The sequence below is a fragment of the Anopheles coustani genome, chromosome 3, assembly GCF_943734705.1.
Source record: "Anopheles coustani chromosome 3, idAnoCousDA_361_x.2, whole genome shotgun sequence".
Taxonomy (NCBI): domain Eukaryota; kingdom Metazoa; phylum Arthropoda; class Insecta; order Diptera; family Culicidae; genus Anopheles; species Anopheles coustani.
The window spans coordinates 53,063,564-53,175,094 of NC_071288.1; the positions used below are offsets into that span (position 1 = coordinate 53,063,564).

A 111,531-nucleotide genomic window follows, 5' to 3' on the forward strand; every position below is an offset into this window, starting at 1 on the left:
TATTGATGAAAATAAGGAAATTTTCTTCTGATGTTTAATAGTTTTCCAGTAATCGATTAATTATGTATTTAGTTTTCTCTCTTTCTTTTCTTTTCATCTTTTTTTGAAAATGTTTTAATAATAATCGGGTAAAGGCAAAATGAAGCCTCGTGTGCCGTGTCTACTGGTTTTGCTGTATGCATACAGCCTGTGCCTCGGCACACGGGAAGATGTGCCTTGATGATGGCAACCTTCGCCGTTGAAGCCCTAACTGTGGCGGGTAATGTGGTAATAACAGCCTCTTTTCCGAAAACGTGGCTTTACAAATCCGATTCGATGCACTCTTTCTAACACTGCATATCTTCAAGCATTTGCAAGCATATTAGAATACTCTCAAAGATAATCAGTCTCTAAAATTAAAAAAACAAAAATTATTTTTTATAAAAAAAATTATTGATTAGTCCTTTGGGGATGTTCCGATCAAAATATTCCAAAAGAAGATCAGTCTCTAAAAAAACAAACAAAAAAAATTTTATAAAAAAATTATTGAGTGGTCCTTCGGGGATGTTCCAATCAGAGCATTCCCAAAGAAGATCAGTCTCTAAAATTAAAAAAAAAAATATATTTTTTATAAAAAAATTATTGAGTGGTCCTTCGGGAATGTTTCGATCAGAGTATTCCCAAAGAAGATCAGTCACTAAAATTAAAAAAAAAAATGTTCTGATATGCCTTCTAAATGTCTGAGAAGAAGAGTGTGTGCTAGAAAGAGTGCTCTGAATTGCATTTCTAAAGCTACGTTTGGTGAAAAGAGGCTGCTATTATCGAATTACCGGCGGCAGTTACGGCTTCAACAGCAAAGATTCCCATAATCAATGAACATCTTCCCGTTTGCCTAGGCAAAGGATGATCTTGCTACTAGCAAAACCAATAAACACGACGCCCGAGGCTTCATTAACCCTTTAACCGGTTACATTATAGTATTCCAAACTAAAAAAAAAGATAAAAAAAATTATTCATGTCCCAGGAGTTTTCTTAGTGGGTAGGAATCCCACACTACCCATTCTCTTAGGAGAATGGGTGTCTTGATCGGGGATAACACTTGCCCTCCCGAACCAGAAGATCTTTCTCCTGGTAAAATAACAAAAAAGAAAAAAAAGATTTCTCTCTTTTCAGAACATCCCTAGATGAATGTATGGAAGCTCCTTATGAAAACAAACAAACAACAAACAACACTAGTCAATTCGTGATACGAGCATTTGGTGGATTTCAGTGGATTAAATTGGTTCGAATGTTGCCATCCTCTCTTCTAGTGGTTGAATTTGATTAATTTAATTTCATATAAACTAAACGTTTTGAGCTACAAATCCGCACGCACTGAAACAAAACTGTATAAACGCACAGCCTACCGTGGTTGTTGAGAAATTAAAAAAATTGGAAATTAGTCAACCAAACTTCGCATCAAGTAGTCTGATTGTGGAAAATGTAACAAAAATGTTTATAAATCAAACGCAGCACTCATTTAGAATCAATTGTTTATGAGACGAGATTCGCTCCCGCTCAAAAAGGCGCTCAACCCAAACAACAACTATACTTAGCGCCTTTCTGAACTTTATATTTTGCAGAAAGAAAAGGTCTTCACCGACAATGGGAAATCTGGTGGGGAAATGTGTAGATTGCCAAAGAAAATCAACAAATAGACGCGAAGGGTTTAAACAATTGTTTACCATCCTAGACAATGACAAATATGGCTATACAGCGGAAGAAAAAGAACGCAGGAGGAACATGCAGGTTCCAATATTTTACAAATATAGGTATAGAGATAAAAATTATAGGCCTGTAAGTAGATATAAACAACTTTTTCCTACAATAAGGTGTTTTTAGGTTGAAGAATGGTATTTAATCAACTTTCGTTTTATTTATTTTCAGATCATAAAGAAACCGAGACTCTCGGATATTGATGAAATAAGGGAATTTTCTTCTGATGTTTAATAGTTTTCCAGTAATCGATTAATTATGTATTTAGTTTTCTCTCTTTCTTTTCTTTTCATCTTTTTTTGAAAATGTTTTAATAATAATCGGGTAAAGGCAAAATGAAGCCTCGTGTGCCGTGTCTACAGGTTTTGCTGTATGCATACAGCCTTTGCCTCGGTACACGGGAAGATATGCCTTGATTATGGCAACCTTCGCCGTTGAAGTCCTAACTGCGGCGGGTAATGCGGTAATAGCAGCCTCTTTTCCGAAAACGTGGCTTTACAAATCCGATTCGATGCACTCTTTCTAACACTGCATATCTTCAAGCATTTGCAGGCATATTAGAATACTCTCAAAGATAATCAGTCTCTAAAATTAAAAAAACCAAAATTATTTTTTATAAAAAACAAATTGATTGGTCCTTTGGGGATGTTCCGATCAAAATATTCCCAAAGAAGATCAGTCTCTAAAAAAACAAACAAAAAAAAAATTTATAAAAAAATTATTGAGTGGTCCTTCGGGGATGTTCCAATCAGATCATTCCCAAAGAAGATCAGTCTCTAAAATTAAAAAAAAAATATTTTTTATAAAAAAATTATTGAGTGGTCCTTCGGGAATGTTTCGATCAGAGTATTCCCAAAGCAGATCAGTCACTAAAATTTAAAAAAAATGTTCTGATATGCCTTCCAAATGTCTGAGAAAACGGTGTGCCAGAAAGAGTGCTCTGAATCGCATTTCTAAAGCTACGTTTGGTGAAAAGAGGCAGCTATTATCGAATTACCGGCGGTAGTTACGGCTTCAACGGCAAAGAGTCCGATAATCAATGAACATCTTCCCGTATGCCTAGCAAAGGATGATCTTGCTACTAGCAAAACCAATAAACACGACGCCCGAGGCTTCATTAACCCTTTAACCGGTTACATTATAGTATTCCAAACTAAAAAAAAGTTTAAAAAAAAATATTAATGTCCCAGGAGTTTTCTTAGTGGGTAGGAATCCCACACTACCCATTCTCTTAGGAGAATGGGTGTCTTGATCGGGGATAACACTTGCCCTCCCGAACCAGAAGATCTTTCTCCTGGTAAAATAACAAAAAAGAAAAAAAAACGATTTCTCTCTTTTCAGAAACGGAACCAGCGCGTTGTATCGAATGAATAAATGAAAACATTCCTAGATGAATGTATGGAAGCTCCTTATTGTTATACGCCAGTAAGATGCAGCGTGAACCCGGGCTCTCCGTAGATGAGTTCCATCTTCGGGTGATGCCACGATCGGGATCACAAAGGGATTGCCGTAGCTGACGGGGCCGAAGCGTTGGCCTCGCTCTCTGGCTACCTGACCTCCGGTGCGTTCTGACGTGTGTAGCGTAACGGGTTCCATAATTTTAATATGTTTTATTGTCTAAGAGTCTAAGTAGAAAATAAAGAGCTTTTAAACCCAAAAACATAAAAGTGGCGACGAGGATAGTAGTGGATTGAACCCCGGTTAAGCGTGTTTAGTGTTCGTGAACGGTTGATTATTTATTGAACTATTTATTTTTTAACGTGTGTCGTGAAAGTGTTAAAAAAAAAGACGATCGTCGCTGAACATGAACAACGCAGCAGAACAACACACGGACGAACAGCGCAGATCCTCCGGAATGTTCGCATCCGCATCGTCCGTGCTTCAGCCATCACCAAACGGCACGATGCCGCATACGCTCCCGGAGGCAACGCCCGAGCAGCATCATCACCCGGCGCCATCGCAAAATCCATCAGCGCCGCCATCGCTCCCACAGCTCGCGTCGGCGTCCCCAAGCAGCGATAACGGAGTAATATTGCAAATAATGCAATTGTTGCAGCAACAAATATCTCAGCAGCAACAATGGATGGCCAATATGCTACAACAAGAGCCAATGGCAAAGCAAGCGGATAGCCAGCGTGAGCCGAATGATCCGGAGATAATTTTGAACGCACTCGCGGAGAGCATCACCGAATTCCATCACGACGCGGAGGCGGGTATCACTTTCGGAGCGTGGTACGACCGCTACGAAGACCTTTTCGATCGCGACGCTTGCCGTTTAAGCGATTCAGCAAAAGTGCGTCTTTTGGGGAGGAAGCTGGGCACCGCCGAACATAATCGCTTCACGAGTTTCATACTCCCTCGCGCTTTCCGCGACCTCACCTTCGCCGAGACTGTAACCACACTTAAGGGACTATTCGGCAGTAAGGAATCCCTTTTGAGCAAGCGTCATAGATGTTTCAATACATCAAAAGCTCGAGGGGAGGACTTACTCGGTTTCGCCTGTCGGGTCAACAAGGCATGTGTGGATGCTGAGCTATCGGCCATGACAGAGGAACAATTTAAGTGCCTTATGCTGGTGAGCGGCCTGAAGGATGAAGACGACCGGGACATCCGTGTAAAGCTTCTGGCACGGATCGAGCAGCACCCGGAAATCACTCTGCAACAACTATCGGAAGAGTGCAACCGCATTGTAACGCTGAAGGAAGACAGCGCCAGGATCGAAGCGCCCGCACACGATCGCGTTCTTGCCATGCAAAGTGGAAAACCAGCTAACCAACGTTTTCGGCGGCCTACAACGGAATCGGGACCCAAAACGGCGTGTTGGCTCTGCGGAGAGCTTCATTGGGTCCGCGACTGTCCTTTCCGTTCCAATAAGTGTGGCGCCTGCCACAAGGTCGGCCATAAAACCGGATTCTGCAAGCCGAAACGTTTCCGACGCCATTCCGGAAAGCACCATGGGAAGCGGCGTACAGCAATCCGGGTGGTCACAGTCAATGTCCGTAGTGTCCAAAAACGGCGTCGCTTCGCAGCAGTCATCATCAATGGTGTCGGTTTCGAGATGCAGCTCGACACAGCGTCAGATATCACCGTCATCGACCGGACGGCCTGGACGCAGCTTGGTAGCCCTCATCTGGCTCCACCATCTGTCATCGCCCGATCTGCGTCCGGGGGCAACGTGCATCTCGACGGCGAGTTCTCATGCACAGTCAGCATGGGACACCGATCTACAGAGGCTACAATACGAGTAGCAAACGCCGGACTTCTTCTCCTGGGAACCGATCTCGTGGATGCCTTGGACTTATGGTCTTCAACGGCACAGGATTGTGCACTCGGGCAAATATACCGATAGTTCCAAATACTAATTGTGCTCCTGTTTTTAGGCCCAAACGACCGGTGGCGTACGCTCTTCAGGACACGGTCAATCGCGAGCTCGACCGACTAGAGCAGCTAAAAGTCATCACCCCGGTAACATCATCCGATTGGGCAGCCCCGGTAGTCGTGGTTCGAAAGGCGAACGGCCAAGTTCGCATTTGCGGGGATTACAGTACAGGGCTAAACTCAGCACTTCAGCCCTACGAGTATCCTCTACCCCTGCCGGAGGACATTTTCGCACGGTTGGCAAACTGCACCATTTTCGGTAAGATCGACTTGTCAGATGCCTTCCTACATGTGGAGATTGCACCCCAATATCGCTCGATGCTGACCATCAACACGCATCGCGGCTTATATACTTATAATCGGTTGCCGCCAGGAATCAAAATCGCGCCAGCCACTTTCCAGCAGCTAATGGACACCATGCTGGCTGGCTTAACAGGCGTTTCCGGTTATTTGGACGATATAGTAATCGGCGCAGCAACTGTGCAGGAACATGATGCCGCCGTAACCAAGGTCCTGGAACGCATGCAGGAATATGGATTAACCGTACGTCAGGAAGTTATGGAAAGAGAGATAAAAGAAACAGCAGTCAAAGCATTAGAAACTATTCCACTAACATTTCACGACGTCGCAAAGGAAACAACAACAGATCGTATTCTCAAAAACACATACCAATACGTACAGACTGGATGGCCGAGTGGTTCGTATGAAGGTGAGATGTCACGACTTCATGTTAGGAAAGAGGCATTAACAACCGTAGACGGGTGCCTCTTGTTTGGAGAAAGAGTGGTGATTCCGCGGAAGCTGCAGCAAAAATGCCTTCGTCAAATACATCGCGGACACCCTGGCATAGTGAGAATGAAAGCGTTAGCACGAAGCTACTTTTATTGGCCCTCCATGGACCGCGACATTGAGGAGTGGGTCAATAAATGCCAGCCATGTCAACAGGAAGCCAAATCAGCTCCACGTTCCAATCCATCTCCCTGGCCAGAGTCTACTGCTCCGTGACAACGTGTCCACGTTGATTACACAGGGCCAGTGAACGGTGAGTACTTCCTGGTGGTGGTGGACTCGTACACAAAATGGCCAGAAATCATTCGGACGACAACCACAACGTCAACAGTTACAATTGATTTATTACGAAGCCTTTTTGCTCGGTTTGGAGCCCCGACAACATTGGTTTCCGATAATGGAACGCAATTCAGCAGTATTGAGTTCCAAAACTTCTGCATGCAACAAGGAATAGAACACGTCAGAACGCCTCCTTTTCACCCACAGTCCAACGGACAGGCCGAGAGGTTCGTGGACACTTTTAAGCGAGCGGTGAGGAAAATTTCAAGGGAAGGATGTCCTATGAAGGAAGCACTGGACACTTTCTTAGTAACGTATCGTTCCACACCCAATTCGTGTCTACATTCAAAGACTCCGGGCGAAGTTATGTTTGGAAGGAAGCTGCGAACATCCTTGGAGTTACTGAAGCCTCCGCCCTCTCCGGTAAAAGCGGACCCATCTTCTGAAATTGCCAGACAATTCCGTCCCGCAGATCCAGTATATGTCAAAATGTATTCTGGTAACAACTGGAACTGGATCGCTGGAACAGTAGTGAATCGGCATGGTAGAGTGATGTATGAAGTGATCACGGAAGACAACAGAAGCATTCGGCGGCATATCAATTAGATGCGGAAGAGCGCCCACAGCACTAGAGACGCGCCTATTGCAACTAAGCCGGAACAGTTGCCTTTAGATATTTTACTAGATGAATGGCACATACCACCATTACACGCTAAAGGTCCTACACCAACGGCTAATTCATCGTCATCGTCCGCATCATCGTCTTCGCAGCAATGTACGCTATCGCCACCTTCTGTCCAAGTTACTGCACCATGTGTGTCATCGTTAGTTCCAGCGTCTGTGTCATCGTCAGCGTCACCGACTGCATCTTCGTCAGTTCCCGTTCTTGCAACAGAACCTGCATCTTCTTCATCGCATCCCCACGTCAGCAGGATTCCAGGTAGACCCAGATTTGCCGGTCCAAAGCCGTTACCGGTACAGCAGCCACGACGCTCTTCTCGTAGGAGAAAAGTTCCTAGTAGGTTTGACTTGTACCGGACAAATTTAAAGGGGGGAGATGTTATACGCCAGTAAGATGCAGCGTGAACCCGGGCTCTCCGTAGATGAGTTCCATCTTCGGGTGATGCCACGATCGGGATCACAAAGGGATCGCCGTAGCTGACGGGGCCGAAGCGTTGGCCTCGCTCTCTGGCTACCTGACCTCCGGTGCGTTCGGACGTGTGTAGCGTAACGGGTTCCATAATTTTAATATGTTTTATTGTCTAAGAGTCTAAGTAGAAAATAAAGAGCTTTTAAACCCAAAAACATAAAACTTATGAAAACAAACTTTTCCTAGACATGTTTAGTTCGATTCACTTTCTATATGTGTATAAGATGCAACACTAGTTAATTCGTAATACGAGCATTTGGTGGATTTCAGTGGATTAAATTGGTTCGAATGTTGCCATCCTCTCTTCCAGTGGTTGAAATTGATTCATTTATTTTCATACATACTAAACAAAACTGTATAAACGCACAGCCTACCGTGGTTGTTGAGAAATTGAAAAATTTGGAAATTAGTCTACCAAACTTAGCATCAAGTAGTCTTATTGTGGAAAATGTATCAAAAATGTTTATAAATCAAACGCAGCACCCATTTAGAATCAATTGTTTATGAGACGAGATGGCTTGCAGATGTGATATTATTCGCTCCCGCTCAAAAAGGCGCTCAACCCAAACAACTATACTTAGCGCCTTTCTGGACTTTATATTTTGCAGAAAGAAAAGGTCTTCACCGAAAATGGGAAATGTGGTGGGGAAATGTGTAGAATGCCAAAGAAAATCAACAAATAGACGCGAAGGGTTTAAACAATTGTTCACCATCCTAGACAATGACAAATATGGCTATACAGCGGAAGAAAAAGAACGCAGGAAGAACATGCAGGTTCCAATATTTTACAAATATAGGTATAGAGATAAAAATTATAGGCCTGTAAGTAGATATAAACAACTTTTTCCTACAATAAGGTGTTTTTAGGTTGAAGAATGGTATTTAATCGACTTTCGTTTTATTTATTTTCAGATCATGAAGAAACCGAGACTCTCGGATATTGATGAAATAAGGGAATTTTCTTCTGATGGTTTCAGTAATCGATTAATTATGTATTTAGTTTTCTCTCTTTCTTTTCTTTTCATCTTTTTTTAAACATGTTTTAATAATAATCGGGTAAAGGCAAAATGAAGCCTCGTGTGCCGTGTCTACTGGTTTTGCTGTATGCATACAGCCTGTGCCTCGGCACACGGGAAGATGTGCCTTGATTATGGCAACCTTCGCCGTTGAAGCCCTAACTGTGGCGGGTAATGCGGTAATAGCAGCCTCTTTTCCGAAAACGTGGCTTTACAAATCCGATTCGATGCACTCTTTCTAACACTGCATATCTTCAAGCATTTGCAAGCATATTAGAATACTCTCAAAGATAATCAGTCTCTAAAATTAAAAAAACAAAAATTATTTTTTATAAAAAAAATTATTGATTGGTCCTTTGGGGATGTTCCGATCAAAATATTCCAAAAGAAGATCAGTCTCTAAAAAAACATAAAAAAAAATTTTATAAAAAAATTATTGAGTGGTCCTTCGGGGATGTTCCAATCAGATCATTCCCAAAGAAGATCAGTCTCTAAAATTAAAAAAAAATATATTTTTTATAAAAAAAATATTGAGTGGTCCTTCGGGAATGTTTCGATCAGAGTATTCCCAAAGAAGATCAGTCACTAAAATTAAAAAAAAAATGTTCTGATATGCCTTCCAAATGTCTGAGAAAACGGTGTACCAGAAAGAGTGCTCTGAATCGCATTTCTAAAGCTACGTTTGGTGAAAAGAGGCTGCTGTTATCGAATTACCGACGGCAGTTACGGCTTCAACGGCAAAGATTCCCATAATCAACGAACATCTTCCCGTTTGCCTAGGCAAAGGGTGATCTTGCTACTAGCAAAACCAATAAACACGACGCCCGAGGCTTCATTAACCCTTTAACCGGTTACATTATAGTATTCCAAACTAAAAAAAAAGATAAAAAAAATTATTCATGTCCCAGGAGTTTTCTTAGTGGGTAGGAATCCCACACTACCCATTCTCTTAGGAGAATGGGTGTCTTGATCGGGGATAACACTTGCCCTCCCGAACCAGAAGATCTTTCTCCTGATAAAATAACAAAAAAGAAAAAAAACGGGTAAAAGAGTAAATGAGGCCCCGGCCGCCATGTTTTCGATCGTGGCTACACCTCTTGTTGACGTTTAAACTGAATGTATGCAATTGGTGATACATTAATTCGTTAAATTCAACCTACGAGTATTTGAAACGTAGTTTGTACCGTTAATTTCGGCTACGCAATCAACCTAGGGGGTGCGGTATGAGGGGGGCCCACGGGCCCCCCTTATTTCTCAAAACTATAACAAACTCTCTTTTTCGGTAGACCTAGCGCAGTCCGCTCGCTGCGCTCGCTGCGGGCGCGCCGCCGTTTCCAAATCATTTCTGCGGCTAAACTCATTGTTTCATGCTGTCCATCATGAGTGGTATAGTTTACTTACTAGTAACTTAACATGAAAAAGTATATTAACCCGCATTCAACCACCACTACGTGATTAGTTTAAACCGTTATGTTCTTTTAACCGAACCGTTAGCGATCAAATATTCGAAAAGAATGCATGTGTCGCGCTTTGCATAGCTTCAGGCGCTTAATGTGAACAAGTAGGAAGAGGAGAATCTAGCCCGGGGCCTCATTTACTCTTTTACCAAAAAACGATTTCTCTCTTTTCAGAACCGGAACCAGCGCAATGTTTCGAATATGGGGAATAATGTTTCAATTCACAATTTAGAAAAAGAAGGAGGAAGAATAAATGAAAACATCCCCAGATGAATGCATGGAAATCCCATTTGAAATTAAAATTCGGTTTGATGAATTGGAGTAGATTAAATGTTACTCGAGATCTACATTCTTTATTGGTTCTGGAAAAACTTGCGTACGTTTCAAACACTTGGAAAAAATATCCTGGTTTGAAAGAAAATCTGGGCATCAAATGGTTAAATTAAACGCAAACTTTTATTACATTTGTCTCATGTTGCAGATTTGCTGTCTGGTAACGTAGTACAATCTTCCTTTGGATAAACAATAGAAACCCCTAGGTTTTTACAATACAACACGTTTACAATAGAGATGCGCAAAACGATTCATTTCCACGAACTGAGTGATCCTAGGTCGATCTCCATGAGGATCCGCAATCTGTTGGCGATTCGCGGATCGTGAGAAAAAGAAAAAAAATACATTCTCAACACGCTAAAATACCGCCAAGTGAGATAGATTTCTCTCACCTCACAAACTCTTTCTTCGTGGTATCAGTGTCCCATGGCAGTTCAAAGAGCCACGGTAGTTTTACTCACCAAGCAACTAACTCACCAAACTCCGATGGGACACAAGTCGACGATTTTATTCTCATAATCACGATCCGTACGATCGCCCATTCAAAAGTCTGGGGGAATAATGCCAGGCGAACATTTTGTCTCTTTGCTCACCATTGTAGAACACTTGGGGAACAGTTATTTCAGAACATCGTACTTTATAATCACCCTGTGCTATTGTTACGTAAACTAAGCATCCAAGTTTACACCATCCACTTGAGGGGTTGCGACGAGATTTTCACTTCAACAGTTCCAGAATAAAAGAATTCTCCTCATAAAACCCCTGCATAGGGACAGTGGTTCGATAAATAAATTGTGTTTTAATGGTCACTGTTACTATCCTTCATCAATAAAGTATGTAATAACAGAAACCCTGGCCAGTGCACTACGTTCAATTACAGTTGAAATTGACTTTGTTTGCTTTTTCTCTAAAAACACAAACATTACCATTTTTTCTTATACCTTGTGTCGTGTGACATCAAATGTTGTACAGATCATCGTGGAAGAATTATTTGTTTTGGTTTTAGCTAGATTTAATCGTCAGTTAAATCCGTTTTATCTAGCCTAAATCTTCGACTATGTGAGGAAGTAAGCGCCACGACAGTTTTCCCCCACCGTGCCATCCTCACACATTGTGGAACGTTGTGGAATAAGCAATTGACCAGTGGCCTGAGGCAAATAAAAAAAAAAGAAAGAACGAAGGACACTACTTGTGCAGTGGTGCACAGAATTTGAGGCGTAAAAAGAGCGCACACCCCATCGAAGTGTCACCATGGGGGACAAGGGTCCGCAATCGGGAACGACGGCTCAGCCGCTGGTGAAAATCGGTCACTACATTCTCGGTAACACCCTCGGTACCGGGTCGTTCGGGAAGGTAAAAATTGGCGAACATCAGGTGACAAAGCACAAGGTAGCGGTGAAGATATTGAACCGGCAGAAAATTAAAAGCCTCGATGTGGTGGGCAAGATTCGGCGTGAGATACAGAACCTGAAGCTGTTCCGTCACCCGCACATCATCAAGCTGTACCAGGTTATCTCGACGCCAACCGATATTTTCATGATCATGGAGTACGTCAGCGGGGGCGAGCTGTTCGATTACATCGTAACCAACGGGAAGCTGCAGGAATCGGAGGCTCGTCGCTTTTTCCAGCAGATTATCTCCGGCGTCGACTATTGCCACCGTCACATGATTGTGCATCGCGATTTGAAGCCGGAGAACTTGCTACTAGACCACAATCGTCACGTAAAGGTAAGGTGATTAAGGTTCGTCTTGAGTGGCGCAATTTAATAATGATTTTGTGTCAAATTTTGCTTTTAGATTGCTGACTTTGGACTGTCCAACATGATGTTGGATGGAGAATTCTTACGAACATCGTGCGGTTCACCCAACTATGCCGCACCGGAGGTAATCTCCGGTAAGCTGTACGCCGGTCCGGAAGTTGACATATGGTCGTGTGGCGTAATTCTGTACGCACTGCTGTGCGGTACACTTCCATTCGACGACGAGCACGTACCGACATTGTTCCGCAAGATCAAGTCGGGCGTTTTCCCCATTCCCGAGTACCTAAACAAGCAGGTGGTTAGCTTGCTGTGCCAGATGCTCCAGGTCGACCCACTCAAACGAGCGACGGTAGAGGAGATCAAGAAGCACGAATGGTTTCAGAAGGACCTACCGGCGTACCTTTTCCCTTCGCCAGTAGAGCAGGATAGCAGCGTGATCGACACGAACGCCGTCACGGAGGTGTGCGATAAGTTTGGCGTCAAGGCTCACGAGGTACACAACGCCCTGCTCAGTGGCGACCCGCACGATCAGCTAGCGATCGCGTATCATTTGATCATCGACAACAAGCGCATCGCAGACGAGGCGGCCAAGGCGGAGCTGAAGGAGTTCTACGTTGCCGGCAGTCCGCCGCCGCTAGGGGCAGATGGAAAGTTTGGCCAACCGCAGACTGCCGCACCGGCAACAGCAACGCACGCCAACCAGAACGAACCCTTCAAATCGCCTCCTATTCACCCGGAACGTATCGCACCCTTGCGCGATCGTCCCGTGACGACGGCGGGGGCACAAAACGTACCGCAGCCACCCCTCAACAGCATGATCAACCAATCGTCGACGGTAATGCCGGCCGATAAGCATCGCGGCACGCCGGTCAAGCGTGCCAAATGGCATCTAGGTATTCGATCGCAGTCGAAACCGAACGACATCATGCTGGAGGTGTACCGGGCCATGAAGGCGCTCGACTTCGAGTGGAAGATCATCAATCCGTACCATGTGCGCGTACGCAAGTACAACGCGCGCAACGACAAGCAGGTCAAGATGTCGCTGCAGCTGTACCAGGTGGACCCGAAGAACTATCTGCTGGACTTCAAGTCGCTGACGAACGAAGAGGTCGAACAGGGCGATGATGTGATCATGGAGAGTCTCACGCCACCGCCACCGGTTGGCTTTGGGGGTATGGGCATACCGAACCACCAGCCGAGCGGCCACCACACGATGGAGTTCTTTGAGATGTGCGGTGCCTTAATAGCGCAGCTGGCACGTTAGTGTCGGGTAGCGCTTGTAAAGCGCTGTGCGGGAGGGGAAGGGACTGGTGGGCACAGTGGGAGCACTAAATATCTATTTTATTAAAAAGATTCTTTGAACCTGTTATCAAAACCAAAAACACGAAACTGTGTAACCTGTTTTCATTGTAGGTGTAAAATATAACGTACATAATAATAATCGTTTGTTGAATTTTCCTTATCGCACTTAAAAAGAAACTTCATACATACATGCGGAAATGTTAAAACCGATGGCAAAAAGAGACCAAATACTTGGGGTGGACAGATTGAAGCATAATGTTCTACGGCCTACAGATTGAGTCATGATGAACCTAAAAAAACTTGCATATTACGTACAAGGTGCGCCCTACGAAGGGATGTGAGGAACAATTCGTGAAAAAATCGAAGAATAAGAACGAAATAACTATGTCCGCCATAAAAATTATAATAAAGAATAGGAATATAAATCATAAAAATAACAACTTATATTGTACAGGTTGGTTCTAACCCATTGGCGGGATAATCGGGAGTCTAATGTATTCCAACAATCGGCATTAAAAAAGTAGACAGTCGTTTAATATATTTATTTTTGTTTTTTAATTATTGATTGATTGATTTATCATACTGTGATACCACAACTCAACTTGAAGGCGGCCACAGCTTTGCAACATCATCTTGACACGAAATGGGTAGAAATCCGTTGTACTCGTTGAGGAAAACTAATCGAAAAGGCAAAGAAATAAGGTTAATTCGCTGTGGCCTATGCGGTATAAAAGATCTTGTTTCCGATCCTTACACTTGGAATCCACACGCCAAAGATCCCGCAACCGGCTGGCGTTAAAAACTTCGTTAGCAAAGAGCACCTTCAACGCTGCATCGATCCGTGGCACGGCCGAAGCATATTGCTTTAGCACCGAGTCTGGCGAAGACAGAAGTGATTTACGAAACGTTTTAAGTTGTTTAAAAATATCTCCCATCAGGATGAACTTCAGAAGGTATCTGTAATGAGTAAAATCAGCATGTGATGAGGCTATCGATAAAATCGATCTTCGTGTCTCACTCACTTGCACCGTAACATATTCCTCGGCATCTCCACCAACGAGCTCGGCAATTCCCAGCTCGTTTTGCCGATCGTTGCCTTCACGTGACATTCGATCGAGTCATTTTCCGCATTGTAGACGGGTGGGATCGGTTCCTCCAGCACGTCCATAATGTTGCACACATTCGGTACAAACTTCGGCAACCATTCTGGCTCGATGGCGGTAATACCGCGGATAAACATCTTCGTTTTGCTGCCACCTTCATCGCCTCCTACCGGTACGATCGTTTCGTACGCCTCCTGATAGCACACCCACTGTGGAAGCTCCCGGCGCAGGACAGAGCTGGCGTGCAGGAAGACCGGCTCGTCGATCGTCGGTAGGTTGTAGGCATGTTTCAATCGACGGGCATCCGCCTTCAGTTTGATCTCAGCATCCGGCAGTTTGCGGGCGATCTGATCGGCCATACCGATCAGCAGCAGCTGGCGCAGAAGGCGAATCTGCAGCGTCGTCGGTGGTGGCATGTTCGGATCGACCGACAGGTCCATTTCGCGCAGATTCGCGTTCACTTCGTTCGTGAGCTGGACGCGCAGTTTGCGTATCTCCCGGATCGCTTTCACGCGTATTCCGTTCTCCACGCAGAACGCCTCCAACAGCCCCTTGCTGTTAGCGTGCTCGGCTGCCCCGACCGTTTTCAGCAGTATCATCGGATCACCGAGCAGTAACGATTCGCCCTGGCCAGCCCAACCCTTTCGCTTCTGACGCCACCGCTTGCTATTCTCATTCTGTGGGCCGTCCTCCGTGAGGGCGATTTCTTCCAGCACCTCCTGCACTGACAGTGCCGCCACGAGACATATCGCGTACGGCAGTAGCGCATGCTGATGGCTGAGGGCCAAAACTTTGGCAAAGCGAGGCGCAACGGGAAACGCAGCCATCGTGCGGCCCAAGTCGGTCACGCGGGTAAGCGTCTGTGATTTCTTGCCCGGTGCATCACCCTGCAGAATGATTTCTTCCAGCGCTCCGAGCTTCAACAGCCGCTGCTCGGCGACCTGCAGCTGCACCGGATCCGGTGGCGACGGGAAGGGAAAGTTGATCACCTTGTCGATCCCCATGCACTTCATCTGCAGCACCAGTCCATCGACCGGTTTCTGCTGCACCTCCGGTGGAGCGTACTCGACAAACTCGTCGTTGAAGACGGCGCTTGAGTACAGCCGATAGCAGTGGCCCGGTGCGACACGACCCGCACGTCCCGCACGCTGATTGGCGGACGCTTTGCTGGTGTACGTCACCACGAACGCCGTCACGCCGGTCGTTTTGTCGTACAGCTTCGTCTTCTGTCGGCCACAATCGACCACGTACTTTATGTCCGGGATGGTAAGGGACGTTTCGGCCACGTTCGTTGCCACCACGCACAATCGGGCACCCGGTGGGGGAGGTTGGAAAATGCGCTGCTGCTTGTCCGGCGGAAGCATCGCGTACAGCGGCAACACCCATAGGGGTTGGTTTTTCTTCAGTTCCGATACACCGTCCAGGTCGTCCTCGTCGCGTAGATCCATGCCATCCTCATCGTCAAGCTCGCTACCAGAGTCGTTAACGTCCCGCAGATCACCCTCCGTATCGTCCGCATGGGGCAGATCGTACGCATCTAAATCGATCTGAGGAAGCCGCGGAACCATTAAGGACGGCCTGCGGTTTTTCTTGCCCTGCGTTTGAGACTTCTTGCGAGCTTTCTTACCCCGCAGAATGTTATCAAAATTATCTTCATCCTCTACACCGGCTTCCTCCCGACGTTCACCCGCCGTAGCGTCAGTGCTCCGCTCACCAGCGTCTAGCGCCGGAAACATCTTCCGCAGCTTCCGTACCATGGTGTTCACCTCCTTCTGGCCGGTAAGAAAAACCAATATTCCTCCATCGGGTAGCGTAGTGTGAATTTTCACCGTCTTCAGAAATGCGTCGCGTAAATAATCGGCCGGTGTCGTCCGGTTGAAGTGTACGGTCACGGGGTACTGTCGCGAGTCAATGCTTATGACGGGTGGTACATCAAGAAAGAGTTTCTTATTTTCCGTAAAGTCACGCACGCGTAACGTCGCCGACATAATTATCAACCGAAGCGGATTGGTACCACGTTTCTCGCGCAGTCGGACAATCCTCGACAGTAGCCCCATCAGGATGTCCGTGTACACACTCCGTTCGTGAGCCTCGTCCAGTATAATGCAGGAGTACTTGTTGAGCAAAAAGTCCACCTCTATCTCCTTCAGCAGCACACCGTCCGTCATGAACTTTATCTTCGTCCGATCGGTCACGTTGCCCTCGTACCGGATGAGGTAGGAGACGACATCGGTCGAGAGGTTCATTTCCAGCGCCACGCGTTTCGACATCGAAATGGCCGCCACACGCCGTGGTTCGGTTATACCGATCAGGCCTCGTTCGGCGTAGCCAGCCTCGTAGAGGAATTGAGGGATCTGGGTCGTTTTGCCGCTTCCCGTTTCACCAGCAAGAATTGTAATTTTATTCTCACTTATCGTTTCCATAATCACCTGCTCTTCGGCCAGTATGGGGAGCTTTAACCGTGCTGCTTGAATGCTCGAATCGCGCTCAACATGGATGTAGGTGGCCGGTTTTCGGTCCACAATTGCTGGAGTTGCAGTTTTCGGTTTATCTTCAGGTTCGCTAACTGTGTCGACTAGATTTCCAGGTTTATCGCCATCCTCTGGTTGGGTTTCATTGTCAATCTGTTCTTCCACAGTCCAACCAACAGAGTCTTCCGCTTTTACTACTTCCTCCGACGAAGACTCCCCTTCGTCCATTTCTTCTTCCTCACTTTCATCCTCGCTGGACGATGTCTCGTCTAAGCCAACCACATTCGGATCTCGTTCCGTCTCCCCTTCCTCAGCCTCGTCATCTCCCAGCAAGCGTCCACTTTGGCGCAACAGTGCCAACCTTTTCCGCCGGCTACCGACCAAACTTCGGAGCTTCGCCACCGACTGATCTCTGGCGTTGGACACACTTTTCTCCACCATCGTTACGCCAAACTTTTGTTCCTTGAAGCGCTGCTTGAGACCTTTCGTTTGCACGTCGCTCAATTTACGGTAGCCACTTAGTTCTTCTTTTGTGGCCTGCACCTGGATGAGGGAAGCGATCAGATTGGATCGATTTTCTTTCTTCTTTTTCTGATCGACAATCTTCTCCAATCGTTTGCGCTGCTTTTTCGATAGTATTTTCGTAACTACTGCCTTGTCGGATTTTATTTTTGTAGCGCGCTTCTTCGACGGTAGCACTAAAACGTTCGCATTATCCTCTACGCCGTATTCTTGGTCTGCGGCGAACTCTAATTTAATCTGAAAAAGATAGTACAACAGCGAAACGGTCGATGGTAAAAAATGCTACACAACACACGAGAGTATTTTCATAACAAACCTTTTTCGTTTCTGAATCATCGACAATTGTTTCCACCTGCCGACGGCCTTTCTCATTAAATCTTCTTTTACCCATTGCTTATACAATGAATTTACTAAACTGCAAACGCACAGCGACAAAATCCCGGCTTTCTAGCTTCCGATTTGTTTACATTCTCAATCAGCACGTGTAGTTGACATTTAACAAATGCTTAAACTTGCGCCGATGCAGCAAAAATAGGGTTGCCTCAATGACAGCTTAGATTGAATTAAATTGACAGTTGGCAACAAAACGGTTATTGCTATCGGTTCATAGTTATCGGATATTCTCGCAATTTTCCCACTTTTTTTACGATATTTCTTTGAGAAGTTTAAGAACTGTTCAATTATAACTATATGTTCAGTAAGACCCGTGCTCTTAAAGTGCCATACGTGTAGGAAAATGAAAGAAAACATAACTCGCAAATTTGTTATATGTATATATGTATTTCAACAACATCGATATTTTTTCCAGTTCATATAGCGCAGTAATTCGAGAGGATAATCTAATAAAAATAAATAACAAATAAAAATAGAGCCTTGAGGAATACGATGCTCGTTAGCTGCAGCAGCGTGAAATGGCGCAGCGCTTATGTAGCCAAAATTGAAGGCCTTTACGGTAAAAATGGTAAAATATGCAATGGAATGCACGTTAGCGTTGTTGTCTTAAGTTTCGAAATGTTTATATATGGCCGTTACGTAGCCCATAACCTGCTGCCAGTCTGGTCGTTCCTGAAGGCACATCTCATCAATGTTCTAGGAAAAAAAAAACCATATTTAATCCCACAACAACGTACACCCGCTACCGCGCCATTACTTACCAACGAAGTCTGAATGCCGACACTCTCCGCAGCAGCAAAGGCCAAACTAAAATTACGCCGTTTATCGTTCTGGTTAAGCTTATCGTAGGGCACACGGTCGGGCAAGTAGGTATGCATGATGGCGCACAGGGCCAGTCCATCGTTCCATGAAGAGCTAAAGTTTGTGATGTCGATATTTCGATATCCTACGGTTTTATTCTGGCACCACTTCAGTAGTGCATTGCGCTTCGAGCCTCCATTTTTTACCAGCGCGTTCAGGGGGTCTTTTCTTTCACCTATTCAAGTACAAATTAAGAAATATTTAGTGATGAATCCAATCGCGTATAGCAAGATAATATGGATTAAATCGTTACATTTTCAATCAAATTTTGGAGTAATTTTGCAACTACATATCCAAACGTTACCGCACAGTTTAAAATCACACGAAAAACATGTTTTTAAACATAAAAATGGTAAGGTTGCTAGCAATCATACAGCGTTTTACAGTTCACCTAGCAACCGGTGCAGTGTATGTAGAACATCAAGAATGATAGCCTACTGCAGAGTATTTGATGTAGAATAGCAAAACCCACAAGTGGCAACACAAACCGGTAAGTAGAATATCCATCACTTTCTAGGATCTACCAGAATGAAAGTTGTCTCATGGATGCTCGAAGTAGAGACGATCAGTTGAAAGGTACAGGATAAGGTAGGCTATGATCGCTTTTTCGCATCAGAAAACGAGCGCGAATCACAACAATCCTCGCAAAAGTATGTTTTCGACCGGAAAGCGATTTTCCCCTACTTTTACCTGCACCCCTCAACTGGTCGTGCCTACTACAAACATTCACGCGACAACTTTCATTCTGGTAGATCCTAGAAAGTGATGGATATTCTACTTACCGGTTTGTGTTGCCACTTGTGGGTTTTGCTATTCTACATCAAATACTCTGCAGTAGGCTATCATTCTTGATGTTCTACATACACTGCCCCGGTTGCTAGGTGAGCTGTAAAACGCTGTAAAGGCATAAAACTTAAATTTAATTTCACATACTTATGTCGTTGTAGCTATTTCGTCTCACAAAATCCATTGTTTTATGGGATATAATTGCAGGGTTTAGTGCCGCATTGCAACCATTATTGCTGGTGATAAGGTTGGACTTTTTCATCAGCAACACTGAGTCTACAAACGAAGTTGAAAATAAAAAGAAATAATGGAGAGACATTTGTAGGGGAAGAAGACAAGATTCACGAAATAAACAGCAGATGTCCAAGCTGAATATGGAAGATGGACCTAAGCTTACTGCCAACATGTTTAATGTGAACCCTTAGAAAGAAATTATACAAACACTGAACCGACCGTTAGTAAATAATAATACGTCGACTAACTAAAACAACAAAATACTTGAATACCAAATAGATACGAGAGAAGATTACGTATGATAATCACGTGAAATATTTTAATATTAAATACCAAGAAAAAAGAAATAATTAAAATACTTACTTAACTAGTAGAGTTAGTACTATTTAGTAATGGCCTTTCCGGGGTCATTGTTAGTAGTCTTCAACAATTTTGAAGATAATATGTAAAGCAACTAAACATAATGCTTGTATGCAAACAAGACAAATATGATTGCTCAGCAACGCTGTCATGCATTAGTTTTAGTAATTAAGAATAGACAAACAAAATAGAGTCTGAGTTTAGAGACATGGATTGGCGAACTGCAATTGAGATTTTTTACATACTATAAACGTTATCTATTTCATTAAGCCGTAATTAATCTCCTAATATTAATTTTCTCAAGTGACTTTCTTGAATTGCAATTTAAATGTTTTAAACGGAAATTTCATCTAAAGCCGATCGAAAACAGTCAACCCACGATAACATGTTTGTAAAATACTACGTAAAACAATCTGTTGTGCAGTCTCTGGCTGTGATGGGTATGGGTTTGCCACGATGCGTTTAGGTGAAACCATTTGGATTGTTCCGAGGTACATATAGACATAGTAAGTGTAAAATAAGGTGGAAGGATAGTGCTGGAGAAGCCCTCAACAAGCAGGAAAGCAGAAGTCATCAGTAAAACGGATTTGAAGCTCATTGAAACAGGGACAACTCACTATTCGACCGTACTACCAATTAAGTAAAAAACTAATGCTTAAATTTTATTTATCAGATTAATATGTGACGATTTCGTATCTACGTTATCTCGGTTTGACTGTAAAGAGGGGCAGGGAAGTGCGATTATGAAAATATTTCGGATTTTTTGATAAATATATGTGACTTCAAGCAAAATAAAAACATGAAGACAAAATCAATAAAATCAAAATATTAAAATAAACCTTTTACAAAAAATAAGTAGGCATTCAATTTCTTCCTAGTCTTGTTGTTAAGGTTCCTAGAATTAATTAAACCATATTCGGTCTTGTTCGATTTGTGCCTCACGTCGAGGTAAAATGAAAAGTACAGAATTTTGTTATTTTGTTTTTTACTTTTCCGAGAGCATACTTATAAATTGATACAGTCCCTTTATTAAGCTTTAATGGTTAGAGACACGTGCAGAGTGTTTGTGTTACGTTTTTCACCATATATTCCACTCCAACAAACTGATAAAATGCTCACGCATGCTCCATTACTTTTTGATGCAGTGTTATAAATATATATATAATGATTTTAAAAGGGTTTATTTGGATAGGAAAGATATAAAACAAAAAACAAAAGCTACTAGACTAGTGCAACTTACAACTCGGTGCAGCATGCTACTACTACTTGGGGTACCACTTGGGTGGACGGTGCTGTAGTTTATTACCTGCCGAAGCGATGGGTTTGGAATTGCTGTTCACATTGCTTCCGACGGTCGGTTGCTGCTGCTCCCGCAGCGGGCTTTTGGTGGGCAACGATGACTGAACGATAGCCGGCGACTGCATGGATATTTGCTGAAAACAAATTCAATCAAGCGGTTGGTCAAAAATTTGCCAATGCGTATAAAAACCAGAACTTACAAGGACGTTGTTCTCGTCATTATTATTGCCATTCACGTGACTTTTGACAACGTTGTTACTCATACTGTTGGTTTCATTGTTGTTGATAGTGTTATTGTTGGTAGTGCTAATCGAGGAATGTTTCGTTGGAACGGCTGGGTTGGCATCCGCTGGAATGCTGTTGATGCTGGAACTCGAACTGCATCGCGATTCGGAGTTTAGTTTGGTCTGCGGGCAAATGGTAAATAACACAAGACATCATGAAGCAATTTTGAGTTGCAAAGCCATATGCAAAATAAAATATCGTGTGCTTGAATCTAGCGATTACGTTACCTGTTTGGCTGAATTCTCAATACTCTCGATAAGACTCTTAACCGATAGCCTCGAATCTTGCCGCTGGATGGCGGACTTCTGTTGCCGACGTACGGCCATTTCCTGCTGCACGGTGGTGATGAGAGAATTTTGTGATTCTTTCGAAGTCAGCACTGTAATAGTGATCGGAACAACCATCAAATGAAAACATTAACAAACATAACGCATCGATAAGGTTAAGGGGGCTAGTACTATTTAAATGCAAAGAACAAGCTTCAGAAATTCTCAAGGCAGAAAACAAGATACAAACGATCAAACAGCACAAACAACACAAACTAGTAGCAAATGAAAGCACATTTATAAACATGCAAAACCGAACGAAAAACAAACTTACTAGACTTATCATGCACAAATGAACTACCCTTCTCTTGAATACTTTTACGATGTGGGATATTTTCGTACAACGACTCGGAAGTTTGCGGAGCAGCTGCAACCTTAGTACGGTTCAGCATAAACTTTGTGTTCGTTTTCAACGGCAGTTGCGGTGCAATGGTAGCTGCAGGTTTTAAATCTCTGGCCATTTGTCCATGCTTGCGCCTTCGCAGCTCTTCCTCCAGCACAAACTGATTCGTTTCTTCATCGATGACGTAAACGATCGTTGTCTTTTGCCCCATGGCAAGGCTTTGCTCACTGTCCGTTCGGGGTAACGGCTGAGGTTTACGTATCTCTGCTTTCGGTTCGTTCTGAGCGTTAAGAAAATTCGTAGTCAATTGCAGCTGATTGCTACCTTTTCGGACGCTCTCTGTTGCTTTCTTACGCGACTCGAAGCCCTCCGTTCGATACGCGCGCAATGCGTTCGTGTCAAGCTGCCTCTGCATATTGGCCGTGGTTTCCTCACCGTGTCTCGGAGCCAACTCGAGACGTTCCATTTTGGCTAGATTATTAAGACTCGAGCCACTGATCGATCGATCGTAGCGAAATTTACGAAATTTACTCAAATTCGAGCAAGGCTTCTGCGACATTCGATCAATGTCCGGAAGAATAAGATCGTCGGTGCTTTTCGAGTAAAACAATCCGGATCCGAAGTTTGCTGATGCGAGTCCACGCTGTCCGTGATAGCGCTGTGAACTCGCTTCGAAATCTTCGCCACGAGCCGTGGAACGTAAATCTTGTGTGCTCTTTGAAGCAAACCGTGGAATCGGTTTAAACAGCGCAAAGGAGCTGTTTGTTGTTAAGCTTTCCGTGCTTAATGATGCCGCGATTGGCCGGAATGCGGGTGGATTGACACGATATTCACCAGCTTCGTCGGACAAATCGTCATCATTCGCACTGCCACTTCCGGTCTCGGACGTCGGCGTGTAACCTTGCTGTTCATCGCCGAACGGAGTTGCTTTTCGTGGCGTGGGCATCAGTTCCGATTCATCCAGGTCGGATTCGCTGAAGTCGTGGCTCTCGGAGGACTCAACACTCGATGCAGCATCGGCAAAGCGTACAACCATTTTGGGTGGTTTCGATTTTGGTAGTGGCGGTGGTACATCCGAATCAGAATCTTGTAGTGCCGGAGGAGGAACGGTAGACTTTACTTTAAGCTGCCAGTTGTCTGCGGCAGGTGCGACAGTAGCATCGCTCGTTTGTGTTAGTTTACGATCGAATGAAAAACTGGACATTTGCTTACGAAGCAATTGAACACGTTGTGAAAATTCATCCACATTCCGGTCGAACATGTTAAGGTTTTCGGTCGAAGCATAAAGATCCTGTTTGAGTACGTTCAAACGTTCGTAGCTCAACTGTACATCATCTGCGTTTCCCATACCTTTAAGGGACTCTGTGAAATATTAAACTTTTGTTACAACGTGAACTAAAGTGCCAATAACAAGCACTTTGTTTCGATAAGCTTTGCTTTGGAACATGCTGTGCTTTTTATGGCTTTTGCTTTGTTATAACTCTGTGGAGAAGCCTATTTTTGTCTCAAACATCCTATAAAATTACTATCTACTGTTACTAATAATTTTAAAATAGCATTATTAACAATGATTTAATGGATTATTATTATTTAAAAAAAAAATGAATAAAAGTGTATCGATGCGTTTTTCATAAATCTACAAAACAACATATCCACCAAAATATGTTTGAAAAGACATGCAAATTTATCTCATATGTTTGGAAGTCTAGTACTACCAAAGGAAACATGATTCAACTCTAAAACTCACAAACTAACCCACGGTAACGATGTACTTACGTTTGTTGAGTTGTTCGATCTGCTGCTCGAGCACGCGCACCTTCTCCCGCAGTGCCTTGTTGTCTAAGGCTAGCTTTTCGCGTGCGTTTTGTGCTTCAGTCTTAAAGTCGTTCGCCACTCGTACCGTCATCAGGAGATCGGACTGGAAGTGCTCCCACTCGTCCGCTTCCTGCTTCCTAAGCCTAGATTCTTGGTTTAGTTCCTCAGTCTTTTCCATCAGTTTACGCTCGGTTTCACCGAGATGCTTCTGCGTTTCGGAAAACAGCGTTTCAAGTTGGCATTTATCCTCCAGGAGGCATTTGTTTTGAATCTGTGGAAGCGTGAAGAGAAGAAGAAACGCACGTAATAAAACGGTAGTATTTCTTAGTGGACACAGGGTAAAATTACAGGGTAGGTTAGACTAGTTACCTGCAACTCGTTAACCGATTCCTGCAGCTGCTGAAAATCGGTTGCTATCTTTTGCTTCTCCTGGATCACGGTTTCATTCTTGTACTCCAAGTCCGAGATAAGACATTTGGCGTTATTTCGCACGACCTTGCACTCCTCGTTGAGGCGCGCCAGCTGATCCTTCAGCTTCTGCACTTCGCACTGACTGATCGAAACCTGCTCCTGCAGCGACGCAACCTGTGTCTCGAGCTGATCTTTTTCTTTCCTCGCGGCATCGAGCAGCTCCTCAAGATCCGTTTTATCGCCCATGGCACGGTCCTGCTCGAGCTCATCAATCTTTGCCCGTGCATTCTCCAGCAGCGTCGTCAATCGACTTATCTCAATCAACTTCACCGAAGCATCCTCCTTCGACTCCATGAGCTGGCCGTTCACGTCCTTCTTCTCTGCGTTGGCGGCATCCAGCGACGACTCGAGCAGACTAACGCGCGCCCGGGCACGCGAAACTTCGGCCGTGCGTTCGTCAAGAATTCCCTTCAGCTCGTGCAGCTCACCGTTGAGCTCCTCCTGTTTCAACATCAGCCCTTCCCGCTCGTCTTGGGCACTCTTTAGCAGATCGACCAGCTTCTGCTCCCGGTCCGTGGGTGTAGCGTCCTGGGGGCTCGGCTCACGGAGCAGCAGTTTCTGCAATGTACCGATCTGCGTGCGGGAGTCTTCCAGTTTTTCCGTCTGGCGACACAGCGATTGGAAAATGACATCCTTTTCTTCCACCAGCCGCTCGTTATCGGTTTGCAGTTCCATTATCTGCGATTGGAGGTCGGCCAACTCCTGAAGCGTGGCTTGCAATTCCTCATTCGTAGAGTAATGGGTTTCTTCCATCTGGGAATGATAACAAATGTATGGTAAAATGTTTGCTTTGTTTATTAAATGGTGCGCAACTTAGTAGTGGTAGAAAAATGATTGAATGCACGGTTCTTGATTTCTTTTAAATTTCAATTGGAAATTGAAAATGGGAAAATAAATGCGTTTCGTCACGTTATTCCAGCAACCTTACAAAACCTACCTTTGCTTCAATGTACTGATAATTTTGACATCCCTGTGCACCAACAATTTAATTAATAAACATATTGCAATAATAAATATAATAAACCAATAAACGCAACCAATGAATCTGAACCTTCTTGTTCATGAAAAGCTTTATAATTCTCAAATATTTATGAAACCCAGAAAAGTTACTAACTTTGCGAACTTTCTGGTTGCTCGATGAATCAGGATCAGCAAAGAATCAAGAGGTTGGTACGTCATGAATCTTTGAGATTCATCAATGTCTGAAGAATCATGAGTCTCATGAACTGCATTCAAAACTCATCGAAAGATTCATGAAGCAAATTCAAAACGCAAAACCTTTACCGAACCCTTGTCTAATGTTTAACCCTTTGGCGTATCATACGTGACGCGTAGGCAAAAGAAACAAAAGGAGTACAATTCGTCCAGAAAAATACCAATGACATTGCGTTAATGCCTTTTTCTAAAGGAAGGAAATACACGATTCGGAATGCGGAAGGTAACGAAAATTAATTCAAGCATTTCACGCAGCCGTCCTGCGAATGAGATAAAAGAACATCCATTTACACCAGCGAAAATGAAAGAAAGCATTTGAGAAATGCCCAGATCCGGCCCATTAGCAGCAATTATGAATCGCCATTATATACCCGGGAGCTGGCCATAGGGGAGCGCAAACTAATGCAACGAACGAGCCCCGCTACTTGTGGAAACTTCTTCGGCTTGTTTTATTCTGCAACGCGAAGCGTGCGCGTTGTAAGTACCGGGCAGGTGTGGTTGTTTAAAAAATAAATGCCATAACCGTACAAGACTTACACCGGTTCCCGGCACACTGAGGAATATTGAAAAGAGCCACAAATAAAGGCGATAGTTCCATTTCATTTTTTATTTCGACTTGTTGTAAGTATCTAGGGAACTGAACATTGATTATAGCCAAAGCTTAACAAACAATAAATACATACATTTTTGCTTAACCTAACATACACTAGAGATACGCAACACACGCGCTGAAGTACTTCATTTTCAATACCTAGGATTTCTGCTTGATGTTTCTTACAAAGATCGTGTATTTTACGTCCCGTTAGGGTCCCGTGGTGCATACATCCACGCGGTTATCCGGTGGAGGTGCCCGGCACCAGCGAGACGTGATCGCACCAAGGCTGATCAGCAGAATGATCAACGAAGAAAGCCCCAAAATGATGCCCGTAGTCACGTCATTCAGCGGTGTTCCCGGGTACGGATGCATCGTCATCAGGATCACTTCGGCGCAGCAGTTTAGCAGCGAGAAAATGGTAACCAACACGTAACCTTTTGTGGGTGGAAAATTAGTTAGTTCGCCAGGTGGTTCACATCAATCACACACGGGTTCTTTGACTTACCTGACATATAGTTACGGTTCGGTAGCCAATCACACTGACGGGACTTGAAGCCCAGTATACCGAGTGCGATCGCCGAAAAGCCTGCCAGTATGCCCATATCCAGGTAAAACTCGCGTCCCAACTTTGCCGTCATGTACAGGCTAAGGCCCGAGTTCATGAACCCGCATAGGATCAGCATCAGCGAGACGGCCCCGATCGTGGCCGACGCGTTCGCCATCTTTTGCCAGGATTTGTGCCCGATCGGGGCACCCTGACCCCAGACGGACTTGTCCGGATCCAGCGGCAGCGGTTTTTCGCTGTAGATGTCCGAGTTTAACCGCGGACTAATGATGGCGGTCGTTGGGGGTGATTGTACCGATTGTTGTATCGGTTGAAGCTGTTGGAGCTGGTGTTGCGGTTGCTTCGGAGTGCTGGAAACCATCATCGGTGGCGCGGGTGCCCGACGCTGTGGAGTTGTGCTGGGAGTCAATGTGAAGGGGGATGGTGGTGGCGGTGGCTGGCTACGCCATTGAGGTGTATTCTTCTTCTGCGGCGTGGTTAGCAGCTCGTGGAGTTTCAACGTGGCGGGATTTTTCTTTGGAGTCGTCTCGCCCTGTCCCGGGTGGGTTGCTTTCGAGGGTGTCAAGGCAAGCGATTGCTGCTGCTGCGACGGTGTTGGTGGAAGCTGTGGCTTGGGAGTCTCTCGTCGGGATCCACCGCGTTGCTGCTGGTGGTTCAACCTAGCCGACGGTGTCCTTGCGGGCGAACGATGTATCGCCGTTGGGTCTTCGGCTCCGGTCGCACTGTATCCGCTGTTTCCATTGCTGAGGCACGTTTCATCCTCGTCGTCGGCCACACTCGGTATGATCGCGTATCGGTGCGCTCGCCCATTGTGCATCTGGATGATCTCCTGGTTTTCGTCGACCAGCTCCTCGTCCTCCTCGGTCGGCACCATCTCGAAGCGCTGGTTGTTGCGCTGGTCGTACAAGATGAAAGATTTCGAGCCAAAGTCGGACGAGAACGCATTCTTCAAGCGCGACCCCGAGTGCTGATCGAGCGCCGTCGAGTGGGACGACATCATCGGTGGCAGACTGCGAAACTGATCGGACAGATTGTGCATCTCCTCTTCCTCTGCCTCCTCTCCATCGTCTTCTTGCTGGTCCTGTTCCAGCGTGCGGTCATGCTGGAAGCGCTGCCGTCCGTTCCCGCCCAGGTTCGGCACGCTACCGACACGGTCCAGAAACTCGTCACTGCGTGACGCACCAACACAACCACCGCCACCGAGAGACAGCTGCCTTTCGTCCACAACACTGTACTTGCGTACCACATTGAAGGGAATCTCTTCCACCGGAACCAACGCATAGCGGCTCCCGCTAGCACTGCCAGCGTTGTCCAACGATGCGATCGGCTGCGGTTGTGCCGATCCAGTGGAACCACCAACGGGACCATACCGATCGAGCAGACGCGCATTGACCAACGGTTTTCCCGGTATCGGTGGCGCCACCTGCGGGCCACCGGCCGTGCGTCGATCGAACGAGGCCAGCGAGTGCTGCCGGTTGACGACTTTCGACGAAATGCGATGGTACGATCGGGTAAGCTGTTCGTTGCGTCGCGTACAGCTCGCGGCCGTCATCGTTGCGGCGGCAGAAATCGACACAAGCGAACCACCGCCGGCCATTCCGGCAGTCTTCGCTGCAGCTGGCGTCGTCGGCGCAGAAGAGTAGTACTCGCTCTGCTGGCAAAATGCCGGATTTGTGTAGTTATGCTGGGTCGACATGTTGGTGAGGGCGTTTATTTTCTTCTTTCAAATTAGCTTTATTCTCACGTTGAAACGAACTGACTATTACACTACACGACACAGGGACACTTTTATGATTTTAAGTATTTTTCCACGCGTTTTTTTTTTTGGGTAACGAAACTCTATATACTAGCACTATTAAATCTGTAACATCCCTCCTGAGGCAGAGCGTTTCTGATTGAGCACAGAAAGAGTGCATCCAAAAATCCGTTGGTCCCTAAAACCAACATCGACAACACGTTCCGAGGACGCACATCCTTTCTGCGCAACGGTCGAAAGTGTTCTGCGCAACCCCTGGAACCCAGGGTGTAAAAGGTTCGGGAAACGGGCTTAGAATAGGGCTTTCTTTTTCCTTCCGTCGTTGCCTTTGTGTCCAACCACCAGCAGAGACCTACAACAACCCCCCGTGTGTGCGTTCGACTCAGCGGAGGGGAACGGACGGGCAAAAGTTCGTTAAAAATGTACACACATGAGCTATGTACAAGGGAAGAAAGTCATCGTCAGCATCATTACCATCATCAGAACACGACGGAGCGGTGGTGGTGCACCGTCGTTCCCCCTGGTAGTTTTTAAAATGTGTAACCGTATAATATGCCACCTCTCTTCCCTATGCTGCGACGACAGGGTAGCACGCGCCATCACCGCTTGGGAAGCGGTGCGCAAGGCACGCAGCAGAGCAGGATCAACCGGGGACCAACGTGGCGACACATAGGATACAGAGGGAACCGCTCGATCACATAAGGGACCAAGTGTCCGTACGGTTGGCGGCGCTTTACCTTCATATAACGAGGAGAACAAGTGGGAGAGAGAGGAAGGTACAAAAGAAGAGCATCCATAACCGTAAGGCATTTCCCATCTGCCCGCACATTTCCCGCATCTCTCTCTTTCCCTCCCTCATTAGCCCGTTGACTTAAATCGGAAGTGATCGAAAAAGGCAGCAGACATTCCGTGCCCGTGAAGATTAAAGGCCCGCTGCAGACAGAAAACGAAAAACAGCAGCGCAAAGGACACACCCGGTCCCTAATAAACTTACACACACGTGCGTCACGCGCATGTGTGCGTTTGTGTGGATTACGACCGTTGGCAGCAGGACGAAAACAGCTGTTCCTAGAATTGCTCAAGTTTTCTTAGGGGAAAATCGAGATTCCAAGGATCGGAAGTTGCTTACGATCGAAATATGCATCGATGCTTACGGATAAATATAGTCCAATGATACTTGAATTGTGCACCCCCTACGGATGCAGTCCAAATGACAACGGGAACATGCATGTATCAAGCTGAAATGGACAATTTTCTTCTGCGGTTGAAGGAAAGAAAAAGAACGAACATCTACGAGTTACTCTGCTTCTTGCCAGCTCTCGAGTCTCAAAGCATAAATTTGAAGGCCAGCTGCACCGAAATCGTACATAACACTGGCACGCGCGCCTTTCCGATCGTGTTCTCTGATATGGGTGACCGACGGTATTGATAACAGTGGCCTTATATACCCGACCCCTGCTCAAGGGAGTTATCTACCCTTTGGCCAGCAAGGGTCGGAAGTGATAGAAACACAAATGGCACACCAGTCGGACGACACACCGGTAAACATTGCGCAATGGCAAGAACGTGTAACGTACGGAGAATACTGGCTTGTTGGATTCCATCAAACGTTTCCATTCATTGCAAGAATGTTTCGCTCGAGACAAGCGCATGTTTGTTCTCTTTTTACCGTTGGAAATATGAAACCGGTAGTGAAGGTCGTCTTTCGAAATGCAAAATCTCCACAGGAAGTAGACATAGTTTGTGGCGTGTCACAAACTCGATACGAACTATGTACTGCAAATAATTTACATTATAATTAACATTCAAATGGAACAGTGTGCTTTTAAGAATGAGAAAGTTGATACCTATGGTAACACTGTATGACTAAAGGATTCATCTGCATTTGTCTAAACATGGGGAATCAAAATCCCGATAGAATTGGACTAGATTTTGTCAATTTGACATGAACCGGAGACGACTATGGTAAAAGTGGAGGCATTGAGGAGTGTTCTTCTCATTGTGAAAAAATTAAGCAAACAATGGTTCAATATTAGATGCAATACGTATGCTGTATACATGCACATTAGAGAAAATAACCCTAAAGATTTATTGTTCTTTTGAGAATAAAAAAAACAATTGTTGTTGTTTGTTGATGTTATAGAGGTTTTGAGCTTCTCGGCTACATTCGCCTCTAATAAAACAATTAATTTTATCAATTGCGCATTGTTTAGTAAGGCTTCAAGCTGATCCCTATCCTTTTTAGCTACACCCTGGGAAGCATGAATAGCATCACCATTTCTTTGCCAATAGTTTTTTTTTAAATTTCCATAACATTAGTTTTTTCCAGTTTGGTATGTAATTACATTTATCAGGTTCACAACTTTCAGGTAGGTTACGAGTAAATTAATTTAGTAAGTACTTAAATATATGAGTATTCATAAATTTAAGTAAAATAATTTATGTAAATGGCGGTAAAATAAAAATAGCAGTGCTTTATCAGCAATCGAAGGTATTTCAACAAAAACTCAATCAAAACACCCTCAATTTTTTTTTTTGACAATATAATCAGCATAAACATAAAAAACTCCGATTTATCCTACTGAAAAACGAAATCTAAACTCAACAAAAACTTTGTTCAAGTCAGTTTGTTTCTAGTATTGTTGACTTCATTCTTCTAAGGAGATCCACGCTAAGGTAAGCAATATTGGCAAACATTGGAATTGTCTTCCAATAAATCTGAAGATATGAATATGAAGTGTAACAGCAATAAAAAACTAATGTGGGGTTCGCTATCACTGATAATCAATCATTTGACAAAGTCTGTCTATGTTTGCTTACTTCCTTGCAGTTAACGGTTCATGTGAAATAGGAATTCGTGTGCCTTTAAGGGTTAAATATGGAGCAGTCGAAGAACCCCGACCCAAAAAATCCCTATCTCGGATAGTAAACGTTGTACACATAAAAAAGAACAGGAAAAGCTGTAGCAACAGTTTGGGTCACAAGATCACACAATCTTTTGCGATCCGTCTAATTTCTTATACGGCTTCATTTCGTGCAAAATTGTGTGCCAACAGCAATTACTTCTGCTCGCCATTGGTGTGTTAGATTATGCTTTTCCCCGCCAACCAGGGGATTACACATAAGCGTTATCATTCTAAATTGGAAGTCAAATAAACGATGAACAATTGGAGGTAAATAAGACGGGATGACTTCATTGAATGGCATTTCAATTCGGAACACCGTCGTTGCCGAGATAAGCGCGGACCCAGTGCAAACTATTTCCCCGGTAGCCGTTAGAAGCAAAGGCTACAGACGGTGCATAAGATAAACAAATCGTAAACTGGGTTGGTTGGTTGCGGAACAATTATTGTTTTTTGGATTCTTATCTTTATCACTACGGAACCCTTTAATTCTTATCACTATGGCACAGTTATATGGTAAGAAGCGCTAGATGATGTGAAAGATATACATAGATAACATTAGGTGGAGGAGGAATCAGTCCCACGAAACAAGAGTGTAGTATGTTTTGGAATGTTGTCTAAATTCCATTCCAACTTCAATTCCACAGGTACTATTTTGAAACAAATATTTAAATAACTTCAATGAGGGATTGTCTTGTATAAGGTTGCTTCAAGCACTGTTCAGAACGTAGCATCAATCATATTTTCCACAAAACGTTTGAAAATAGTAACAGAAAACATAGTTGCACAACTCACCTGAATGATTTTATCCTGCAAACAAGCCACGGCAATTTCGCTGCTCGACGATTGCTTGTCCCAATCGGGCGTAACGCACGGTGTTCCATCCGCGTCCATATTCTGGAAGGATCAAGATAAGGAGAGATTAATATAAGGATCAAAGGATGACTTGGGTTCGAGTGTGCGACTCATTGCAAGCAACTTACATTGGGCAGGGCGATTGAGGCCGGTGCCGAGCTGTGCAACCGCTGCGTGTTGCGTATGAGCTGCTGCTTTTCCGAGTCGGACAGCGGCGACTGGACGACGGTTTTCAACCGATCCCGGAGCGATTCGTTCTCGTTTAGCAAACGGTGCAGCTCGCTGTTACTTTGCTCGTGCGATGCCTACAAGCGAAATGACAAAACAAAAAAAAAAACGATCCAGTAAGTGAATATTCCGCGCCGGACAGTCCGATCTCTGTTTTTCCCCCTTCCTCACATCCCACCGCGCTTACCTTTAGTTTAACAATTTCGTCACGCAACAGCAACAACTCCTCCTGGCAGTTGGTCATCTCGTGTACCTTCTCCTCCAGGTGACGGTTTTCTGTTTGAAGCTTCTCCAGATGCGACTGCAGTTCGGCTACGCGTCTACTACTTTTGCCGGGTGATACTGCTACCGCCGCCGCCAGTTGCTCTGGCCCCGCGAAACTGATCGCGGTTAACTGCTCCATGCTCGCACTCATTCCTCCGCTTCCGGCATCGACGGCACGCTCCTGTACCACCAATCCTCCGTCGCCTCCGGAAGGGAATTTGTTCAGATGGTTCGTCGAGGCGGTGCCGCTCGGGTGATGATGCTGTGCCATTTGTGCCATCTGCGACGCCGAGGCCGTCCGGGTGTGTTGCGGATGGTGCGGGTACTGCTGCTGCTGCTGGTGATGATGATGGTGATGGTGATGATGGTGCGAGTGGTCCAGCTTCTCCCGGGATCCGTTGAAACGTTGCTGCGGTCCCAGCAGGCCACCGCCACCACGGGTTGATTGCGCGGGCTTCGCACCGATCGAATACTCTAAGCTTGAGACGGATGCGGCACTCTTCAGCAGGGCACCGCCACCGTTGGCCGACAAACCACCACCAGCCGCGGCACCACCGATGCTAGTGATGCCACCTGTCCCAGCATCCCTAGCGAGGGCACCGGATCCGGGGGATGCCGCCGTCGACGATGACGAAGACGATGACTGATGTTTCGTCCCCGACGGACCTTGGCCTCTGCGGAACAGTGATTTTAATTTGATCATCTTCTTCGTTTGTTCTGCTATCACTGCTTTCCTTCCAGTGCGTTCCGTTTGCAGAAGTGGGATATCGGGAGGAACCCCTGTCGCTTGGCAACAGGTTGTGTAAAGTTTTGCAAATTTTTCTATCGAGGATACTGCTTCAGCACTTGTTACATGGTGACGGCGATGGTTATGCACTTTTATAGAAACATTACACCGTTACTATTCTTCTTCATAGTAACCTTACTAAAAGTAAGCACTTGCTGTTATGCTCAGCGAACGATGGTCAATGGAATGTAAAAGTTCTCCATAAAATCTGTTCACTCGTGATAGAATTGAAAACCCGAAATCAGGTTAACGAATCCGGCGAAAATTGACGCTGCCCCGTAAAACTCTTTTTGCGGACCGCGGCTGGCATTAATTGACCCCTATTAAACGGTTGACCATTCCACCCGGTCACATATTAGATAACTCATTGTTCAGCTGCTTTCTCTCGCTAGTGTTGCTTGTTTTCTTTGTAAAAGACAATGCTTGTACTAATTGTGTTTATTAGGGATGTAGAGTAGTAAAGTAAAGCGGAATTGGAAGTAAAGCGGTCCAAGTATTATAGCTCAAATACTGGACACTAAAATGAAGCAAAATGTGAGTAAACTTTTACTGGCAATTATTATTATTCACTGCTCTCTGCATCTTTATTTAAATGCTTGATTATTGATTGCTTGATAATGTGAGAAATAAATGTCACACAACATATAATAAATGCAAAGCAGAGTATAAGAAAACTTCAATAAAAATATAAAAAACGAGGTTGGGTGCCAAATGAACGAGCAAAAGATGCACAATACCACCAAAAACAGATCCTGGTCGTGTTGCTACTTGAAAATTGATTTTCTCACGTATTAATGTTACGAAATATAGCAACAGTCTTGCCAGATTTGATTATTCAGCATTTGATATAACTGCTTCATAAAACTATGGTCACTCTCACACACCAGTATGACGTATAAGACAATAGTTAGAAAATGGAAGACGATTTGTCCTATTCATGTCATTCTCACAGAGTTAGAGCAATAAAAGTTGTTACTTTAAATCATTTTTGATATAAAACAATACACGATGATACTGACAATAAAACAAAAACGATACATTCAACTACACGTGTTTAACAACGAAACTCAATAAGACATCTCTTATGAACACCTCTCTTATTCAATGTTATACACAGTGCCGAGGTACGATCATGTATATTCCAAGAACATCCACCTCTCAGTGGTATTTGCGAATTTCACAACCAAACTTTTGATATCATTCCAACAATTCCAGTTTAAATTTTCCCACCAACCTTTGCAACATTGACTTCGTCTGCAAGGATTCAAAACCAACCGCGCACCGCCGTTGGTGATGGTCAAAACCAAAACAACAAAAAATAAGTCAGAACCAGAAACAGGTTTCCTTTTGTTTTAAACTGGATTGAACGCTCGGCACGAAAACCCATCCGCATGGGAGCCAACCGTTGCGGATACCGGAACAACTAGAACGTAAGTGGAGCTGATTGAAACGGAGGCAAGGGGCAATTTTAAACTTAAAGGAGAATGGTTTCGCTGTCCCACCAATGCGAGTGTCTTTGTGGCCATCATCTTATGGCGGCGATGGAGCTGTATGTGCGTGTGAATGGTGTACCCCTTCCTCCGTGCGTCAATTGCAATCAGATTGACCTGCGTTGGAAAAATCCGAGAAACGCAGCCGGTGATGCTGGAGGTAAACGAGAGCAATTTGATATGATGTCGACCCAAGCAAGGCACCTTTAGGACACGGGAACGGATGGAGGGCCCAACAGAGCGGTGAGTGGGTGACTACTGGGACCAGACGTAACGAAAACCGGTGCAACCAAAGGTTCGTTAACGGAACGCATTGGCGCGCTGCAGGTTGTGTGTTTGGAACTGCATCACCATCACATAAACAGCTTTCGAATGATCAACGCGATGCATCGGCGAGACACGCGTAAGGTGGACACGGGTTTATTTGCGCTACCCACCCTTCTGCAACTGCCACCGTTTCTCCGGAAAAGGCTAGTTGCATTTGGCCACAGCCGGGTGCATCGATTCACGGATCGCGATGGTGGTGCATGCGACAGTCGTAGACAGACTAATTAATCTTATCGTACCAAGGTCAGGTTTAGTTTCCTTAAATAATCAGCGACCGTGCGCAAAACGGCCGCAGCAGCCATTTCACGGGTCGTTTTGCGGCCCACCAGCTATAAACGAACGCCACCATCGTACGAATCACCCATGCGTTTTACAGGTGTTTTTCTTGCAGCCACACGCTTTGGTAAAATAAAAAAAAAACTAACCACCCAAGCAAGACTGTAAGAAGCTCCAATTAATGCGCCAACGGGCTAATAATGGTATAGCGTAAAGAGAGGCCAGCAAAGGACGGGTGTTGGCGTGGTTTCGGTCTTTAGGTGTTGCAGTTTCATGGGGTGCAACGGTGGTGCAAATCTGTCGCAGATCGAGCTGGGCCACGGGGTGGAAAGTTATTGCTTTTGTTTTGGCTCGGTGCAAGCCGAGCGTGTTAAACCGTTCCTCGAGCCGGCCATTTAATAGCAGTAGGCGATCGCCTGCCATTTAATCCCCCAGTAGGCGATGTTATGAATGGGACGAAAACGGACAGCAAATAATAAATTGCACAAACGGAGTAGGTGATCTTCGTGCACAGTAATCGAATGCAATTATACGAATGCAGTTTAAGTGAAAAATAAGACACCCAAATCTGGTGGTTTTGTACCATTCTAATTGATTGTTACAAATAACTAACACCTTCGAACGGCGGACAGCCATGTTTGGCACGTTACGCAGTCACATGGTGCTCCTCCATATCCGGCTGTATTTATCTATTTCAAGACAAGTTTTAACAGAACGTTTGCTCGCGTCACGGTTTCGCCTCCAGCGACGTGATTTTTCTGGCCGTCTAACAGTGGTTTGCTATAATAAACAGTAATTTCCCTTCTGGTGCAGGCGACTGAGCACGATTTGCAATTCAATTCATAGTGTGTCCGAACACACATTCTTTGGCATGTCATTTCCAGACTACTTCAGACGATCTTGCACCAAGGCTGTTAACAACGCGCAAGCAGCATACTTGATCGCTCGCTAGTGCGTGTAAATTGTTGTAACGCTTCAACGACAGTAGGGTTGCACACGTTCCCTTGCCTCCCGGCGGAGCCTATGCCACCGGGGATTATATTCTATTTCTTGTTTACAAACAACTCATCCAATATGTGGTGTAAAGGTTCGAAGGGAATGTCTTTAAAATCCCCTTGCAACGGCGAAGATAGGCTTGTGCAACTCTCTGTGAGTAGAAAGAATGTTTGTTTGGCACATTGTACCTTCACGTCAGCAGCATACGGACTACACTCTCACAGAGAAAGTTACGGAAAACGCAACGGCTAGACCACCGCATAAAAGGGATCAAACGCGCCAGTTCTCAAAGAGAAAGCAGCCCAGAAACACACATACGGTAAATAATAATGAGCCTTTTCCTCGCGAAGACACACCACCGTCAATTAAAGTGCACAAGGGGTGTGTGGAGTTAGGCTTAGGAGTACCGAAAAATGGTGCGCCAAGTCGGGACTGTCAGACGCAAGGAAGAATTATGAGTTGCGCTCTGGAAGAAAGTGGGCTGGCTGGGAAAAAAACTGGGCAGTTCATCACTACCTCGGCGGCATTGCTGTCCGGAGAGGATTGTTTGTTCACATTCTTATTCAATCACGATCGTTTGACTGGCATTTCTTAGCAATAATCGTATCAGCACCGCTGGAGAAACCTTGTACAGTCTCGACTAATGAATGCACCGATTTTCTTTAGCACACATGAAAACAAGTAGTAGGTGAACTAAACTCCACGAGTTGTGTAAAGTAATTACACGCAATCACTTGGTATTTTCGCACTTAAACACCATGAAACTTTTTGTACAGCACACTTTCCTCCTGTTTAAGCACATACGATTAGGTTTTCGTTTTTGCACACTCGCATTCACCACGGGTACCGTTGTGTACAGCTTCGTGGCGTCCCAAGGCGTTCAGTTGGTGGTTGTCGCTAGCAGCGAAAAAAAAAACAAAACCATCCAAAGGGACAGTTTCATTGCAGGGAAAGAAAACACAACACATACACATTACAGCCAATCTCGAGCTGGTAGGCCGGGAAACTAGTGTAAAAGCCTACATAGAGCACCTCAAACTCAACTCTTCTTAACGCGAGTTAAATGCGAACACAACTACGACGAGGAAAACAACCACCGCGGCTTATAGCGAAGATGAGAACGATCCACTTTGGAAGACGGAACGATCCGACCGGACGAATCAAACTGTGTAGACTGCACTGCTTGTCGGTACGTCTCCGCGGTTCAATCGCGGCACACAAGCCAACTGTCAAACAGGCGAACCGGTTCTGCGGTACTGGACCGAACCGTTCGACGATCGCTGTCAAACTGATCGCCGTTGTTCCGAGTTTCGTTTTGAGTTGAATTTAACGAACAAATTGCAGTGCGGATTTTTCGTCCGTAAGATATCCGTAACGATGCACCGGCTCGACTCATCCAACTACTTTAGCTCTAGTTGGTCGGGGTTTCGGCCATCGAAAGCATTACTATGGTTTTTCTTACCGACATGCCCACACCTCACCAGTGGATAAAGGATTTCACGAAGGAACCTCGTAAAATGGAATTATCGCCTAGTCATGGCAAACTTTAAACTAATTAAGACTTCATTGCCATCCAACGCGTTACATCATAAGGCACTGTCGATAATCCAACGCGCTGCTCTTTAATCCTTTCGCAAAATCGAAAGTACATTGGATTGTGCCAGTTGATTACTGTTGTTGCACACATAACAACTAGCATGTTAGCATATACCTAATTGTATTTAGGTTACATAGATCATCGATCGATATCCCGCTTTGCAAATGGAAACAGTCTCAATTCTGATGAAATATACCTACCTCTGCCTTCCGAATCCACTCAGAAGTGGTTTTCTCTTGATAAATGCACGATCCGGAACGGCGGAGGAGCGATTTGGTTGGCTCCTTGTCGGTCGCGTTAGTATTTTAGCGTTTTCGCCACTGTTGGCTCCGGGAGCTGGTGGTGCCCTACGTACCACAACTAAACCTGGCTCGGAAGGACTCGTAATCGTTGAAGGAGCCGACGTGCTGCCACGGCTGGATACTTTCGAAACCTCGGAGCGCCCTGAAATGGAGGACGTACCTGGAACAGCAACCGTTATCGGCCGGTTAACCGGTCTTTGGCTCGATGCCGACACTATCTGCCTATCGAATTCCGATAGCACCGATCTATCGGACGGGGCTCGCCTTATGTTCACCAGAGGGACAGCAGCATTCAACTGTGCTGAGGTTATCGAAGAATTTCTGGCAATATTTACGTGGTTCAATCGCTTCTTATTGATTTTTGCCGTTCGATTTCCAACACCCTTCAACGGGACAGCCTGGAAGAGAGAAGAACAAGGGGACAAAATATAATTAAAACTATTTCGCCAAGGTCATTGCGTTTAGGTTTTATGTACAGTTCCGTTACACAGCCCTTGCGTAGGTTGACTGTTATCTTATTGTCACATCGACAGAATCGAGCGATAAAGAAAAGGTTACACATCACAGTCTACTGTACAGAATTTTCCTATGACGATGTACTTATCGCAGAAACCACCTACCGCCATCTTCGAAGAGGATCCTTTAAGAAACTTGCCACTTTTGTTTTCGTTCGCTACATCTGAAGGGTTTTGTGGCGGATTTGCTGCCTGCACGACCTCGTCAATAGATTCGAACGTATAATCGTCGTGCTGCCAGGAAAATACATTTCGCAGCTTTTGTCGTAAACTGCCCATTCTATCGTAATTTGTCCACACGTTGTATACTCTTGACGGTCAACTGTACTACTAACATTACGTCGGCTAATGAAGCATACAAGCAGGTACATCCATTCATTCGAATTGCTGGAAACTGATAAGATACCGCTGATACGGTTTGGTCGAGTGGTCGTGTAAAAATAAAACTTCTTCCATTCGGACTGTGACGCTATCAATTGATTCCAAGGGAGTGAATTGATACGTACCTTATGTTCCAATCATACGAATTAATTTGAAACAATTGCATTTGAAAATATTATGTACAAACACTTCATCTCACAATTGCATCTATAATTTTGCTTGTACGGCGACCAACTAATACGGAATTTTGAGTAGCACATGAAGCTAACTCGTATTGCATTTATTTTATCTGAATGATTAATCTGCACTATTGGGTTTATATATTTTCGCAACAGAATATCACGAGTTAGCATTAAAGTTTACACAAAAAAACCGCTTAAAAATGTCAGGAGAATGTGTCGCATTGTTTGTAAACAACATTTACCGGCTACTTACCAAACGGACTGCCTACAGAACGAGCGTATTTTGCATGGACAGGAAAAAATCGATGCATCGGCGCTTATGTTTATTTTTGATAGAGCACGCATTTCATCGATTCAATTTCCTTTAGCCAATTCACATTGTAGCAATAGCATAGCCAGCTGCAGTCGCAAACTTCATTTGCATACAGCGTATAACATTTCGTCCGCAGTATTTGCCGCAATGCAGTTTTGAAAGTACCATACAAATTAACACAAACCACTTTCACAAAACGTAAATGAAAACATTAAAAGGATTTCTGTTGTGTCTGTACTTAGAGAAGCTTTTTTATCTCGCAAGGACACGCATTTCGACAATACAAATTACAAGCAATCCTAGACGACCATCCTAGACGGTTTTTATTTTCACTAAAAAAAATGGAGAAAATAATACACAAAAGACGCAAAGAGCAGGTGACAGTTTAAAGGCCGTTTATAGTATCGCGTTATTACAGCGTTTTTCAAATCAGATTCAAATTAAATAACAAAGCGTTGTCAGTCTATCTCCTTCTGCGTACTCGTTCCTGGCTGTTCACTCTCGCTGGTTACCATTGGCCATTTGAAATCAAAACAACTGCGTCTCCATTCTTTTCATGTAGTGTCTGGTGTATGGTTTTATGTTTGCTATTGTTTCAGTTATAATTAGTGTGCACTTTACATCAGGTATTAAAAGTAACGTAGTTTAAGATCGTAGCAACTGTTGGTCATCCAAAGGATGCCAACAAACGCCACGATGAAAAAGTAAACAAATGAAACACCAGTCGAGATAAGATGTTTTCAGGAATATTCAAGTGAGCAAACTGTAGGCAGTTTGCAATAGAACCAACCCGAAGTCGAACGTTCAACAGGAGGCTCACGTAGGTTGAGGTTGAGTATCTTTAAGCGTGAAATCGGAAAATTGTGAACTAGAGCAAAATGAGTGAATATACAGACTGGCGTGCAAACAATTCCGGCGACGAAGATGAAGATCAACCAGATGATGCACCTTTTTCGGGTCGTTCGGCACTGTTGTTACTGCTTGATTGTGCCTCGTATATGTTCGAAAACGATGCCGCATCTGAGTCAAAATTTGTTGAATTTCTGGATATAGCAGAAGCTATAATGCGGAACAAAGTAATAGCAAGTGAAAACGATCTGGTAAGCTGTTAAAAAGGCACGTTTATAAACATTACATTTTTTGTGACACTGTACCATTGTTTCAGATTGGGGTGGTATTCTACAATACCAAAAACAGTCCCGCACCGGAAGCTGAAGAAGACTTGCACTCGTCGCTGGTGGCACCGAGACAGTGTGCTATTTTTCTTCCTCTCACCACCATTACGGTCGAAATGATACGCATGATTCGAGATATGCGTGCGTCGGAGGATCACTTTCAGTTTGAGACTAAGTACGGTCACTCCGAGGGCACCAGTTTAGCGAACGTTTTATGGCTTTGCTCGCGCATTTTCTCGCATTGTGGGTATAAGCTGGAACATTCAACGATCGTATTGTTCACGGGCAACGATCAACCACACAGAAGCAACAGCAACGAATACCAACAAGCTTTAGTGAAGGCAAGAGACCTAATGCAAAAGGACATTGCGGTAGCTCTCGTTCCGATGGTCGACGATTTCGACTGCAACAAATTTTATAAAGAATTTTTGTGTACTGTCCTGGAGGAGGATATGGAGGAATTTGTTGCACCAGTGTACCAACAGTCGAAGGAACAATTACTACGTAGAATTTTTTCTAGAGATTTTAAAAAGCGAGCGTTAGCTCATTTGAAGTGGCATATTTCAGAGGATCTTGCACTTGGCGTTAATCTGTACTCACTGTCGAGGTTGGTACGATTGATTACTCGTTTTGCAATGCACATATTAACCATGTTATGCGTTTTGTTCCATATATTTTAGGAAACCTCGATTCCCAAAAAAAGTTAAATTGTTAAAGTCAACCAATGAAATTGTTGTATCGAAGCGAGTATACGTTTCTACTACTTTTCAAGAAGAGAACGAAGGGGAAGAATCAAAGCCGCTCCTTCCCGGAGAACAGAGGTATTTTTTGGAGATTGTGCTATCCTATTGATTATTTCTCACTAATTTCTTCTGTCTATTTTGATGCCATACTATTTTAAGGAGGTCCATTACTATAGGTGGTGAAACAGTATACTTCAAGCCCGAAGAAATAAATGCTATGAAACAGATGTTGCCTCCTGGCATACGTCTGCTCGGATTCAAACCGGCAGCAAAGATATTGATAACAAATCATCTGCGAAGTAGTTTGTTTCTCTACCCGAACGAAAGTCGCATCAATGGATCGACTACGCTGTTTCGTGCACTGTATGAGAAATGTCTTGAGAGAGGCCAGGTGGCATACTGCATTCTGACAATGCGACGGAAATGTCCTCCTAGGTAAAATAATTCGGGTTTATTCAAAATGTGGAAACATTTAATTTTAAAATATGCTCTCCAGATTGGTGGCTCTTGTCCCGCAAGAATTGGTACGTGATGCTGATGGTGAAATTTTTCGCCCAAGTGGATTCAGAGTCGAGTTTATTCCTTATGCAGGTAAGCGTCCCTCTTGTTAAACATTTAAATTCTAATTAAAATACTCACCGGCTTCAACCCATTCTAGCTGACATAAGGAATTTACCCATGCTCGAGGAAACAACTCCTCCGGAGGTGACCAAGGATCAGACCAATCTTTTCAAATCGGTTATCAAAAAGATCAAGTTTAAATTCAGCCCGGCACATTTTGAAAATCCTGCTTCGATGAATCTGTTCCTAAATGTTGAATCCCTGTTGTTTGAGAAAGAAGAGGTAGATTTAACGGATTCGACGCGGCCCGATTGTGATAGAATTGATTCAAAAATGGAAGCCCTTTTAAATGATATGCAACATTTGTTCGGCGAAGTAAGTACGCTGTTGTGTGGAACGTGCCATCGATGCAGTAACATTACATTAAACCTTTTTTATAGGACCCGACAGAGGCACCGAAACGTACGCGAAAAGATCCGAACGAAAATGAGCCAAGAGCTAAGACCGCTCGATCTGGACCGGAAAATGATGATGAACTAGTAGAAATGGTTAAAAGTGGCCAGGTAAAACACCCTCTATGAAACCAAGGATTTAGATCTGATTCTGATCTGATTTGAACAAATTGGGTTTTCTCTTCTCTCGGTAGGTTGCGAGCTTGACCGTGGCTTTGTTAAAAGAATATCTTCAAAGGCAAGGAGTAAGCGGCTTGTCTAAAAAAACGAAAGCAGATTTAATCGACCAGGTCCTTCGAATCAACCAAAACTCGTGAAAGTTACTTAACTAATAATAAAGAATATGTTTTAAAAATTTATTTTTGTAGAATGTTTATCATATAATATTATTCTATACAATTACGAGTTGTCGCATTTTTCATTCCTTTTTCCGTGGGAAAGTGAATGAAAGACGGACTTGTTCATGCATGTTACTCCGCTCCACTAAATTTGCTAAAAATTCAAATTATGGCACCATCGTTCGGCCATTTCTCTCTCTTCGTCTGTCTAGTGATGCAATCTGCTCGCCCTTTGAGGTAGAGCGGATCATTTTTGATCATTTTTTTCGTGCAGCCAAGGTCGAAAGATGGGTAGCGTGGATGGATAGTGGGTTTCCGGTTTGTAGATGGTTTCGGCCCATTCGTTCGTGTCGTCCCCATCGGCCGTCTTGAACGGGTACGTGCCCAATGTGATCGGGAGCTGGAGCTTGATTTGCTTTTCCAACGATTTCGGTTCGATTAGGAACTGCACAGGGTAGAAAAAAAAAAAGATAATTTCGGTTTTTGGTCCCTTCGGTAAACTATATAATTGTTACTTACACAAACGTCGTACTGAATCCGTATCAAGTGGCACCCACGCAAATTCGTTGGTGGAAGCGGTGGCACGTACAAGGACTCGTTTTGCCATTCATCCCTATGGCCCGCTCGTATTTTGCCGCGAGCGATCACCGCAAGCTCTCGCTTTTCCGTTTGAACGATTTTGTCACGAGCGAAGTACTGTATCGTCTACGGGAAATAAATTGACATAAAAAGAATTATTGTCAGCTGCGGTATCTTCGATCGGCTAATTCCGTGGTACGAACTTCCGTCAGGGCGGCTTTTGTAGATTTTATCGTAACGCTGCTCGCATTCGTCACTGTCGCTGTTATCATGATCGACTCGCCCGGCACGTATCCGCCTCGATCGAGAATGATTTTACATTTCACAATGCCTCCACCAACGCATGCCATGCCAAGATTATGCTCTATATTGCATTTAAATGGATCCTGAAACGATATTTGATTGTAGCTCCCGATTAAACAACATTTTCTTCAATTTAACTCACCGCTAGGTACTGTTGCTCGAGGTTCAGATCGATCGGATTCATTACGATGAACACCTGGTGGTTTTTGTGTATCAGCCCAGAAGGTTCGCGCAGCCCGGCCTTGCAGAAGTACTGCACCCAACCGTACCGACCCAGGAAGGTGGACGGAAGGTCAACCGGGAGACCTAGCTTAAACGGGAAGCTGTGGATACCGGGCGACAGTACCGTCGGACCTTGGTTGTCCGAATCGCCCAGCAGACGCATGCGAAAGTCGATGTAGTTCTCCTTGTCGTACGACCGCTCGTGCCGTGTGGAACGCACGCGTACGACACATTCGCCGACAACGTGAAAATGGAGTCCTATAAAAGGAAGGTGATGATGATCAATTGCTGCAGCATTAATTTACGTAATGACCCGTCGCGCATTGAATGTGTGGTTTGTGCTCCTTTTGGCAGCCTCGCGATCCCTTGGCCTTAGCTATGATGTCATCCTTCGTGTGATCATCCGCTTTTCGACCTCTACGTTGAGTGTGTTTAAAAAAACGCACATGTTCAGGATGCTCAACACACAAATTTAATCAAATGTAGAATTTATAAAGAAACATTTTGTTAAGCCATAGATACTTAAACAATGAAAAGAAACCTTCACTGATGAGGTTTTGCATCAATATTTAAACAAAATGAGTAATATCTTTTTCAAGGGCCTCTAAAGATATCAAGCATCATGGTTGGCTGAACAAACTCCGTTTTTTCTGTAAATATTGGTCATCGCAAGCGAACGATGAATATTTGGCGTGCGAAAGACGAAACCGAAATGCGTATACTAAAAAAGCTCCGAACGCTCACAACCCCCAGTATAGGGTGCAGCATTGGTCAGTTACACAAGAGCCAAAGCCCAAAAGGAAATAGCGTACGCGTTGATACAACGTTGAAGGTTAGCGAAGAAACAATTCGATACTGAGGTATGATACGTCCACGTTCGGTACTTATGTTCCACCGGGACACAATGTAACTTACCGAGCACCGGTGTGTCATCTTGCAGCTCAAGTAGTACCCTGCCGGAAAGGAATTGTCCCGGGAAGTACAGCAGCGACGTGTTGTCGAAGAGGATCAGAAACTTAAGCAATTTCCGAGGCATTTTGGCGGCTCGATGGTGGACCCTTCTGCACTGGGGGGATGTAATGTGTACTGTCAGCACAGCCCAACCGTGGTGTCATTGAGTTGAGACGCTGCTGGTGATGGTGATCGCGTAGTGATCGTTTCTGCGAACCACGGAACGTGTCCGCCGAGAAAGGGTTGGAGAAGTCGTCTAGCTGCCCGAGTATGGAATATACTGTATGACTTTATTTTTCTTTCCTCTTCACAATGTGGCTTATTTTTCTTCTCTCCAAGCTAACGGTTCAGTTGATCACACTTCCACTAGCATAATGCATGATTGACCGTGCGCGATAAGTTGAACGGAAAAGAACAATTACACATCACACGATTAGTCACCGCGCACCTTGAATACCACTGCGTGATCGATGCACGAGCAAAGTTTATGCCACTCTCGAACCAGCCACATATCGATCGTTCTTTTGCATGCTACTCGTCGTCGTCGTCGTCGTCGTCAGCTTGATCATAACTTCCTCCTCCTGTCTGAGGCCCACTGGATCATAACCAGCAAACTGCACCGAATGAACTAACTCATAAACATCCAACCTTGTGCCGAGTCGCCTGCTTACGTGGTGGTGGTGTTTGTAGTATAAGGGATGTTTTTTAAAGCTCTACTCTTCCAACCTTCTGTCTGCTATGTCTGCCTTGCACTGCGGGTGTGTCCGAATGTGTTCGTGTGCCCAGCAAATGATGTAAACCTTCAACGGGGGTGTCCCACCATCATCCCCACCGGATGGCGATGGTCCAAAATGTTATTTTATGTTTCATGTTTTTCGTCCACACTGCTTTCGGTCTCTGTTCACCAATTGATGAGCCGCCTGCTATGCTGTTCGTCTCTTTCCCGCCCAATAGTGAAGCGAGGGAAGATTTTTAAAAGGTTTGTCGCTTACGGCCGAGAAAAGTCTTTTGTGTGCAGAAGTTCAGAGAAAAGCTTGGCGGTCATCTCGAAGAGCCCATGTAGCAGCAATACGTTTTTGTTCTCAGCTGTAGACATCGAAATTGATTGAAAGCACGCTTGTGTTTAATTTAGTGGTTACCTCTGAATGACTTCATGAAGACAAAAATACTCACAGATGTGACTATTTACAAATTTTAAACATATCACGTTCGTCTGTTGAGTTGTTTTTGTTTTCCCGGTGTACCGGGTACATCCAAGGCAAGCGGACTAGTTCATAAATAAAAGTTAGGTTTATTTTATGCTCAAATATTGTGTGATCTTTAGCAGAATGATCATTGCAAGACTAGCTTTGGTGTGGTTGTGTATTTCTTCTTTTAGCACAGCTCATCCGGGAATTTATAGGCGAGCTTATAGCAGACGCAAAGGTTCTTTCATTGGTGCTCCGGTAAAATACAAACGACAAACGGAAGCTACCTATCATCCTTACGTGGGAATAGATCGATCACGTTTTGAGTGCGTTAGATTATTTTTCTACACAATCCAATCAGCAGTAATAAATTATGTTGCTACTTCTTTTCAGAGAAGAACTGTATCCGGATGAAAGCAGTGACGAATCAATGGTCCATCTTCGCCAAAAGGCTTCAGTGGCCGAAGTTTTCCGCAATCGTCTCATGGCATGTGGTTTGATAACAACCAAATCACCGGAACGATGGAGAGATCGGTTAGTTGCAGAGTTGGATGACATAATAACGGACATAGAACACCGATGTGCTGTTTGCAAGTCTCTGTATGACGAACCATGTCGATATGAGTTACTGAGAAGCTTGATCAACCCTTGCCCTGCGTGTTGCAGACAAAATGCAAAGAAGCGGTTGCTGTTGACTTTACAAAAGGTTCTTGAAAAGTCGTTTGATAATGAGAACATGCCCGAGGATGGCGAAAGTACGGATGAACGAATATCTGGTGAAAATGGAACGAAAAGTTCGTTAAATTGGCAGGTTACTGATGTTCCAAAGACTAGAAAAACTAGAAGCACAACAGAGTTGCCCATCGAAATTACAACAAATGCATCCGGCACGCGTGCACCACATACAATGACGCAAAAGCATAAGTTTGGACATGATTGGTGGCCACAGCAGACCGAACGCTCAACTGGCTCAACAACGGTTCGATACAATGCCACGAAATTTGGTTCGAATCTAAATTTTTCTTCTGCCGCAGATGCAGACCTGTCCTCAATGCACGTTATTAACGGACAAACTGTGAATAATGTACACGACTTTTTGCAACAGTACATGAATCTAGTATACGGGGGCCAACCGGGAAATGAGCAGAGGAGACAGTTTTTTCTTGACCAACTGTGCAGAAACGCCACCAACGGTCGCATCGTGCTCCAGTGCAAGGACATTACAGGACACCGGAAAGTACGCTCGCCGGCAGAAACAGTTCCAACTTGGAATGCTGGTCAAAATTCCTACACCGCAAGTGACGTTCAAAGATCGCTTCTTTTTGCTACCACACCCATGAATGGTAATTTAACGAGCAAATCTCATGGCAAGAGTACTTGAATCCGTTACTAACATAATTTTTACACGTCAATTCCTTCTAGCGATTCAACCTGATCACATGGGCGGACGTTCTTGTTGGTGTTTTGGAGGAACTAATCATCAGCAATGGCACAGAGGACATCGTTAAACTTATTTTGTGACGCAGGCACTGCTAAGCGCTTTTGAACGAATTAAAGTTTAAATTAAATAAAGTTTTTTTATTTTAGATTTTTTAACAATCTTAATTACAGCCTAAAATGCTTTTTTACTTGAACATGAAAGAAAAATTTCACATTTCCAAGGTTAACGGTTAAATTTGATTTGGGAAAATAAAAAAAAACTGTAAGCAATTGAAATGTTTCACTACAGAAAGATTTCGCATAAAATTTTTTTTTTTGTGGCATAAATAGGGTAAAAGTACCCATTTTGGCCCACATAGGGAAGGGTCATCACAAAAGAAATCGTTGCATTAATTGTACCGAACATATAACAATAAACTTGGTATGGTAATGTAGAGTAGTATCTAAGCATGCACTAAAATTCATATTTTTTAGTTTATTTTATGTTTTCACTGTAAAATGATCAATTTTACACGCTTTTTGTTGCTATTTTGGCCGACTATGACTCGGGGTCCACACTACAGCGCGACGTCCCGTCACGAAACGCGACGTCGCCTGACAGGCGGCCGAACTCACTCGAGGTCCACATTGCAGCGCGACGTCCCGTTTCAAAAGTAGCCCAGTTTCGGCAGAACAATCGCGCAAGCCAAGCGCGACAGAGGTAGGAGAGTATGTGGAAATATGTATCACATTGGGGCGCAAACTCGGCTAAAATTTTTTATTGAACTTTGAGGTAGTAATGCATGATATTTGTTTAGCTACGTATTTTATGCACCCTGAGTGAGTTTGGCGCTTCCACATTTGAAATTCACTAAGAAAACAAACTTAAACAAACAACGACGATATTTTGGCCCGCTGTAGGAAGTATAAATTTCCACATCATCTCCTACTTGTTGAAGAGCAGTTTGTTTACGTTTCGGCACCCGAAAAAACTTGGTAAAAATATTAATTAAAACGGAGTTTCATAACTGAATTACATTTGTGAAGCCTAAAAATAAGTAGTACAACGAAAACTCCGATGTTTCGTGAAGAATATTGCTCGTTTTGTTCGCGTTTGTGATTCGGTTTGTTTACGTTTTGTACAGCTGTCGGTTTGTTTACGTTTCGAATTGGCGTTTGTCAAGAGCTAGCGCGACGTCGCGTTTTTCGCTGTTTCTACACAAGCGCGATTTGTGCGACATGTTTTTGTACTCGGGGTCCACACTACAGCGCGACGTCCCGTTTCAAAAGTAGCCCAGTTTCGGCAGAACAATCGCGCAAGCCAAGCGCGACAGAGGTAGGGGTGCATGTGGAAATATGTATCACATTGGGGCGCAAACTCGGCTAAAATTTTTTGTTGAATTTTGAGGTAGTAATGCATGATATTTGTTTAGCTACGTCTTTGATGCACCCTGAGTGAGTTTGGCGCTTCTACATTTGAAATTCAATGAGAAAACAAACTTAAACAGACAACGACGATATTTTGGCCCGCCGTAGGAGGTATATATTTCTCCGTCATCTCCTACTTGTTGAAGAGCAGTTTGTTTACGTTTCGGAACCCGAAAAAACTTGGTAAAAATATTAATTAAAACGGAGTTTCATAACTGAATTACATTTGTGAAAGCTAGAAATAAGTAGTACAACGAAAAATCCGATGTTTCGTGGAGAATATTGCTCATGTTGTTCGCGTTTGTGTTTCGGTTTGTTTATGTTTTGTCCAGCTGTCGGCTTGTTTTCGTTTCGAATTGACATTTGACAAGGGCTAGCGCGACATCGCGTTTTTCGCTGTTTCTACACTAGCGCGATTTGTGCGAAATTTTTTTTGTATGGAGTTCTGCCGCCTGTCAGGCGACGTCGCGTTTTGTGACGGGACATCGCGCTGTAGTGTGGACCCCGAGTATGGAGTTCGGCCGCCTGTCAGGCGACGTCGCGTTTCCTGACGGGACGTCGCGCTGTAGTATGGACCCCGAGTGATATTCATGGACACAATTCAACCCGGTTGTGCAGTTGTCAGTTGCAAGACACCCGGATAATCCGCCGCCCGGTTAATTCGGCCCCGGATAATCGACGTCCGACTGTACTTTCTAGTGGGCGAAAATTACATACATGGGCCAAAATACCCTCACTGACCCTATTTGAAGCTTGTTGGCGCGCTGCTGTTGTCTAGTGGTGGGTACATCGAATCCCCAAATCCGAATCCCAATCCATCAAACAGTCGCGAGACGATGCAAACCGATCAAATAGTGCAATCGTTAATTACAAACTGAATCCTCATCAAATCACTACTTATAACCCGCTTTTTCTATAATAAAAACGTGCCACACACTTCCAACGGAAGTTGCGAGGTTCGGTGAAAAGGCTGTAAGTACCTAGTTCTGTAGATCTTGAAAATCAACTAACCGCAGATTTACACGGCGCTGTGACACTCCTGCGACCGGGTTTCTGCGATCACGGAAATGTCAAAGTAATCAAAAAATAGCCCAAGTCGGTCATCTCGTATGTCAAAAGTGTCGCAGAAACTCGCAGGATTGGCGCAGCGCCGTGTAGATCTGCGGTAACAATATGTATTTTTCTCGAAGCTTTACTACAAATCGCGCAAAAAAACCTAATCTCTATCTGAAATCAATCACATTGTCTCTACGACTCGAGTCGTCGACGATCGTTACGTGAGTGATTCGACTCACCTCGTGTCTGGATTGAGTCACATATAATTCAAATAGATTCGGATCACCTTGATCGAATTGAGTATCGAATCAAATCTTTAGAATCCTTCAAATTGGGAACTGTCAAAAGCGCGCGCATGGATTTGGTCTTTCATCTTTTGCATTTGTCACAGTGCTGTTGTGCAGAGGACCCCGATTTAGGAAACGTGAATAAAAGTATTCCTTAGGTATGTTTCGGTTCAGAAGTATCGCAGTCCTGCGTATCCATCGACCGTGTACCATCGCAGCGTGGTAGAAAGTGTGGCAACAATCATTTAGAGTCGTAATTTGCCTTCCAATTCGACCGTCGGCCGTCCGTGCTCGTTGCGAACGGCGAGAACCTTCTCCCGTGGCAAGAAAAAAACCGTCGATCACGGACGACCGAGCGGTATGGGCGATGGAAAGTTTTTGACGTTTTTCACTTTCGACACGGTGATCGGCTCGTGGAAATTATTGTTATTTAATTGGACTACGCCAGCGACGTGTAGTTTTAGCATAATACCAAAGTCTAAGTCTAATGAGGTGACCTGTTTAACGTTTTCCCTTCTGTTTGGTGTACTAGTTCAATCCCCCCCTGGTCTGAGCAACACAATGGCACCGGACAAGAAGCAAAAAGGCCGCAACAAGAAAAGCATCCCGGTAACGAAGAAGGATGACAAGAAGGATGTGAACGGCACGAACGGTGCCACCGCCGAAATGACCGAAGAAGGTAGTGTTGACTTCAAAACCCAACCCGTGTAGGGAAGAGTTCTTCCAGACGTAGGTTTTAATTTTTGTGTTCTTCCTTTCCTTTGTTCCCTTCCTTTCTTTCGCCCTACAGAGGCACTGTGCGCCAAGTTGGACGAAGAGGCACGGATCAACGCGGAAGCGCGTGCCTGCACCGGTTCGCTGGCCGTGCATCCGCGTTCGCGTGATATTAAATTTTCCAACTTCTCGATCACGTTCTTCGGTAGCGAGATGCTACAGGACACCATGCTCGAGCTGAACTGTGGCCGAAGGTACGGTCTGCTCGGTGCGAACGGTTGCGGCAAGTCCTCGCTGCTGTCGGTCCTCGGAAACCGCGAGGTGGCCATCCCGGACCACATCGACATCTTTCATCTGACGCGTGAAATCCCCGCCAGCTCGAAGAGCGCGCTGCAGTGCGTGATGGAGGTGGACGAGGAGCGCATCAAGCTGGAGAAGATGGCCGACGCGCTCGCCGACCAGGAGGACGACGAGGCGCAGGAGCAGCTGATGGACATCTACGATCGGCTGGACGAAATGTCAGCCGATCAGGCGGAGGCGAAGGCGTCCCGCATCCTGCACGGTTTGGGCTTCTCGAAGGAGATGCAGGCCAAGGCGGCGAAGGACTTTTCCGGTGGGTGGCGTATGCGAATCGCGCTCGCCCGAGCGCTGTACGTGAAGCCGCACCTGCTGCTGCTCGATGAGCCGACCAACCATCTCGATCTGGACGCGTGCGTGTGGTTGGAGGAGGAGTTGAAGACCTACAAACGAATTCTGGTGATCATCTCGCACTCGCAGGACTTCCTGAACGGTGTGTGCACGAACATCATCCACATGACGCAGAAGAGGCTCAAGTACTACACCGGTAACTACGAACAGTTCGTCAAGACGCGCATGGAGCTGCTGGAAAACCAGATGAAACAGTACAACTGGGAGCAGGACCAGATCGCACACATGAAGAACTACATCGCCCGGTTTGGACACGGTTCGGCTAAGTTGGCCCGGCAGGCGCAGTCGAAGGAGAAGACACTCGCCAAAATGGTGGCCCAGGGCCTCACCGAGAAGGCCGTGGACGACAAGCAGTTGAACTTCTGTTTCCCCTCGTGCGGTACCATTCCGCCGCCCGTGATCATGGTGCAGAACGTTAGCTTCCGGTACAACGACAAGACACCATACATCTATAAAAATCTCGAGTTTGGCATCGATCTGGACACGCGGCTTGCGCTGGTCGGGCCAAACGGTGCGGGCAAGAGTACGCTGCTGAAGCTGCTCTACGGTGATCTGGTACCGACGTCGGGCATGATCCGCAAGAATTCCCATCTGCGCATCGCCCGGTACCACCAGCATCTGCACGAGCTGCTCGACATGGACACCAGCCCGATCGACTACATGCTGAAGTGTTTCCCGGAGGTGGTGGAGCGCGAGGAGATGCGTAAGATTATCGGACGCTACGGGCTGACCGGGCGTCAACAGGTGTGCCCCATCCGGCAGCTGTCCGACGGTCAGCGGTGCCGTGTGGTGTTTGCTTATCTTGCCTGGAAGAAGCCGCACCTGCTGTTGCTGGACGAACCGACGAATCACTTGGACATGGAGACGATCGATGCCTTAGCCGAAGCGGTCAACGACTTCGAGGGTGGCCTGGTGCTGGTCAGTCACGACTTCCGGCTGATCAACCAGGTCGCGGAGGAGATTTGGGTGTGCGAGAAGGGCACGGTTACCAAGTGGAACGGTGGCATTCTCGACTACAAGGAACACCTGAAGAAAAACATTGCCAAGGAGGCCAAAGCGAGCCAGACCGCATCCAAGTAAGGTGTGTCACGACAACGACACACGGTCATGGCATCCTATCTTTCCCGCGTCAAGCATGCCGCCCCTCCCAAGCGTTGGTGCAGTTGCTTTTCTTCTTTCCCACCCAACGACGATACGGTGGTGTGTAGCAAGAGGCGGATCGACAATGGACACCTCCTACACCTTTCTGGATGATTTAATTATTGAATGTTAGACTAACGGTGAAGGAACCTGAATGACGCATTTTCATGAACCGTTAGACTTTCATTCATTCGACTCAACCTCACCCTAGAAGAGTATAACCACATAGATACAAGGTCAGCGCGCCCCGAAAACCGCAGCAGTTTAAAATGGATCGCCACTGAGCAGATAGTGATAGGAACAATTATAAAATTGCAACAAATAACGACCACCCCTGCTATAGAGAACCAAACACAGAGCCTTGAAGCAGAGTACACAGCTTAGGAAATCGAAAACAGGATTGCATAAAATTTGTAGTTGAACTATTACGCCTCTCTTTCTCTCTCTCTGAGATCGATATCTATTATCAAGTTTCTTTCCCTTTTCAATGTCCTATCGATACAATAACTTCTGACGCTCATAACCGACTATAAGGCGCATAATAGACGAGCCAGCAACAACACACGCAACAAAAGAAATAAAAAGGAAAACATAAGGTGCAACTCCCCACGACGCCTCAAAAAAAAAAAGATGGTTCGTATGAAGTACGTATGTAATTGGTAATTTATTAAACTATGTATTGCTCTACTGTGGTTTATTTTTTATCTACCTTGTATACACAACAATAATATATGATATCGCAATAAAATGTATCCGGATTATGGTTTGGTTTTCTTATGTCCAGCTCCTTTCGTACATCCAGCTAACCCTCATTCCTTAATACTTTCCCGCTCCTCACTTCCGCGCCGTTCAATCTCCGCGTTCCTTGAATTCAAAAAGGATACAAACCAAAAATCTTCCTGTGTTTTTTTCTGCTGCCTTTGTTACTGATGACTCGTATGGCCTGTGTGAAATGTTTTGAATATTGCATAATCGTACAGGGCTATCGATCGGCTTCAATCGGATTCTGTTGCCGTCTTTAGATTGACGTAACATCCGGAGACGAAAAATAACCTTACTACCTAGCGCAGCGTGGAAGAAACGTGCTTCAACAGACTGCGTCTCATGTATTTAACTTTTATTTCACGATTGTAAGTACTGATAAGAAAATGTGAAATAGAAAAAAAAACCCTCGTAAAATTGATTAGCACTTGTAGGGTATTATTAGCAGCGTTTAATTTTCTTTGTGATAAACAAAACAATTCGTTGTGAAAGCTACTGAATGGAGCGAGCTTTGAAATATAAAAAGAAGTTTGAAGTTCTCGTCATATAAATCAACTTATCAATTTACAAATAACATTTTTGGCAAAGTTTTTCTTTTGGTAATTTAATATTCTTGTTTCTTCACTACATAAACTTCCTTTGAACATTTTTCGGATTATCTGCGGTTATTGTGTCACCCTTTATTGTGGATAATCGAGCGTTTACGTTACTCAAGGCTGCAATGTAAAAATATTGAGAGAAAGCCATTAATCTTCTTCTTCTTGGCGTAACGACCTCTTGGTCATGCCTGCCCGTTTAGGGCTTACGAGACTTGTTTCCCTGTAGTACGTGGATAGTCAGTCCTCTCGTACAGGGGCCATTGCCAAAGCCATTAATGTAATTGTTTAATTATTGGTCCTCATTTTTTGAAGTGTTACCTAGTATATGTATATAATCTACTCGTTTAATCGAGGTTATATATAATATACTTTTGAAGTCGCCAGAATAGTGGTACGATTTATTTTGCCCCAACTGCTTATGCTTTAAAAAGTTGCTACGGTGGGAAACAACCAGCAATATTATTATAATGTAATTTTCGGAAATAGGCGAATTAATTTGGTACGCAGTTGTTTTCTCTTTCAACAAACAAATCAACTCACTCCCATGCTTTTATATTTAAGAGTACAGTTACTTAGATTAAACATGAACATCGACGACTTCATAACTGGGGCAATAGAGTCCAGAGATGATGAAAAATATATCAGTATGAAGAACAAAACCAGCCACTCCAGTTTCCTTGTCGGAGGAATCTTGTTAGTTTCCTTCCTGTCTTCGACGCACCCAACAACCATTTACTTGCTGTTTTTTGGCGGCCTTCCACGACGTTTTTTGCCGGTTTCGGAGCGGGTTTCATCGCCTAAAAGAAAGAGGATGAAAGCACACATCATGTAATAGAGTTGTGGGAATAACCATCATCCCAACGCTGTGTTACCTTCTTCCGCGATCGGTTCCAATCCGTGCGCAGTCCGCTGGCTACCGTGCACCATCGAATGGTCCGAGTCGGAGTCTAACTCACTCGCCCCAGCCGGAGGATTGTGGGTTGTTTGACTGGCGGAACTGTCTTTCACACTGCCACCCCGGTTCGAGCGGGTTTCGACTGAACTGCGCCTCGTCGCAGCACGAGTCGTGCGTGATCGGGTCGAGCGTAGGGACGACTGATTGCTTACGTTCGAAACGACCGACTCGCCCTCACTATCTCCACCGGCGGTGTCCACCGATACATCGAGCTTGTTACTACTCGTACCTCGCTCCATCCTCGGCTGGCTTCGCGAGGAGATTTCCATCGATTTTTCCATTACCGCCAACTGATGTCGAGTGAGCCGTCGGTTGGACGAATAGTCCGCCAGCAGTGGTGCATCACTTCCCCCGGATGTACCCGGAAGTTCAGAAGTAGCTCTTGGCTTTCGGCCCCGCGTGCTCCGCCGGGCGCTACTGGCTGTGGAGCTGGCGAAAGATTTCTCTGACGGTTCCGGTGGCTCCATCGCTGCATCCGTCGGACTAGTCGCGGTGGCATCTCCACGTCGGTCCACACTCTCTACCGAGGACTGCGATTGGCGACGAGTTCGTTTTTGAGGCGTACCACCGGCAAACAGTTCCTTCGCAAGCGATGAGGCGCGGCGTGTGGAACGGCGTGGTGTTAGTGGGAGCGTTGGATCGGGTGTGGCCTCCGATACATTGTCCATCGAAGCGTACCGCCGGCTGCGCGAGAGGGCCGACGTGATCGGCGTGTTGGTGGTCTCATGCACGACCGAAGTGGACCGCCCCGAGCGGCCTCGTGTTGTTGTTGGTGTTGCGAGCGATGCCGAGGGCGTCATACCGGACGATTTTTCCATCGCCATCATCAACCGTGTCTTGACGTTTGCACGTGGGCTCGAGGTAGACGCTGCTTCTTCCTGCTGCAGCAAAGTCTCTTTCGAACGTTTGAGTGATAATCTCACATCCTCAATCACAACACGGAGCTCTCCAGCCGTCGAACTTGGTCGCGCCGTTTGTGGTGGTGTTTGCATTTCGCTCGCATCTTCCTCATCTGAAACGTGCAGTGTTAAATCCATCCTTTCCTCCTCATTAACCTGTTTCCCGTCGTCGGAAGAATGGGGCTCATCTTCTCGCGCTTCTACGGTACGTTTTTCTTCCTCGTTGGTGCTGGCCGCTTCCGTTTGATCCGAAGAATGTGGTTCGTTTTCGCGCGGTTTCTCTTCACTGCTGCAGGCTGTTTTGTCATCCGCTTTAAGCTCATCTGACGACTGGGGCTCATCATGATCGACATTGGATACCTCCACTTCGCCCTCCCGGTCGTTAATACCGCTCACGTTGATTCCCGCTTCCGCGCGTGCCATTTGGGCCGCCAATTCCTGCTGCTGGCCTGCCGATAGATTCAGGGCACGTGCTTCCTCACTTAGTCCGTTCTCTTCGCCTTTGCTGTTCTTTCGGCTTGAACCATGCGCTTCGTCCGGCTTGACCGATAGGTTCATGGCTGGCACTTCCACCTCGTGCGCGTTTTTCGGCTGCCCAAACGTTTGCTGCTGTGTGGCCTGCGTTTGTGGTTGTGCACTGGTAGCGGTGACCGTCGCCGCTGCCGTCGTGCCCGAGCTAGAAGGAGCCACTACTCGGGCGACAACTTCCTCGTTTCCACTCGTACTGGCCACACCATCTTCCCACTGGTCTGCTGCTACGGAAAGATCACGCAACGCACCACCACCACTAACGGACGCCATGGAGCTGTCGGCAACCTCTGCTATGTTCTGACCGATGACCGATAAATCTTTCACCTCCGACACCTCATCCTCATCGGACGAATCGGCCAGTCCCGAAGCTTCGGTACGATGCGTGGAGGAGGAAGTCGTAGGCACCTGAATGTCACGCGACGCTTGTCCTTCTTGAGTATCACCTTCATGGCGTTGCAGTTGTTCTCCTCCATCTTCTTCCTTCTCTTCCTCATCCTCCTCGCCCTCAATATGCACTTGATGGTATATAACCCTCGGAACGGCATCAGAGTACAACTCTGCGTACAGTATTTGCTGTTGTAAATCCACGGAACCAACGGAAGGCTCGACAGACTCCGCCGGTTGTTGTTGCGGGGGTTCGTTAGCTACGGGATCGATCGTATTTACTTGAGCATGCTCGGCGCCACCCTGGTCACTGGACGATGAAGATGAAGAACTGGAGGACGACGAAGTATTGGGATTGCCCTCGTCGCTCAAATCGATCACTTCCAGAACGCTTGATGAATCGACTGAATCATCATCGCCTTCCTCCGCACTGTTATCGAGTTCGCCATTGAGCAATCCGTCCTCCAGATCTTCATAGGAACCTCCGTCCTCATCTTCTTCTTCGCCATCGTATTCCCCTAGATCATCCTCCACCGAAGCTTCCTCCTCTGCATCAAGATCGACCACCCTCCAGTCATCTTCCCCTTGATCCGTGATCACTTCGCTGCCTTCAACGTCTTCTTCTTCTATTTCTTCATCGTCTTCCATAATTTCGTAATCAGCTTCTTCGTTCCATTGTACCTGCTGTTGCATAATAGACTCCTCTACTTCCACCGCCGATGTTTCCATACATAAGCCGCTGCAAATAATAAAGAAACAAAAGAACATCGTTAGTGTTGGTATATTTGCTTGACAGGACATTAACTAGCGTTCTTTTTTTCTACATGAAATGGTCATCGGTACCGATTTGTAACTGATTATCATTCCATTTATGCGTTTTTGTTTAGTACTGCACTCGTATCGTATCCAAACGCGTATCAATATATGGAGAACAGAGCAAAGAACAATCAATTATTTTTACTTTTGTTAAATACTTTTTCCTCACAAAGAAAATGGAATTAGTTTTTGGCCTACTTTGTACTGACTTTTGTGGTATTGTGTACTTACAGTACATCATTTAAAAAAGGAAATTGCAACCCCATGATTCTATCAACCTTTCGGTAGAATTGCACTAATACATTATAGTCAATTGAATTTCACCAAAAAACTTAATTGACTTAATCGCATAAAAAGTTTAAGATATCTGAAATAAGAGTTAAACTAACAGGGCTATGAGTCAAAAGTTCACCAAAGGATCAACATAGAGCAATCAGAGTGTGCTAGAACCATCTAATAAAAGGCATACTTACTCATTCACGTTCGATTCATCAACTTCATGAGTCGTAACGTCCTCCACTTGAACGATTTCATCCCCTTCGATTGTTGCATCGGGTACGTTCTCTTCCTCGTCACTGGCAGCAGCCGTTGCATGCACCGCGTAATTTTCCTCCAGCGCAATTTCCTTTTCATCGTCCACTTCCATAGGAGTACACTCCTCCGGCTCCTCTGCATCCTGACGATGACCAAACACAGACGTTTTCGAGCACTCTTCACCGACTTGATCTTCGATGATGATCGCAACATTTTCGGTTGCTAGACCGCCAAGCCCGGTCGGAGTGGCCGTACGATGATGCAGAGCACGGCGGCGCGATGGACCACCGGAGGAAAGCAACTGTTGCAGACTGTTGTCATCTATTGTTGCTTCCGGCGAATAGAAGTCATCGTTCGAGATGCCCGACAGGTCGAGATCCCGCCGTTGTGGAGTGTTTGGTCTTGGCTCGGGCTGTAGCATCGTTTCAATTGTCGTCCCCTGCTCGTCCTCCGCCACCGTCGTTTCATCGATGTAAGAACTATCCACTGTCACGCCCGGAGGCAGGTCGAACCGTAGCACCTTCTCCTCGGAACTATCCGCTGCAATGCCTTGACTGGATAGGCTGGATTTCAAAATGCCCGGAGGGGTGAAAGTATCCGCATCCTCGGGTACAGGAAACTCCGGTTCTTTTTTCTTAAACAGTGGCGGCGTTTGGAGGAAAATGCTAGGCGAATGACTGGTGAATTTCCCGGATTCCCCACTATCTCGCTCGCCAACCTCCGACATAAGTGAGCTGGGGACGGAAAAGTTAAATTTCGGAACCATCGGACGAAACTGTGGGATGACCGGTACGGGCGTATCGAAGCTAAGGTACTTTCTATCCATACCGGTCGTCGCAGGCGCATTGTAATCCGACCCGAGGTTTCGCCTTTTGCAAGGGTTTGCGCAGATGTCCTCTTCGAGCAGTGGGCGCTGCTTCTGCCAACGATCCTCATACTTGCCGTCATCGTACGAAGCGTCACACTCTTGACGTTGGCGCTTGTTTTTCGACCGATGCTCCTCCACCATCACCGGATAGCTCACGTTGCGGCTGTGCACCATCGGACGATGGTGGAACATTCCGAGGTCGGGCTTATCGAGGAACGGCCGGTCGTGCAGTAAACCGGACACTTCTGCCGCTTCCTTGACGGCCACGATCGATTGGTGAAGTATGCGAACGCGAAAATCGGCCCGGCTGCGGATGAGCCGTGCGCTCAGTGAATCTACCGACGGGTTCTCTCCGGTCGACGTTGGCGTTGCTAGGCGTGGTTCTAGCTCCTTCGGCTCGGTGTACGTCAGATAGGCCAACCGTTGGCTCGTTGGATCCAGTGACTTGTGGTACAGGGACAAAATATCGCGGTACGGTTCCATGCCATTGTTGCGCTTCCGGGTCAACCGATCGACGTGTTGCACGGCTTCCACAAACTCTGCGTGGTCCAGCAGATGACCGAACAGTAAGCTGTCGCACCTGGGCACTGGCGCATCGCGCAAGTAGCTGCGCAAGACGAATTTCTCTTCGTCGGTATAGTCAAACTCGAGCAACGCCTTCGGCTTGCCTTCGTTCAGAATGGTCTCCACGAACCAAACCATACCATCTGGTTGAGGTTGACCACGCTGCAAATTGTAGGCATCGGCGATTAGTCCATTTTTGACGAGCGCTGTCAGTTCCAGCTGAGGTGAAATGTGATAGCCCTGGCCTCGCAACAGCACCAGCGCGTGTTTCGGTGCGTTTAGATTCAACAACATGGACACAGCAAGCTCTCGGTGCCATTTTGGGTAATCATCTTTGTTGGACGCTGGAGTAAGGAACTGTTTAACCGAGGTCTGCAAAAGAGACAATAAAAACCCACATTGTTAATATATTAAAGCGAGATATCGTTTTACGGTACATTACGATAAGAAAAAGTAAATCTTTAAAAGTAAAATTGAATAAATTTTTTCGCATCTTTGTGTCACAATATTCAGATCAATCACATCAGCGCTAGAAAGGTTAAAGTGTTAGGTATAAAAGATAACACAAGATTCATGAAAATACATTGTGGTTTTGAAAGATCTATCAATGTTTTAAGATTCGAATTCCTAAACACTAATATGATTGAACCTCGTCTAAAGATTCATAAGGCACAATACTAGACATTGGTATCCAAACATGAGATTTTTTTTTATTTTAAATTTTTCATGCATCCTGCGCTTCACTCAAACAAAGAAAATTATTTTGTTTAATTATTTTTAATAAAATATGTCAGAATGAGTTATCGATTTAAGCAACAATTTGGGTCCTTCTAGAGTGCATAGACGCAGTCATTTTTTATTTCGAAATTAACTTACCTCCACATCCCCATGATCCAGGTGCCAAAAAGCTTGAACACGCTGCACAGCAGCTGGGCTCAAATTAAAAATACTTGGAAAATTTTTCCACTCTTTAAATATGTCGGCATACCTTTCAATGTGATAAAAAAATAAGTAAGTCAATTAGTCTACCGACGCCACTAGGCAAAATTCATCCATACATACCTTTCGCTGTCCAGCAACGCAACAATATCCATGAAAAGATACGAAAGCAACACAAGCTTCTGTTGCATGGCCGTTTCTGGGATAAGCAGCACACGTAGTGCTTTTTGTAGCGATTCCGGTGGATACAACGGGGCGGCCGTATTTGCGAAGTCTTCCTCGTCGAACCAAACCTTCCGAATGGAGTCCGTATCAAACTCGCGCTCAATTAAATTGTCGATGTAGAGCAGATTCTTGCAGCCCGAAGAGGCGTCCAACGTCCCCGCGTTGAGATTACTTTGCAAGGTGCTGCTGCGCCGGTTACGGTAGAACTCGGAGAGCTTTGTGTAAGGGTACGGCACACGCAGTGCTTCGCTTGGTTGACTTGTGTCGTCGTCCGAATCTTTGTCCGACGCACCCATCGCTGATTCCGGAACCTCCGGAAGAACTTCGAGTAGTAGGAGCCACAGTACAACGTCCAAATACTTGGCCGCGACGGCAATTGACGAACATTCTTTTCTCAGTTTTTCCATCACTGTAAGAAAAGGATGTCTTATAATAAATTATTTAAAAAGCTTGTCATAAAGAGGGATTACCATTTTTCGGTATGACCTTCTTGCAATCGGAAAGTATTGTCGCGTAGAATTTCGCGAGTCGCTTCATCTGTTCCGTGCAGCGGGAAAGATTACCGGACGTATGAGAATCCATCCGCGGTCCGGAAGAATCCAACAGTGGCGCTAGCATTTTATTGCTGACCTCCTTCAAGACTGCCGATCGGTTCCAAATCCAATCGGTTAGTGTCGACAGCGAGACACCGTGCACCGGATCCGATCCGAGGTAACTGCCGTCGGCCCAAAGATTTGCACAGCTTTGCAGAAATGTGTAACACTGGTACTCCAAACCAAGTGATAGGACGAACTCCCGTTGGTCTTTCGCGGACATTTCTTCGCATGGTAGCGGGTCATAGAACAGAGGCATCAAGGCGGCCCGATTAAGAGCCTGGTATAATTCCGTCGGCTCGAGGACACCATTTGCCCCGTCCAGATTGAGATACCGCAGCAATTTTCTCTGTAGTCCCACCCAGTGGTGCCGCGTACGATTGAAGCCGTTGTAGTTTATAACATCTATATCGACAAGAATGTGTTAGTTGACTGAGACTAAGTTACTGGTTAGCTGATGTTCGCTGAGCTCTTACCAAATTCCAGCGAGTTCGGATAAAAATGCTCCTCCGGACGATGGGCCGAATGGAAAGGCCTAAATGAACCCTCATCCAACCGCGCACAGATGCTTGACTCCTTCAATTGAAACGCGACCAGGTAGGTCAGTTCATCTTGCCAATCACACTCGAAAGGCATTTCCGCCTTGTACCATTGGTTCAAATCGAACACCAGCACCGTCGTCGTTGTCTGATCCGATCCTAGCCAGCTTAGTACGCTCAATGTGACCAGCTCCTCATCTCCTATGCGTTCTGTAATGCTCTGTACATGCAGTGGAATACTGCCCGGATCGTAGCTGAGCAGATTTAACCGCACAGAACACGACTGGAATTGGTCGTAAACGGAAAGCTCGTCCTGCATGTATTTCTCCTCACACATGATCATGTACAGGGTGGCAAATGCACCATCTGCGTGGTCGTAGAACACCCACAAGTACAGGCACGCCTCGGGATCGTCGCTTGGCTCAAGAAAGTTCATCGCACTCACGGGACAGTCTTCCGTGGGCGGAAGAATCCGATGCATCAGCGACTGATCGACCAAATCCACGATGAATATGGTTCCATCGGCAAAGCCTACGCAGCTCGCTTTGAGCGGAGGGATGTCTAGAATGCACTCAACCGACGCATTCACATCGTGACTGAACTGCAACCCAAAGTAGAGGCCACGCTCTCTGAGCGTTGCGTGGTTGCATGCCAATTGCTTCGGATCTCCACGACTGAACTCAATGTGACATTGTTTGGTGGCATCATCGTTCATCACAATTTTGCTGCCAAAGTTGCCTGAAAAGAAAACCATTGTTTATGAAGCTGATCCATTGGGACATTGTGTTATCTTTCGTACCATTTTCAGCGAGCTTCAGACAGAGATCCACCAGGATAAACTTGCCATCAACTGTTCCTACGGCAAGGCAGCCAGAGTATTGCTTCAGCAAGCCTATCGAACAGGAGCTCGGGTCGATGAATCTTATTATGTTCACCGCTTCCTGTAAATTGATGCTACCCACTTCGTAGTATCCTTCCGGAGCTAGCAGCACAATCTGTGTTTGCTCGGGCCCAAGCCGTATCCCGACGGCAAGTAGTAGTTTCCCGAATGCCACCAATTCCTCCACACATTCAACTGTACACGATTTAGAGTTTCTGTAAGTATTCCAATAAGTTAGCATTGAAGCAACATGATGATGGGTTTGTGCGTACCTTGCTCGTTTTGCGCAATCATCAAAGCACCAATGAATGACCTTAAAGTCGGAATTGTTGCGGAACACCTCGAACAGGCTCCCACGGGCGTACCAAACAAGCCCATTTCGTTCTAATACTCCGCCTTTTCCTGTAAATAGTGGAATTTCTTCTTTACAAAGTACTAAACAATGTTTGCACCTTGTCGCCCATACCTTCCTCCGGGTCCGTTGTTCGTGTGGCGTGTAGCTCGCCGGTGTACGTGACCGAATCTACAAACTCCAGACAAATGTCGGTCGCCATCCTGGATTGGGGATGCTTTCCGATTGCACAGTACTAATTCTGGCGGAATAACTATCTATATTTTAAGTACAAACACATGAAAATTTTTACAACACCCGGTTCAGTGGTTCCGCCGCTTTTTTCCTCCGCGTTTTTGGCGGCCGTTGACAGCTGTCAATATTTGATTACATATACACTAGAGTTGTGCCTTGTGAATCTTTTTGCGAGATTCAATCATGTGAATCCTTAATCCCATATTCATTCAGATTGTTCCATGAGTTTTTGAGAATTCGGGTATGAAAACATTGTTTTATCGACGGTTTATCGCATTAAAATAAAAAAAAAACAAAAAAATGGCAATGTACTTACATTTGGTAAACCGGGAACTTTTGATGCCGCGAAGGTCATCGAAACGGTAGCTGTTGTCCGAACACGTTTGTTGCGTGTGTTGGTGCCACAATTTGAAAACCGAACCCGTATCATTGTGTCCGTAGCATCTTGTAACCCAGGCGCGGTAAGTTCGCTTTTCCAGTCAGTTGTGTTTCAGTGGCGACCGAGCGTTGACGGTGGGGCCAGAAAGGTGAAAGATTTTCCACCGGCTACCATGTGTGTGGAGCATTATGTTTCGCTGATTGTTATAACTTGGCGTGTCTGAACCGCCATTGTGTGTCTCAGTGCGCGCGAGCGTACTGCTCTCGGGTTCGCAAGTTGATTGTTGTGATAAGCGAATGAAAAGCAAAGCATCAACCAAAACAAAACTCATTGCCCTTGTCTGGAAAAACTGTGTTTGCGGTGAACTTTTGGCTGTTTTGCTTTTTTGCTGCTACGGTTAAATGGTTCGCTTGCGTGCAACACGACGTGTGTACACTTGAACTTTTGGGGCCACCAGAAGTCAAAGCCCACACATAGCTCGCCAACGACGGGCGGTTTCCACTCTGTTGTGTTTGCACACCCTTCAGCCCATGCTGGCGGGGAAACCGAAGGGATTGTCGACCAACGCCAAGCACCCGTGGCGCGTCGGAGCTCTGGCATGCAGATGAGAACGTGCGAAAACGAATCTTCGCGTGAGGCGAGAACAACTCTCAACGGGGCAAACCGCGAACTAACGAGTCGCAAACGGGCGTTTAAAGAATGAAGTAAAAAAAAATGAAAAGTTGCTTGCCCGTGGACTTTGTTGTTGTTGGGAGCCAATAACCGGCTTGTGGCCAAAGCTATGGTTGAACGAACGAACAGGCGGAAAGGAGGAAGCGTGTAAGATACGGAAGATAATTCCGCAAACACACCCCACGAGACGTCCGGTGCTGGTCAAGAAAGTGTGCACAAATAGGGAGTCCCACGTTCTGCTGAGGTGGGTGCGGTGGGTGGATGCAAGAATGAAAAAACAGCACCATCCAAAAGAATACAGCAGGCTTGGCGAATAAGGAGTTTCCGATTGCAGATTTCCACGTTTGGCGCATACACAACCGGTCGGACCGGACGAACGGAAATAATCCGTTGCCATTGTCTTCTTGCGCCAGCGAAGTGTAAAATCGAGAAAAAGAAAAGCTAGTGTGGCCAGAAGGGCTAAAAACGGTACTACAAGTATCCATGACAGCTTGTACGGGGAGTGAACCATAGTGGAATTAAAAAAAATCAAACGGATCACTTTCCGCTGGGATTTCCTTTTCCCGTGGTTGCAGTTATCCAACAAAGGATGCTGTCGTACTTGAACGTTCCAGATTGCAGTATTGAATGTAACGTCGCAGGACACCTGGTGGAGCAACAAGGATTATAGAGACTCTACATTCTCCAGCTATTGGAAAACCTCTCCATAGTGTTGCCATTTCAAATTGCATGAGATGCAGTAGAGATATTTCCCTCACCCCATGGTGCAGACTTGGGGTACGTCTGGATGAACTCCCTGGCCGATGGGTCGGAACTGATAAGGGGGAAGGCTGTCAAAAAGGCGATGATAGTTGTACCGACACCGGTGTCCGAGATGATAAGCTTTTCCCGTACGTGTGCGTGATAGTGCTTCGGGTGCTTCCTCAACATTTATCAGGTTCTCCTTCTCCGGGAGAAAAGGAGTCTTTGTTGAAGAGTGCGCTCAACATCCACTTCCTCTGCATTAGGGTTTCCATAGCAATCCGTCGTGTGTGTGATATTGGTGTATGTGGTTTTTCATTATAATTTTTTTTCGTCCTTTTTGCAACCCAGTAGTGTAGTGTGTAGATGTGTGCCTCTAGGGCTTTAGGTTAGCAGCTAACCGATTGGCAGAAAAGTTCATTTGTTCGGTGCAAAAGTGTTGTTGGTTGTAATAGAGGAAAAAAGAAAACTTCCAAGCGAAACATTGTCGGCCGGGCCTTGCGAAACAGTGAGGCGTGCGGCGAGGTGGTTCCGTCGCTCGGAAAATCCTTTCCTCCGCCGTTTCGCAGCAGCCTACGCCGTGTGGAAGGAAAAAGACGTTCACTTCTCACCATTCGAACCCTATCTCGTGCGGTCTTTGGGACCTTGCGCTGGTCTGGTGGGTTTTCCTGGAGGTAGGTCTCAATTCCATCACCCATCTTGTCGTCATGATTCATTCCTTCCTTTCCTCTGGTTTACTCTTGTAGAGCATAGTTTTACAGGTACTAGAACACACGGTTTGGTTTGTCGAAACCAGCGGGATACAATCAAAGGGATCTACTTCTTGCATGAGGTTCCACTCCGACCCGATCCGGAGTGTCCCTGTGTGTGGGCTGCTGGAGTAGGTCGTTCCGTATCGCGCCCCCTTTGGCGCATTATGCCCTGGGTTCTGGTACCATATGGGCGGAACAGCGAGTGTGTTTTCTTCTCCTTTTTTTAGCGTACCAAAGATTGCTCCTTTTACCGCTGCGGCTGCAGTTGCAGCGTGGTGCAAGCGCAACAAACAGATTTCGAGGTTCGAATCGTGGGACGTATACCACCGTGGGGCAGCCTGAGGAGAATGAATAATCGTCCGAGTTCCGATGAGTAGGTGTAAAGATGTGGGAGAAACAGGGATAGGCAGACGGGCGGGTGAGGAACACAAGAAACACCAAAGGGATCGACCTGCCCTCAATACGCCAATCGCCAACGAGTACGTGTTCGGCTGGTTCGAAGGAGCTGTTCGAACGGTCGTCAATCGATACCGTGGAACAGATCGGGCACCCACTGTCCACCGATTCATCATCCCACGCGAATCGCGCACTTTGCCGGTTTCCCCGTTGCATCGCGTTGCTTTTCGAACCGAAAGGATCTCAACGCAGCAGGAGCCCGGTGCTGTCGACGATCGCGAGTTGATGCTCCATTCCGAAAGAGACAAAGGGACAAAAAAGAAGAGACACCATTTCCTCATCTCGTTCCCAGTTTTCGTGCCGGACGATTATTTTTCTGTCTGTTCAGGGCGTCAAAGAAGTTTCCCTTTTGTCGCGCGCGCGCTTCCTTCCGTACCGATTGGGTTGGGTTTTGCGTTTTTATTTTTTATATCCCTCTAGCTCCATCATCCAACGGCTTGGGAGTCGATACTTGCCTTAGGCGAGAAAAGTTTGCCGCCACCAAGCGGGCGAAGTGGTGAGTTATGACCGCCGAAGGGATGCCTCGCTTGGTTTTGATGCTGGGCACGATGTTTATGTTTAGTGTGCGTCTCTTTTTACTCCTCCCCTTTCGACCCGTTCGCCGGTGGAATTGATGGTATTTTAATGAAATTATCAACTGCATATTATTTGGTGTGGCTTTTAAACCATTCTTCAACCGGGTACGGTAACCCGGTATCGAGCCTATCTCGGATCGCCCCGTGGCCAAGATCGTTTCGAATGTAATGACCCAATACGTATCAATGACGGAATCGAAATTAAATCGTTTCATATCTTGACCCATGTCCCGATCGTCGATATATTTTTAAAAAGGTAGTATTTAGATTGGAAATTTTTCATTGATGTGTGACATTTATTCGTCCTGTTTTTACTACCCAGAACCACCGCAATGGCGATGCTGGGGAGGTTGAGCAATGTATTTCACATGAGGCCAATAAATATGCTGATCACCTGGTGTGATGCTTCTGCCTTTAACTACTTACAAGCACTCATAACCCTGCTTATCATATCAGTTCAGATTAAAAGAAGTCACTGGTAGGATTTGAATGTTAGGGTTGAGTGTTGTAAACACCTAAATATTAATACACCGTATTTCGGTTGCTACTTGGGAGTAATATTTGTTAACAAATTACTTCTCAAAGAATTCGCTATCTGGTGTACTTTTGTTACTTTTTTTTTGGCAACGTTGCGAGATAAGACATATCTGCAAATGATGCACGGTTATGGGTCATCGAGATGAGTTGTATGCTTCATGGGATTGTTACTTATTTGAATTTGATGAATCATTTTAAATTGTTTATAGTACAAATATTGTAAAGGATTGGTAAGTTTTATTTCATATCGTATAACGGGGGACGCCAAGTCGTTGGTTAAAACGGTTAGTCCCCCTTCAATCATACTTCTTCTTTTAATCTTTAAACTTTCGACTTACACAGTTTTAAAACACGTCACAGAGTGGTATGCTGAATTATATTGTTCAATGTGCATTCTTAGTAACCATAAATCAAGCAATGACTCTATTATGGTCTCCGAAGTAAAGTGGTCTAGAGTTTGTTGATTTTCCTTAATTCTTTGAAGCACTTTTATGAGCTTGGCAAACATTGTGGAACTTTCCCTTCGTAGAACTACTTATTTGTTGTAATGTTTCGCGGTTATCATCCATCGACCGTGGAGCACGTTGAGGGGTTGTTGATAAATAGTTCCTACTGACGCGGTTTTTCGCCACAAACACTGGTGGGACATTACCAGCTAGTGATAACAGCGTGGTGGGTAATGATGATTTTTTCCCCGATAAGCAAGTCTACGATGATCAAGCGAATCAGCACGAAACCTCTCATGCCGCGATAACACTAAGGGCGGCAATTAAAAGGGGTAGTAGTATTTACAAATATCCAACGGATGGGGTTATAGATCACTTTGTTTTTTATTCCAAGATAGTTTGCATTTAATTAAGGGTAGACAAATGCATAAGGAATGTTTTTGAGCTGATGTCTTTATTTTTATTCAAGATCGTGATTAATTAACTTAGAATTTGATCTTTAGAAAATTTCTTGCAAAGTTCACACTATTCATAATTAAAGGAAATTGAGGATGTTTAATGAGAAAATCAATCATATTTCTCTAATTAAGAATCATATTCATTTGTAATCACAATAATGTTGGCATCTTTGTGGACACGGCGCTGTTGTGTTTATGGTCAATGGCATTGTACAAACCATGCAGCATAATTTTAAGAGATTATTTTCTTTAATAAGATACAAATTGAAAACATCAGGCATCAATTCTTAATTATACAAAGTAATGCTAAATTTGCATTGTCTTCATACTGGGTTAGAGTTACTGTAAACTATTGAAAATCGAACAATTTGAAGACTAATTTTATCAATACATCTTAAAAGCGTGTGGTCGTATTGTGCAACAACACATACAGATCACATCCCCATTGGACCCCATCCTCACCCTACACGATTCGCTCCAACAGTTGTTCACCTCCGCATGATAATAGAACAGAGTGACAGTCGACGACAATCGCGGCACTTTATCTGAAGTTATATCGCCGAGCATATTGCTCCCTAACTCGACTCGACTAGTCTCGACCCGAGCTCGTCGTTATCATTGGTCCAGCAAGTCGATAAACAGTGCTTCGATTGCATCCGATGGTCGTGTGCGGTGTGGCATATCGCGCTCGATTATCTGTGGGCTCCGTGGGCGCCATGTTGGCATCGGGCCCACCAGCGTTTGGAGAATCCAATCGAACTAGACCTATTAAATACATCGTGTGTGCCACAGGTTCGACTAGGGTTTGGAGTGGTTTAGGGAAGTTTCGAAACACGTTTTTCTTGTCGACGGTTTCCGCACGGCCCCTCGTCTCGTCCGTCGTATCGGTCTCGGTGTTGGAGCCCAATTTCAAGCCGTCGTACTGTGCCGTGGGTTTTAGGTGACCGAGCGATTCCCTCTGTTTCACAGGCCTTGTAGGCATTCGAGGGCATATAGGCTTACAAACACACCGGCACACTCGAATCTAGGGGTTTGACAGTTTGACCATCAAATGTAGCGCCTCTAGCTCTGAAACGATTCCGGTTTCGGAAACCGTGGCAGAAGAGGGCAGCAGGTGATTGATCAGTTGCTTTAGGGCAGGTGATTGGCGAAAAAGATACGGACGGTGTGTTTTGGTTGGAGATAGAAAAACTTCTGATCAATTGTGCCAACGTTTGGCAACCACGATTCCGTCGTTCGCCGAAACATTGTTGCTCCCAAACCGGCCATTTTGAAGCACCAGAAATGCATTAGGACAAAACTTTCCACCGTACCCAACAGTCCTGTTGAGATAGGAGACCATTTTGCTGCATTTTTCCGGCCACGACGATGAATTTGATTACCATATGATGGGTCCCGTTTGTGTCCCCGTTTACTGTTTGCATTTGCACGAGACGATTCGAGTCGTTACGAGTCGCGGGGATGGAACCACTTGGAACCCCATGTCGGCGGGTGCTAAGCTAGGCTTAGTCGTCATAAACCCCGCGTTTCCTCCGCTGCGCTTTGCCGTTTTTTTGTAGGCTTTTGCAGGTAACACCGGCATGACCGAGCACGAGAAGCATAATCTCCTCCCTCCGTAGGTGAACCGAATTCATGCTCACGAACCTTTGCGACACCATGGGTTTCGTTTCGGGACCAGCAGCGGGTGGGTGGCCACCGTGGGTAAAGGGGTTTCGTCCTCCGTTTTGCCACACATTACTTCTTGGAACCGATTGTCTATCTTGCTGGGGAGCAGCACCCTTCCATAGCTCATAGTGCCTTCCCGCCGGTTTTCACAAGCGTCCGCCGGCTGTAAGTTGGTGTGTGCCACTGCGGGTCGTGAAGTACCTCGATTGAAATGCTGGCTGAGCCCTTGTAAGCCTACACGGATAGGCCCACGAATCCCACCGACCGAGTGGGCTCGAGCGGTCGTTTGGCGAAAAAAAACAGTGCCATTCACACCATTTGACACTCCGAAACTCGGCGTGAAAGGAAATCAAATCGCTCGCCTCGGGAAACTGATAATTTTGGTTGCCAGTATTTCAACGTTTTTGCTGCGAAAAAATGCACATCAAACCACGCAGTTTTTAAGGCTCATTTTATTTTTTTCTTACCTTTAAGTTAGAAAAAAAACATTCGATGGACGAACCATGTACTACGAGCATTTTTGGAATTGGTATGGAGCGGGTTGCATCTGATAAGCACGCGCGAAGTGTCGATTCGTTCTGGCGGTTGGCGTGCCTACGACCATTACGACGAAAGCACCGGAGTGGGTTGGGGAAAACATTCAGAACCGTACCACCCAAGTAGTGTGTTGACAAATTAATGGCTGGGAAGCGTGTTCCAAGGTTTGCAATAGCACAATTTTTTGCGATCGCTCACAATCAGCAGAAGGAATTGATTGTGAACTAGCGCGGCCGTCAATAAGCAGTACACGGAAAGCTGTAACTAATTAAGCGATTAGAATCGTTACCGATCGAAAGTGACGAAATTTAACACTTGGTGTGCTCATTACAAGTCGGTGTTGGAGTGGACAACAGCTGAAGTGGTCACGTCATTATCAATTATTGCGCCGACGAGTGCGTGAGATCACCAGATGAATAATGGTTCGGTTTGGCGAAAATAAGCGACAGGGTGTCATTAAAAACATTAAGCTTCTTGTGGAGATCAAGAGTCTATCCATTGATGCGTAGGAAAAGGGGACACTTGAAAGTTATTTTGGATCTCCATAACTACTTGCTGGATGCTCAATATTAAGGTTTTAATTAATTTATTTGCCATCAGGATGTTTAAATGCAATTAAAAACATGTGTAGGATGCAGTTCCCATGGACCGTTTTGAGGTTTGAGGTGGAGATTAGGGTAAGGACAAACCCATTAAACTTCCTTATCTTAAATGAGTTAATACGGTTTTTATTCTAAACTGGTTTGTTCTCGAATATGTTGTTCGATCTTTCTATCTACTCTATTTAAATAGAGCCTTTTCCGTATATCATAATTTGTATCAATTAAAATGTTATCTATGGAATTAAATGCTGGTGCTTACCTAAAGTTGTATCAAAATTACGGAACGAAATATTACCAACGTTTCTGTGGGAATACGTTTGTATTTTTAATTTAACATCTTCGTTTCGTCATCGAACAAGCTAGAACCGTTTTGTACCATCATCCAACACTACTGCCCGCCTTTCCGGAGCAGAACAATATTGTTGCACTCTCCAAACGTGCGTTTTAGTATGCAGCGCGAAGAAAAGTGCAGCTGTTACGCGCCCGTCAAGATGTCACTCGATCGTTGTTTATTGCCACTTACGCATACGCGGCTTGGTGGAGCCGCATGCTAATTGTGCGCCGAACACTGTAGCACACGGTGCCAATGTGTCGCGTGAAGGAAGGATTTGTCGGGGCGATCATACGGCGTTACGACTGATCGCCGCGCTTTGCCTGGGGGAGCTTTTTTTCTTCAACCCCTCCTCCTCCGTTAGCCTCCCTTTCTATTGCCTTTACCTTCTTTGTCCTTTAACGCCGTGCTTGATTGTTGTTATTGGCCGCAAGTTTGCATCCCTGGTGGTGTTACTGGCGCCCGGTTCTTCACTTTTCATCCCCCCCCTTCAGAGGGTCGCGCTTACGCAAAGAGAGAAGTGCACGATCTGCGCGTCAGAGCTCGCAAACTAAAAAAGGAGAAAAAAACCAAAACACTGCCGATCGGTCAAATTTACCACGAGACGAAACCAAATGGAGTGTGAGGGAGATGGGGTGTACTAGCTAAGTTAATCGGAAGGATGATGGCTAAGGAAAGGAGTTAGCGAAAGGCTGGGTATGGGAAGGGCGGCCACCGTGTCGTTAGCATTCGGTCACGGAACGCTGCACGAAATGGGCTGCAGCATGTTGTGGGCATTCGCAATGTGCACCAACACATCCGCCGACGGCCACCAGCCCACAGCGCCCAGGCCCGTTTCGATTATTTTATTACATGTCGCGGTCACCCCGTCCCGCCCCCGTCCGGGGAGGGTTCCTACACCCCGTTCCTCTGTAGCAGCTTCTCTTCTCAGTTTCTACGCCGGGCAGAGTGAGCGGAGGAAGAAGTTGAAGCGTGAAACGTGTGACTAAAGTCGTCCCTCGGAACACGCGCCCGCGCGCTTTTGCGTATGTAGATGAGAGAGTGTGTCGCGACTTTATCCCGTGGGACAAAGAGTGGAAGGCGGGAAGAGGAGGGGTGGGTGGCAGGAAATAGTGGTAGGATAGAAACGCAGGCAAAAGGAGATGAAAATAAAACATTAAAATAGGCTCCACCATGCCCGAGGTTCGTGTGTGTGTGTGTAGTGCAAGGCAAGAGTTTCCGGGCGGGGCGTGGCGGTACGTGGTGGCTGGAAGGGTAGGGTTCGGGTCAGCCAAAGAGAAAGGTAGACAACGGATGAGATGGTTCAATGGTCGATTCGTCTAAGTGAACCACTCCACGCTCCTCCTGCGCCACCCTCCAACCTCGTGGCACACTTCATTGATTTTTCTCCGATCTCCGATCGGTTTCTTCCGCCAAACGCGAAGATAAACAGAGAGGAGCAGGCGAGACGTTGTTTTTTGTACCATGCCTTTCGTGAACATATGAATGTTTGGCGTTCAATTTACGGTATCGCGTACGGCCAAAGTGCTTTGTATGGGCAGCATGATGATACCAATCGAGTGAAAATGAGAAGAAAAAAAAAGCGACTGAATACGAACGAACAATAATTGTGAGGAATTGAGCCTATGGGAACTGCTCTGGCAGTCATCGGCTGAGAAGGAAGGCGCTCGAAACGAGGAAACGAGAGGCCGAGAGGGGGGTGTTCGCGATTGTATCATTTCGAAGGCCCGCGGGGTACATCATCCCACACCGGCATGGTCACCAGCCCATCTCCACAGTCAATTGGCGAGCCCATCCATCAACACACACACACAGAACCGCGCGAAGATTGGCCGTTTGTAAAGATTAGCCCTTTTTTCTTGCCATCGAAGCCACATCTATCATGCACAAGAAGTGGAGTTTTCATCGTTTTATTAACAAAACAAATATAATGTTCAATCCTTTTTCGTTGGATGTGTATGCCTTTTGTTTGTCGAACGGAACCAGAATAATGACGAAGGAATCACAACGGCGCCCTTCGCACCATCGATACGATGAGCCGATGAATCTTTATGGTGAACCAACCCCCGGCCGGTTAGTTGGTAAAACATCCAGCATAACATTGCGTTTACAATTTATGATGACAGAACAATAAAAGAAGTATAGGGCGGGAAGGGAAGGGAAGGCGCAAAACAAATCGTCTGCCAAGTGAAAGAATCGACGGAAATACAAACTTGCAAACCGATCGACGAACGACATTAGAAACGATCACGAGCGACAAGAAAGGGGAAATAGAAAATAGAGAGCTAAGAACGAGATCATCAAACAAGAGCATGCAAACAAGTGGAAGCGGGGAGCAAACGAAAATCGAGATAGAAAGGAGATCAAACCGCCTATAAAACCTACAGTAAATGTACGAATGGACGCTCGGCGGGAACAGCTAACACAACAAAGCTAATGCACACAAAGAGGAAACTGATAACGATGGCGAAAAACTCACGGTGGAATAACGGTGTGCGATGGCTGAAGTGGGTGTATCGAAGCATGAGCATTAATATTTGACTGCGAGTATACATATTTGTATTGCCTTTGCCTCCCAATGTGAAAACGCGAACGACCCGACGAAAGATGAAACGATAAAGAATGAGAGTCACAAAAATTAGAAACCTTGTCAAAGCGGCTCGAAGGATTACAATATTTCTCGTTTCCGTCGTGGAGGGCGTTGTAGTATTTTTTGGGATTAATTTTATCTTCCACATACACACACACACACACACACAAACACACCATCCCTCGTTGAGATTTTCCCGCGCCCCGTGGTGAATTCGGCTGGGATTCGAAGACATTCATTTTGCGCTGGTGTCCGCTTGTTTAGATTTCGTGCAGTTTCAGCGCGGAGATGGATGCACTTTATGGAGCAATGCTTTGTTACCTTTCCTTCTGCTGTCTTCTTCTTTCGGGGTTCCCTTTTCTTGTGCTGCATTTGTGTGTTTGTGTACCATTTCTTTTCACGACGCACGTGAGTGATGCGTATGTTTGTCATGTAAACTCTCGGTGTATCATCTGGCGCGTTTTTGGGATTGTGTTTTATAAGCACAGGCACGGGGGGTTTTTCTTCTCCTTTTTCCACGTCCGGGTCGAGGCGTAACCGGGGGATGCATGCAAAATGGGGACAGCATGTTCCCTTCCCGCACCTCTACTGCATCCCTCAAGTCAACTGAGAAAGTGGTAGCATTAAAGTGGGAAGTAGAAGATGAATCAACGTCGCTCGAAGATGGAGTAGTATGTCGCACTATGGGATCAGCTGGAAGAGTTTTTCAGTAAGTGGACATTTCTTATGAAATTGAATTACTCTTGGGAGTTCGAGTAGTTTTTTGCATATGTGTCAGGTACAAAAACTGCTTATTATTAAATTAGCAATGCGTTGGATACAAAAAAATTAAAATAAATGATAGTGGTTTCTAGCTTCAACAAGTGCAGTACAATTTTTTTTTAATTCTGATCTTTCATAAACCACACATTTGGTAAAACAGAGGACGGTAGTATTTCAAACTAAAAAGTAAATTCATAAACGTCTTTTTAAAGGTTTTATCTCCTAAAATTGTGACTATTATTTGATAATTTGGTGTTTTTCTAAAGCCGTAATTTCTATGTTTAAATTATTTTGAATATTTTTAGTTAATTATCCTTTTGTTTTTCAATGTGTAATTTACTAATTCCATTATATCATGTGGATTGTCCACACTCCGGCCCACTGTGCTTGGTGCCGGTAGGCTGAAAATCCACTACACCGGTGAACGGATAATCTGATACGTGTGCAGCGGGGCCAACACACGCGTCCGCTGTCGTCGTCGCTTGGTCGGTTTGTTTGCTCAAAACTGGCTAAGTAGCCGTCTTTGGAGTCTTTTTTGGGGGGCATAAGAATTTGCTTGGCCAAGCGTAAATAACGCGACGTCGTCCTCCGGTCACAGGGACAGCGAAGTGCCATGCCGGGGCCAGCTGCGAGAGGGGATGATCGTAATGTTGACGATCCGGTCCCGTAGCGTAGGCCTTCCCGACGATTGGTATAAACGCGGGCACCCCGGCGGACGATCGTGCACGTTGCACATTTCGGGCTGCATTTCGTGGGGTTGGAATTGGCGGGGGTAGAAATGCAGCCCCCTCCCCAACCCACCACCACCACCCAAAAGCGGGTGACTTACGATGCACGGGTCGAAAACTTAACGATACTTCCTACGAATCACTTTCTGCCATTTTGTGTTGTTTTTCTTTTCGGCCCAGCCATCCATTTAGTGTCGTGAAACTTCATGGCGTTAGTTTCCCCGTCCATTCGGGACGATTTTTGTAGTTTATGTCAGTTCCTCGAGTACGCGTGGGTGCTGCGGCCTCTTGGGAGCGACAAAGTTGCACATGGAGGTGATTTTTCTTTCCGGCCCTGTTGACAAAGTGTCACAGTGGGTCACATTACGAGCGGGATCGCGCTGGAGAGAGGAGGCGATACGACGGTTAATGAGTAATAATTTTAATTGAAAAACTTCTCGAATCACGGAGCACCAGTAAAACCCTTTTAACATGATGTTATTTTGCTTGTTTAGTGAACTTAACGTTGGAACAGTTTTTCAATAAGCAAAACTCCCTGAATCTGGTCTGCAGCTTCAAAGAATGGCGCAACACAAATCAACGATTGGGCAGCATCGTTGTCCCCATCCCCACTATCTGACGGTATCTATTGAGCTGTCCAAACATTGCCATAATGCCCATCGATCTTTTGGTTTTTTTTTCATTTTGTTTTGGTCCGACGTGCGACGGAAGTATTTATGTACATTTGGTGTGGTTTCTCGTCCTTTCGGGACCGGTTGGGTTTTTAGCGGCGGGTCGAGGGGGATACGAATCGAAAATATTGAATCGAGCGTCCAGTGAGTGGCACGGAGTAACAATAATATCTGACCAGTCGAGGCCAGCAGCCCTTGAGGGGAGACTACTTGGAATCGGCGTCTAACATCTTCGGTCGCGATGTGGACATCCATTACACACTCACGCTCGCAGGATCAAATACCAAGTAGGATGTAGCGGGGGTTGGGGGCACTATCACATTTCATCTCTGCTCCAGCCGATCATCAATCTTTCGCTGCGTTTTTCCTGTTTTCGTCTGTTGTCCTCCACCCCATCGAGCTGTATAAACACGACATCATGGTCGCATGTCACCCGATGCGCTACTGTTTCATGTTACGCCGCGCGGAATGCATGTCGGAATGCATTCGGGGCGCTGGTGTAGCCCCCGATATGTCCCCTATCGGTTTTAGCTGACACTAATATCAGTGGCTTTTATGAGCTGTTTTGTATTTGCGATGATAGTGTCCTTATTTCTTAACTTCGAGGAGTCTGCACAGAGTTAAGGTGTCTTGTTGTTGCATCTTTGTATCATCAAAAAAGTCATAAAGTATGATATTGGTTGCGGGCTGCAAACTCGCTCAGTTGCATCCTTCCTTATTTTCCGTTATATGGTAATACAAACGGATCATGAACATAACTTACTCCCCCCGTGTTGAACCGCGGATGCAAATGATCCGAGTACAAATGGTGGAGAAAGAGAGTGTTCTCTGTTGCTTTCACGAGCGTTTGGACAAATGTCACCGTGTGCTTTCCGTGGCGGACCCCAAGTCGTGTACTCCGGTGGGGAAAATGGAAATCTGATACCCACCGGCGTATGCCGACCGGAGGTGGGAAGTGGCCTCGGAAATGTAAACCATCGAGAGACACCCGTGAAATTAGAATGCGGAGCGAGTCGATCGCTTGGGGTTAAGGAGGAATTACCCCGGGGGCTATTGATGGTGGTGGTGGTGGTGTTGAGTGGGGGGGGGGGGGGGGGGGGGACCCTTAGAAAGGTGGTAAATGTCTCACTTGGGAGTACTTCGTCTCCACCCCTGGTTGGGCGGAGATGATGATCCCACAAATTCCACCCGTTCGCACGTCAGCGTCTTTGGAAGACGAAGCGTCCAGAACATCCATGGGGAAACCCTCTCAACCCAGGTTTTGGTCGAAGTTTACTTTGGGAAACGCGGGAATGACACTATAGGCTTCTCCAGGGCGATGGTTTTCTAAGTTTGTTTTTCGCCCGCGACGGTATTCGTTCTGCGCGTGGTAGTAAACAAGCGACCATGGAGATGGATGTGGACATTGGAATTTTACGAGCTGAGGCTACACCGTTTACGATCATGTTACGATCCGGTGCGGGAAATGGGATGCGATGCAATCCGAGCTGTCCACACTCGAGTTTCTCCGGGGACTTCTATTTAGGCGAAGTGAATACCATTTTCCCTAGGCTTTTCCCCAGCCACCGGGTGGTGGTATGCAAAGGTGTTTTAACGGCCAATTGGTACTGGTAAGTAAGGGCCCGTGCATTTTCTGGCTTCCGTCGATTAGCCGATGGGTGAACGCGCCAGGGCGAGGACAGCAATTACCTCCGCAATTCGATCGGCGCTCCGTAGAACGCAAGCTAAGCAAGTAATTAAAGGCAATCATGTATTAGCGTACAACAAGGGCATCTAATTCTGTCATGTCTATTTCTTGACGGTGGTTCGGGGTCCCTGTGGCCGATGGCTCGTTTGTAGAACGCTCGCTCTCGTACATCGATGTCAGTCGCATTAACATCTGTTTTATATTTTGCAATCTAAGTGGACAAATGAGTCGTGTTGGAGCTACTGGTTATTCTTTACCCTCCAGCACGGTTTATCAAATGTCCAACGGAAACACATATGGCTGTAGAGGAAGTCGAATTGAGGAGAAAACGTTTCTTTGGTCGAAGTTGAAACTTGATTCGATTTTTCCCTTTAAGAAAAGAAGTGTATTTTTTCGCTCCCCACTTTGTCCCTCTTGCCAGACGGAACAAAGTCCGTCACTTAATCCAGCTTAAGCCGGTCATGTCAAAGTCAAATATACAACCCGGTTCCCTTTATTAATTAAAAAAAAGGGAAACAGGAAAACCGAACACATGTACGCAGGCTCGATAATGTCACGTCGCTGGGGAAGGATCTTTATAAGCGAAAGTAGAAAATTAACAGCAGACGGGCGCAGGAAAAAGAAAAGAAGGCAAATATGAATGTGAAATAATCATGCGGGAGACCATGTGATACGCATCTGTTTGCCATTTTTACGCAAACTCAAAGCCAACGGAAGCCGGGAGTGACATTCCGTGACATACAGCGTTTTTCTCGGCCAAAGTGGCGGTGCGGTGCCAAAGGGAAGCGTAAGTTAAAGTTCAAATGGCTGCCTTCTTGGTATAAGGTTTATGTTGGTTTTCTGTGCCCGTCACGACGCATGTGGAATGGCGCGCGCACGATCGTAGTGCGTTGGGCTTTCTTTATTTTTCTCTACCGCTAGTGCACGTTTTGTGGGACGTTGGAGGGAAACGAAATTGGCCAGCGCCTGCACGGAATATGGTTGTTCGGGCTGGAGTCACAATTACCGCTTTGATTGAGTCACATGCTGACACGAGACACACGGGGGAGGTTTAATTCGCACGCGCAAAGCAACGCATTCCCGCAGTGGCGTCGCCGGGGAACACCCGCATACTCGTGCGGCCGGAATGATGACGCCTTGAATGATGAAGATTACTGTAGATTAATCGTTGCGAAAAGTGGTGGAGATAAAGAGAGGAAGGAGGAGCGGCATAGGTCAACGCAAGCCATAGTCAAAAGGGCCGTGCGATTTAATTGAAATACAGTAAAGGCGATAAGATAGTGGTGCGCTTCGTTTGAATTATTTTTAATTGTTTTTTTTTCAGCGTTGTCGGAAAGCCAAGATGAGCACAAAAACAAATGATAATTTGTTGGCAGCTAATGGGGCTTCTACACGAAACGCTAACCCACAATTGAAAAATATGCGAGTCGACGAGCCAAATAATTTTTCAGTCTTCCACGTGAAAACGCCGTACGCAAAACAATTTTTCAAAATGTTTGTATGCGAGTGTGGACTGTATTCGTTGACGACATTTATTTTTAATAATTATTTATATTATGCTTCTTCTTCTTCTTTTTGGCGTAACGACCTCTTGGTCATGCCTGTCCGTTAAGGACTTACGAGACTTGTTTCCCTGTTGTACGTGGATAGTCAGTCCTCTCGTACAGAGGAGGGTCCGGTCTCGGTTGGGATTCGAACCCACGCCGTCGAGGTGGTGAGCCCCGGCGCTCATGGGCCGATTTTCTAACCGGCGCTACCGCTCGGCTGTCGCGGACCCCCTATACTATGCACATATGCTAAATTTGTTAAACATTACTATTAACTTCAGGTAACTTTATTTGCTACATAATGATTAAAACCGACAAAAAAGAAAGTCAAGTTTTGCGAAAACATCGTATCTACACAATAATAATAAAAAAAACAGGCATCATCTGGAATTGTTTAAATTATAAAAGGTAAGAGCAAGCTTATTTGGCATAGAAAAACGTAACGTGCTAAAAGTCTACCGGATTAACTTATCGTTAGTCAACTCATAAGTCTAAGAATAATATTATAAATATTATCAAATAAAACGATTCGAAGATCGAACGTTCGCCTTTAAGGATTGAAAAAGGTCCAACAATGGCCTTCTAAAATTTCCATATCGTGAGAAAGAACCTTATTCCAACCTGACCGAATTAATTCTAGGACGAGCTTGCCCTGTTTAATCCATTCTTATCCAGGATCAACACGTTGATGGCATACTTTCTCTTCCCGTCTGTGGTATGCCGCCGCTGTCTCACCCTGTATAAGCGGTACGGTATAAACATCCGTCAGAATAATCCCTTTCACGCCCTTGACGTGACATTTTCCGCCTGTCATCGTTCGTACGATGATTGAGCTGTTCTTCCTTCCTGTCGCGCATATGATGCATAATACGCTCACCTGTGCACATAATACTCGATCGTCCGGCGAAAGCGACTCGTCATTCGGTGGAATAATGTATTTTCTAACCGCAGTGAGCGCTGCACGCTCTACGGACCATTATTGGTCGGACGCTCGAGTGATTGTGTACTATTGACAACGACTGTCTCATAACGCTAACGCATTCGTATCCTTCAAGGACACGCTGTCAATCGTGGATGAAGTCACCTTCTCGGGTCCGGCCCTTGGCTGACCAACCAGCCGGCATGATGACTCCATTTCACTTTGCCTTCCGTTAGATGGCGCCAGCAGCGGCATGCCGTAACGTACTGCCCTTTTGCATTCAGCACTGCCCCTCCGATATTGCGTTAGCTCCCTACACACAGAAAAAAACACTGTGGACGGTCATTTGCATTACGCCATAGCGTTTCTGTTTCTTTCTAGGCCTACGAAGTGGATCACCAGTGGATGAACTGGAACTGCCGGCACTCGGAGGCGCCAGTCACTAGAACGGCTCGTTTGACGTCGGACAGGCCCAGCAAAAAGAGTGGCCTTTTTAAGTACACTCCGCACGTTCGCTCGCCATCGGTCGCTTCTGGTGTGTTGGAGGCAGTGTTGCCACGTGCGTGTGTGCGTTAGAGGATATGTGCAAACGCCGGACCGGCTCATATATGGATCCCGCCATTCGCCCCACTGCTCGCTGGCCGGTAGTACGCCAATTTAACGTTAGTGCGTCCATAAATATTTGTCGCCAGATAGCGGCGCTCGCTACTACAGTACCTAACGCCGTTCAGGCAGCACTGCGAACAAGCGGAACATTTTTACGATGGGCCCGTTGTGGTGGCACGGCGCTTCTACGGCCGCCACTGTGCCATGGCGCTCTGCATACAACATTCTCCGCACATGAAACCGATTGGATCTGTTGGAACTACGAGCGATTCGCATATGCATGGCAAACACGACGGCCCCTCGATTGCCGCCGACTGTCCTTCCACCGTCTTTGGCCGCATGGTAGGAAAACCTCCGAGCGTTGCTTTCTTTCCCCGACGAACGGTAGTAGTTTATGCCACCATTTCTGCCACCGTCATCGGCTCCCATTGGGAGACGGTCGAGCGAGAGGGATTAATTCTTTCCTTTATGGTCTTGTGATATGCGAAACATTGTGAGCCGCCATGCGGTGGTGCAGCGGTCGCCGTAATAAGCTTTCCACAGCGGGTCCATAAAAATGAAACTTCTGCTCCCTCCCTTCGGGTAAGCTACGTCCGACCTGAGACAGCGAAACGGGGATAAGGGTGATTATAAAGCTAAACATCTTCATTATCAGCACACCGCTCTAAGGCCTCGCTGTTGTGGGCGCTGCCTCTAATCGATTCCATCGTCGTTTGCATACCCGATAGCAAAACGATAAAATGCCCTCCGGGGTGATCGCGCGTTCCCACTTCCCCATACCTCCTCTATCTCTCCATACCTCTTGTTCTTCAACGTATTTCATTAGTGGTATCAGTTTCCTTTTCTTTTCTCGCTTTAAGATTAGCGATACCCCTTCGACCAAATCTCGGTTCCCGCGTGGTGTGAGTTGGTTAGGCCAAGGTTCTTAAATCTTGGATCGACATCGTCGCTGCAAGATAATGGTATGTTGTGCGATCGTCGACAGCGTCGATCATCATCGCTCGCGGATAGCTTACGATCTCGGCTCGTTTTACGCTGCAGCAAGCCGCATAATGGTATATGTCGATGCTAATATATGCGCGGATAGGCCGCGAAATCATCTACCATTCTTCAAAACCTCTCAATTTGCCTCGTTTTATTGTGTGCCCTCTTTCTCATTCTATCCTTCTATCTCTCTGTATGCGGTGTCCGCGGGGAACGATACTCGTGTTTTTTTTTTGCATCTCCGTGGCTCGGCGCCACACAGTTTAGCTAAATACAGCTATCGAGCGAAGCGGTTCCACCCGGCTAGTGCTCTCGGTGTGGGGGGGCACTGTGCGTGTGCGCTTGTAGCTGTGTGTTATAGGTCATACTTGTGCTTTCATTGTTGTGCCCCAGGGCCGTCTTTCCACCATGGCCACGACCAGCAGTGCATACCAGGCCCTCTCATCACCATCGTCCCCGGTCATCATCTCGTCAGAGCCCAAAGTGCAGCCTCCAATTGGCAGGCAGCGTACTCTGGCCTGATGGCCGAATGGGTTTCCAATTATTGCTCTTTTCTATTTCTACTCGCTGTCGTTGTTTTCTGCTAAACTCTTCTATTTTCATTCGGTACACACCGTGCCCCGTTCGTGTGCTCCTTTTCTTTTCTGTGTCACATTTATAAGCTTTTACCTTCTCCGCTTAAAACCATCCTGAGGCTCTCGGGAGGTGACACGCATTACTGACCTGTGCGCCGCAAACTAACCTAGTTTTTCTGATTGGTTCGTTCGCCACTCATAGGGTCTTTCTATCGTCTGAAGAGGATCGGGGACCGCGTTCGTTGCTCACCCAGCCCAGCCCGGAGGGAGTGTTTAATTTTATGCAACGTTTATCATCTCTATTCCCGCCCCGTCTTCTTCCTCCAACGCCTCTACTGCAACGGCATCCTCCCGATTTTGATGGCTCGATCAATGACGGCCGGTTCCGGTAGCTCCCGGTCGGGTCGGCCGGTCGGTCGGTTGGTGCCAGATTGAGCCGTTGGCAATGTGTAGATGAATACCTGTCGCAGCTTCCTCCCCCGTGGCGGGCGGGCGGGCCCGGGTCCTGAGAGGATGACAGATTTGTTGCCCGTACAGTTTTGAGTGAACGATCTAGGCCGAAAACTTTCTTCTCCGTCGACGCAGCCATAATAGCCGCATGCCTTTGGGCTGCCACTGGAAGTGAAAAGAAGCTTTTGAGGCATGATTAGAGGATTTTTTGTGTCACGCTTGAATGCGGCGCGCTTCTGCCTATTCCTTGTGAAGGTGCCCAAACACGACGGAAGCTCGTCGGCGACTCGGTCGACGATGTGGTGCGGTGATTTGTTTATCAAGCCTGACCTTCTCCGATGGTGACCCACTTTCCAGCACCCTTCGGTAGATGGTGGAAAAATCGGCTTGGGGTTGCCGGGATGAGGGAGGGCACTTTCCACGACATGCCGCCTTCAAAGGGCCTAACCAGTTTCGTGAATGTGCGATGTGCTCGTCCTATTCAAATTTTTCTTTGGTGTCGTTTTACGTTTGCGTTTTAAATCCGGGGGGTCACCTGTGTTTTGTAAATGGGAAGATTTTGTTAGTCGCTTCTCTATTGGGCCGCAGAGAAACAAATTTCTTCCGCCAGCTACTATTACTACCGTGGAGCGTCGTGTAGACTCTGCGGTAGACCATAAACTACACAAGTTGATTGCGTGTGTCGACTAGGGGGGGGGGGGGGGGGGGGAGGGTGCCCTGACAGCACTCCGTTATGTTTTCTCTATGCAAATGTCTCGTCAATGCAGAAGCCCATTTTGTTTGCGAGAACATTCCGATGGAAAACCTCAATACGAATGCCGAAAAGGGCTATGGAAGACTATTTTCACGCGCAAGTTAACATTTTTTTTGTTTGAGTTGTGTTGGTGTTGTTTTTTGTTTCGTTTTGTAATTCTTGAAAGCAATTGTAAGCAATGGGATCTCCCTATCTCCCGGACCGACTCTGGCTTTTTGTGTGCCCTTTCAGCTGTCAACGGTATGACTTTCGCTCCTATTACTCACCCGTAGATAGCACATTTCTAGTGGTACATTTAAATTAAAGTAGATAATAAGTAACAGCAGGGTAAGAGTTTTTTCCATGTCTGGAGTCCCGAGGAAAATTAAAAAGAACGGGTAATAAATATTCTTTGAGTTGCTATAAATATTGTTGGAACTCGTTTTTGTGGCGGAAATTTTCACACCTCCATTATACGTCGAAAGGGTAGATTGTAATAAACGGAAGCGCAATTAAAATATTCCACCATAGTGCGATACCGATGGGAAATGTAATGTGCACTCCATGGAACGTGCAGCCGGCATACAGATAAAGCACGGCGTGGCACGTCCGCTGTTCGGTCCGCCATTGCCACAATTTCGCACTCTTGCGGAAAGTAAATCACTGCACGAAATTAGTAACTCCAGTAGATTGGGTGGGTGGCGAGGATCGGTTGAGGTCCTTCCAAGATGGCGCAGGGGGTGACAGGGAACTAAAAGGGTACACGGTGTAGCGTCGTTGTCTTCGTTGATTCTTGGGCCGCCTCCCGCGTCCGTTTGTTTATGCGTTTAATGCGATGCAATATTATGGAATGCAGTCTCGCGGGGAGCACAGGAAGTTATTAATTTCCATCGCGTGTGAGTGTGTGTATCTGCGTTTGTGTCCCACTTTTGCGCGGGCAGCTCGTAAACTCCCGATAGATCCACCTCTTCGTACCCTTTCGACCGCTCTCGCCAACGGCAACGCCAACGGTGGTTTTGATCCAGTTACGCTAGATTCTATGTAGATCCATATCCAAACGGAACACACACACACACACACGCTCACGTGTGCGGTCTGTGGATACTTTGATAAATTGGCCACATCGCTTGGCGGCATGCGTGTAAACAATACGCGCTCGCTGTATGCACTATGCTCTATGCTCCGGTTTTGCTTGGGCGCCTTACATTGGCCACTTTCCTGTGCCGGAATCGGAACTGCCGGGCGAACTTCACGAAGCCAACGAGGGGAGGAACTACCACCCGAAGCTGTTTGCTCTGGAATGTTTGCTTTAGGTCGCTGCCGCCCATATGCTCCTCGGGAGGAGTGTTTTGGGGATGTGAGAATTAATCGGAGTCTACGTTGGTGGTACTTTCCTTTTTTTTACCAAGGCACAGGCAAGGTTTCCCTCAAGGGTTCTCGTTGAGAAGTGGGAAAGTGAGCTAGAGGGTGCAGTTTCTGACCGAGGAAGGCAAACGTATCGTGTCGTTATTTATTTATGTATTTATTTAACAATTGTAGCATGATTTAGCTCTTAGGGGGTACTGGAAGGATGAAAGCATATGGAGAGGAAAATCAATCGAGTTATACGTCTGTTATACGTTCGTACCAATTATTATTCTCCTAAGGATACATGCAATATTCATGCAACTTTTACTGTTAGGAAGATAACAATCCTACACTGTTTCTAGAAAAAGAAACAAAATTTCAAATAATCGTACTCCGCAGCGGAAAACATATTGCTTCGGCAGTAATTTGCCTGTCGGTTTGTCCAACCGTTTTGATCAAACCATGGCCAAACCTCGCAACATCGTATTGCATAAACACAGGCGCATCGCATTAACGTAGGCATGAACATTAGCCTATGCGCCGTAATGTATGCAATAGTCTATCTTAGCAATTATTTGAAAGGATTTTTTTACGACACATGACCAAACTAACTTAAACAGGTTATCCTGACGGATTTGTTACTTTTTCCTAACTTTACTAATGTCTCATATGTTTTTTTCTTTATTGCAGAAATAACCGCACAGTCGGAAGGCCACCATCATGGCTGGACTGGCCGGAGACGATCCGGAGAAACTGCTTAGCGAATGGCTCGGTGAGCTGGAGAATCTGATCGGGGTAAGTCGATACGACCGGTTCGGGTATCGATATCGATACCGGACCGCATTTTGCTCCAACCGGAGCTGTAGAACAAGAACATGCTGCTGGAGTGCCATCTGTTTTCTCACTGTTCGGTTACCTAATGGCTTGCTGTCGACACTTTCCGTTTCAAAAATTCGCCAACTGTCCACTACGATGTAGCTCTTTTTGTCATTTTGTGACAAGTGCGGAACTTGAGCCTTTTTTCGTAACCAATCGCGTTTCTGGCGGTATGCGTTTTCCTATCTGTTGTTTTATGATTACGCCATTAACACTAGGATAGTTTAATTTTATCCTTAACTGAACACTCCTCCACGTGTACTTTAGCACCAAATTTATTTCGACTTATCACCAATAATCAGAAAACGAACCGCCAATGTTCGTTTTCGAAATACACCGAACAGTGTTATTAGCGCTCAAAACACGACGCTCAAATTCAATCACATTTTTCACACCATGGCTTTCCGCACGGGCATGTTAAAAAACAGACGTGGGTAATGATTATTGCCTATAAGCTCTAGATCATTAATAACCGAGGCACCGGAAGTAGGCCATTGTTACAGGCTGAGTGGTTTGTGCATTGAGACGACATACGCGTAAGGATTTCACGGCATCGCCTTGCGAGCCTTTTTAAATACTTAGCTTTGCCACTTGGGAAGGCTATGTGGAAAGTAAACCGACGGTCTCTCGCAGTGACGTAACAGATCCGCGCTTCAGCTCACCGAGTGGCAGTAAAGTAAAGTATCGGAGCAGCGTCATGTGTTCCATTAGATGAAAAGCAGAATGACTCTGTAAGATTCTTCCATAATCAGCCAGAATGGTCGACGGTTTCAACCACGGTGTGTGTGTGTGTCTGTCGTAGAGTAAGTGAACTGTTGCTGTTAAGTGTCTGTCATCAGCGGTACAACCCAGAGTCCTCCAGGGATCGAACTCCTCAACCCATCCCTTGGCAAAGGCAGCTCGCCGCGCTCGTTCGTGCATTATTGTTATTATTTTGAGCCCACTTGACGGGATTATTATCATTAGCACGGTGTTAAGGGAGTACCTTTGAGAGCGGGCGTTGTAACGCAGTTAGAAAACCCGGATTCATTTCCCGAGGACGCTCGGTTGGTGCTTGTATCGCTGAGACATCGTTTCATCCTGCAAAGGATGGCGGTATATTTTCCGGGTTGGGAAAACGGGACCCGTCGTAGCGAAGAAGGCTGACGCCGGTCGACAGCATGTTTGACAGTCCTCCTCACGGAGGACACGGAGCCCCTGTTATCCTTCCCTTTGTCCCATGCGAGGGGTAAGACTCATAAATGATCATACGCATATGTATGCACACCCCCGGAAGGAGCTTGAAGTGGAGGCGGTCGTCGATTGTTGGCAGCCAGGGGAAACATTATACCCTCCACCGACCGAGCACCACCCGAGCAGCGATCCCGCCGGATCCAGACACAGCACCGAGATCCCGTCGCCATTGTGTGCAGGGGTTTAACTCGCGCAACGACGGCTTCCTTCGTCGGGAGCGGGCGGGCTGAACGGTGTAAGGAATCGGATATCCCGAGCAGGTGGGAACATGGGTTCGCGCTGAAGAGGCAACGCTGGCAAGGAACGAGAAATAAAATGGAAGCAAGCACACAAGCAAAACGTAATGAATCGAGAGCAAATAGAAATGAGCTTGGTGTGTAGACGTCGCTTGGCCGGGATGGGCCAGGCTAGCCTTCCTTACACGCCTTGGAACCGACCGTTCTGCCCTTGTCCTTCGAAGCGTTGGCTGAACATCTGCCCCTCGCTGTTCGGCTGGCAGACTGATAAAAGCTTCAGTACACACAATAAGACGGAGGCTCTTTTGGGCCGAAGAAGGCAGGTAAAAGTTGTCCCACTCGCTTATGCTGGCATCGGCGTATCCACCTAGTGGTCGTCGGATGGTTTGTCCTTTTAAAGACGATCTTTCGAACCGTTCAAAAAGAACGCCATTAGTTTCGAATTTGCAGGGAAACAAGTGGTTATTCTTTTGTATCTGGGATTTTTGTATCTAGCTTTATTTACGATCGGTGGTGCAAATTGTCCATTTCTTTTGGACCCTGAAAACTCAGTAAATAAACTGAATTATCCTAATTTATTTTTCAGTTGTCGAGTTGTCGAGCCAAATTGGTTTTTAATTGAGTATAAGTGATCACAGTGTCCTTCCTATTCAGGAGTTTATTGAATTGAAAATGAGCAAAATTGAAATATTTTAATCAAATTATCTGTAACAATACCTACAAATCAGTTTATCAGCATCATTTTTAGCAAGAATAAGAAAAATCCTTGAAATAGAAGAATAATTAATTTCACACACCTTTTTATCTTTTCTGATTCCTTATCTCAATGAATCACAATCGTAACGAAATACCATCGGTGTAATTAGGAAAAAAATCAAATATCGTTTCATATTCTGGCATTAACGATACTTTGAAATGGTCCACACCAAAAAGGATCTACCAATGGACAGTCTGATGACAATCGGTAAAATCCGAGCACGTGCGCTTGGCCTTTAGCGGTGTGCTGGTGGACAGGGTTGTAGGTTTATTTTCCTCGATCAGTTTCCAATACACCCCTGGAGGGAGTCGTCCCCTGGTGTTGCTGGTGGTGCATTTGTTCGTCCTTAAATGCGGGTGCTTCGTGAAGCGTGAGCATGGTGGGCAAGTGAAGCTTATTAATAAAAGTACAAAAGGAGGTGTAGAAAGAAAAAGGGAACCAATCCACACCGAGCATAGAATCTGCTGGCGTAGGATTTTGAAAACGAAACGGAACCGAACGGAGCATGACGGAAAGTAAGCTCGCAAGCAGGGGAATTAAAAGCAAGAGCGTCGAAATAACCAACCCAAAACATCACGAAAAAATCGTGAAAAACCGATGCACCTGCTGTTTGTGTTCCGCGCGCGACGACGTTGTTTGGAGGATTTGGTTTGTTTCTCGTCTCGCTGTTCCATTCCTGTCGCCGTTTCTGTTTGCGTTCGCAACCGTGTGCCTTGATTTCTCTCCTGCGCCACGGGACGGGGTTCGACTTTATTGCTTTCTTAAAAACCCACAGTACAAGCTGCCAGGCTGCACCTGCCGGTATCGGTTGTCCGACCGCAGAGCTGCACGAAAGGTGCGCGGATTTTCCACACTTTCCACGCGCCGCCCGAATCACTGCCCCAAACCGGGCCGGGCCGAAGATGACCGACGCTATCTCCGTCCCCACGTGCGTTGCTTTCAACGCGCAACGACGGTGCGAAACACCTGGCCGAATGCCGCGAGGCAAGGGTTTTGTCTTCCCCTTTCTTATGCTTCCCTGCGCAAGATTCTGCCGTTTGGTTGGCGTGTAGTTTCAGTTTCTCCTCGTGCATAAATCGGTTACGTTGAGCTTTCTGGTGTTTTTGTATGTACCGGTTCAGTGCAAGAAGTAAAGGAGCAATGCCGAAAAAAAACGTCAAGGAAACAACCCGCTGACCGCAGCGTAAAGAAGCGAATGACAAACCACGGTTGTGCGCGCGTGCGCCACGGTTTTGGTAAACGAATGGAATACGCAACGCGCGCGTCAGAATGAGGCCAGTTTGCTTAAGTTTCCGCCCGGCGGGACGGCTTCCGTGAAAATGTTTTCTTTTGCGAGCCCTGTAGGGCTGGGCGAAGGGTGGTTCGCATGTGGGTTGTTGCGCCTTTGGGGGGGCGAATGGAAATCAATGCTTCTGCGGTGCGTTGGTGCATCCGGGAAAAACGTCGGCAGCTTTAAACCGCGTGTGTTGGGTTGAAGCATGGCTATTTAACGTTTGCTTGCTTATCAGCCTTTTTTGTGGGTTTGTTAGTTTTCTTGTTAAGGATATAACGTATTAATGTCAGAAATTGTACAGATTAAAAGAACATTAAAAAATAATGTAGAAAAATATTTTAGCTTTCTATCGATCTTTGAAGAAAATTCTCAAAAACCTTATGCGCTTTTCTGTCTTCAACGCAGAATGATGTTACACACCGAAATAATTGCGTTCGATTGCTGCCATTGGCACCTGTTCTAACGGGGTTTCACTTTTAACCAACAGCAGGGTTCGTTATTTTCGTTAGCAGTCTAGTTTTTCCCAGTCTTTTCAAGTTCCCTTTTTTGATGAGAGCCGCTGCTACAAGTCGGTCAAAGCTGCTGACGATGCCGATCATAACCGAAGCAAATACTGTTTGGAAGAAAATTAGCAAAAACGCCACTGGCACTTACGACGACGATTCCGATGGAGAGGAAGACGTTCGCTTTTGCGTTTGATAATTTGTGCGTAATTATGGGCGTTGGTAAAAAAAACACGCACTCCACGGTGCATGCGGAAATTAGTTCCAATTCGATCGAAATTGCCCGATAAGTATCGATGGGTTGCAAGCTGCCGAACGGGATACATGTGCGCGACGTTCGTTGAATAAGAAGAGCCCATTTTTCATTCTTTTTTAGGGCCGAAAAATGTGCATCCTTGCGTCAGGTTCTGTCCTGTTTTTTTTTGTTAGATAATAAACGAGGTTGTAAATTTTTCGCTGCGAAGGCTTCTGGTTAGCACACAGGTGTTAGTTGTCCTGCGCATCGAAAAGAACGTCAGGTGCATTTTTGGAGCGAAGTGCTATCGGAAAATCAAAAATTACAAAATTGGACGTTCGTTCAAATGAAAAGCAATTAATCAAACGGTGTGGTCCTTAGTTGATGCTTAAGAATGTCCCCAGTCGGGTTTTAAAATAACGTCCAGATGGTGTACTGTCGTTTTTTAAATGTTAGTTATTTTTCACTTAAAGTGCACACATTTCAGTACGTTAATTTGTCAATATTTCTCCAATTGTAAATAGAAAGAGAGGAAGCACGGAAAATTGAACACTGGATGCATTATTCAGCACACCATTGCCATTACCGCACAGTAAGTAATCATTGACAATGGATAAAGTTTGTGCCACCGAAACCCTGGTTTCAATTAGTTTCTTTCATTTCCCGGGAAGAGACCCCTTTCGAAGTGTGTCACCAGTGGCCGTAAATGGTAGGGCCCGTGCGATTGCGTGAGCTGTTTACTTATAAACCATCAATCACAGATTTCCTAATTGTACCCTGCTTCAGTCGGACACCTTCGCCACAGTGCGCACCATCAACAGTCGATCCATTCACGCGAGCAATTCCGGTGACGGCGATAATAATACTAATAACGTTCGGGTACCCTCTGGTGCCCTTCCGTAAAGTGTCACCCTTGAAGACGATGCGTTATTTTTTTCCATCCTCCGGGACCAGGAAGGTGCCCTGTGTCCCTTCATGGCGAGGAGGAAGTCTGTTTACTTTTCACTTTCAATTCCGGCTAGAACCGTATCGAGACGCAACGGTAGCGTAGAATGCAACACCCTCGTCTTAGTTTTTTAAATAACTGACTGCGCATCGAAGGGAAAACTCCTAACGGTGGCCTAAATCCGGATGCATTTTTCTGGGCGAGCGCTATGAAAAGCCCTTTTCAATAATAATCAACATTTACCCAGTAACCTTTGCTCGAGAGGGCCAAAATTGTGTTATCTTCATTATAGACTCTTATACAGTAGAGGGGTTTGAAGCAGAGGGCATAGAAAAAAAATCAAACTCTCCTGGGAGGATGCAGTGAGGACGAGATGAGGGCAGAATCGATCGGTGCCGTCGAATGTTTTGCAGCAGCATTTTTTTTCCTATTCGGAAGAAGTAGGAGGCACCGAATCGGAAGCATTCGAAATGTTGGTTAATTTATTTTACACTCTCTCCACCATTCGATGCGCTGCCCGGCATTTCTCCTTCTATATTCTATTGCAGTGATGGCGAACATTGGGTTTAAAAATGATCGTGACGATGTTTAATTGTAAGACTTTTGGATTTGTTTATTAAACACAATGCTTCGTGAATACAACAATTGCGAAAAGTAATACGTTGGTAATCCCGAGTAGAGCGAATTGAAGAAACATATTTGACAGTCCATTTACTGTTGTTTATCTTTTGAACGACCGTTTCAAGTCACTTGGAAGAACTTATTACCAAATATAACAGATTTAGTTATTTAAATGTTATTGAATACAACATCAGATTTTTCAATACAATTTCGAAGCCTGCACATACCATTGCACTTAACATTTTTTTAACAGTATTTGACAGAGATAGGGAACCAAAATGGTGATCAGCAACATTATACTCTAAAGGTAAAATATTTGTGCTAAACGTACTTATATTGGCAAAGTATATCTTCGAAGAAATAACAGGAATTGACGATTACTCAAATATTTATTTGCACAAATTATTAGTAATAATATACTAATCCTGTATGTACTTCGTATCTCGAATGAGTACTACCACTTTATAAATTAGTGCCAGAGCTTGCATCATTTTCAATACTTATCTTGAAGTTGTTCTTTAATTTCTTCATCTAATATATGATTATTGATGACCACACATTTTTCCCCGGCTTGTGATGTCGATCTAATGTTCGCCACCACTGCAGTGTGGAATATCGGGGACCTGATGCCAGCCTCAGTTAATGATCAACGCTAGCAGGGCCGTCCCGGCGACTGCTGCTCATCGTTAAACACATCGATCTTTCTAAACGGTTTCGACAGATCGTCCAGACCCAGATGATGTGGGCAAAGACCCCGACCGGCCAGCGTTTAAGAAGATGGCCGGGGGAGCGTTCGGTTGATCGAGTGGGCTAAGGACGAAGGGCCCGCCGTCAATTCCACGATCGTTAGGAGAGTAGCCGAGCACGTCACGGGGCATATGGTTCGGTTGGTCGGCCGTTTACCTACTCGCATCGAGGAGACATCTGCCGCGGGTGTTTTATTTGGTTGTTTTCTCGTCGCGGTCCTAAGGGCCCCCGAGGGCAGAGAAGGTGCGTAGGGAACGGACTGCTCGATAGAAGAGGAGGCTGTGCACGTAGAAGAAGGTCAGCAGCCCGGTTGCGTTCGCCGGGCGTTGCTCGACGTGGGACGAGATCCAGCTCGGAAATAGAAGAACCCAGAAGATGCTACGGGCCGGGAGCGAAATGTGAGCTGGCCCTGCGACGGCAGTCATCTGCAGCGCACCGATGCACCCCGAGAACCCAATGTATATGTATGTGTTTCATACAGACACTCCTCTGCATCTGCATCTGTTTTACGGTGCACAATTTTAGAATCCACTCTCTGGTTCGGGCCTAAAGAAACCGGCAGCGAAACCGAAGCACTACAGCTCGAAAGGAAAGTTCCGGCTGCGGATGTCTATGCCGTTCGCCGATGCTCAAAAGGAATGAAAAAAGAAAACACAATTCTAATGAAAAAGGAAGTAACAGACGGCAGGCGGCTGCGGAAGCACACATTCGTCTAGCGCAAAAAGGTTCTTTGTGGTTCGCGGCTGGCGAAAAATGAGATGAGTGTGCAGAATTTCCCTGCCCCGCGCGACGACGTGAGTTGAAAGAATATCGGAAGCGGATTCTGTTCTCGAGAAAAGCCAAAGAAATAAGAACCGCCAGCAAGCAACCCGATTCTGAAGAGACGATGAACAAGACGGGCAGGGGTACCGTTTCTAATTTTTATTAAATTTTGTTCGTCCAACTCTTGTGCTGGATTCGTGATTGTAGGTTTCCATTCTCAATTTAATTTAAGCTGGAATGATTAGTAGTTTCTTGTCTTGTTTCATTTCGTGATTTTTATGCCTGATGAGATGTTTTGCCTGGACGAAAACTTGCAGTGACGTAAATAAGAAGTGAAGTTTTTCTGTATGGTTTTTAAAAAAAGTATTTACCACTTGTTATATCAGTTTTTTTGGTAGAGAATTGGGTGAAATGCTATTTTCTTCATGATTACTAGAAGAATAAATGTTATTGTTTTTTCTTGCAACAGTGATCTCTATCATCTTGAGCGATTCTTTCATTTGATGTAGCCAAAAATTTTAAAGTTTTAAAGATAAGCAAACCATCAAGTTCATCGAAGTTATGTAGAAGCAATTATTTGGCTAAAACAAAGTTGTTCAAGCATCTATGGTTCTGTTGATTCCACGAAGAATCGAATCTAAATTTGGATTCTGGGCGACTGTATCGCTTTGTGGCACAAACACAGTTAGAAAACAATTTGTAGCACAAAAGTCAGTGGGTGATCTAGACGAAAAAAAAACTAAACCGAAGTCTGTTGAAATCAAAAAAAAAAAAAAAGCGTAGAAATTTTTACCGAACCACATCGATTTCGAATGTATCGGGAATGCATCAAGTCGGACGATGGATGCTATGTTTTTAGTCAACATCACCAGGGTGCAGAAAAAACGGGGTAAATGCAACGATTAGCGGTCCCAAAGTGGAAAAGCGCATCAGTGTTTGGGGAGATTCAAGACAGACAAACTGACGCAACAGCGGCCCCGGGTTGTTTCTTCAGTATTTTCTTCTCTATCGGACGTTATCGGAGCGTGGGTAGAACGAACCACAAGAACCGATGGATATAAGGTTGGTGCCGCTTCTGCCGAGTGATTTGACACCCAGAAGTTTTGGAATCCACTTGGTGGTAATCGCACACACCCTCTCTGCTGCCCTTTTCGAGTGTCTTCCCGTAGCCGGTTTTGATTATGGTAAAATTAATTTATTAGCTGCGCGTGTTCGACGGGGCCGTTGCGTGCGATCCCGACTTATCTCGTGCGCAGCAAAACGCCATTAGGCGTGCGTAGGACGTATGGCCAGCGGTGCAAGGAAGCCAACCGGTTCGCGCCGCTGTTTGGCGCCCAATCTCTACAACCAAACCAACCCCAAGGGTGCATTAATCTGGCAAGAGGGATAGCATTTCTTTTCCATCGCCGCTCACGCAAGGTTGCTCTTGCCGGGAGCAGCCCACACGTTCGTCTTTGCGCTCGTTCATAGTGCACGAACATGCCCTACCTACCACCCCTGGGGAAAGGGGTGGTGTGTGCGTGTAAAACGTGCGCAAAAGTGCAGGTACCACGTGCGCAGAACGCATCAATTTTCCCGACAAGACCACGCGGGAGAAGGAGGGTAAACGGGTGGAAAGATTAGAGTGCGCATTAGCACAGCAATGTTTTCTCTCGGCAAAGAGAAGGCCCTATGGTTTTCCCTTTTCCCGTCGTTTTTTCTTGCACTTCGCTGGCCCGTAACTGGGCCACCAGAGATAATCCCAAACACCGATTGATATGGAATCAATCGGCTACGGTGCGGCCACGCAATCTCCTGCAGCCACTGCGCGAGACCTCATTGGTGCAGCAATTCTGTTCGCTTTCTGAGCACACTTACGGCATACAAAATCGGTGCATTTCTAATGGCGTCTTGGGAGATATGCGGGGAGGGGTTTTATTTTCTAGCACTCGTTCCTCGATGCAATGTTAGAAGATTATGCTGAAAAATGTTCACAAGTTTTAAGGGTAATATTGCTCTTTCTCTGTTACATATGAGATAAAAACATTCGCTCTTCTGAACGAAGAGCATTTTATCTTTTTAGACGTATTTGTTTGTTTTGATTTTTTCGAATCGCAAAATTAGAAATAAAAATTTTCCGATTCAAACTTGTGTTGTATCAACAGTTTTATAGAAGAAATTGTCAGTCATCAAAACCATTTGAAATTTGAAGAAAGAATAAACACCCACACCCAACCCTTCCCTTCGTTCCTCAGCTTCCTGGAACTTTCTTAGAAGGTCAGAGCGATGTGTAGATGGATAGCCGTATGATTTATCGGCCGGATGGCAACCGGCGCAACGGCCGACACTGCACTGTAACATTATTTATCGCTTCGTAAAGGCCAACCGAACTGGTTAAAACCCAGCGACAGCAGGCTGGCGGAGACGGTGGATGTGGTGGTGGCGAACGCAATCGCGGACAGGAACAATACACACTGTGTACTACAGTCATTGCTCAACTACGGCATCGACCAGTGTCGGTTGTTGAGCAATAGTAGCTACGCAAGGCCGCCCTGTCAGCGTCCGCGCAACAGGGCAGTTTGAGTCAGGCGTAGGGCGAAAAATAGACCCTACAATCGAAACGTGAAAAAAACGATCCTCCCGTGGACCAAAACCGTTGCGATACCATTTTTGCATGACTGCTTCCACAAAAAAATCTGGCAAGTGAACAGGTTTACCGATAGGATAGCAAATCCATGTAAGATGTATCTTCGCGAATTAGCAGCTTCTGTCCAATTCACAAATGCAGAACAATTTGGCAAATGCAGAACAATTTGCCATTGAATTCCCGCACGAGATGCGGGTACTCCACCCGAGTCAATTAATGCTAGTTATTTTTGTAATTAATTCACTTAATGCACAGTTCGATGGGAAAGGCAAGGGGATGTTCTGTGAAGCAGGTTTCTGCTAAAGTTTCCAACCAGAATCCCATTAGATGCAAAATGGAAATACAAATCTGAGTTACTGCGAAAAGGGAATCTTTAATTAGCAGTCATACGTTTAATACACACTGTCCACAAATCGCGATAGGATGGTCAAAATTTCAATATAAAGACGAATGCGCTGGCAGTAATTTTTGTGTGTGTCAAACAATTTTATTTCAATGATATGGTAGGATAGCAACGAAATTTAGATAGTTTGAATCATTTGAGTTATTTATCATGCAACAAAAGTAAGCCTCTTGTTTACCAAATCATCGTTTTTGAATCCATAATCTTGCGCATTTTGTGAAATGTTTCGGATAATCAGTCATGTCTAAAACGTAAAACGAATAAAAAATACAAAATAATTTGTTTGGAAATTTACCTTAAAATATGAAATTTCGATGGCAATTATAGGTTGACCTTTCTTCAGAAGGTTATATATTGATTTATTACTATATTAACTTTACGAGCCAATTGTACAGTACAATAAAAAAAGTACCTTAAATGTGTAGTTACACATTTGCCACCACATTGAAACAAACAAATTGAATGAATGTGTTGCTCCTGCCAGAGTAATTTTGTTGTTTTGACCTGTTTATGACATTTTCGATCTTAAAAAGACTAACGGCGGATACTGTGAGAACAGTTTTTTTTGTCCAAAATATTTACTCAGCGAGCCACAGTATGCCCTTACACGATAATAACACAGTATTGCAGTACCTCTAACCGCACCATCCACGACCGTGTCTCACACCGAAGTCCTCGCGGTGCGATGTGAGATTTTTCTTCGTGATGTTGTTTTCTCCCGCACGCTGTGTGTTTTTCATCATGGGATTTTTTTGCTCCCTCCTGTCAGCCCTCGACCCATTGACGGCCGCCGGTTTTGGAAAATGGGTTTTCCACCCCAAGACCCGAACGTGCATCAGTCGTCACCATCGCAACGCAACGGGCGCAGATCTGTTCACACTCTCGGCCGGTGCAGATCGCGGTTCGATCGCGCAAGCCGGCGTTACAAACGATCGTGCGATAAAAGAGCGTAACGCTCGCCGCGGGTTTAGTGTATTGGATGGGTGTTCGGTAGTAGAACCTCGGAGCGTTCGGAGGATCATCTAAGGGCGACGAGTGTTTGCTAGCGTGCGTTTGTTGTTGGGTTTCTTGATTTTGTGGGGTTGGCCGCACAGGGACGGTATACAGATCGTCACATCTGCTGCACAGATTATTGCTGCACGCCGGATTATTGCGAGCGTGTGAGGCTGCTGGAGGTGGGACGAAATGGCCGGGACGAAGAAGCGATGTGCTGTGAAGCTCCAACTCAATGGTCGACATCAGAGTGCACTGTTGAGAACGCGTCGATCTCGCTCTCTTTCAGTTCCGAGTGCAAAGTGCTCGAATTGGACCTCCGTCGTCGGGCAAAGCGAAAGATTGCGCTAACGTTCAGCTCGGTCGAGGTGTTCTGTTTTGGCTACCAAGCCGGATTTTGCCATCGCGTGCGTTCCACTTTGAGGTGCGGATTAAATTAGAACGATAAACGGTTACCGGTCGCTGTCTTGTCCACGCAGGAGGAGGGACAAGTTTGCGCGCAGTCGACCGAAAGTGATCGATCATTTTCGATCGAGCTCCAATCGTGTGATGCGTTCGGCTTGAGTAGGATGTGCTGCAGACCTCTGAATGGGGCCTCAAACACCGGCTTATGGTAATCTAATCCGCGAAAAGGCGTTAAAAGACATGCGTATTGTTAGGAGTGTCATAAAGTTCACAAAAAAACTCGATGGTGTGACGTGAGTTTTATTGCTTACCATTTTCGTTGCAGATGTGAGATCATTTAGCTGCGAATTTATGTGTTTGTGTGTCCTGTGTGAGAATGCATTTGTGGATGAGCTGCAAAATATTGCTCAAACATTTTTTTTTGTGAATGTTTATTTATTCAGCTAAGTGTGTCCCGCAAAAGGCCACATCAGATCGATGGATATTCATTTGGATGAGTTGTTGGGGATTGCATCGGTTAAACCTCGTGTAACCGATTAAGTAGAAGGGATGCCCGAAGTTTTTAATTAAGTTTCGCATTGTGTTCTGTACACATGGAAAAAGGTAAATATATTTTTTTATATTATGTGTTAGTTATGTACATGAATTCTTTAAATTGAGAACATTTTTAATTTGACTCCACTATTTTCTTTCGCCTAGACAAGAAGTTAATTGCTTACCGGACTTCTTTATGATTTTGTATGTCGTTAGCCTTTAACATCAAATCTGAATAAATAGAATGGAATAAAAATATGATTGGCCCAAAAGTTTTCGCCATTTTATTCGTACTGTATTTCTAGAATCTTGGTGCCATAAAATCGTCTTATCTGCCAATAAATTTCGGAGAACTCATCCAAAGCGATCGTTTGCTCGCAATGTTTATTCAAATAGCGAGCGGCGTATTCACAGCTGTGCTGGGTTAACTTTAGTAGTAAAACTGCTGCTCTAGCCGGGACAGGACTGCCGAATGAAATGGAACCGAGTTTTCATTTCGCAAAGCGCACCGAACGACACACATGCAAACCGTATACCGCATGTGATAAGATAAGGGACAGCCACCATTCGTCGTCGTCGCTCGGATGCCGCTGACCTTACAAACATCCTTTTTTTCACTTTCCCCTCCTCCACCCTCCTTCCAGGAGTCCGCACGCGAGCACGCGATAAGTACCGAACGTATGGTTGGACTGGTTGTGGACGGCAGCTGCGGTTTTTGTACCATTTACTATTTGTCCTCCCCGTCGATCCGCAGCGTACTTGTTTGGCCGCCCGTGGAGGAGCCGTTATTTCCATCGCAATCGCGTTGAGCAAAAAGTCGAATGAATGAAAAAAAAACTAAAGGAAAAAAAAAATACACACACATTTTGAACAGGAAAAGCAAGTAAATTAATATGGAAAAGAAATGCCTTGCGATCGTGACCGAATGGCGTGGTGAGGCTTCGGTTTAGAAGTCAAGGCTAACGTCCCTAATGCGGCTAAGGTTGATAGTGTACCATTAATTTTTGTGACGAGTTTTAATCCACGGCTGGTGGCAATTAGTTTGATGCTTTCGTTTGTTTGTTTGATGTTGTGTGGAGAGTGCGATAACTAATCGGAAACTGTTCAGCCCATAGGGTTTCTTCCTGTTTATCACGTCGTTTTCAAGGCGATGGCGAACATTTTTGTTTTATCAAACATGCGACACCATACAACAAATGTGCGGTAGTTCAAGCTTTTACTGTAAATTTCGAATATTGTGATGATTAATATTGTCGATTTGAATTGTTAATAGAATGCTCTAGTTTTTCTTGTTTTGCAAACACCTTCGTTCTAGATGCAGTATCGGCATCGGAAAGTCAAGTGCTGCGATTAGATTCTCTATTGGCAATGCTATAATGAGGATGATCGCGTTACAAAATCAATTGATGCTGCTGGAATATGTTGCTATTTTTAAAATATCATTTAAGAAAACCTGAAAGACGTACTATAAGTTTTTTTTTTCGTGACTTAGTTGCAAAGTTGTGCAATTATGATGATCTACCCGAAATCGCTCTAGATCGTATGAAAATCCGGTTCGTCTTAGTCACATTTATGTGGCAGTCTACGCCTCTAACGCAAAGAAGACCTTTTTCAATCACGAAGCGAAATTTTAAGAACTCTGATTACTTGGACATTCAATACTGGTCAAGCTTAACTGCCCAATTTTTATATTTTTCAGAGGCGGAAGTGAACGGAAAACGATTCAAGTTCAACGAATCATGCCATTCCATGTGTATTAAATATTTTGCTACAATTACAACATTTTTACGAAAGGTGTTTACATTAGTTTAACAGTTTGACTAACTCTATTTCCATTATTTTATATTCCAATCAATGTTGCGTAATTGTGGTTTCTGAATATCAAGAGAGGTTGTTTTATGCGTTATGATTTTCTTTTCATTTCGTACAGTAGTTCTGATTCATACAGAACCTTTACTTTATTATTTGATATTCCATACGAGCTGTGTATTTTATGACGTACTTACGCAAACTTTGTTAGCCTTGCACTAAGCGACTCATCATAAACTTCTTTGCCATCAAAAGTTTGGGCAAAAGTAATTTCACGCATTGCTTTTCCATCCATCGGCGCCGTTCTCTACTTGGTTGTTTTTCTTCTCCTGCTAAATCGTTCCAAAACTCCACACGCGCCGGCAGTTGAGTCATCACGCTTCGCAAATAGCCCAAAATCTCGTCCCACAAGACGATCCCGGAAATCAATTTGCACTTCCGCGTGGGTTGTACGAGATTTGTTTGAACTTTAAATGTGAAAGAAGAGGAAAGAGGTAGTGGAAATGTACAATCGGTGTCGTTTTTCCCGTCGTCCCTTTGTGTCCTTCCACCCTCACCCGAGCGAATGTGCACATCATGTGTCTTATTTCATAAACTTTCATTGGTTCCGAGTGCCGGTCCGGAAAAAGGGTGCCGGCATGAACGAGTACCGAACAGTTTGAGGAGGGAGAAAAAAGTTAAATAAAATTGTTACAGCAGCATCCCACGGGAGGAAAATTGAATTCTCGTTCTGTAATTCGAGACTTAATCCTACGACTGGGAACAAAAATAAAAACAGGCAGAAGGAGGCATTCGCCGAACCAGACCCCACCCACCGTTTCACCCGTTCGGGTTCGCGTTCGCCTTTCGGTGGAAAGTAAAAGCAGGTCCAAACCGATGGCGCGCTTTTACTGAAGAATATATGAATGTTTTATTCATGTGTACTCGCGTAGGCCCGCGGAAAGGATGCATTGCCGTGTGGTCTCGGTCTTCGGTTCGGGGCGAAAAACTGCGACTGCCACGATATGATGTAATGCGCCCGGTAGGGAACCGAAGGGCCCGTGGACGGGTGGCTGGAAAAGTTTTGTTAATTTATCGAGAGAGGGTACGGCAGCACGCGATGCACACGGGGTGGGTTTGTGGCCGGGATGGAGGGTGCTCCCGTGATGGTATGGGTGATGAATGACAGTGGCAATTGGAAGGGCCGCTGGATTTGATAGCAAAGGAGGGAAACATTCTGCCCCGCTCTGGGAATGAACGGGACCACCGAGCACAGTGATGCAAAAAGCCGGAGGAAAACGCATTGAGATGTCCAGGCGACGCGAGGCGAGGAAGGACGACGAACAGGACTACGGGGTTTCGATGGGGGGGACGCCTTCGACGGGCGGTGGGGTGATGGTGGCTACGTTAGCAACGGGCGGGAGTGAAGCTTGCGTACAAATTGCCGATGAGTCATCACCCAAGCTGGCTGCCCTTCGGTTCGGGCTGCCTCAGGCCGTCCCGTTGCTGTTTTGTTTGTTATTGATTTTAGATTCATCTCTCTCCAGGCTTCCGAGAGCATTGTAATGTCGTATGGCATACTTCGGTCTGTGCTGAAATTGTGCACTTGACAGTTACTTTCTTTTTGCGTGCTTACTATAATATTTAAAGATTGAGAATAGTTAAGTAAGTTTATTTCATTAAGCCAATTTAAACTAAACATCGTGTTTATAAAAAAGTTTTACGAAGCATTATAGTTAGCTTTACTAATTTTTAAAGCAATCTAAACCGTTCAGTTTTACACAACTAAGTTATAAAAAATAATATTTTCGGAAAAGACAGATCAAATTATTTGTTAATTTTTAACCGATTTATACAACTAAACTTAGTCACATTACACTATAAACTGTTCTGTTCTCAAACTTTATGTTCCCCTTTTGGCAAGGAATCGTGTTTCCTGATGAAGAATAATTATAAAACTTTATTTCGCAAAAAAAGAGCAATTTTGTGCGGTTTTATCGACTAAACAATCTACTTCCGTGTTTCAGCGCGCCCAACTAGTCGTTGTCGTTTAATCGCTTGTGACAACCCACTTCAGATTAAATTACTTCTTTGTGCTTCTGCTATTGACCTGCGAAGCCCGCATGTTTTACAACAAAATTCCCTAGCAGACCTAGACCAGCATATGAAGCAAGCTGGTACGGTATCAACTTTAAGCGAGTTAACCAATCAACCCCACCGGCCATGGCTTCGCAGAGAACAGAAATTCGCACCAACAGCTTCCGATGGGTAGGCGGCCTATCGATGGCAGAAATTGCACCAGCGGCTACAATTAATTCATTTGCTACAATAAAGCCCTCTCGGGGCAGACCAGAAGGAGGATGTGGAGGAGGTGGAGTGGGATAGGTTAGCGTTTGGCTTGGTTCAGGATCACTAGAGCTCCATCTGGCGGGGCGGCGGATGTACGTTTGAATGGCAGCCGTCAGTCGGATGGCGGCCTATCACAGTTTGTCCGAGTATCGCCGACCCGAGGTCGGGGTCTATAAACCGAACCAAAAGCGCGTCGTCGTTCGCCGGTTTGCACACCGAACCCCGGCCCCGGACTCGGCCCCGGCGACACCCGGGTACTGGTGATGGTCCAGTAAGCTGTTGTTTTTGTTTGGTTTGATGTTGCCAGCACCCTTTACTGATTAGAACTTCTATCACACGTTCGACATGAGTTGGTTCCCGATTGCCGGTCTTTGCCTCGGTGAGCAGGCATCACCACTTACGCCCTCAGCTCCCGGCAAGTGTGTCCCTTTGGAAGGTTTGTAGGGAAACGAATACTGCGAAGAAATTGTGAAGGAGAAAAGGAGAGACAGAGAGAGCGTGAGAGAGTCGATGCAAAGGAGATGCACTTTTCCCATCGGCTGCATCGGATTGCATCGCATTGCATCGGTGGTGTTGGTGTGCGATGATGGTGATGCGCCTGCCTCACCGCATCCGTATGGTGGTGATTGTGTTGGCGTTGTGTAGACGCACTCTCATCGCCGGCATCGCGTTCCATATATTCCAATGCCCCGGTCACTCGTCGTTCGTGGTCGTGCCGATGATGCCGATGGTGATTTTGATGATCATGATGATGACGATGATGATGATGTTGGTTGGTGAGGTGGTGGAACGCAGAACACAGTTGCACACACAGTTGCATACGAACGCTGAACCAGCAGCTCCAGCAGTCGTGGCTTGCAACGCTGGCCAAAGGTTAATGCGAGGGCGTTCGGTCGAATTCGTTATTACAGTGCCGAATCCGAACTGCTCTCGAATGGGCCGATGATTGAACAAAGGAAGAAAAGACCAGTAATAAGGAATTGTGGAGAAAATAAAGCGGGTGGATTTTTCTTCACCAAACCCCGGAAGACAGAATCCCACGACGAGTGGAGAGACTTCAAGATCGATGGAGAGAGCGCGAATAGTTTTTGACAAACTAGGGACTCATGAATCCATATGGAAGGACAATAGGAAAATACTGATGGAAGTGGTCTTGCAAACGACATTTGATACTTTTGATGGTATCAAGGAGCTACAGGAAGTCGATCTACCTCATTTTTAGGAAGATTAAAAGACGATAAATATTTAAGACACATTTTCCAAACGAGTTCAACCTTGTTAGTTCGGACTTCAAATTCCGTGTTTCCGAGTGTGTTTTCACTCGAAATCTGCTCGCTTCATTTTCTATCGCATATTTTTGATGCGTTTGATTTTCTTCTTCAGCGGGTTTTAGATCGTTTCGCAATTTGGCGGATCGCCTGACTCCCCCGGCACCATTGTGTGGCCGTCCTGACACACTGACCGAGCGCAGTTTTTGATTTCAAACGTTTCCGTCCCCGTTCGATTGGATATTTCTTTTCGCTTCAAAGGGCGTGCCCTGGCAGTTATCTATGGCGCTGGTGAAGACGATAATCAATTTTGATTGAGTTTGGTTCGCGCCCGCTTGCCCCGGGACGATGGAGAAGAGATGTGTCCACCACCGTGTGCCGGCGGCAGGCCGTTCCGATCCCGCCGTCGTATGCTCCGCTAGCATAAACAACCATTTAAAAGGCACGACAATCTATGCGTAAACAGGCTGTGGGTCGATCGACGGTGGTCCGAGAGGAACCGGGATGGGTGGAAAGATGGGGCATCGTTCAACATACATTTATGCAGCACACATGCTCTGCGCGCTCGGTTATGGTGTGTCCCTGCTCGATCGCGCGACCCTTCTGTCTTGCAGGGAAGCATAAGTTCTGCTGTTTGTTGGTGTTGGTGGTTGGTGGTTTTAAAAAGCGCCGTTGGCGTGAGGGAGAGAGACTGTGCGGTCCTGTCCTTATCCACCTATACATCAGCGTGCGAAGCGGGACGGCTGCACACGTGCAATCACGACCCAGCTTGGGCGTCTTATGCTCTCGGGCGCATATGCTTTCGCTTATGCTGAAACATCGTCATTTCCCTCCCGTCAGCCGCTGCCAGGGCTTGCTTGGATTGGGTTGGTGTTGGTGCCGTTCATCAGCCCGCAGACACCAATACATACCGTGCTGACTCAAGCACGAAAAGAAAAAGGCAAACAAAGGTTGCTATGCTTCACCGCGGCCAAAGAGAATCGTGCATCGTCAGTCGCCTTTTCGAGTCGGTCGCGCGAACAAGTACGTCTTGTGTGTCCCGTTTTGTTGGCTCGCTCGCAGCAGCCTCCGAGATTGAGTTTACAAAACTTGTTCGCCGGTTCGATTGTGTGTGTGTGTGTGTGTGACTCGCAATAGGGATAAAAACGAAAACAACAGCCTTAAAAACAACGCAAAATATACGAAACACGCAGCAAGAGACACATAAGGGTGACCGTGTTATTGTTTCCTAAATCCCCGAAAGTCGTGTGTCATCCACCCCTCGGGAGTCGGAGTGGCAGTGTGTGTTGTTTCAAACTTTCCCCCACCCCATCAGTCCGGGACACTGTTTCGGCCGCGCGCAGCGTACAAGATTTGCGCGAGGGAGAACTAGAAAGGGGAGAGTTCTTAGTCCCACGCCGCGCATCGAAAACTGTCTCCAGGATCGAAACTCCCGGTCTCGGGAACTGTGTCAAGCTGCCGACTTAAGCCTCCCCGCTAGTGACACGAGTCGTGATTGCGCCTACATCTCACTATTTGCGCAATTGTTGTGTTGGGGTGACAGGAAAAAAAGAAAAAGAGGAAATCGTGATTCGTTCTTTCTCCGCTCAAGTCGCGGGTGGGTTTTTTTTCGTTTCCTTCGGCCCCCCTTCGATTGCAAGATCGGCTTTGTTTGTTACAAGTATAAGAAATATAAAAGGTGACTTCGTTCCACCGCACCGTGTTGACCTTTGCTCCGTCTGTGTGAACGTGAATAAAGTTGCTGTGCGAGACGTGTTGCTCGGTCTCGAGTTCGGTGCAGTGATTGATTTAGATACCACAGAGAGCGGGGGGAGTTTAGAGGCCAGTATTATGTGAAGGCTGTCAAAGTGCACAAAGCCGAGGATCAATTGATCCATTACACGGGCACTCCAACTCCGGCATGCTCGAATTGACCCACACAAAATCGTAACTCGGAGTATCCGGATATCTACATCATTGGGAACAGACGAACCTCATCCGGGATGTCTATACTGGATAGCAGCTGGTCGGACTTCGATTCCGCCTCAATGTACTCGAATGAATGTGTAAGTTCCATACATAGTGATCGTTGCATATAGCTTTAGTTTACCGTTCCTTCCGCCTGGTGGAGCTGGTATATTGTCTCCTCGGCGCTCCTAGTTCCTTTCCGTGCTTCGAAAATTTACCCAAGAAGTGCATTATGGCGCTGTAAATCATCACAATTACCGCCGGTTGCGAATGGCCTGCAATCATCCCCATCAGCATCGTCACCGTCGTCATCGGACGTACGGACATGCAGCTGGCGACAATTGTAGCGAACCGCGGAGGCTCGTTATTCTTCGCCAGTTGGCGGAAAGTTGGCGACCAGCGTTTCCTTTGTTTTCCGGGCCCGCGGAGGGCGGCGCCGGATGGGGCGGCCGGGCCACGAAGGTTCCTTCCAAAGTGGCGGCAATTACTGTCACGTTCGGAGTCCGCCATCGTTCCCCACAGTGGGGGCCCCCATTCCACGTCCAACGCGCGGGCACGAACGGGTCCGATGTTCTAGAATGTCAGACCGATACCGATAAGACTATGGGTTAGCATGGAGGCAATCATTCGACGCACTCGGAAAGCGAAAGGAGGGGAGGGGATGGTGGTGGTAATTTATAATATAAATCTCGCTGTCATAAAACTGAAGTTACGCTGCCTGAGCCTATCGCCAGAATTGATGCGCTGGCAGTGAACCGGCTCGTCGTTCCGGAGCGAACCGACTTCATATATAATCCAGCGCTTCCTCCTTGTCACACTACGAAGGCGGGATTTCGCTTCTCTTTTTTAAAGCCACAGTCCGGTGGTGAAGGAACGAAGTGCTCGATTGGTGGAAGCCTGGAATAATGTCCCGCGAAAATATCAGTTGAAAAGCGAGATGACAAAATATTGCGCTGTGTTCAAGTGGAAAACTGTAAATTTGGTAAGCAATTAACGTTCATTCGGGTCAAGTATCGGGAGCCCAAAATGAAGCAATAGAACACCACCACAGGGCACTTGAAGCTCGCTAACCGGCAGGCAGCGGCCGTTTCGTCGGTGGCTGTTGGATTGAAGGGTGCTTCCTTTCGAGAACCCACGCCGCCCATCCGGACCTGCCATGTCGGGCGCCAATTAGTACGTCTTTTTAATTAACCGCAACAGGGACCGTCCTCAGCCCCGAATGAAGGGGGTTCTCGATTCGATTTGGCGAAGAAAGGCTGATGAAGAATCGCGGACATCAATGGTACTTTTTTACAGAATCATTTGCTACTGAAGCTTCTGTTAAAAACGAATTATAAAACAGGGCCAAAGTAATATAATAAGAATGAGCTATAGGAATAGGTCTGCTCGCCAAACAAATTTTGGATAGGTTTTAGAGTGGATTTCAACCAAACGTAATGTACGTTTTTCGACTATCGGAATGTTTTTGTTTCCTTCCTCATTCGATAAATGGTTACACTTGGGGTTGGGGGGTGCATATCGCAACAGCCGTCACCGAGCGTGCTTCGGTGTCAGATATCGCCTAGTACTTCTGACCTTATCGCGGCACGCTTGGAAGTGCGCACCTTCTTCACGCACGCCATCATAAGTGTGGCGCGAAACCGTTGACAATGTACAGGAGCAGCTGGACTAAACCCGGTTGAACAAAGAGTCGGTCTCTCGGCAAGCGTCTTAACCGCTGTTTAAACTTGCCTGGAATTCCCGGTGGCGGGAACGGGAAAAAGTAGCCCAGATTCGACAAAATATCCAGCGGGAACGAGCTTATTCGTCCGATCTGTCAAAGTGAAGCTTTGTTTACGTTTTAGTTTGTTTACGTGATCTAAATTGGCGGCAGGTAAAAGTGGAATTGTGAGTCATTATCAAATATAAAGTTTATGATGGTGTTGTTGAGTTCCTCCTCCAAAATTTTGCGTCGAAGACTACTCGCATTTTGGTTTCTCTCCAACAACATCGGCCGCATCCATATACGTTGCCCATACCGACGTTGTTGTAGCAAGCGAATGAAACTTTTCATGAAACGTTTCAATTAAGCAAATGCGTCCGTTCCCGCCGGGTCGTAGTTTCGCGTTTTTTAAACATAGCGGGAACGAAATCCGTTTTTTTCATATGGAGTTTCCCGTCGTCCAGCGGGATTCCCGCTGGACGGCGGGAATATTCGTGCGAATACCGCTGTGTCTAGCCGTCGCTTTAGAGAGGACGGTGTGGTACGATAGACGTTCGTCCAAGACACAGACACATTGATCAAGTTCTCAAGAGCAGTCTAAGGGTTGGTCCTTTTTTTTCGCCGGAGAACGGTTCTCCGACCAGCGGGAGTTTCTGGGAGTGGCAAGCGCGTCCGTCCAGACTGCAGGAATGCGATCGAAATCGCGGATCACGCTAGCCACCGCCAGCAATTGCGCGCGCAACTCGCGATCGTCCACCGAGATATAGGATAGGAAGAAGCTCTGATGACCGCTCTGAGGACAGAAACCATTTGCGCACTGTTTATGTGCGTACATGTGTGTGTACTGCAGCAGAAGATGATCGAGGATCTTCCAAAACCAAAGTATGTGCAGCGAGCCCGAGAATGGACGGAAAAGGGCGCGATCAGTTCCACGCATTCTCAGCCATATTCGCGACGAACGAGCGACCATGGCAAAAATGTCCGATCGTCGAAGAGCCCGTCGGATTTTCATACCTTTTTCCCCTTTTTATTTGTCCACTGCCGCTAAAATGAGCTCCCACTTCCTTCTCGTCGGGAAAGTGAAAAGAATGCCATTCGGGGCCCTTTATGACGAGCACGACGCGTGCGTGTGTGTATATGGTGTGTCTTAGGCGATCTTGTGCCATCTTGGTTCCAGTCCTTGCCGATTCCAAAACAGCACACCCATTTTATTCTGTTCCCAGGGCGAAGGTTTCGGAAGCGTTCGACCCGGGAAAGCAGAGGCCAGCGGCGTTCGACAAAAGCGTTTGTTTATTCTACTTTCTACGCGGTGCAAACCAGAACGCGGATATGGCAACCGACGGATGGATGGATGGATGGATTCTATTCCAAGATTCTTTTTCCTGAAAATCGACACACCCTCGTACTCCTAGTTCCTACCAACTCCCGCTGCCTGCCGCCTGCAGTGGTAGTTTTGGTGCTTGGTGTCGCTGCATGCTCGGTTTGCCGGAGATGCGGAACATTATTATTCCATCCGCCTGCCATCTGATACGGCAGGGAAAGATACCTCTTCCTCCTATGATGCCCCGGGAATCCGATGGGGTTGCACAGTGTGCGTCTAATGGAAACTGCGAAAGAAACATCCATCCCCGAGTGCAGTTTTCTTTGTTGGCGGTCGCTATGGGTGCCCGACGCTGCTGGGTTGGGTTTGGCCCGGGTTCTAATGTGTTCTCTTTGGTTGGGGTTAATCTGGAACTGGAAACTTCATCCATCCATCCCAGATTCAACTGGAGGCCAATTGAAAACAGCGCGGGGACTTACTTCAAGATCATCAAGAGTCGGGCTGAAACAATCACAAGTTCAGAACTCAAACAAACAATCGAAAGTATTGTATGTTTACATATCATCATCTTTTCTCGCCACTTATCGGTGGAGTTCCCGCCGATCGTTGGACGGTCAAAACTTATCTTTCTTCCACCTCCGGAGTGTCGGCCATCTTCTGGTGGAGTGCGTAACCCCGATGCTACCCCACGTTATCTGGTAGAGATTCTTGTGCGTGGCAATCTTGAAGACATCTTTTTCGATGTCGCGCTTGGAATCAGAATTAAATCTTCCACCGCAACACCACATAGCTCCTCCCGGGCCACTCGGTTGGGCGTACGTGGTCAGAACACAAGTGTCAGGGCTCGTCGAGGCTTTTCTGTGCAGACGACCACGCTGTGGTCGGAATTTTAACGGCTTCCGAGCCATTCCCGGGTCGGGGTAGGGTCTGGGATGTTGCGTTCGCTCATTCTTGGGATCGTTTTTCGTACGTTTTCCTCATCTGATTCGGCCGATCACTGGTGGTTTGGTGTGTGTGTTTGTTTGCATCCTCCTAATAGCTTGTACCTTTTTTTGTCCATCGTGCGTTCCGTGCCCCGCGACGTCGGTGCGTGTCCTCCCCGTGGCTTTTGGGACTTATTTTGTATTTTGAATTTCTAATGATACCGCCGGGCGGGCGTTTCAGGTTCAGGTATTCGAGGCAGCTACACGTCCTGCTGGGGTCCGGGCGCATACGGATCCCGAATTCCCGACGGCGCGGACGTGACGCTGGGCGAAGGTCGTGGAGAAACTGTCAAGTATGTGTCGCATTATGCCCCCGGACGGTCATTTCGATCACGATCGTCGTTCCCGTATGCACCGTCGGCCGGGAGATCCTTGGCGGTTAAGGGTTTTTCCTGGAATCGAAGGACCTCCGGAGTCTATCTCCTCACGAACCATATCTGAACCATCGTATGGCGTGGCGGTCATCAACAAACGAGGCCTTTTGTAACATATTTCACCCTCGTTTGCTTGGTGCCTTGTTAGTGTGGATGGAAAACCCCCGTCAGAATGGAACAGAGACGTGAGTTTTGGCCGGTCGATAAGATAAGATACCGGGAGGACTAGTTTAGGAACGACGATTGCACCGATCGAATGATTTATGATTATTGGGTACTTTTTTGTGATTTGATGATTTATTAACTTCAAGAATGGGTTGGATTCATTTTGGCAGGCCTCAATTCGTTGGGTTGTAAAATAAAGTATCAAGTACTATAAACCGCAAAGCGACGGAGCAATAATGTCTTGGAGTTCAATTCGCCGGAGCAAAGGAGGTTGTTATAACCGTTTTCAAACGGCTTCCGGTACGACCATTCGCGACCTTAACGGCCATCAATAATTGACAGCTCCTCCCAGGGAAACTTCCCGGTTGTGGCCACCCGGTAAACTCATTTTCCAGGGCCCGATCCCAAACCGCATGCATAAGTAATGGACCGGGCGTTGTCGGCGTGTGAGGTTCGTGCTGTGTCCGTCCTCGGGCGCCCAGATTGGCGACCGTGTTGACAATCGTTTAACGACCAACCGATCGACCGACGGCCAATAAATCGTGGAAAGTGGCGACAACTTCAACATTTGCCCCGGACCATTTGCCGTCTTCCTACGCGCTGCGCCATGCAGCTGGGTCTGTGAAGCTCATCATGCTTTATCATTCGCTGTTGTTTTGTTCGCCATCCCCCATGTTCCATATCTTCTCGTTTCGCACCGGAGCTCGGTCCGGTAGCTGTCATTTCGCTTATGGCGGACCAGGGACTATTATGTATTCAAATTAAACATTTCCTCCCGAGACA

At 45.9% G+C, this 111,531-nt stretch overlaps 10 protein-coding genes across 11 annotated transcripts; 5 read left to right on the forward strand and 5 right to left on the reverse strand.

Moving 5' to 3' along the window:
- The first annotated feature begins 3,538 nt into the window (after positions 1–3,538).
- On the forward strand, positions 3,539–6,786 carry LOC131262736 (uncharacterized protein K02A2.6-like). Its single transcript, XM_058264804.1, has 3 exons — positions 3,539–5,067; positions 5,115–5,655; positions 6,532–6,786. The coding sequence occupies exons 1-3, from the start codon at positions 3,539–3,541 to the stop codon at positions 6,784–6,786; spliced, it is 2,325 nt and encodes a 774-aa protein (XP_058120787.1).
- A 4,312-nt stretch (positions 6,787–11,098) lies between these two features.
- On the forward strand, positions 11,099–13,622 carry LOC131271983 (5'-AMP-activated protein kinase catalytic subunit alpha-2). 2 transcript variants are annotated; one of them, XM_058273583.1, is made up of 3 exons: positions 11,099–11,864; positions 11,934–12,686; positions 12,750–13,492. In XM_058273583.1, exons 1-3 carry the CDS (start codon positions 11,388–11,390, stop codon positions 13,158–13,160), a joined length of 1,641 nt encoding a protein of 546 aa, XP_058129566.1. In that variant the 5' UTR covers positions 11,099–11,387; the 3' UTR covers positions 13,161–13,492. The 2 variants fall into 2 exon arrangements, with proteins under 2 accessions (XP_058129566.1, XP_058129565.1); XM_058273582.1 differs by having other exon boundaries at positions 11,934–13,622.
- A 105-nt stretch (positions 13,623–13,727) lies between these two features.
- Positions 13,728–17,743, reverse strand: LOC131271976 (probable ATP-dependent RNA helicase kurz). Its single transcript, XM_058273574.1, has 4 exons — positions 17,611–17,743; positions 14,221–17,531; positions 13,953–14,155; positions 13,728–13,875 (listed from the first exon to the last, which is right to left on the reverse strand). The coding sequence occupies exons 1-4, from the start codon at positions 17,683–17,685 to the stop codon at positions 13,796–13,798; spliced, it is 3,669 nt and encodes a 1,222-aa protein (XP_058129557.1). The 5' UTR covers positions 17,686–17,743; the 3' UTR covers positions 13,728–13,795.
- A 317-nt stretch (positions 17,744–18,060) lies between these two features.
- On the reverse strand, positions 18,061–39,417 carry LOC131271974 (cytospin-A). The gene is made up of 14 exons (XM_058273572.1): positions 39,244–39,417; positions 38,522–39,021; positions 32,772–33,522; positions 32,485–32,661; positions 32,297–32,398; positions 24,366–25,220; positions 23,958–24,267; positions 22,113–23,543; positions 21,740–21,891; positions 21,428–21,634; positions 21,235–21,361; positions 19,482–19,610; positions 18,449–18,723; positions 18,061–18,383 (listed from the first exon to the last, which is right to left on the reverse strand). Exons 1-14 carry the CDS (start codon positions 39,415–39,417, stop codon positions 18,294–18,296), a joined length of 5,280 nt encoding a protein of 1,759 aa, XP_058129555.1. The 3' UTR covers positions 18,061–18,293.
- LOC131271980 (uncharacterized) lies at positions 26,485–28,538 on the reverse strand. The gene is made up of 2 exons (XM_058273578.1): positions 26,783–28,538; positions 26,485–26,711 (listed from the first exon to the last, which is right to left on the reverse strand). The coding sequence occupies exons 1-2, from the start codon at positions 28,536–28,538 to the stop codon at positions 26,485–26,487; spliced, it is 1,983 nt and encodes a 660-aa protein (XP_058129561.1).
- A 1,243-nt stretch (positions 39,418–40,660) lies between the features above and the next one.
- LOC131271981 (X-ray repair cross-complementing protein 6) lies at positions 40,661–43,304 on the forward strand. Its single transcript, XM_058273580.1, has 8 exons — positions 40,661–41,114; positions 41,180–41,796; positions 41,870–42,010; positions 42,092–42,367; positions 42,429–42,523; positions 42,591–42,868; positions 42,934–43,056; positions 43,140–43,304. The coding sequence occupies exons 1-8, from the start codon at positions 40,893–40,895 to the stop codon at positions 43,260–43,262; spliced, it is 1,875 nt and encodes a 624-aa protein (XP_058129563.1). The 5' UTR covers positions 40,661–40,892; the 3' UTR covers positions 43,263–43,304.
- A 49-nt stretch (positions 43,305–43,353) lies between these two features.
- Positions 43,354–45,423, reverse strand: LOC131271987 (arrestin domain-containing protein 4). Its single transcript, XM_058273588.1, has 5 exons — positions 45,303–45,423; positions 44,308–44,645; positions 44,066–44,248; positions 43,803–43,988; positions 43,354–43,728 (listed from the first exon to the last, which is right to left on the reverse strand). The coding sequence occupies exons 1-5, from the start codon at positions 45,421–45,423 to the stop codon at positions 43,531–43,533; spliced, it is 1,026 nt and encodes a 341-aa protein (XP_058129571.1). The 3' UTR covers positions 43,354–43,530.
- A 1,243-nt stretch (positions 45,424–46,666) lies between these two features.
- On the forward strand, positions 46,667–48,065 carry LOC131271986 (uncharacterized). Its single transcript, XM_058273586.1, has 3 exons — positions 46,667–46,851; positions 46,919–47,868; positions 47,948–48,065. Exons 1-3 carry the CDS (start codon positions 46,667–46,669, stop codon positions 48,031–48,033), a joined length of 1,221 nt encoding a protein of 406 aa, XP_058129569.1. The 3' UTR covers positions 48,034–48,065.
- A 2,737-nt stretch (positions 48,066–50,802) lies between these two features.
- On the forward strand, positions 50,803–54,054 carry LOC131271982 (ATP-binding cassette sub-family F member 2). Its single transcript, XM_058273581.1, has 3 exons — positions 50,803–50,873; positions 51,248–51,394; positions 51,506–54,054. Exons 2-3 carry the CDS (start codon positions 51,277–51,279, stop codon positions 53,215–53,217), a joined length of 1,830 nt encoding a protein of 609 aa, XP_058129564.1. The 5' UTR covers positions 50,803–50,873; positions 51,248–51,276; the 3' UTR covers positions 53,218–54,054.
- A 1,097-nt stretch (positions 54,055–55,151) lies between these two features.
- On the reverse strand, positions 55,152–64,035 carry LOC131271973 (protein ELYS homolog). Its single transcript, XM_058273571.1, has 10 exons — positions 63,832–64,035; positions 63,638–63,767; positions 63,285–63,580; positions 62,423–63,223; positions 61,824–62,351; positions 61,252–61,762; positions 61,066–61,177; positions 58,697–60,561; positions 55,511–58,146; positions 55,152–55,435 (listed from the first exon to the last, which is right to left on the reverse strand). Exons 1-10 carry the CDS (start codon positions 63,917–63,919, stop codon positions 55,371–55,373), a joined length of 7,032 nt encoding a protein of 2,343 aa, XP_058129554.1. The 5' UTR covers positions 63,920–64,035; the 3' UTR covers positions 55,152–55,370.
- Between the last annotated feature and the right edge of the window lie 47,496 nt (positions 64,036–111,531).

Bases quoted from the DNA above. Each gene is read 5' to 3' on its own strand.
- LOC131271987 (XM_058273588.1), bottom strand. From the start codon at position 45,423: ATGCCTCGGAAATTGCTTAAGTTTCTGATCCTCTTCGACAACACGTCG. The intron at 44,646-45,302 runs GTAAGTTACATT...TTCCTTTTATAG, and splicing joins AGATGACACACCGGTGCTCG to GACTCCATTTTCACGTTGTC. The intron at 44,249-44,307 runs GTGAGTTAAATT...ATATCGTTTCAG, and splicing joins TCGAGCAACAGTACCTAGCG to GATCCATTTAAATGCAATAT.
- LOC131271973 (XM_058273571.1), bottom strand. From the start codon at position 63,919: ATGGCGACCGACATTTGTCTGGAGTTTGTAGATTCGGTCACGTACACC. The intron at 63,768-63,831 runs GTATGGGCGACA...CACTATTTACAG, and splicing joins AACAACGGACCCGGAGGAAG to GAAAAGGCGGAGTATTAGAA. The intron at 61,763-61,823 runs GTAATCCCTCTT...CTTTTCTTACAG, and splicing joins GAAGGTCATACCGAAAAATG to TGATGGAAAAACTGAGAAAA.
- LOC131271982 (XM_058273581.1), top strand. From the start codon at position 51,277: ATGGCACCGGACAAGAAGCAAAAAGGCCGCAACAAGAAAAGCATCCCG. The intron at 51,395-51,505 runs GTAGTGTTGACT...TTCGCCCTACAG, and splicing joins CGCCGAAATGACCGAAGAAG to AGGCACTGTGCGCCAAGTTG.
- LOC131271986 (XM_058273586.1), top strand. From the start codon at position 46,667: ATGATCATTGCAAGACTAGCTTTGGTGTGGTTGTGTATTTCTTCTTTT. The intron at 46,852-46,918 runs GTGCGTTAGATT...ACTTCTTTTCAG, and splicing joins ATAGATCGATCACGTTTTGA to AGAAGAACTGTATCCGGATG. The intron at 47,869-47,947 runs GTAATTTAACGA...AATTCCTTCTAG, and splicing joins TGCTACCACACCCATGAATG to CGATTCAACCTGATCACATG.
- LOC131271983 (XM_058273582.1), top strand. From the start codon at position 11,388: ATGGGGGACAAGGGTCCGCAATCGGGAACGACGGCTCAGCCGCTGGTG. The intron at 11,865-11,933 runs GTAAGGTGATTA...TTTTGCTTTTAG, and splicing joins ACCACAATCGTCACGTAAAG to ATTGCTGACTTTGGACTGTC.
- LOC131271980 (XM_058273578.1), bottom strand. From the start codon at position 28,538: ATGTCGACCCAGCATAACTACACAAATCCGGCATTTTGCCAGCAGAGC. The intron at 26,712-26,782 runs GTAAGTCAAAGA...CACCCACAAAAG, and splicing joins GAACCGTAACTATATGTCAG to GTTACGTGTTGGTTACCATT.
- LOC131271981 (XM_058273580.1), top strand. From the start codon at position 40,893: ATGAGTGAATATACAGACTGGCGTGCAAACAATTCCGGCGACGAAGAT. The intron at 42,524-42,590 runs GTAAGCGTCCCT...AACCCATTCTAG, and splicing joins CGAGTTTATTCCTTATGCAG to CTGACATAAGGAATTTACCC. The intron at 43,057-43,139 runs GTAAAACACCCT...TTCTCTCGGTAG, and splicing joins AAATGGTTAAAAGTGGCCAG to GTTGCGAGCTTGACCGTGGC.
- LOC131271974 (XM_058273572.1), bottom strand. From the start codon at position 39,417: ATGGGCAGTTTACGACAAAAGCTGCGAAATGTATTTTCCTGGCAGCAC. The intron at 33,523-38,521 runs GTAGGTATATTT...ACTGTTCCGCAG, and splicing joins AGTGGATTCGGAAGGCAGAG to AGGCCAAGGTCCGTCGGGGA. The intron at 21,892-22,112 runs GTAAGTTTGTTT...TCACTATTACAG, and splicing joins ATTTGTGCATGATAAGTCTA to TGCTGACTTCGAAAGAATCA.
- LOC131271976 (XM_058273574.1), bottom strand. From the start codon at position 17,685: ATGGGTAAAAGAAGATTTAATGAGAAAGGCCGTCGGCAGGTGGAAACA. The intron at 14,156-14,220 runs GTGAGTGAGACA...TACTCATTACAG, and splicing joins AGGAATATGTTACGGTGCAA to ATACCTTCTGAAGTTCATCC. The intron at 13,876-13,952 runs GTAAGGATCGGA...CTTTTCGATTAG, and splicing joins TTGGCGTGTGGATTCCAAGT to TTTTCCTCAACGAGTACAAC.
- LOC131262736 (XM_058264804.1), top strand. From the start codon at position 3,539: ATGAACAACGCAGCAGAACAACACACGGACGAACAGCGCAGATCCTCC. The intron at 5,068-5,114 runs GCAAATATACCG...TCCTGTTTTTAG, and splicing joins GCACAGGATTGTGCACTCGG to GCCCAAACGACCGGTGGCGT. The intron at 5,656-6,531 runs GTACGTCAGGAA...CTACATTCAAAG, and splicing joins TGCAGGAATATGGATTAACC to ACTCCGGGCGAAGTTATGTT.